Source organism: Miscanthus floridulus, chromosome 18 (assembly GCF_019320115.1).
Source record: "Miscanthus floridulus cultivar M001 chromosome 18, ASM1932011v1, whole genome shotgun sequence".
Taxonomy (NCBI): Eukaryota; Viridiplantae; Streptophyta; class Magnoliopsida; order Poales; family Poaceae; genus Miscanthus; species Miscanthus floridulus.
This window is the reverse complement of record NC_089597.1, coordinates 9,281,255-9,425,433: the sequence shown is the minus strand read 5'-3', so window position 1 is coordinate 9,425,433 and position 144,179 is coordinate 9,281,255. Positions and strand designations below refer to the sequence as shown.

Here is a 144,179-nt window from a genome sequence, read left to right as displayed (position 1 = left end):
CGTCTAGGCACAGGGGAATTTCAGCAAGCTCGAATTTAAATTTGATTCAAAAGATATATATATATATATATATATATATATATAATATATATATATATATCGTGCTATTTATTAATGGATTTTATTTTATTTATAAACGTTGCTTTTCATGCTTAATCTAATAGAACGACCCGTTTGCTATTGATTGGCCCGAATTGCCGTTTGACATTCCTAAATATTTCTACGCCCGGCATGATTTAACTTGAGCGTTGATTTGAGCCCACGAAACTAAGTCGCACAGGATTCGCTTATCGCGTCGAATACGTTTTAAATTAAAAATTCCGAGAAACTCGTTACGAAAATTTTACTTAGGCCTAAATCGCGGTGCTAAATAAGCTCGTAACACCAGGGGTGTTACAACCAACCCCCCTTAAAAAGAATCTCGTCCCGAGATTCGAAACTGGAAGCAGAAAAGGGGAAACACGATTACATTCCGTAGATCAGGGACTACACGAAAGATTACACGACTTCGAATACTAAACCTCACGGGGAGCTAGGGATACATGGTTAGGAGCAACTTGATACAACCGAGATCTAATACAGAAGCCGAGATAGACGAGGACAATGGAGAAATAACAAGATAATGATTATCCAAAACATGGCGTAGCACCAATAGATCCAGAAACAGTCGACGGAGAAGTAAAACATCGTGCACCCTAAGATTGACTACCAACAGGGAACTTGAACTTCTTCGACGAACCAGATCCTTCCTTCTTCTCAGATCACACCATCACCTCAGACTAATGAACCTAGCTTCACAACGTTGACTGGATTTCGTAGCTATGCTCCGAATACGGGGGAATGGGGATGAAGAAGAAGAGTAAGGACCAAGGCATTTATAGAGGCGAACGGAGGTGGGGCGCAACACACCGACAGCGGATGCGGCGGGGCTGGGTACACAGACGGTGCATGCTGTGGAGATAAGGTCGGAGACACGGTGCACTTCCTGCGCGAGCGGTGGAGGGGGAAATAAAGGAGAGGAAAGGGGTCCGCTCGACGAGGCAGGCATGCGGGCGACCATGTTCACAAAAGAAGAAAAGAGGAAGGGGAAGGGGGGGGGGGGGTCCGGTACGGGGAACGACGGTGCGGGGCAGAGAGCCGACCGGACGCCAGGAAAGGAAAAGTGCACAGTGCACAAGGACGGCGAGCACTGCACGATATCGCGGTCACGCGAAAACGGGACGATAATGGACCCGACATCGACGGCGTTCGCAGGGCACGCAGCGAAATAACCCGGCATGCGTAGCACGGTCAACTAAGCACAGGGCTTGGGACAAAACGTCCACTCTAACTTTTGCAACTACTCCCGACTATCCACTGCTGACCTTCCTTGACCACATCCGTCTTTTCTGTAAACCCAGATCATGTCATACTTCCTTTCTCCAAACCATCTCCTTTTTACCTTGAAAGACACTTTTGCATCCCCATTATGGATTTCCCGTTTGAACGCCCGAACATTTTCAAGGAGAAAACTTTAAAACAAAACAGTACGGCGGTGTAACTTGGTAAAGGTACTTGGTTAATAACCTCGATACCAGCGCGTGCCGAGCAGCGTCACATGTGGCAGCTGTTCCACATGGAGCCCTCGGTTTCGTCGTGGCACCATAAGCTTTTAACCAGGCAACTATCACCAACTTACACGCCATGAAGGCAGTGGGGTCATAGACCACAGAGTAAGGGGTATCGCAAGGGAAAAATTCAACGACAAAGGTTTCCCTCCACAACAAGGGACAAGGAATTTAAATCCAACGACGGATTTGGTTTAAAAAGATTCAAGTGTTCTGTTGGGACATCCACAATTAGTCGATACAGTGTCCAATAACATCCAGTCACGGCTGATCTGCTGGTGTCTGAATGGCAACTTCTCTTGTAACTCACTTAACATCGCCCTTGAAAACTTGGAGCACGTCTAACGAGACTTAAAGTAAAGGAACACAATAAACACAGCGAATAATTAAAAAGCATGTTCCAACGGCCTTACATGGGTACAACGTACAGGCATTCCGGCTCCATTCTCGACATAGCATTCACCTACGGTCAAACGATCTCAACAACTACGGACGACGAACAACAAGTAAGAGTACAATACCGGGGGACATCAACGAAAAATACTACTACTACGGGTACAGCATCCCAAGGCAACTACTCTACATCTTCTTGTGGTAATCGCTGAGTGAGAGGAATCAAGGGCTCTGCTTCTAACACTTCCGATGGTGGAGGTGCTGGCGGTTCTGCATCACCGGTTCTTCTTCTCTCTGGCGGGTGGAGAGGGATCCCTTCCAAGATCGGGGCATCCTGCCTTCCATCAACCAGTGACCTCCACCTAGCCCTAGTGAACAGATAGGCCTCACCCAGCTGATGGACATGCCGATCTTCAGCCTCCTTCAGAGATTCCTCCATGGTAGCCTCTCGGCTCTCAGCAGCTGCAGCGCTGGCATGCGCTTCGACGAGCTACACCTAGAGCATCCGGTCGAAGACCTTGGCTTCCTCGGCGCACCGAAGGCACGCCCTTAGCTCCAAGGCTTGCTGGTCATACTACTCATCTAGAGTGAGCAGGTATGTGGTCAAGTGCACCACGGTGGGACTATCCTCTTGCACATCCCGCCCTTGCAAAGCCTCCATGCGAGCCCTCCATGCCTACCGGTTCCTATCCAAAGGTGGAAAGAACCGCATGGGGGTACGGGCAATGGGCTCCTCATAGATCTGGCAGAGGTACCGTAAGGCTTTGCGGGCCACAACCTGGTAGGTGTCGGTGAAGCTAAACCCGGTTGCGGTCACACTCTAGGCTTCGGTGAGGTTAGGGAACTCTTCACTCTTCCCGATGTAGACTGTAACCTCACACCGCTCGGTGCCATGCTCCTCATACTCACGGCCCTCATACTCGGGGTGATCATTGACTCCGAGCTTTTGCAGGGTGGCATGCAGGATTTTGGGAAACCCCTCAACATTTAGGCAGTAGGTGCTAACCCAGGCTCCTGCCATCTCTGGCGGTGGTTGCAAGGAAGGCTGAGCGAAAAGCTGGCTCAAAGGAGAAGCTAAGCGAGCTAAAGTGCGCTGAGTGGTGGTACCAATGGCTAAGCCAGGCTCTACTTATAAAGGTGGAGCATTCAGTGGTCCTAGCGCGGTTCACCAGGGTTCCCACGCGAGATCACTACGGCGGATTGACCAAATTCCACGCGTTGGAGGCGAGCGATGTGCGATGCCATTACTGACTAGTACGACTACAGGGCAAGGGTCCAACAAGAGCACAGAAAAGGGTATGGGGAGACGTGGGTCACGACCGGCGTGAACCCCGGGCGAACGCGGAGAACGAAGCCACAGTGCAGACCTAACTCTAGAACAGGAACGAGTTAGTCGTGCACAATACAACACGCGTGACACCTATGGATGGTGTATCTACCAGTAATACGAGTGCTACAATGCACCAACGGAATGTGCATCAATGCACGTCCTATACGTCCTTCCACTGTTGCCAACATATAGGGCAACCATCCTTAGATTTTTGGCACATCGTTCTCTCCCTGTAACTAGTTGATACTATCGAACTATGCTCGAGTCAGTGTACCTGTAGAAAACTTGATCAAGTCTATCTAAGTCAGCAGAGTGCCATCTATCCTGAATACATAACCATAGTAATAGGGCTACTTATATAACTTCGCATATAAACGTCCTAACTTTTTGCAACAATGGGTTGCCAAATTTTAGTTTAGAAAAGGTTTTCGAAGCTTTATTTCCTCATTTATGCTCTGATACCACCTGTGGCAGAACCGCCTAATCTAACGCCTCACAGGAGTGCTCGTCTTCCATTAGACAATAAGCACCCGAGGGAGAACACTAAATTACTCGGTTCCGTCGGGCACACCCCAAGGGAGAACCCGAAAATCCACATTTTTGCCACCAGGATCACAAATGAGAGAATAAGCTTACATCATTCTTAACCATTTCTTTCATCACTTTACATGTACATCAGAATATAACATTTATTAATATAACAGCGGAATGAAATCATATTATCAGAGTTATAAATAATTTAATTGGACAGCGGAATAGAAACATGTGAACAGAGTTACTGCGGAAATAAACATCTACTAATGACATGATGAAGTGTTGATATATAGACTATGGCAATAGATTATGAAACTTTCATTTATAAAAGTATTTGGTGAGAGTTATAATTAACAACTACGATCGCAGCGTAAAGGAAATCCTCTCTGAGCCCACCAGGAGGAATCCACACACAAAGGTCAGCTCAAGCCTCCACCTGTTACCTGCAACAGGGGGAATAAAACCCTGAGTACTCAATTGTACTCAGCAAGACTTACCCGATAGGAGAAAAGAAAGACTCCAAGGATATGCAAGGTTATCTGGCTTGTGAGTTGCATTTGCAGGAAGCATTACTAAGCGTGCGTCCTTATATTCGGTTCTTTATTAATAGCCGCATTGGTTCATTAACTAACCATTCTATGTAAGCACCTATGCTACTTTCAAGCAAGTGGTAAGCAATCAAATTTCCTTTTGTCCATCTTCCATCATTCATCTTCAGTTCTTACTACGATGCTAAACCGTAGACAAGCCGTACCGGATAGTCCGGCGATTCACGAATCAATGCCCCCAGCTGGGTACCCCGAAAACACACGCCCCGCTTGTACCCCAGGCACGAGCAGGACCAACCCATCACTCTCCTGTCCCGGGTGTCCAGGTCCTCGTCCAAACTGGGACTCCAAGCCCCCGCCCCTGAGTCCCGGACTCAGTGCGGTGCAAGGACCTCCTCCACCAAAATAAAACCCTGACAGTCGGTCCGGAAAGAGCCGGATCCGTGACAAGAGAGCAACAAGTTTTCCAAGCGCCCATACACAAGTATGTGCTCGGGATAATAAGTCTGTGACCTACCCAGAGTCATATGCAACGATCGGTCCTTAACCGACCAGACAGGGAAAAATGGTGTAACCAAGCTATGGCCCGCCTCCACGGTGACACAACTTCTTACACCCACCAATCATGTTGGTTGATCTTGATTTGCTCTTGGGGTGTCTTCTCTTGCTCAACTTGTGGCTTTGGTTGAGGCTTCACTTGTTGCTTCACCAATTCCTTGGTTGGGCACATCGAGGTAAGATGACCCCAAGTGCCGCACTTGAAGCATTTGACATGCCTTAGCCTCTCTTCTTCTTTCTTCAACTTGAGCTTTTCTTCATTGGGGCAACTATTTGCAAGATGTCCCACTTCATGGCATTTGAAGCACATGAAATGAGAGAGCTTCTCTTGTTCTTGCTTCATCTCTCTTTCATATCTTCTCTTGCCCCATCTTTTGCCCTTGATCTTGCTCTTGTTGAAGCCAATGCCACACTTATCACCATAGTTTCTTTGAGTTTTCAACATATGCTCAAAGGTGACTTTTGAGTTGTAGCACCTTTCTAACTTGTTGCTCAATTTCTTCACTTCATTTTTGAGCTCATTGTTCTCCTTCAAAATGTTAGTCATACAAGACATAGAAGTAGAACAAGCATCTATATGTGAAGAGCATGGCATATCTAATAAATCATCACAAGAGGTGGATACATGCTTCTTGCCTACATCACAAGGTTTAGCTCCCGATTCCAACGGTCACTTGACCTGACCGGACGCAGCAACTTCAACTGACCGGACGCTGCAACTTCAACTGACCGGACGCTGGACCCTCAGCGTCCGGTCGTTTCCAGTAAGCTCCCGAGCATGACCGGACGCGTCCGGTCGAACGCGATCGGACGCAGCCAGCATCCGGTCACACTCCAGCTTCTGCGTCACCGTACGTCAGCCTAACCGGACGCAGCCTGCCAGCGTCCGGTGCATTCAGATCCAGCGTCCGGTCAGTTGACCGACGCCAGCATCTTCGTGACCAACTTGTTTTCACTTCTAACTTCTTCACCCTTGCACCAATGTGCTAACCACCAAGAGTTTGCATCCGGCATAATAGAAAATAGGCATTCCATTTTCTCGAAAGCGCCGAATGACCCAAAACCCATCTCACCCCTGCAAACACCACCTCCTTTGTAAATGTGCCAACACCACCAAGTGTACACCACCATGTGTATGTGTGTTAGCATTTCACAATCATTTCCCAAAGGATGTTAGCCACTCAACTTGCCACGCCACTCGATCCTAGCGACAATGCAAAGTTAGATCACTTGAGTGGCACTAGATGACCGATATGCAAACAAGTTTGCCCCTCTTGATAGTACGGCCATCTATCCTAAACCCGGTCATAAACTTCTCTACACACCTATGACCGGTGAAATGAAATGCCCTAGGTTATACCTTTGCCTTGCGCATTCCATTCCATCTCCTCCAATGTCGATGCAACACATGCACCAACACAATCAACAATGATATGATCCACTTCATATCATCACATGATCATATTGGTTCATCGATCTTGACTCTACTTGCTCTTCACCGTTGCCATCGTCCATCGGCGCCAAGTCTTGCTCAAGCTTCACTGCCACGCGGTCCATCACTCCAAAGCCTTCGACTTGCCCTTCACGCTTGCAACCGGTCCATCAAGCCAAGTCATGTCTTGATCTTCTCCACCTTGATCACATGACTCAATGTCATGTCTCATGTGCAATAAGCTCCTTCATCATCACATGTGTGAGCTTTGCAACATCTCCAAGCCATTTTCACCTTCATGGCATAGGTTGCTCACACACATGTACCTGTGGACTAATCACCTGTGTATCTCACATAAACACAATTAGTCCACCTAGGTTGTCACTCAATTACCAAAACCAACAAGGACCTTTCAGCAGGACCAACCCATCACTCTCCTGTCCCGGGTGTCCAGGTCCTCATCCAAACTGGGACTCCAAGCCCCCGCCCCTGAGTCCCGGACTCAGTGCGGTGCAAGGACCTCCTCCACCAAAATAAAACCCTGACAGTCGGTCCGGAAAGAGCTGGATCCGTGACAAGAGAGCAACAAGTTTTCCAAGCGTCCATACACAAGTATGTGCTCGGGATAATAAGTCTGTGACCTGTCCAGAGTCATATGCAACGATCGGTCCTTAACCGACCAGACAGGGAAAAATGGTGTAACCAAGCTATGGCCCGCCTCCGCGGCGACACAACTTCTTACACCCACCAATACCCAAACCATATCCCTGCCCGGTCACCATTTTCCTTTCCACCATTTATATTTCAAGTGATGATCATACAGTAACATATTTCCTATATCTCGCGAGCGACAGACAATCACTCGACTTCTACCGGAGTCCTGTAGCATAGCAAGCTACACGATCCTGTCATACTAGTAAGACTCATAGGATGAAGATATATATGCAAGTGGGTTTCATTGAACTCCTTGAAACTTAATGCACAAACATAATTTAAACTGCAGAAAAGTAGGGGTTATGCACCGGGGCTTGCCTGGGAAAAATATAATCAGAAGTTAGCTTTCCATCATGGCGACATGATCTCCAAAAGCACCATTCCTCCAGCAACTCCCGACGACTCCGTGATCCACCAACGTCCCTATTATGATATGCAATGTAATGCCATGCAAAGATGTAATTTATCAACTGCAATCGTGACTCGTAAAATACGACATACGCCTCTTGAGTTAACGGGCTAGTTCTAACGCTGGTCTACGTATCCATGTTGTCGAATAAGACGTTATTTCCCAACAACTATTTTAGTTATATAAACCGACGGTGTTTCTATATTTTATTCTATCACTATTCAAAATAAGACATCATTATCTAATTAGCAACTAGTTATTCCGGAGCTACAAAAATTACGGCGGGTAACTAATACTGCTAGGAGTCTACTATACAATTTTCAGATTCAACAATATTACCAATTTACCATACCAATTCCTACAAGTTTACCTTTTCGTAATATTAATTATCCCTAATTAATTATATAGCTTCCTAAGAATATTATCCACTATGTGAACAAATCATACTAGTAGGTAGATCACGATTTTAGGAGACTAACAAAACTGGTTTGACATTTTTATGATTTTTCTGTAATTTTCTACGAATTTTACAAGTTTATTTCCGAGACTAAATTAACACGTACTTTTAGAAAATTAAAAGGGCAATGGCCACCAAACCGGCCCAGTCCATCGGTGAAACCCAGTCATGAGTGAAGAGGTTAGTATTAGTGTATTTCCATTGTATTTCTGGAATTCTTTTTTTAAAGGAAAACGGCCATAAATCACGCATGATGTCGGAGTGACACCATCAAGCTAACAAAGCCAAAGCTCACAAGCCAGCACGGCCGGCTGCTTGCTCTGCTTGCCTGCGACTATTAAGCGTACGTCACCATCAGTTGCCACCAAGAAGATCAAAGCTGATTCCGTCTTAGCCCTGATGAAAATTTGATCATCAATGCGCCAACAGCTAGCATATCGCACGTACGGCTGCATCGCCTCATATCTAGACGATAGGTATATGTGGAAGGAGATATAGCAAGTAGCAACAGCACGGGTGGCCGGTGTAGCTAGCTAGCAGGCACGGACACGGGTGACTCACAGAGATTGTCGATGACGAGGCGGCCGTCGTCAGTGGATCGGTGGAAGAAGGCGCGGGGAAGGCGCACCAGGCGCGGAAGGGCGGCTCGTCGGCGAGGCTGGCCGCGCGGTGGTGCGGCACGACGACGACGACGAAGGCGCCAGGGAAGAGCAGCGCACTCGGCGCGGGCGGGGCGAGGCGCTGTGGCTGCGGAGCTCGGCCGACGGCGAGCGCGAGCCGGAGGTGGAGCGGTCTAGCGCGGGGAGGGCCGGCACCGAGCGGACGGCGGTGCAGCAGATAGTGGACGGGTCACGTCCGGCCGAGCGCCACGGCACGGGCGCTTCGGAGCACGGCATGGAGATGGAGACGCGCGCGGCACCGTTGAGCTGTGGTGCGTAGAGGCAGCGAGGGCGCAGCGTGGCTCGGGCAAACAGAGGCAGAGATCGTGATAGCGAGCTGGGAGGACGAGCTGGAACCGGAAGCACCGGTGGCATGGACACCGGGGTGCCGAGCGGTCGGAGGCGAGGAAGAAAAAGGGCCTATTGCCGCTGTGAAGCTTGGCTGCTGGTGTTCTAACGTAACGAGAGGAAAGCAGCACGCGTTCGGCCAGCTTCCAATATGAATGGCAGTGTAGAGATAATAAGGAGACATACAATTAAAGGCAGCAGCAGCAAGCTTGGATGCCCGGCCTGCATGCCTAGCAGAGGGAGCAGTGACACAGCGAGATAGAGACACGGCAGACAGAGACACGGACAGGGGCAGCAGGAGACACGGACGTTGGAACTCGCGAATTGGAGCTTTGCTCTGGTGGTATGCGGTGCCTGTACGTGTACTCTGCCCGCTGCCGATGCTACGTGCGTTTACTTAGAGTGTGGGGCTTTGAGTTGCTTGTCGTCACATGTATCTATATTTTTATATACACATACATACATATATATACATACATATACATATATACATATATATATATATACATATATACATACATATATATACATATATACATATATATATATATATAACGGTTTACTACTTTAGGCAATTTGCAACGTCTTGGCACAGGGAAATTTCAGCAAGCTCGAATTTAAATTTGATTCAAAAGATATATATATATATATATATATATATATATATATATATATATATATATATATATATATATATATATATATATATATATATATATCGTGCTATTTATTAATGGATTTTATTTTATTTATAAACGTTGCTTTTCATGCTTAATCTAATAGAACGACCCGTTTGCTATCGATTGGCCCGAATTGCCGTTTGACATTCCTAAATATTTCTACGCCCGGCATGATTTAACTTGAGCGTTGATTTGAGCCCACGAAACTAAGTCGCACAGGATTCGCTTATCGCGTCGAATACGTTTTAAATTAAAAATTCCGAGAAACTCGGTAAAAAAATTTTACTTAGGCCTAAATCGCGGTGCTAAATAAGCTCGTAACACCAGAGGTGTTACATCAGGCCAACCACAAGGCCTCATGATTCTAGCGCTTCCCTAAACCCGTAGGTTTCAGGTCGTTGCAACATGAGCACCAAGGACAACTTACAGCTTCTCCCCATACTTGTAGGCAGCTTTGGAAAACCACCTCAGGTTCGAAGGAGGCATTGCCATCCCTGGGTGTTTCGTTCATGCTTTCCGAAGCATGATGGTGGTGGCCTATGGGTCTGACCCTGCCCCATTCTTTCTTCCCTGCACGCCCCTGCCCCTAAGGCAGTGGTGCTACGAGGAGGAATATGAGGTGATTTCTCATCTCTTCCCTCCCGCACTTGTAGCTGGTGCCTCCGAGAACCCCGACGGTGCCGCTTAGGCGACGGTGTTGTGGTCCAGCACATCTCAAGCAGCTCGACCGCTTTTGTACTGCCTAGAGTTGGGTGAAAAGAATGTTCTTTTCTGTGTATTTGGGTTCCCCTTAATTGTTCACGACTGGCTCGGGGTCATGCTTTTGTTCTAGGGTCACCGAGAGGTTTTTCCTGCCTCAGTGATGTGAGGAAGCGTTTCCTCGACCTCTCTTTACACGATCATAGGGCTTTTTGTGACCATGCACCGGCTCATGGGTCGTTGGACCTTTGATTTTTTCCACATGACCGAGCTGTGATCACGCTTTAGGCTATGTGTCGCTTCACGTGGAAGACTCTGCTATGTTGCCTTGGTCATTTGCTTCGTCAATCTCTCCCGAAGAAGTCATGGTCTTCTATCAGTTTATGAGTTTTCGGAGCTAACCTTAGGTCTTGGACCTAGAGTGTAGGGTAGAGTCTGGTCGTGGACTGGCCTTGACCTTCTTCGGGGTCATGGGGAGCTGACTCCATTTTTCCCTAGCGCTCTTGTCGACCTCGAAAGGTCGTGCTGCCCAGTTACAGACGGGTTTGGTTTTGCCCCATGCGGGGAGAGGCATGTCCACTGTAACCACGTGGTTGGAGCGGTGCGCCTTGTCGGGGTCTATGGGTAATTCGAGCAGGACCCGATATCCCCCCAATCAACGTGGAGTTTAGTTGTGCCTCATGTGAGATGTCCCATAAATCATCGGTCATCAAACCCATCAGTCCCTAACCGCCTCCATAGCGGTCAGAGGGCAAGATGCCTCCCCCAAGAGGGGTCAACCTAGATGACTTCAAAGCGGGCGACTCAAACACAGGGAGAGATGGTCGCATGGCTCCGCACTACCGATTAGAGCAGCAGGGGCCCATCTCAACCTACCCCTATCCCTTTGCGGCCTCAAGCCCTTCTAAGGACTGGCCTGAGAGTGGTTTCCCTAAGCACGACACAAGTTCGTGGTTGCTGTGTGTGGTAGAACCGCCCAAAATAACATGCTTACGGAGGTGCTCGCCTTCCACCAGACACTAAGCACCCCAAAAGCAAGCTACAGCGGGCGGTATCCGTCGAGCACACCCCAAGGGAGAACCCGAAAGATCCAATAATGGGAGCGAGTTACAATACTTGTCCATTTCATGCATCAAACGTTCTTAAAAAGTATATTATTACATTACCAAATGTCAGAGTGCGGAATAATAAACAACATAATTTAAAATAAGCATCTAACGATAAGAACGAGGATCCGTCTGAGCCCACTAGAAGAATTCTCCACACAACGGTACTTCTCAAGCATCACCCGCAACAGGGGTAAATAAACCCTAAGTACACAATGTACTTACAAGACTTATCCGACTAGTGGGAATACTTTCCTGACTCCAAGGAATATGAGAAGCTTTATGGTTTGCTAGTTTTCTTTTAGCAGAAAGCAATACTAATAGTGAGTCCTTATTTATGTTATTATTATCAGCTGTATTAAGTTATTATCTAGCCAGTCTATATAAGCACATGTTCTACTTTCAAGCAAGAATTGAGCAATCAGTTCCATTTCTTCTTCTTTCAACTTTCAGTTCTTACTACGATGCTAGAGGTAAGACAAGTCATACCGACTCGATGGTGATTCGCGAACCAATGTGCCTAGCTGGGTACCCTAAAAACACACGCCCTGCTTGTACCCTAGGCACAAGCAGGACTAACCCATCGCCCTCCTATCCTGGGTGTCCAGGTCCCCGTCCAAACTTGGACTCCAAGCCCCTACTCCTGAGTCCCGAACTCAGTGTAGTGCAAGGACCTTCAGCATCCCCGCCTCCAATCAGTCGGTCCGGAAAGAGCCAGATCCACGACAAGAGAGCAACAAATCTTCCCTATGCCCATACCCAAGTATGCGCTTGGGACGATAGATCTATGACTTGCCTCGCGTCCATTGCAACGACCGGTCCTTACACCCACTAGTACCCAAACCATATCCCTGCCTGATCACCAATTTTCTTTTCCACCATTTTCTCATGAGTGATCATATTTATCACCTATTTGTGAGTAACAGCAGGTTACTCACGCTACCGATATTCTGAGCATAGCAGCTACTCGACCTATACTAGTAGGACTCATAGGTAGATATATTTATGCATGTAGTTTCCATAAAATTTCTGTAACGTAAATGCACATCATATATATATTCACTGATCATTTAAAATAAGGGTTATGCACCGGGGCTTGTCTTGGGCAGGCGACGGGTCAGTAAGGTTAGCACCAAATGGCTTCGGGACTCCCTTCTGTACGAGGATCTCCTCCTCGTACTCCTCAATGACTTTGTCGTACTCTTGTTCATCGACGGGCACGAATTCTACTAGCTCGTGATCTACATTCATGAAATGATGATGCAATGCTTAGTAATATAGTAACAGCAACTCTTAAATTAAAAGTATATCTGTTTAACTACTAAGCTAGTGCTACTAATCATAGTACTAAGCTATCTATTATTACTGATAGCAAGTTTGAAGTATGGCATACATTATTATAGCAACTACATGTATTCTTACTCCTAATGTTGATTTACGTTATATACGATAAAGCAAGGGTAATAGGTACTCTATTTTTCAACTCACTCTAAGGCTACAAAATTTACAGCAAGTACATAATAATCTAGTGAGCCTACTATAAAATTTTCATAGCTATAGCTATCACCAATTTACCACAAAAATTCCTACAATTATTAATCTATATAATACTAAGCTCTTTAGTTTGAATTTATGAACCTACCATTGTTATAGCTAACTGTAATCTAACTACACTAACAAGTAGGTGGTATTTTTGTGAACCTAACAAACTTGGTTTCACTATTTTTGGACATCTACATGATTTACTACAATTTATTAAAGTTCATCTCAAACTAATATTGAATAAACATTTACGAATTTACAGGAAAATGAAAATTGTTTTCTATCTCGCGGCCCACGGGAGCGGCCCGGCCCAACCCGCGATGCCCGCGCGCGCACTCGCGCAGCGCACTGGCATGGCCCAGCGCGGTATGGCCCACGCGAGCTAGCAGCCCACGGAGGGAAAACCCGCGCGCGCGCCACATTAAGCAAAAGAGCCCTCGGATTCCAATCAAATGGAACCGCAGTCCATTCCACTATTCCCTTCTCTCACTGACTCTAGCACTTAACCCCCTGGTTTACTTTGAATTTATGTTGCGACGTCCCTGGCCGGACTTAACAGAGACCACGACCCTCCTGGCCTAACGCCGGCGAGCATGCACCTCCACGGCCTCGATTCTTACCACCGTGACACTCCTTAACCCAAGAGCATCCAATAGAGGTACTAAACAACATGGATGGTGACGCATAGAGGCATGGCCACGCACCATGGCGGTGTTTGGCCGCGGTGGCGCCAATGCCAGTGAATAAGCCTTGCCTAACGCCTCAACCGCTACTCCTTAACCATCTACCGACTGCGTTAAATAATGTAGAAGTCCTATTTGAACCGCTACTACATTTAAGCGCGTCGGCCACGGAAACGACATCTACCCACGTCCGCGGGGGATGGACATGCGCTCCGGCGAACCTCAACCCTAATTGAGTCAACCTGCTACTCTAGGAGCATGAGGACCTCACTAGTGATGTGATGGATGGGCTGGGCAAAGTCACGAGGAACGGCAACGAGCTGGCCATGCACGTGAGGTTGCTCCGGTTCACGCCGACCGCGGAGAAGACGTTCCCAGTGACCTGCTACACCGTCGGCAGGGCCACTACATGGGCGAGGCAAATGAGTCAAGGAGAGGCAACAGCCATGCTCGATTGAAACAACAGAGCAAGGAGCAGTGCCCCCGCTGAGAACTCATCTCGCCGGCCATGGCGAACCGCCGATAGGAAAATTCTTCCCATTACCTCACCATAGGAAAGAAACCCGTCGAGATGACTCCAATCGAAATCTAACTACTCTAGCTATTTGGGCACACGGTGAATTGGAAAGGGATGGACTACACCCGGCCAATTTGGTGGGCGATGGTGTTCGGCTAAATGGGTTCAATGGCGGGGAAAACTCCAACTGAGGCCCCTGGCACCATATGGCTGCAACAGTAGTGGGCTTGGCACGACGCTGGGCATCAATGCGACCTGTGGACATGTGCATGAGTTTGACACTCTAACGCGTGACCACAGCTCTGCGACACGCAAGGCGAGGGTGGCACGGCACTTTGCCACAGAGGCTGGCATGTCTGGGAAATTGTAGAGTGGCGTGGCGTGAAGCACGGACGGGACGACAAAGTTAGGCGGGGCAAGGCCATGCACGTGCAGCCGAAGTGTCAACGGCCACAATGGCCGTGCAGGCGATGCACGTGAGCATGGTCGGGCGAGTGGCGACACCGATTTGGACGAGCCAAACACGCTGGCAGACACGATGGCGAGCAGTGGCGTAGGCGGACGTGATGGAAGGCAGAGCATCCAGGCCCGTGGGGCCCTAGTGCACGCGAGTGTACACGAGTCATGAGCCAGGCACGCAACAACGATGTGGACCAGGTGGCAGTGAAGGCCTAGCGCCCATCATGCGGTGACGACGGCGGCAGTAGATCTGGGCGCGTGCGGCGTGCGTGAACTACGCTAGAGCATGGCGGTAGAAGGTTGTGGCCAGCAGCGCAGGGACCATGCGCGCGGATGTGCTTGCATAGGCACGGCGGTGGCGACGTGGCTGGCGCAACAGCGTGCACGGGTCAAGCTAGAGCAGCGGTGCCAGGCCAAACAGAGGTGGTGACCGTGCCCGGAGGTGTAAAACATGTCATGCACGCTTTTTAAAGATGCAACAACACCCAATTCGATGATCTGAAAACCAAACCAGCCATTCTACCCTCAAGAGGGTACATAGGGCTATCGAACTAAGCCAAGACATCTCTCCACTTCTTAACCCGGTCGCTCTACAAAAATTGCCGAACATGGCTTCGTCGACCCATTTTCAAGCTTACGCGAAATGACTAAGCTTCAAACGGTTTCGCGTCGAATTCCTTTTTCCAAGCTACTTGATACACTAGCTAGCGAATCTCGTCTTCGACCACACGTATTTTATTGTCGCCTACGAAGTTCGTACTACGAACTTTATCAAAGTTTCGCATAAGCATTCTATAGCATTTTTGTTTGATAAAAATTCACTTAGAATACTAAACGATATAAAGCGACTTGAAATGTAACATTTGTTTCTTGTTTCAAATGAACGTTTCAAGTTCCGAATATCAGAAAACCTTACTACCCGAGCTATCTTTCTTCTTATTATCTTAGGTGAGCTAGTTAAGAGACTTCTACACTATAGTTCCCTGTAGAAATACGATACCCTGAATACTTCCGATTGAAATGCTACAACGGTAATTCCATGCGCTTGTGGATTCTTTCGCTTACGCAAAGAAATACCAATAAGCATTTCTGACACCGTTACCATAGAACGGTTGCTGTAGAATCTCTAAACCTAGTTCACCCGTGTATCCTTGTGTTTTACCTTTCAAAAAATATTCCTTTTTTTCTTCTCCAATGGAGCAACTTACCTTTCGAAAAAAAATCTTCTTGCTGCTAAGGACGAGTTCTTAGAGCCTCCATCATCAAAGCCAATCATAGCTTTTGGCTTTGAACTCTGTCCTGGCTTTGGCAGTCAAGCTTATGACCAAAAACTAAGCACTACCGGGAGATACCCCAGATTATCATAAGAAAAAACAATAATAATAATAATAATAATAATAATAATAATAATAGTAATGAAAAAAAGAACTTTCCTTTTTAATAAAAGCAAGAACATGTGGTCAAGTTAGTATGCATCTTCGGATATTCTTGTCACTAACCATTTCAGATTGAGACTAAGAAGAACAAGTGACATACGATACTAGAGAACATGAGAGCAACATCAACTGTAAACCTTGATGCCCTTTGGTGAAGGAACACACTCAAAAAGGAAATTCCGACCTTACACACTTGACTTTTACACAGAAGTTTAAGTGTGGGGGAGGATGGTGAGAGCCTCACTAAAAGTTCCAGCCATATCAAAGGCCATCCAAAAAAATGATGATGTCAGCTCTACCTTGCTATATAAAAAAGAGAAAAAAAAGGAGAGTTATAAAAAAGGGGGGAAAGAGAAAAAAAGAATATATATATAAAAAGATAGAGCTAAAAATAGATAAGAGACTGATAAAAAAAGAAAGAGAAAAGATGATATATGAAAAAAGAAGAAAAAGGAGAAGAGAGAGAAGGAGCAGGCTAGCCCCACATTGCCACCACAAACACCAAAGTGCCACCTGACTCCATCAAGAATTCTCCTCTTCTATACCTTTGTTGTTTACCACAAAGACCAATGGTCCATACACACTCGCTATGTGTGTAGCCTAGCCTTGGTGCTAACCTTAGATGGATCTTCTACAATCAAGCCGCCGCTGCACAGCTCCAAAGCTTCCATCTATGAATACGGCTGGTAAGAATACTCAGGTATGCAAAGGTAAATAAAAGTTCACCAACTCCTTCACTCATTTTTGTCTCCATAAGAATACATCTTGATCATTCAATTCACGCTTCCCTTGTTTATGATATATGCTCTGGTTTGAGTGTAGTCACACAGGCCTATGTGGCACATTCATAGGCTTTTTAAATTAAGCATGGTGTCTATGTTAAAATAGCCTTCTTTGATCAAATTTAGACATGGTGTTTAATTTTGATTAATGAACTTTGAGTAACCATTTCCATAAACAATAGAAGTAATCTATGATGGAGATAAAACAAGGCTAGGAATACTTTACATTTTCACCTCAGCCTTGTATGAGTTATTCTAAAAAATTATATATATAATAAAAAAATTGGTGAACAAATAAATAAAAATAAAAAATATATAAAGAAAGAAATAATAAATATAATAATAAAATAAAATTTGGGTTCCCTAGTATTTCAACTGGTAGAGCCCTTGTTTGTTTTTGTTTTGCTATTCAATAAAGCAGGTACAAGAATAAGTGTGGGGGAGATCTCTCAAGCAGAACAACCACACATTCGAGATCTCCCCCACATGTTGCACAACATCAAGCAATCATGTAGAAGGACGGGGCCAAATGCTCTAGAGAGGATTGACTAAACTTCTAGTTCAGCCAAACCATCTCAGACTCCCCTCAACTCCTTCTTCCAAAATGGTTTGTGCAACACTATCCTCACTCCCTAAGTTTTAAATAAAAACTAAAATTCACCAAATTAAAATATGATTTTTCAACAACGCTCCATCTCCATGTTATCCTATGATTAAAAATTTACATACTCTTTATTCCTCATCAATATTCCTACACTTGTGAACAACTTATCATAGGGTCGTCATTTTGTCTAAGTGATTGGAATTTGAGATATAGTAGGATGGAAATGAAACTTGCTCGCTCTTGCAAAGTACTTGGGATTTATTTACAAAATCAAAAACTCAAATAGCATGCTCCTCAAATAATTATAATTCCTACCAAGGCCATATGACAACACTCCATGATAAAAAACCTTAGTCATATGCTGCTTGTTATCACATTGAGTTTTGTCAAATTGTTGTGACCCTTGTTGAGATTCTCGTCTTACATCCATGATCAAGATTCACGTACACCCACATATAAAATGCTAACTCTTACATTGAGAGTTACACAAAAACATGCTTTTTCGCCCACTAAATAAAAATACTCCATTCATATGACACGAGTATCTCTCTCAAAAGTCTTCATGTGTCAAAAGAAAGTATGGGCTATGCTAAAAAAAGAAAAGAGAAAATATCCATGCCAAAAGAGCATGAGAAACAAATGCCAAAAAGCATGAATAATCCCATGCTAAAAAGCATGAAGAAAAGGAAAAAAGAGAGAGGAGAAAGATAGCCCATACTTTCAAATAAAAAGGCAATCATCAAAAGAGAGAGCAATGCACAAAGGAGTTTAGATTTTTAGGAAAAAATTAAAATTACCACAAACTTGCACAATCTTGATCAAAGTGTATGACTTGCATCTCCTTGGATCTGGTTTTTGACTTAGCAATATTATGTGATGCAAGTATGCCTCTCCTTCATACCTACCCAAAACTCCACACAAAAGCTCTTAAAGGTAGGATGAAAAGAAGGCAAATATCAAAAGCCTTTGGTGAGGACTATACATATTTGAGTGATTTGAGAGAATCATTTGAGGAGCAAAGCTAATATTTACATTTTCAAAATAAAATAGAAACCCAAGTTTCTAAGCAAGAGTAGAGAAGGAAGATTTGAATCCTTACTGTTCCATTATCCAATCACTCAAGATTCTATGGTAGACACTTAGAAGTTCACAGGTTCAGGTGAGGTTTGGAATAACTTGTATGCAGATTTTAAATCGGGGAGATGAACCAGCTTAGTCCTTAGAACTTTATTCGAGTATGAGCAAAGGACTAAGTGTGGGAGAGCTTGTTGATGGTCCTTAACTCATATTTTTAACTGCCAACATTCATATAAAATTCACTCAAATAAAAACCAAACCTAGTAATAGGGCTTTAAACTAATGATTTCCATAGGTTTTGGTGAATTGTGCATTTGCAGGACACATGTAACACCCTCGGTGTTACGCCCTAAACCAACTACTAAACCCTGTCATGAGTATCATATTTATGTGATAATGCATGTGATAGAATATGTATATAAATTTCTTGTAACCTAAAATGACCAATAAAAATGTTAAATCAAAGTTTATTCAATAACTCATGTATATCAAGTAGAGTTGAAAACCAATTTTTATTAAGCAAAAATACTATAGAACATGTGTGTGATACTTAAATAAAGTTTGAAATACAAACTTTGTAGATGACAATGGAACTTTTGCTGTAGAAAAATAATATGACTAGCTAGTATTTCTAATGGCTTGGAAATGGAACTTGAAATCAAATTTAGCTCAAGACTTGGAAGAATTTTAAGTTTGAAAATAGTGTGACAATGCCATGTTGGAGAATTAATTTTAGAAAATTTAGCTAAAAGTTAGTGCTATGTTTTTGTTCCTTATGGTAGTTTGATATACCCTCTTTAGCATAGTGAAGGCGGTTTAGCTCCAACTTCATTAGTTTAGTTTACATCAACGCTTTAAAACTCATGCATGACACAGCCTTAGGATGTTTGGCGCCATGTGCGCGGTCATGGTGAGGCCACCCTGCACCGCGCACAAAGCCACGTCCTGCGCGGCCACCCCGTGCCACCATGCTGGGTCGGTCGAGCTCGCCGGGGCTTGGCCGAGGCCGGCCGTAGCAAGCCGCTGGCCCCGCGCCTTGCTGCCCTACCTCGCGCTACCGCCATTGGTGCCGTCGTGGCCGTGCTATGCTGCCATAGCATCCGCACCTCCCTTGCGGCTCTGTACCACTGTCTGCCCTGCCAGTGGCCCTACCGCTGCTACACGCACGCTTGGCGTATCTATGGCATCGGCACATGGCCGTACCCGCTATCATCTCGCCCATAAAGGCGTGGCAGCCGCTCGTGCCATGTTGCTCGTGCACGCCTTGTCCATAGTGCCAGCGCATGTGCGTCCTGATCGCATCGCCGCATCCCACCAAGGCGAGGACGAGCCGAGCACTGACTGCCTCTCTCTCTGCAACCGCGACCGACCGACCCCACTTGCCCAATTCAGCATGGTTAGATCACCTCAACTCAATTCAACTCATCCCTGGCTTCTCCATTAAGCCACCTAACCCCCAACCCCACCCAGCCTTGAAGCGAGCACGGCTAAGCTCCAATTTGGAGTTTTTCCCTACCACCGTGCCGATAAGGCCGAGTTCGGCCAATGCCGTGGGCAGTCCTCCATCTATCCACCCTAATCCAATCTAAGTGCATCGCTAGCTTTGCTTCCACCTCTACATTGCCCTGCACACCTTAGCCATACCTCTACCGCTACCCTAGCGCTGCTGATGCGGTCGTGTCTGCCATCGTGCTGCTTGGTCGCACATGGCCAGCCTCACTCGGGTAGTCCCCAGCCATACCATCACCTTGGCCAGGTCCACGGTGAGCCCCTATTGTTCGCACGCTAGCTGGTTAAGCCGATAGCTGTCCTAGTTCACCAGAACCATTGCACCGCCATCGTGGATGGTCGCGCCCACTGTAGCCTTCCCCAGTTAGCCCCGCCACCCCTCACCACCGCTTAGCATAGTCATCTAGGTTGAAGATGGCGATTGACCCGTTAGATAGGCTCGCGTAGGTCCTAGGTGGCTTGCGTAGTCACCCAGTGCCACCGCTCGCTGCATCGCCGTGCACAAAGTTGCTGAGGGTGTGCATAGGTGAATTAGGAAAAACTCAGGGGGTTAAATGAATTCATTAGAGAGAGGAAGAAATAGTGTTAGGACTTATGTGTAGTTTGGGAGAAGTCTGAGGGCTCTTTTGCAAAAGCGCCAGCTCGTGGGCTCCCCCGCCGTGGGCCGTCTCGCGCGTGGGCCGTGTCCGTGCGGGCCGCGCATAGGTGGGTCGTGCGGTTGAATCCACTTTTTCTTTTTTCTTAGGAATTAGTAATAGTTTTTCCATTTCAATTTCTAAGCTAGATTTGTATAATTGATATAAATTCATGTAGGTTTCCAAAAATTACGAAACAAATTTGGTTAGGTTCCTAAAATTGTGATCTATCAGGTAGTATAGATAGATCATGCATATTCGTGTTGATAGTAAGGGCTATTAAATCATATGAAAGTGTTTAATATTATTAGGATAATTATTTTAGGAATTTTTGTGGTAAATTGATGACAGCTTTAATCCTGAATTTTTTATCGTAGCTTCATTGTATTATTATGTGCTCACTGTAATTTTTGTGGCCTTAGACTAGACTAAACATTAGGATAGTTAAATGTTCTTTGTTTAAATATACATAAATCTTTAAAAGAGATAAAGGCATACCATTGATTTGCAAAACTAGGTGTTTGTTAGTTGAACCCAACACTTTGCTTGATGAAGATGATAGTTAGCTTAGTATCTTAGTCATTAGAGCTAGCTTAGTAGCTTGGTATGCATATTCTTATTTTAAGAGTTGATGTTGCCTAAATGCTAAATGGTTGCATCATCATCGCATGCATGTAGAGAACGGGTTGGTGGAGATAGTGACCATAGACAATCGTGAGTTCGAGGAGATCATCGAGGAATATGAGGAGGAGGTCCTCGTGAGGGAGGAAATCTCGGAGCCACCACCGACTGACTTGGCTGACAACGCGCCTACCTAAGGCAAGCCCCGATGCATAACTCTTATTTTTTATAATCACTGAATATATATATGTGATGTGCATTTATGTTACAGGAATTTTATAAAAACTACATGCATAGATATATCTATCCTATGAGTCTTACTGGTATAGGTTCAAGTAGCTGTTATGCTAAGGTTTTCGATAGCGTGAGTAACCTGTTGTTACTCATAATAGGATATTATTATAATTACTCTCATGATAAAAATGATGAAAGGAAAATAGAGACCGGGTAGTGATATGGTATGGTTATTGGTGGGTGTAACAAGTTGTGTCCCACGGCCATGGGGCTTAGCTTGGTTACACTGTTTTCCCTGTCCGTGTCGATTAAGGATCATCCATTGCTATGGATGGTAGTTAGGTTACAGACTTATTATCCTGAGCACATACTTGCTTATGGGAGCAGGAAGGCTCATTACGCTCTTGTCGTGGGTTTTGGCTCTTTCTAGATCGACTAATTGGAGGTGGGAAAAAGTGGAGGTCTAAGCACCATATTGAGACCGAGTCTCAAGTGTGGGGGCTTGGAGTCCAAGTTTGGATGGGGACCTAGACCCTGTGACATGAGTGGAATGGGTTGGCCTTGTTTGTGCCTGGGGTACAAATGGAGCATGTGTTTCGGGGTACCCAGCTAGGATACATTGGTTCGCAAATCGTCGTTTCCGTGAGACGGTACGACTTAGCTATGGTCTAGCACCATAGTAAGAACTAGAATTTGAAAGATGATAAATTGGTTCTGATTGCTCAACCCTTGCTTGAAAGTAGAACAAATGCTTACCTAGAATGGTTAGCTAATGAAATAATCATGACTGCTAATTAAACTTGATCTTAAGGACGTACTTTTAGTAATGCTTTTCGCAAACAAAAAGAAAATAACAAACCCATATTGACTATCATACTCCTTAGAGTTGGGAAACTATTCCCACTAGTCGGGTAAGTCTTGCGAGTACATTATGTACTCAGGGTTTATTTTACCCTATTGCAGGTGCAGCTTGAAGAGTAGCTCTTGTATGGAGGATTCTTCTGGTGGGCACATACGGATCCTTGTATCGTTTCCGTTAGATGTTTATTTTCATTCCGCTGTTTAATTATCGCACTCTAAACCCTCATATTATAATAAATAATTTACAAGAACTCTTGTATGAAATGGACTAAGTATTGTAAGCTCGTACTCATTATTGGATTTTGGAGGTAAAACATGGATTGATTCGAGTTCTCCCGTGGGGTGTGCTCGATGGAACTGTCTGACGTAGCTAACTTTCGGGGTGCTAAGTGTCTAGTGGAAGACGAGCACCTCTGAAAGCATGTTATTTCAGACGGTTCTACCATAATACATACTTAGAATACATGTAAAAAGAGTCAAAATGTGCAACTAGGAAAACATAAACATAGACTCTTCATAAACAAATAAAGAGAAGGCCCACTCACCTGATGAATTTGGGCCCAAAACCCACATGGAAGCAGTCCAGGCCCAACATACAACCTCCATGCGGAAGGCGGCCATGGGGAGGCAACACCTGGGTGTGGCCGCACCCAGGGTGTGCCCGCACCACCAGCTGCGCCAACCGCCTCCCACTGCCATGTGTCGTCTCCTGGTGATCCCTCCATGATGGTTGCTTGGGTACATGCAAGAATATCCTCCCCAAATCGACCATCCCATGACTATATATAGATGGGGAAGGCTCTCACATGAATCATCAACACAAGAGAACACAATATGACAAGAAGAGAAGAGCTACTCTTCTATTTATAGTTTTAGCTATTCTTAGTTTAGGGAGTGAGTGAGGAAGAGAAAGAGATGGAGAGTACCAGAGTTGTCGACTACCTCCACTTGTGTACTTGGCGAACCTTGTACACCGAGCAGAAGGAGTGTCGGGGATGCCGGCTCCCTCTTCACTTATGCCTGGGCGAATCTAGTACTATTTGGAGTGCAAGGTTCATGTTCTTCTATGGTGGTGAGCTCTTACTTTAAGTTAATCTTGTTCATTATTTACTTATGGGTTCGTCGTCTGCTCTTGTAGTGGCTACTCTAGTAGAGGGCCCTGATAAAGACGGGTAACCCTGATTGACACTAGAGTAGCAGTCGATAAAGTAGATGTGGTGTCTAGGCTAGAGGCTAACTTCATTTGCCTCATACCCTACGGTTGAGGGGTAGGCAATAGGTGGTGACAGCCCTGTCTGTTTCTCATAACCCCCCACATCTAGGTACGGCATAGAGTCATAGGCCGACAACGCTTGGTAGACCAAGTGTTATCCGGTGCTCGAAGCAAGTCTCTAGTAGCAAAGCTATCTTGACTTAGGATCTCTAGCCCTAGAAAACCTTACTACCCGAGCTATCTTTCTTCTTGTTATCTTAGGTGAGCTAGTTAAGAGACTTCTACACTACCGTTCCCTATGGAAATACGATACCCTGAATACTTCCAGGTGAAATGCTACAACGGTAATTCTATGCGCTTGTGGATTCTTTCACTTATGCTAAGAAATACCAACTATTGTCCGGAGCATCGATTTTGTGCGCCGAAGCGTCAGAACTATAACAGAACCACTCAATTTATATAAGATCAAGTACGGCTATCCCTGATAACACGTTGATACGCACATACTTTCACTTATATAAACCCGATAGTCCGCCGAGTGTCCCGAAAGACCTAGGTAGATCAACATCACAACCAAGATCGTGTGATTAAGCAAATACACATCACATACGCAGGGTTGCAACAGAAATAATATTACAAATGGGTTCACAAATAATAGTACAAGTTTGGGTTTTAAAACCGCTTAGTGAAAACAACATAGCTTTCAAATGATTACCTTAATATAAGTTCCAAATACATTGCTAGCATAAGTGACATCCTCAGACAAAAGCATATAGATGAGAACTAAATATAGAACCACTGAGCCCACCGGCGGTTAGCCACCATCTTCAGTAGGCCGAGAACTTCACCTACAATATGGTGGGATAAACCCTGAGTACTCAAATGTACTAAGCTAGACTTACCCGTCATAAACCAGAAATAAAGTGACACTAAGGATTATGCAAGGCTTTATCAGTGGATCTAGCTGGACAACCTTCTTGCATAAAAGCTTGAGTAACCATTAGCATTATTCACCTATACTAGCTGTGACTTTTAGCCATTACGTACCATCTATATTAGCACCTATACTAATCAATCACTTGATTAAGTTGCAAACAATAATAACCATATCAGGTATTTCATGGCTCATTATCATCATCATCATCATCATTTAACCATATCTTTAAATTTATTGAATCTACGTTGCCGCTGCTCAGTCAAGTTCTCACTATCCAGGAGAGACAGCGATTCGAATCGATTCCTATCTAGCTGGAGGGGTATTCCTAACACAAACCCTGCTTCCCCCCGTCGGAGTTGCATCAGGTCACCTTTGGTACAACTCAGGAACAAATTCGCGGGTCCGCCTAGCCCCACACCCTTAGGGAGTCCACTCTGCCAGGTGGTCAATCTCACCTAGGACTTACATCAATGGCTCCCCGCACATCCTTACTACCGCCAGGGTGCGCAGTTTCACTTTTCGGTTCCTGGCCTGAGTTGAGATACTTGGCTTCGCGGTCGGAACGAGTTATCCAGCCAACTAAGTGATAGGCATATGCTCAACATGACATGAGGATGTACAGCGCATCGGTCCTTAAACAACACAGACAGGGATAGATTCACACCCAAGACCTCCATGCCTTGTTGTTGCACTACCGTCATCCCGCCCGGTCTCTTTTCATTATTAACACATGATTCTTTTCCATGATAGCAAATATAGCCAACCATGACCGGAGCTCATCCTACATCTCGTAGGTGACAGGAAATCACCCGACTTCTACCGGTCTAAGCATAGCTAAGCATCATTCGATCCTACACTTAATTAGGATTCATAGGATTTTATCTGGACAAGGTAAGGATATCATGCAACAATTGGTTCCAACCAATTCCTATACTTAATGCATCATTAACAATAAAAGATACTCAAGATATTTGTAAAAACATGGGAGACTTAGAATGCTCTGGGGCTTGCCTGGGATCCCACACTGAGTCAGTGTTAGTTAGACGACACTCGCTAAGTCCTTCCATCTTCGGGATAGGTTCACCATGCACCTTCCTTGGGTTCGGCTCCAATATCCCATCCGGCACGTGGTTCATCTAGCATACCTAATTGAGATGCACGATGCAAGTACATGAATGCGGGGAATGGTAATAAAAGATGCATCACATAAAAACATTCAAGACAAGCACAAGGCTACACCACATGACATGAGTACTTAGAGAGCAAGCTATTCACATCAAGCCCAACATAGAGATGGCAAGTACATCAAGCATAACATATTAGTTTACTTAAGTTCTATTCAAATCACTTTAACTTATCAAGTTTAGACAACCTAATATACAATTGCTCATCTTCAGTTAAGGACCTATCACCTGCACCTAAGCATTTGCTCATGTTAGCCTAGCACCTAAACAATCAACAAGAACAATGCTACAAAGCATTCACACAAGCATTCATATTTTAGCAAAACTGGGACTATACAGCAGCATAGTAAACTGACCATAACTGGAGATTTACAAATCCAAATGACATGAAATAAGACAATTGAGAAATATTATGAAATTGTCTACAATTCATATTTAAACATCCCAGCATGATTCCCAAGTTAAAGGGGTCAAATAGTCACATTTATCAAATCTGGTTCAGAAATTCCAGAGAAATACAATTTCTGAAGACCAACTTAGAACTATCATAACTCACAAACTATTTGGTCAAATGCCATGAAAATTTTACACAAGCTAGTTAGGTGAGTTATCTACAACTTTCGTATTATCATCCTAAGATGATTCTACATATAACAAGGTCAATTAATCCAATAAATGCATCTGTCTAAAACATGGATAGAAACTGACATGCCACTTTAAATTGCTATAAATGGAGTTATACATGTCCAATAAATGTGGTTCTGGACTTTTTAGAAAGCATAGCAAATTCTAAACAACTTTGTTATAAATACTTAAAGCTAATTCTACTATTAAGAAGGCCCCACAGTAAGAACAAGGAAACCCTCTCTGGGTTTAGGCAGAAACAGCCATAGAGATTTAAGCAAGTATAACTCAAGATCTACTTAACCACAAATCATGATATTTAGCTTTTTGAAAATCTTAATAAAAGTACTACAACTCATGTATTATCATAAAGTCATGATTCATAACTTAACTAAACCAATTAATTCAAACATGCAGGACTATTCAGAATAGGAGCAAAGCAATACAGGTAATTTGTTGTTTTTATAGATCTTAAACTATCAAGCCTAAAATATTGAAATTTTTACCAGACATCAATAATAACCTTAGTAGCACTCCACAAAAATTTCACAATTATTTGAGCACAACAACTGCAGTTATAAAAAAGACAAGACACAACTAGTATCAAAAACCTAACTGCATAAATCTATTTTTACAGCAAAATATTTAAATTAAAGCATGCCATATTATAGATCTACTGCATAGATAACTTCACAAGGATTCCAAAAAGTCATCATTTACTATTTTATGATTTTTCTACAATTTACTACGCTTTTCCAAAGTTTAGCTGATTTCCTACAAAAAGGTCCTCAACGACACTTTTCACATGAGTCTGCGGTTCACAGAAAGGCCCCTCCCTAATCTCGAATTCGAAGCCGAGGTCCCTGATCACGATTTTTGAAGGGTCTACGTAGGAGCTCGCCGTTTGCCGGCTAGAGGAGGCTCGTCGGCGGCGGGGGAAGTGGTGGGGAGGGACCATGGGTCCGCGCGCACCCGCTGGGCTTCCTAGCTCGGCCCGAGACAGCCTATGGCCTGCCGGTCGTGCGAGCAGGCGGAGCGCCAGCGGCTGCTCCGGCGGCGACAGAGCTACGGTGGCTGCGGTGGCCAGAAAAGGGGAGCAGAAGGGGCGGTGCATGACGGGGAAGGTGGTGGCGCACACGGTAGGACGCGAGGGAGCTCAGGGCGGTGGGGACGCGGCGGCGGCAAGCTTGGCTAGCCGGCCATGGCTGCCGTGCTCCAGCACGCGCGCGCAGGCGCTGTAGAGCGAGGGAGAGGCGAAAGAGGAGTGCGTGCGAGTGAGGAAGGAAGTGGAGAGCTCGGCCGGGGCTCTCCTCATCTGCATCAGGCATAGGGGGCACGCGGCATGGAGGTGGGGGCACTGCTCATGCATGGCTACCACGCACGGGGCACACGTCGCCCCTTTGAGGCATTCCACCGAGCAGCTGGCGGGTAGCGAAACGGGCCGGTCGGAACACGATTTGGGCTAATTTATGGGCCAAACTGGGCTTTGGGCCCAGAACAAAGTTTGCTCATCACGGCCTACTCTACAACTTTTATTAAGACACCCAGGTCATTAAAGCTCTGGATCAGCGAGTAATTAGGTTCCAAAGTGATAGTGTCAGCGCATTGACAGCGATGAACAAAAGCCCAAATTGATGGTCAAAACGAAGTCCAACGAGTGCCATCTTTTTATATGCTCTTCTCCATGAACTTAGCTCCAACCTTTATTTTGGGGTCAAGTCGAGTTGCTTAACGAAATTTAGAGAACGTGGAATGCCAATGTCGACGATGAGTCGACGATGAATTCCAGACTTAGAAAAATTCTAAGTACCGAAAACAGCTGCCGATTCAACGTTTGAGCCTCGATTCGCCTTAGTTCCAAGTTGATCTGGCTCTTGGTCCAAAAACAAAGTTTGTTCTACTCTACTCAAACTTCAACTTTTGTTTAGGTTCCACTATCATGCAAGCATTATAAGGCACAGTTCAAACCAAGTCAAAGTAGCGTCACGATAAAGCTTAAATTACACTTTTTGATCTATTGGAGCATTTTCTGGCCACTTGCTCAACATGAACCCTTCATAACTTTTATTCATGAGTGTAAGTAGAGTTGTTTGATCAAGGTTGCAATGTTTGTTTGTCATCACATGTTCTCATTCACCTAATAAAGCAATTCAGGTGAGAACATAACTTGTCATTTCATGTGACTTCTTGATTCTAAACTTCACGAAACTTTTCCAATCATCCATGTGGGTGGAAATTGATGTGAGGAACATGAAAGAAGCACATCCAACATTAATCAAGCATACTTTTTGGAAAGGGCAACATGTAAGCAATGGTGTATGGTCCAAGTTTAAGTGGTGGCTCATTTTTGTAGATTTGATCTGTCACCACTTAACATGTCATGGTTGAGCTCAACTGGTAACAAACACCTGGGGTGTTACAAGAACCGGCGATCGCTAGATCGGCATCGGTTCGTGATCATGCGTCGGAATATATGGTGTGGCCGCATTTCCTTCAAAGAGGCGTAGATGGCCCATGTGGTCAGCTATGAAGTCTAAATCCCCAAAGTGCAATGCTTGGCTGGAGAGAAGACTGCCAGCGGGTGTTGACCCGTTGATGTCGATGAACTCAAGGCTTTCGAATCAATGTGGCCACCCATGGCTGCGCCAAGAGCAAGACCAACGTGGGTGTAAGGAGCCATCGCTTCCTCCTTAACAAAGAGAGTGCGTGACTGTCCCCTACCTGGCGCGTCAACTGTTGGTGTTTTGTAAACTGGCTAGTAATCTTATACGTATGTCGTGCTGCTCTAGGAAGATGATGGTAGCATCCAAAAGACACGATGAGTTATACTAGTTCGGGCCGGAGCCATACGCCCAGTCTAAGAGATGATCGAGTATGTGTTACTCATTTGAATGCTATGAAGTTCTTACAATGGGGGCTGCAAGAATGGTGATAGAGGTAGGAGATGGAGCTAGAGCCTATGGATGAACTCCCCGAATAAAAGCTTCAGGAGTCCAAAGATGGATTTGTCGAGGGTGCCCTGGCCGCCCTTATATAGAGTTCAGGGCCAGGGCTCATACAGAGGGGGTTCTAACTAACTTGGCTTGCAAGTAACACCATCTTGAGTCGCACGTTCGGGTGTGGCTATCATCATGGTCTTGTGCCCACGTCGCAGCATGGTGTGGCATAGCCTACGGTGCTAATCATGGTGACACTGCTGGTATGGCGGTAGTTCGCCAGCCATCCTATGCAACGTGGTCTTCGTCATTGTCTTTTGGTCTTCTGGGGGTGCCGTACAGGAGTTGGTAGCCGCCCCGATGCTATCGATAGCCTTGCTGCTTGTGGAGACTATGGCCATGATCCCTTGCATTGGGGTCGTGGCCTTCGCTGGCTTGGGTGGCCTTTAAGTCAAGGCCTCCATCGTGGTTCCTATCCCGTAGTAGGTGGAATCGTACCTGTATTTCGTCGAGCCGTACGTGGATGGTGGGTCGTCATACCGGCTGTTATCGCTTGGGCGGTGTTGTCTTTTCCCTGTGGCATGGCAGAGATGGCGTCTGACCGGACCGAGGTGACCGTTGTCCCATCGGTCCTTATGAGGTTAGTGCGGCATGCCTGCTCGTGTCAAGGTTGGCACTCTTTACGGGACTTGGTCCCTTCTCGTCTCTCCTAGAGGTCGTGGCGGAGAGATCACGAGTTGTTGCCTCGGTGCGTGGCTAAGGCAGGGGGAGAGGTCGTGGCAGGCCTTGGTGTCGTCACTCGGCCTGTCTTTCGCAGTATAATTGGGCCTCGGTCGTTTGGACTTATACTACTGGCGTAATTGGCCTATCAACTAATCGATGCCTTGAGTTACCCGGGGTATCATGACCCCGACAAAAAGGTTTCAATGCATTATTAGCAATAATAAAATTAAATAATTGGTCACTCATTATGGAGAGAAAACTTTTAAATTGGTTTATGATACCTTGTTTTCTTTGCGGATACGAATACCGTCTGATATTGTCGAATACGGATCTTGAATCGGACAGAGAAAAACACTGAAAAATGAATTCGAATATATCCATTCAGTATACAAGTTTTAGCGGAGATAATTGGAATATCTATTTCTATTTTCCATCCCTAATGTCGGAGCTAGCGGCTCCCAACTGATGCAGTGCACAGACTACTCCTAGCTAGCTAGGGTAGGCATCACTGCAAGGGCTAGCAAGCTAGTAGGCCTGTGTTAATTATGATCCATCTTCACGGGTGGAGAGAGCAGTACATGCACCAGTGAATAGTTTAGCCCGCGTTTAGTTGCCAGGCCAAATTCCAAAAAAGTGCTACAGTATTCATCACATCAAATCTTACGATACGTGCATGGAGCATTAAATGTATGCGAAAAAAAACTAATTGCACAGTTTGATTGGAAATCGCGAGACAAACGTTTTGAGCCTAATTAGACTATAATTAAACACTAATTGTCAAATAAAAACGAAAGTACTACACTACCCCAAATCCAAAATTCCCCCAACTAAACACCTTTGAAGGCTGTCGGCAAGCTCCGCCTCTCCGGCACCGAGTACAGATCGCCCTTCGTCAACTACAGCGCATCTTGTCGGCTTTCTGATGGCCGATATGATCCAGTCGGCCTCTGGATGGCCGATAGGACCGTCGGCAATTTTTTTTAGAATAATAGGTTTCCCCTGCTTTATTATCGTAAAGCGGCCTACATCGTTCCAGTTCCGAGTATAATGCGCAACAAAACGCATAAACTGCTGTAAGGCCAAAAGAGCAACAAAAACCAGATACCAGGCATCCCCCTAAGCCCTATTACATTGCAAACTGATCGCATTTCCAGAGTCCTCCGAAAGCTGAGCACTTGATTGTACCGACTCGGATATATCCATCCTCCACTTGATCAGCGGCGCCGATTTTGCTTCTGTCTCCACCAACTGAATGACCATCTCCACCTTCTCCTGGACGTCCATCTTGAACATTGGTAACCAACCACTTAGCATCCGTCCAATCATTACGAAAACTCTCTTCATTCCACTCCATGGCACTCCCTAAAAGCATAACAGATTGCGTAATTTCCATAAAACCCACAGAATAGCAGATGACACAATATTACAGATCATATATCTCTTATTAGCAATCCATAAGGAAGCTATAGACTAAAGTCATCTGCCATCCTCCTATCCAACCAGACAGAAAAAGCCGCCCAAACATGCTTAGCAACACAACACTGAAAAAACAGGTGTGAAATCGACTCACGTTCATTACAGAATAGGCAAGAAGGGTCGCTAACCTCCTTCTCCTTGCCAGATTATCCCTAGTTAACAATCTGTTATGCGAAAGAAGCCACAGAAAAAATTGGACCCTTGGCGGGATATTCAACTTCCACACAGCATGAACAAAAATAGGTGTAACTCCTCTATGATTTATAATAGCATATAGAGATTGAACAGAAAATTGACCATTAGAGTTAAAACTCCACATGATACTGTCGTCTTCCTCAGTAAGCACAATGCTATCTCCAATGGCACTTAATTCTTCCCACATAAGCATAAGACGCTCAGAAACATTTCGTCTGAAAGCAGTTGTAATTCCTCACCATTCCAAATATCACGGATCGTCTTCCCCTGCTGTTCATTAATAACATAAAGAGGCCAGAAAAGAATAGCTAGACTAGTATTTCCCAGCCATTGATCCTCCCAGAACTGTATTTTCCTCCCATTACCAACTGTCCATCTAATACCCATATGGGCAGCTTGCATAGCCCAGATAATCCCCTTCCAAAAGGGCGACACCCCCACATCAGGACAACAGAATATATTTGGTTTGTTAGTTTTATACTTAAAGTCAACCAATTTGGTCCAAATGGAATTTGAGTTTAAATGGTATCTAAAGATCCATGAACTTAACAGAGCCATATTTAAACTTCTTAGGTCCGGAATACCTAAACCCCCCATATCTTTCTTTTAAGAAACGAGTTGCCAATTGGCAAGATGATATTTATGCTTATCCTTAGTATTATTCCAAAGAAAGTGGCCCATATGAGAATTGATCAAATCAATAGCCCATCTAGGAAATTTGATGATAGAGAGAAGATAGATAGGTATGCTAGCCAGACATGACTTAAGTAGGGTCAATCTACCTGCATAGGACAGAAGTCTCCCCTTCCAGCCTGCAATCCTCTTGATAATATTATCAATAATAGGCTGCAAGTCCTCTCTTCTTAGTTTACTAAAGTGCAAAGGCACTCCCAAGTATTTAATAGGGAAGTTACTTTTCTTGCAACAGAAAATTCTAGCAAACTCATTAGCCCTATCCTCTTCTATCCCAACTACCAAAAGATCAATCTTATCGTAATTGATTTTCATACCAGATAACTGTTCATAACAAACTAATAACCATTTCAAGTTTTCCGCTTTGTCCAAATCATTTTTCAGGAAAAGTAGAGTATCATCTACATACTGCAGGCTAATAATACCCCCCGGTACAACATGAGGCAAAAGACCAGAAATAAGATTAGCCCTAGCTGCTCTCATGAGCATCCTAGTGAATACATCAGCTACCAGGTTAAAAAGAAGGGGGACAGGGGATCCCCTTGCCTCAGCCCTTTCCCTGGTTTGAAAAAAGTGCTATTTTCATCATTGATCCTAATACAGATAGAACCGCCTTTCACAACCTTATCTATCCAACTTCTCCACTTAGCACCAAAACCCCTTGATTCTAACATATCACCCAAAAAACTCCAGCTAACCCTGTCATAAGCCTTCTCATAATCTAATTTTAGAATAACACCTGACTCTTTCTTCCTGTGGACGTCATGAATTATTTCATGAGCAGCCACTACACTTTTGAGAATAAACCTTCCTTTGATAAAAGCAGTCTGATTGGAAGCAATCAGCCTGTTTGCCACACTAACAAGCCTATTATTCAACAACTTTCCAAAAATCTTAAAACTACAATTAATGAGACTAATAGGTCTATATTTCTTAAGGGTTTTAGCATCAGGTTCCTTAGGTAAAAGAGTGATCATGGCAAAGTTCAACCTTTCTAAGTTTAATTGATTTTGCTCAAAGCAATTGACTAAGCATATCAAGTTCTTCTTGATAATTTCCCAGAAAACTTGATAGAATAAGAAAGAAAAACAATTGGGACCTGGAGCGCCTTCAGCATAGGAACCGAAAACTGCTTCTTTCACCTCCTCCTCAGAGAACAGAGCTTCAAGAAACTCATTTTCCTCTGTATTCACCTTTTCTTCCTCCTCCCAGAAAGCACTCCCCAACTTCACACCACTTTCTTCCTCTTCTCCAAACAGATTCTTACTAGTGATTGGAGCGCGCCCATGCGCGCGAGTGATGGCCGCAGTTCTATCTGAGAAATAGAATAATGTCGACAAAGAATAAATATGACAAGTTCTACCTAGTTAATGGAACATAGGCATTTGTTCCCATTACTCGGTCCACAGTTAGCCCAACAACATGGTAACACGCACTGAATAGAAGGCTTAACTTCTAAAACAGTTGCGACATGTTCAAACACTATATATAGATTACATGATACAGATGATGTCCAAATAGTACTTATATATATCTTACACGAGACAGTCCTACACCAGGACCCTAGATGTCCAAATAGTACATAATTTTACAGTCATAGGATAGAACACCAAGGAGGTATAGTCTCTGAGATGGCACAACACAGCATAGCGCACATAGCAAAAGTCAAAGTAGCAGATGATCAGACATTGCTCTTAAGGAAAGTGGCATCAGCTTCTGAGGTTGCTCTGATGTTTAGCGCTGCTAATGAAGTTTCCAGCTTTGATCCGACTCAAAGTTGTGGGCTGGAGAACAATCCATTTAAATCATCAAAATAAAGGTCAATGCCTGTTATGTCATTGCAAGCATGGTTTAAGAACTATTTAGCTGCATGTGATAACATTTTAATTTAATGAAACTGACTCTCAGTGGGGGATTTCATTTCATTCTTTCCAAAGACAAGCTAGAGCGGTTAATGTATGCAAGACGTTGTGATCCAATATGCCATGTAAACTATGTGGCTGAGTAAAATTATATTTGAACTAAATTATATCAGAACAAATGCAGTCTTAGGTTCAGATATAGTAGTCCCAGGTCCAGAACTGAAATTAACTAAATAGAACTGAGATTAACTAAAGATGACTCATGACCAACTATTCTCTTGCACAAATGTACTTACAGGTCACAGAAGCATCAGGTTCGCACCAAAAAACTCACACATGCCAGGTAACTATTGTCCTGCACAGAAGCATTGCTACAAATGGATTTTTATGCACCACTCTGCATAAAGATTCAGCTCAAAAAATGGATGTGGCAGCCTACCAACACTATTTCTCAATTAATCATCCACCCTGATGCTAGCCACAATTCAAACAGGGTTGAGTAGTTTACTGCATGATTTCCTACAGCCATGTAGCAGTTGGTTCAGTAATTTAAGAATACAACAAATAGGGTAGAGCAGATCTGTAAAATAGAAAAAAATAGTGCAGTTTCAGTACTTTCAGTTTTTTGTTGTTTCTGCATGCTGCTCATTGATCTAAAACAGCTGGACTTTGTTTCAGTTATTTGCAAATCTCCATACTGATAATCGAAATTAAAACAGATGGTCCACAACATGCATCAACTCTGAGTTGTGCTTCCCCTATCCTCGTGTGCCACTCCCATTTCAAAATAGCGTATGTATTTAGGAACATTTTTATCAGTAAGAAAACTGAACTATTTTTTACAGCTTACTTATCCTCTCAGGTTGTAGGCATAAACCTAAACCAACATTTAGCTGGTTGGCCAAAAAAGCCAAAAGCACAGTTGTTGGTAAAACATAACCATGTCAAGCACATTCCAGTCTTTTGCATCACTAAAAAATGGAGGTGTCTGTGCAAGTTCTTTACCTGCCCATTGACTACATACTCTTATCTTCTTAGCCCTCGTCTTCTTTCCTACTCATAATAATAATGATTCAGTAAGCATTTAGGTCTCTAAGGGCCATGTCAGCAAAAATAATAACATGAAACCTCCAAAATAAAGTTCTAGATTCATATTTCTAGGTTTATGAAATGAATGTGATCAATATATCAACAACATCACCAAACAAAAATTATAGGCCCTGGAACTATATTGATAGGGACTGCCACAAACTAAATACGCTCAAGTTTCAGTGTAGGTACTGTGAGGTCTAAAAGAAAGAAAAACTCAAAAGAAATTGCCGAGAAGCATGCCATAGAATGCATTGACAATAATGTCATCAGCAGAAAATAAACCTCCACACAGGGTCGCCTCAAACACAGAAAAAATAACAACATCTGCAGCCATATTCAAGCTTTTCTCTCATGTGTTGTTTTTATACACTGATTTCATATTGGTTAATGTTGCAGGAGCTGATATACTTTCCATTATAATCAATCTACGAAGCACATCCATGGGACAGTACTAAAATGCTAGGTGAATTTATGAAAAGAGCGAATAGCAAAAGAACTTCCATGCACATTATTGAACATGAAACCTAAAGGAAATGACCAAAGCATCACTTTCAACCTTGCAGGACAGTAAAAGAACAACAAATGGCACTACTGGTACTTGTGTGATCTCAAACTTCTAATAGTGTAGCTAAATATGTACCAGCGATTAGTAAGCTAACATATAGTATGCAACCCAACTAAGTACCTGAGTAGGGTCATGATGTTTGTTACAGACCAGATAATGTTTTTTTCCAAGTGGTTGGCTTGTTCTGAGATTTTACAATGTGCATATAAATTGTATCAAACTAAAAATTCAAGGTTTAATCTGAATGAAAATTTTAGCACACAGTAGAAGAAATATGATAAAAGCAATGGATCAGGAGCACCTTGATGCAGTTACACCTGCTGATAGCCCTCAAAATGCACCCATGGAATGAAGTTGTCTCAAAACAAAATTCTTGCATAAGAATAAAAATCATTCTGAGAAACCTGGGCAAGCATTAATAAAATAATTTAACTAAAACTTGATGGAATCAACTGTACTGTTGACCAGTGGACTTTTTTCTTCGTCTAGATGGATACTTCCTACTCAGTAAATAATCTAAGAAAACCAGCAGCATCATACAAATTCACAAAATGAAGCAAGTTCGTTGAGGATGCTATAAATTATGAACTAAAACTTTATCAAACAGGTAAAAGAATGACAAAAAGAAGGGAACAAAAACACCTTGATGTTGTCGCACCTGATGATAGTCCTCAAAATTGGCCTATGAAATGAAGTCCTGTGTTGAACCGAAATCACTACACAAGAATAAAATTCAATTTGAGAGAAATTTGTATTGTGTATCGTCCTTTGCGTCACGCAGACCATGGCGCACAGCCTGCTCCACCGTCGGACTCAGGAACTGCCACTCCCGCCACTCTAGCAAATGGAGAAGATCGATGAACACCAACAAATAGGTAAAATGATTCTAAAACATGTATTGCTGTAGCAAATGTTTAAGTATAACATCTATGCTGGTCAATATGGGACGAAGGTAAATGTGAGGCTGTGTCTACAGGAGAACATTCAGGCACAAATTTGAAAGGACGAAAGCCATGTCATCTGCTATAGTAAGCATTGACCTATCCAATATTTCTTAACTTATTTAATACATTAGTCTGAAAAGTGAAAATCTAATACTGAGGAACATACATGAATAAATTAAAATGGTTTGTACAGGCCTGGGTATTCACCAATGCGGCACTTGGGGAACATTGTGAGTGATTGAAAGGAGGTGGCCTTCTGGAAACAGATTTGCATCACTTGTACCAGGAATGTAGGAAAAATCTCACAAAAAATTGGTAACTGCACCAAGAATTTGGGGCTCCCGCCACACAAACATTCAGTAAAAGAAGGCCAAGAGACATGGAGGAGATGGGAGGTTACCTCGTCGCCCACGCAGTCGCCGGAGGGACAACAACCTGCCAGTCGCCGCTGCTGTCGCTGGGAGCGCATCCACACTGGAGAAGGGCACCGCCGTCGGGGGTTGGGACGAAGCTGGGCCGCCGCGACCCCTAGCATAGGCTGCTAGGGTTTCCTGTAGCACCTGCAACACATGAACACACACGGAGCAGAGGGAGGAGGCAGCGCCGGGGGCAAGCGACGCAGACGGACACCGCCGGGGCCCAGTCGCGAGGGGGAAAGGAGGAGGAGGAGGGCGCCCGCAGCCGCCGCGCCCGCCTGTGCCAGCCGTCGTTGGCCTGTCCGTGTCGGGATGGAGAGGGAGAGGGAGAGGGAGTAACCGATGGGAAGAGGGAGAGGAGGCCAGCGGGGTGCAGGTCGCGGCCGTGCGCCGCCGTCCTGCCCGCGCGCCGCCGCGGAGGTCCGCTCGCCGCCCGGGGGGCGCCGTCGCCGTTTCGGGAGAGATCGAGAGAGGATGGGGCGAGGTGCGTTTTTTTCGGAGCAGAAGCTGTGTCTATTATTCGTTTCGTTGGATTCGGAGCAGAAGCCGGAGGAGGCAGCAAGAGGCAGTGGAGAAGCTGGTTAAGCGCACGAGAAGCAGGAGAAGCCGCTATCGGCGAAAGCTGGTCCATGCAATCCGGGCCGTAGAATCAAAGATCGGACGGACGGAAAAATTAGGAGCGACGTGGACATGCTGGCCTCGCGAGCTGGCCACAACGAATGTAAACTTTAAATATAAAGAGACTGCATGCTTAAACATGGAATCATTATCCTCAATCCACCCCTCCGGGCTCTCAAGACCCGGATTCTTTTCTTCCTATTCCTCTTATTTGCCATAGCTTGAAAATAAGTTGTATTCCTATCTCCCTCCAATATTTTCCTATCCCTAGATCTCTGTTGTACTTTGATCTCTTCTAACTTCCACAAGGCTTCTAAATCACTAGTAATAGTCTCCATTCTCCTCTTCTCTTGTTTGCTCAAGCTATTATTTTCTTGTTTAATGTCCAAATAATCAAACTCCTTAAGGAGTTGCAGCTTAAGCTTTTTCATCTCTGCATTCCTATTCCAAGACCACCCCTTAGCTTTTTTTTCTAAGTAATCTAATTTTGAATTGCTAAATATCTAAAGGGTCAGTAAAAGCACATTCTGTATTCCAAACTTTACCAACTAATTCCTTAAAATCAGGTTGCTCAAGCCACCACTTCTCAAACCTAAAGATATTGGGTTTCTTTCTTTCATTACTATTAAAGTTCAAAATCAAAGGTACATGGTCACTATGGGCTCTGGCTCTTGTTGAAACAAAGGCCAGATGAAACTTCTGCTCAAAAGAATTGGTACGGAAAATTTTATCTATGGCTGCCATAATTGGCTGCTCTTGGTATTTGTCCACGTGTAACCCCTGTTAGATGCTTTCAGCTCTAACAAGCCAAACTTATTTATCCAATCCTTAAAGAGGTCGGCCCATCTAATGTTGACTACACCATTGTTCCTGTTGAAAGGCTTTACATCCACGCAGTGGGCCCAGTCGGTCCTCCAGATGCCGATAGTAATCTTGTCGGCTTGTGGACAGCCGATAGGTTAAAAAATTTCTTAAAAAACATTATTTTAAAAAAATCTTCAAAGACGGCTCCCCAATCCTTCAGCCGCGGAATGGCGGCGGCGGCCGAGCCGTGCTGCATCTCGCACGCGTTCGAGCGCGCCGCTCGCCAGGAACCCGGCCGCCTCGCCGTCATCCACGCGGCGGCCTCAGGCGGCGACGGCGAGGAGCGCCGCTTCACCTGCGGCGACCTCCTCGCCGCCGTCGGCTCGCTCTCCCGCCGCATCGCTGCCGCGCTCGGCGGCACCCCCACCGACACCCGCCACGACCGCGAGCAAGACCCAGGTGCGTCAATCGACCGCGGTGCCAATCAAACGCGATTCCCGCTTGCTTGCACCCCCTGTTGTAGTCGCGTGTCTGACTGACGGGGACGAATTCGGAACGAACGCTAGGGTTTCGGGCCGCCGGCGCCGTGGTGCCGAGGATTGTCGGGGTGTACGCCTCGCCGCCGTCCTCGCGGTACTCAGGTGCGGCGCCGCGTTCCTCCCGCTGGACCCGTCGTGGCCGGAGGAGAGGGTCTCGTCGGCCGTCTCGGCGTCCAACGCGGCGCTCGTCGTGTCATCAGTTGCGTCGCGAGGAGCCACGCTGTTTGAGAGCAGCGCCTGCCCTGTTCTGCGCTTGGACGGTGGCATCCGGCGGTGGTTTCAGGATGAATACGGTTGGGATGGCGGAGAAGAGCTTGCCTGGCCGTGCGAGCACGAGTGGTGCCGGAAGTTCTGCTACGTGATGTTCAGCTCCGGAAAACCGAAGGGTGTTTGCGGCACTGAGAAAGGTAAGCTGTGGGTAAGGATGGCAATCGTCGGGTACGGTCGGAACGTTCTCTTCCTCGTTACGGAGAATTCATCCTGTCCATGTCCTCGTTAACTGTCTCGGGTATAGATTCTTGCCCATCCCCGTACCCGTCGGGCATCGGTCAGGTAACAGATACCCGACGGGTACTGCATACCCGATAAACAAGGACACTTGGGGTCGCAGCTTTGCAATCGGAGACGTTTCTTTTTTACCCGGGTATAAGTGTCGGAGTCTCGGAGATGCCGAGGAGAAGGAGCTAGGTTGCGAGGAGGACGAGCAAAGGTGGCAGAGAGATCGAACTGAGGAAGCGAGGGGCACGAGCGCTCGTGAGGCAGGCGTGCTTGTGCTGGTGGCAGAGATGGTGAGGAAAAATTAAACTAGGATTCCTATAACACACAAACTATATATATGATTGTTCAGATTTGGGCCAAAATACCTATGTTGAGCTTCTTTGGGCCTAATACTTGCATGACAGCTCAAATAGTCGGGTTCCCCAATGGGTAATGGGTAACGGGGACGGGTAAATAGGAAACGTTCCCGTACCCGCTATACCCGTCGGGGATGAATTCTTTCCCATTTAGATGCCCGCGGGTAAAGATATGATCCCATCTCCATCCCCTAATGGATCAAATACCCGTCGGGTATCGGATATCGGGGGCCGTTGCCATCTTTAGCTGTGGGCCTGGTTGCTTGAGATATGCAGTCTATAATCTTGTGCAGATGTTGAGATACCTTACCCTTTGACATCGTGAATCAATAGGTTTCTATCTGTTAAGTGTTAAACCTTGTAAAAATAAGTCTACTATTTGTTCAGTCATGATCTTGTTGGCGTCCCGTCCGCCCAGGTCCTGCGCCTCGCGCCGCTCCTCCCGCTCCAGCCAGGTGTTGGCGTCACGTGCCGCCCGCTCGTCCCGGTCGAAGCGGCCCGCGTCGCGTCCGCCTCGGTCGTCGAAGCCGTCGCGGTTCCCTGCGCCCCGCGTCCGCGTCGCGGGCGCCAGCCTCGCGTCCGCCGAAGCCGCGCAGGTCCCGTGCGTCCCGCGCGTCCGCGTCCAGGTCACGGTTGTACGCGCGGTCGCCGAAGCCGCACGAGTCCCGTCCGAGGTCGCGGTCGTAGTCCTCGCGCCTGTCACCCCGTTCGCCCAGGCCGCCAGCGTCGGGCCGGGCCCGCTCGGCGTCCGCTCCGCCTCCCGCGCGGCCTGCGCCAGCGTCCGCGTCGCGCCGCTCGTGGACGAGGCCGCCCGCTGCTCCCGCGTGCAGGGCAGCTGCCTCCGCTGCCGCCGCTTGAGCCGCAGCAGCCGCGACCGCAGCCTCCTCGGCGGCCCGCGCTGCTGCCAGCTCGGTGGCTGCCAGCCACTGTGCCCGAGCAGCCGCAGCCGCCCGCTCCTCCGCCTGCCGCTCCCTCTGTTCCGCCGCAGACGGGGACAGCCTGCTCCGCCCGCCGGAGGTGGTGGAGCCATGGGAAGAGTGAGAAGAAGAACGATTGGACCGGTTGGACATGGCTGCGGATCCAGGATTGGTAAAGGGGAAAGCCCCAGGTAAACTTAGGCTCTAGATACCATTTGTTAGAACCAAAACACAGGTTTGGGGCTAGAATTTTAGTTTCATTAGCCTTACCACAACTATGGCAGGTTGGGGATACATATAGGGTGACTTGCTTGCAACTTAAGAAAGCTACGACATATTCTCCAGATGCTAAATTAGATGCTAAAGCAAGATAAGGATAAAGATAAGGACTGACACAGCCACCAACTAATCTAGATAAGTATCCTAGGTAGATAAAGACAAGACTTATAGCTGTCATGGTCTATCCAATTTGACCTCTTCTATCAGAGATGTAACATAAAATGTGCACAAAAGATTATTCTAATTTTCCGCATCAGAAATCTTTATATTAATAACAGTGCTGTGTACATTTTGCAGGTGTGGCTCTTATGACCATTACTTGTATGCATTAAATTACAAAGATCGCTGCTGTACCTACAAAATTTCTTGTGGTGGAAGCATTTATGGTTCTCCTGCTATTGACATGGTATCATCACCGGTTCTCAAAAATCATTTTATATTAGATATATATACAGATGGGCTCTACTAATTTTGTGTCATCTATATTACCTCCTTGCAGGCACAAAATATAATCTATGTCACATCTGCAAGTGGACTTGTGACTGCAGTATCATTTAAGGTGATTTTAAGACTACTTTGGGAAATTTGAATGTCTAAAGCACACATTTTTAACTTCTCAGTCTGTTCCATGGGATGTCCTTACTTTTGAGCAAAACTTGATAAATGAATGCATCAATGACCTTTCAATATTGAATTTGAATGTTTAGAGTCTTCACTGATTTCTTTTGGTGGAGCAGGAACCATCCTTCAGAGTTCTTTGGCAATACGAAGCTGGTGCACCAATTTTTGGTTTTCTCGCCATAGATCATCAAAGTGGAAAAGGTATTTCTTCAGCCATTTGATGTAGATATTCTGGAATATGGATATACATACACATACTGTTATATTTCAAAAGTACTTTGATTCAATATGCATGTTACATTGAATGCCATAGTGTAACTATGCGCTAACCAATCATCATTTGCTGGTTATATGCCATCATGTTTAAGTTGGCAAGGTCAATGATTGTAGGTACAGTTACCTTCAATCGCACCTTATTTGATCAGTCTCTATATAAAAGCATGACATGTTATAATAAAATTTGAATATAGATGTCATCTTCTTTTATACCTCATGGCTCATGCCAATCTGGGCCAACATAGGGTTTGGACATACCTTTTCTTTTTATGTGTTGTGCTGAGTATCACACTTGCTACATGCAGTTATTTGTTGTTTAGTGAATGGCCTAGTTATGGCATTGAACTCACAAGGCTCTATTGTTTGGAAGGTAATTTTTCTTCTGTACCTTGTTCTTGTAGTCAAAAGAAACGCATATGGATAGTTGAGTAAGAAAGAAAGAGTTATTGATGCTTAGAATCCACTCTAGTTTGGCACTATATGACATTGTCTCAATGAGAGTAAAAATGCACATTTTTCACTCTTATGTTGTACATTTGATCCGTTTTTTCTTGTGTAGTGCAGTCTCAACATATTTATTAGTGTCCAAATCCATAACTTGCTATTAAAAATCCAGGCAACTGTTGGTGGTCCTATTTTTGCTGGTGCATGTTTGTCACCCACGCTCCCTCATCAGGTACTTGCTTGTGCTTGACTACATTGATAATTTGATGCTCCTTGTTTGGAGGAAACTAAGCAAATCTTACGCATTATGTCACTAGCAGGTGCTTATACCTTCCCGTGATGGCAATTTATACTCTTTCAATACTGTAAGTTTGATTTCATTGTACCATTTAATTTAGTGACTAATCAATCATGCATGCTTAAGAGTTTGCTTCGTGTTGCCAATCTATGGTTTTTAACAAGGTGTGCCTCCGAATTTTAATTTGTGGTAATTGTTTTTGTTAAAAGATATGTAGTACTACTACTTCTCAGATGCTAACTTGGCCCTTGCTGGTAATAGTTTTCAAAAGCAGACGTAACTCCTAGCCAATTAAGCTGTGCCTATGGTACTTCTCAAATAACAGTTAGAAAAAAAGGTTATAACAGTTAGAAAAAAGGTTATCTTCACAGTGAGTATTACCTAGTAATTTAAATTAATTTTGGTTAGGTTCTATAAGAATGACAGTTTTTGACAACGATATTCAAGTAGTTGATGGGAGTGATGCAAAAATGGTTCCCTTTCTTGCATTTTGGTAGAAATCGATTGTTTCATATACAACTTAGTAGCATAAACTCTTAATATCATTGCTGCAGGTTTCTGGAGCCCTTCTTTGGGTATACAAGGCTGGGGATCCAATTACTGCATCTGCTTTTGTTGATGAGCTGTTAACATCAGAGTCATCTGGACCATCTGAGAGGTACCGAACTTACTGTTACAATGTTTTTCTCTCACAAAAAATCAGCGAACAGTACTTTTCAGCTTGGCTTTTCAGCGAAGCGAACAGGGCCTCGTATCTGCACGAGTTCCGGGAAGGTCCATGTCATTAGGATTAGAGCTGATGCTAAGTATAATCAGGAGCAAGCTGGTGAAGGTGTTAAATCTGAGGAGTTGGTCCAAGGAGTGGCGTCCATTAATCTTTCAGGGGACATATTTTCTTCTCCCTTGATGGTCGGTGGACACATATTTGTTGGATGCAGAGATGATCGGTTACATTGTCTCACCATCACCACATAGTTTCAAGTGATTTTATTGGAGGTGATATAACTTGCCCATGCCTGGCTTTGCCATGCTGCCCGAGATCATGTCTTCCGTTCCGTGACAAGGGCCTTTCTTATTGGCAAGGTGCACGGCAGCACAACATAGACGAGTTTGGCAGAAGCTCCTGATGCATATGGATCTCCAATGATTGCTTTCCATGTCTGCACAGGAAGCTTTCGGCAGCCTGCTCTCGCGACTCAAGTGCTAACTGATCAAGTGAGTGGATACCTTTCAACCTCACATTGTCATTACAGCATTTGCATTCACCCTATGTGGAACCTTCGCCACTGTCCTGCAAGACTGGTGAGTCATGCTGCTGTTCCCTTCAGTGAGTGCTGGTGGCTTAAGGGAAGTTAACTGATAGGAAGACCACCCATGTCCAGTGATTTGCAGAGACTGTAAAAATTGCTCCACATAGATTTATACTATTTCCTAGAAGGAGTTTATGATAGGGACAATGTCCTCCAAGAAATGTGATGCAGCTTCCTGCGCCACAAATGTACCAAGTTTCTAGGAGAAGTTTTTCTTTGCATTAGGGTTTTATATGTTTTTCCTTGTTCAATCAAAGAGGGGCTCTGTAAGAAAAATAGCAACTGAAACTGAAACAGTACCCCTGCTTTTGTTGGGTACCGCAAAGTTTTATCAGGTAAACAGCCTTCTACTGTGCACCGCTACTGTATGTGTATCGTAATGGTGCATAATATATTTCTTTGAAAACATAGCATGTGCAACTATATACAATATTATTATTGCTTGACGGTAGAATAGCTAAACGTTGTAACAAAACTTAGCAGTAGTGCTTTCAAAAAAAAAAAAAAAACTTAGCAGTAGTACATTTACTACACACTATTCCTATCATGTGAAATGAGTAGCAAATGGAGATAAAATCATAACTGCAGCATACTATGCTTTTCTGGACATGAAATTTTCACTGGTACTACCTTATGCAGAAACAAGTCTTGTAAAAATTTCATGATTTTTGGATAAGTTATACTACCACAATAAATATAATAATAGAAAAGCATAAAATAAATGTGGGGGTGTTTGGCAGAGCTTCACGTAGCTCTAGAAAATAGCTCCGCTCTCAATTTTTCCTGCCAAACGGTCTAGCTCCGCGAACTCCACGTCCGCCAAAAACTTGGATCTGGAACAAAATTAAACGGTTTGATAGTTGAGGTGCCTAAGTTAGACGATTTTGTAGTTAGAGGTTAAAATTATATAAAGGCAGAAGTTGTCAGCTGAAAATGAACTTAATCCTTATTATACAAAAAACTTGGAGTGTGCAATGAATACGAATCATCAAAGTAAACCTCTTCTTGTATTGAGCAAACAATTGATGGTCAAACCTTTAAAAGTTCGACTGGATCTTGGTTTGAGCATATGTTATTCTTTCGGCTAACGAAAAAAATCTCTAAATAAGACAAAAAAAATTACCGTGCTAATTAAAGGGAAAAAACAAAATTATGCATCACTGGCATTAGAAAATGTTAACACAAAATATATCTATACTTTATTTATAAATTGCTACGTCCATCATGGTAAAAAATAGCTCAGAAATACCCTAATATCAGCTTAGAGGCGGCCATTGGAAGTGCCCTAATATGGAAGCCCTAGATTTAAATTATGACTATCAAGAGAAAACGTGTGATGCTATATAATAGTAACAAGAAGAATAGTGAGGATGAAACATCGACGATTGGATTCTACGAGCTCGTCTGGTTGGTAGTTAATAATGTTGTTATCCTTGGATGGTGGGCTCTTGAATCCAACTGAAGATAACCCGGGTCGTCAGATTAAATCAATATGTCACGATGTGTTTCTCCTGTATTTTCACGAACCTGGGCTGTTTTGGGCCAAGAGCCCAACTAAGGCCTCCTCTATGCCTCAGAGTTGATGGTCATTCGACTTGTATTTGGGTCGACGGACCCCTAGCTCGTGTATCTAGTCCGTGCCGTAAACTTTCGAGAAAAGTAACTTTTGTGTTTGGACTCCAAATTAGGTGAGCCGAAAGTCCAAATAACTCATCTTGGTGATCTCTTCGACATGGTAGAGTCAAATTTGGTATTTAGGATTTTTTTTCATAATGATAATTGGATTCCATCTCGAGTGCATCTTTGCACCACAATCGCATAAGCTCCGTTCATATATTTTTGTGTATATCTCAAGTTTAGACTGCAAATACTTCAGAACCACGATAACTCGTGAAATATATTAGTTTAATGCATATAAAATCATCTCCATTTATTTACCAAGAGTCAGTGGTTGAAATTTGCATTTAATGACTACCACCACCCCTCCCCCTATTTCACTCACTGGTCAAGCTCAGCTGCTTGATGGCCCCACCTGCAGCCACACAGTCGCGGATGGAGCATCATTCTTCCCTGTGGGTTAGTTGCCAGTGTGGCTTGAGTCTAGTGTTGACGAGAGACATAAATAAGTGGGAGAAAAAAAAAGAAATGGCTAGTGGGGGCTTTGGTTAACGCCTTCCAAAACTAGCCGTTGCTCGCTCCATGCCAACCCACAGCCGCTCCCTTCATTTATCATTTTTCACTCCCCCTCCCCTTCTCTCGCTGATCTCCGCTCTCCTCCGTCTCCGTCTCCGCTGGAGAAATTCAAAAACCATACTCCTATCCTGCTACAGAGCGGGCGAATCTTCCCCAATCGCACGCGCACCGGCGAGGGCGGCGGCGGTGCTTGGGCTCCCAGACCGCCTGCCTCCTAGGAGAGGCTCCCTGCTCCGCCTCGGGTGCGCGCTCCCCGGTACGACTGCTCCTGCTCGGCTCGGCCGGATCGCGCTCCTCCCCCTTCCCGGCCGCCGCGCTGGTGAGTGCCTGCCTTCTCCGCGGTGCTGTACATCCTCCTCCCTCCCTCTTCCATCTCCTCGTTTCCTTGAGCGGCGCGCGGCGGTTGCTGCTCGCCACCTCCCCACTCCCACTCCCCGCTCCGTGTGGTGGAGGTGACGGCGTGTCGCGACCGGGCTGGGTCCGGGTGGGTGGGCCCTCGCCGGCGTCATCCGCCGCCGCCCGATCTGCTCCTGTTCTGTGGCGCGGACCACCGGGTAGGCAAGTGCGCCCCCCGGTTTCCCCAGTGGCGCGGTAGATTAGGAAACCGGTTTGCTCTGTTCTGGGTGGATTTGTTCTAGAAAGGAAGGTAGTTTGTTTATCCGCGGCTGCTCGTTTCCGGGATTTCGTATTTTTGATGACGCGAGTTCTTCGGATCGGGTTTCCATATTATGCTGATATATAAGTCCGATCCACTCACTACTGGCATCCACGCGTCCCCTGGTGTCTCAGTGCCGACTAGTTTTGTTTGCGCCACCCCCTTTTGACAAGGGTTCGGATCGGACATCATCTCGAATTCGAGATGCAGATTCCGTTGTGGGGGGATTGCGAGATCCTGGAATCAGCAATTCCTCGTCTACGTCCAGCGGAGTCTAGAACGACTGCTGCTCGTGACATGACACGATCATTAAATTTAGTACGGATTTATGCTTACATGGAAATTGCTTTGCCTGTGCTTGCATGAATCAGTGGAAACTAGATCTGTATTTTTGTTTCTATAACATGCTGGGTGTCAATTTTTGCAGCATTTCAAATTCCAAAAGTCGGTGTCTAGATCCCTGTAAAATACTACTAACGTCTGTAGTTTACTTCTGCTGCTAGAAACTAAACATTTGTTTATTTGGATTCGAAGTTAAGGCATTTTAGAAAATGTCTTTACTAGTTTGCCAGCAATTCCGTTTATGATGAATGATGCAATTTGTTTTATATTCATGTGACCGTTGTTTCCAGTTCCTTATTCAATTCCTGAAATCTTTGTTTTAGATTATAAAGTGAGGAATAAAAAAATGGGCACGTCAAGACCACCAAGCACCCCTGCATCAAAGGGTGAGCACACACCGATGTCGACTCCTGGTGGCAGCTCAAGGGCCAAGGAGGAGAAGATTTTTGTTACAGTGAGGGTGAGGCCACTAAGCAAGAAGGAGCTGGCTGTGAAGGATGATGTGGCATGGGAGTGCGCTGATATCCAGACAATCTTGTACAAGGGCCCCACGCAGGACCGAGCTGCACCGATGTCTTACACTTTTGGTAGCGTGGCTTGATCAATTCATGAGCAATGCAACTCAAGAAAATCTGTTTGCAACTGATCGATGTCTTTGAATTCCTTTCCTTCCAGATAAAGTGTTTGGGCCAGCTTGCCAAACAGACGTGGTCTATGAAGAGGGAGCTAAGGATGTTGCAATGTCTGCACTGACAGGCATTAATGGTAGGTTAATTCTCAGTTTGTACATTTGTGGTAGTGGAGTGATCATCTGCAAGTGACCCCTTACCTTGTGTTTGTTTTGCAGCCACCATTTTTGCATATGGGCAAACCAGCAGTGGTAAAACATTCACGATGAGAGGCGTTACAGAGAGTGCTGTTAGTGATATTTATAGACACATAGATAATGTGAGTTTCATAAATCTGAGCAAGTCAGCTTTTTGCTCTCTATGGTATATTGCTTTCTAGGATGCATGTAAGTGTTATAACTCATAATTGTTCTTGTTTAGACTCCTGAGAGGGAATTTGTGATCAAAATATCTGCTATGGAAATTTACAATGAGATTGTGAAGGATCTTCTACGACCTGACTCTGCTCCCCTTCGGTTGTTAGATGATCCTGAGGTTTGTTTACAACTTTGTCAGTTATTACAATGGCCATGAAAATTTTGATCTTATAGTGAACTAAATGAAAATATTTTCTGTTTGACAGAAAGGAACCATTGTGGAGAAGTTGCAAGAAGAAATTGCTAAGGACAGCCAACATCTGAGGCATCTAATCAGCATTTGTGAAGGTAAACACTAGGTGCTGTCAAAAAAAAAAAAGCAGAAATGAATGCTAATCACTTTAACAACCTTTCGAATGATTGCAGAACAAAGACAGGTTGGGGAGACTGCACTAAATGACACTAGTTCACGTTCCCACCAAATCATTAGGCTGGTACGTGTCCTGTTTTCATTGAGTCATTCCAGGAAAAACATGGTGAGGGAAGTATTAATCTTTTGTTGTGTATATCTTTATCCAGACTCTCGAGAGCAGGCTCCGTGAAGTTTCAGGATGTGTGAAATCTTTCGTTGCTAACCTGGTAAGCATGATATCCTCAAAGGTCTTATATATTGGTGATGCCGATATTCATAATTTCAATAATTGCTTCCTTTGCTTGCAGAACTTTGTTGACCTTGCTGGAAGTGAACGAGCTGCACAAACACATGCCATAGGTGCAAGGTTGAAAGAGGGTTGTCATATAAATCGCAGCTTGTTGACTTTGACTACTGTCATCAGAAAGCTAAGGTAGAATTCAAAGCTCAAGTTCTACTTGTGTGTAAGAAGCCTCAGTCAGATTTTTAGTACCTTTTCTCTGCATCCATCTACAAATTGTAACATCGAAGATTTCTGCTAAAGAAAATGTATCAGATAAAATGCATTCTGCTGAGATGCCATATCCTGATTGGCCATTTGTCATTTTGAGCAAGTCAGTCAGCATGTCTGAAACACACTTGTGTTCTTTTTGCATCTCGTGGTAGTGCAATCTTTTCCTTTTTTTTTTAAGAATACTACCTTAATTGTTTGGCTTAAATCACTAAAAGTCAAAACTGGAGGATAAAAGGCTTTTGAAATGTGTAAAGTTATTCCAAGACTTGCACATTTCTGGTCCATGAATTCATCTTGCTAAACAAAAGCTTCTAAGATGTCTTCTTCTCAATTAACTCTTTTGCTGGTATATTCAATTTTGTTCTAGTTTGGCCTTCAGCGATCAATAACTTTAGGTTTGGTGTTAGATAAATGGCGATTAAAGATGGTTGCTATATTCAGTTTTCAAAATAGGATATCTCACTCATTAAAGCATTTGTCACGTTAAAATAAATGTTCTACAAATATGTTGTTTCATTAGCTTATTTTGTATCAGTGGATTGTCAATGATGTAGAAATAAATTCCACTTAATAAATGAAATTGTAGTGCTTGTATGGTCTCCCCAAAGCTAGATGACATGTATTTGGATCAGTGCAATTGATTGAGAGTGACTTTTCCAGTCTTATTTGTAACTGAAACTAAACTGTAAACTTCAATTGCAGTTCAGGGAAAAGAAGTGGACACATACCCTACAGGGACTCGAAGCTGACACGCATTTTACAGCTTTCTTTGGGTGGAAATGCAAGAACAGCAATCATCTGTACCATGAGCCCAGCCCTGACACATGTAGAACAATCTAGAAATACTCTATTCTTTGCAACCTGCGCAAAGGAGGTCACAAATACTGCAAAAGTTAATATGGTAAGGGTGTGAGTCGTGACTCTGAGACAACATTTCTTTGTGCCTTAGTAATTGTTGAGATACATCAATGTACAACTCAACAATACATGTTCCATGCAGGTTATATCAGATAAGCAATTGGTGAAGCACCTTCAGACAGAACTTGCTAGACTAGAATCAGAGCTGAGGACCCCTGACCGTGGCTCCTCTTCTGATACCCTCATAATGGAAAAGGACAGGAAGATTAGACAGGTAAAGTCTCTGACCAAGGTTTCATGTTCACTTTTAACTTTCAAGAGTGCACTAAATGCTTGAAATCATTACCATGTTTTACATGATCTAATCAATGAATTGTGTAGATGGAAATTGAAATTGAGGAGCTCAGGAAACAGCGAGATATTGCACAGTCAGAGCTCGAAGAACTGCGGAAGAAGAAGAGTGATCACCAGCCAGTAAGAATCTGGCTTTTGTTTATCCCGAACTCCTCTTCATTACCATTAACTAACCCTTTGGGTTGCACTCTACTCTTGCAGGGGTGGAATCCCTTTGACTCGCCACAAAAAACACGAAAGTGCCTTACATTTTCAGGATCACTAGAGCCAAGTAACAAAATTAAGATGATGAGAAGCTCAATTAGGCAATCATCTACTGCTCCATTTATGTTAAAGCATGAAATCCGCAAGCTGGAGCAGCTGCAACAACAGCTTGAGGTTGAAGCAAACCGCGCCATTGAAGTACTTCACAAAGAAGTTGAATGCCACAAGCATGGCAACCAGGATGCTGCAGAAACCATCGCTAAACTTCAGGCAGAAATCAGGGAGATGCAATCTGTTAGGTCTGAGAACAGAGACGTGGAGATGATTACAGATGAAGGAAATGGATCTGATTTGAAAGATGAGATTTCTAGACTTCATATGCAAGACAATGATATTGCCAAACTTGAGGCGAAGTTAGAAAATGTGCAGCGGTCTATTGACAGATTGGTGATGTCACTTCCAAATGTTGCCATGCCGTGTAATGAGACTACCCCAAAGTCGAACAGATCAAAGAAGAAGAAGAGGCTTCTTCTTCCTCTGGGTGTGAGCAACAACATAAACAGAGCAAATCTTCTCAGAGCACCTTGTTCTCCCCATTCTTCCAGTAGGCCTTCAGAATCAGAAGTTGAGAATAGGGCCCCAGAGGGTGACACTATGTCTGTTGAGGGTTCAGAAAAGGCTACTCCCACCAAGAGTGAAGATGGAGATATGTCATCTCGTGATGAGACACCACGCTACAGGCGCTCCAGTTCAGTCAATATGAAAAAGATGCAGAGGATGTTCCAAAATGCTGCAGAGGAAAATGTTAGGAGCATCAGGGCTTACGTGACTGAACTGAAGGAGCGAGTTGCAAAACTTCAGTACCAAAAGCAGCTGCTAGTCTGCCAGGTTTTGAACTCACTTGATCTTTCTTCCCAAAAAAATTGTCTGCTTTCCTGCTACTAAAATATGTTCGATTACGTTATTTTACAGGTCCTCGAGTTGGAATCTAATGAAGGCAAGTCGAATGGAGAGGATAATTCTGGGCCTCTACAGGATGGTCCTGATTCATGGGACAGATTATTCAAGGAGCAGATGCAGTGCATTATTCATCTGTGGGATCAGTGCCATGTGTCGATCATACACAGGACCCAGTTCTACCTGTTATTCAGGGGTGACAAGGCTGATCAGATATACATCGAAGTCGAAGTAAGAAGGCTGGTATGGTTGCAACAACACTTTGCTGAGGTCGGCGATGCAAGCCCTGGTGCTGTTGACGACCCTGCAGTTTCACTTATCTCCAGGTACTGAATAACTACTACAATAGCTTCACATGCTGCTTGTTTTCTGAGTTTCACCGATTGTAGTTCGAGATACTGTTGAAGAGTATAACCAAAAGAAAGGAAAATAGTGTGTCTACATACCTTTTAGCCTTCCGTAGTGAAGCATTGCTGTGTTCAGTAGCCATAACAGAGTATTTTGTATGTTGCAGTATGAAGGCATTGAGGAACGAGCGAGAATTTCTCGCGAGAAGGATGGGATCAAGGCTGACGGACGAAGAGCGAGAGCGCCTCTTCATCAAGTGGCAGGTGCCCCTGGACGCGAAGCAGCGGAAGCTGCAGCTGGTGAACAAGCTCTGGACCGACCCCAACGACCCGACGCACATCGAGGAGAGCGCGGACCTGGTGGCCCGGCTGGTGGGCTTCTGCGAGGGCGGCAACATCAGCAAGGAGATGTTCGAGCTCAACTTTGCAGTCCCCACGAGCAAGAAGCCATGGATGGTGGGCTGGCAACCCATCTCAAACATGATCAGGGAGAAGACCCAGCAGCTCTGGTGAGAACTGAATCAACTGATGGTGCCGTCCTCGCCGATGTTGTACAGATGGAATGGAACAAAAGACAGTACATTTCGTGATGGTCGGTTCAGCTCTGGAAATTGTTGATCAATTGGGGGAAGCGTCTCAACTTCCTTCCCGGTTGGACGGTTGGTCAAGGCCACAAGTGTCTGAGTTACATCTTCCTGTCATCCTCTGTGTGTCCTCTGTAGATGGTGAAAGAGAGAGAATCTGAATGTTCTCGCATTCTTTACATATTTCCTTTCCAATTCAAGCCAAGTTTTGTTTGTTCCTTCTGTTTTATGATATTATGATCTGGATCTGATTAGTCGATTCAAATTCTTTTGCCCCCCTTTTTTCTGCTGTCTGTGTCTGTGCATCGGAATTGCTGGATCTTGATTGCCGATTCTTGTTATCTTGATTGTCAATCACATCACAAATACTCTCAATCTTGTTTGCGGGCCTATAGCGGAGCTCAGGGACAATAAGCATATGTACTTTCAGAACGACGCTCCTAGTTAGTTCCATTTAAACAAGAATCGTGACAGATGAATAGATTTATTTTTTGGAGCAAAGTGACAGATGAATAGATAATATACTGCAAAAGATAAACGCATAGAATTTTCGCCCATGCAGGTTATTCCTAGCAGCAGCTGCATTGATTCAGAGTATCAGACAAGAAATTCAGAGTCTAATGTTCATGGCCAGACAACTTTTGTGATTTTCATGCTCCTGAGTGTCTGAGTTACAACTTTTGCCAAATGGCACTTTTTTTAAACAAAAAGGAAGATGTCTGAGTCAAACTCCATTGCCCACCGATGAGTAACTAAGACGTTCTTGCGCTGTTCGTTTCTGACAGCTAGGTTCGATATAAGCCATACTTTTTTTAGCCAACGAACAGTATTTTTCTCTTACAACAAATCAGCCAACAGTTCCTAACGTATATGCTCACCGAACATGCGTATGTCCCCAATTTGCAGCAGTTGCTTATTTGTAGAATATAAACCTCGGTGCAAATGAAGTATATCTTCAAATTAAGAAAATGCCTGTGGTAAATACATTCTCAGCGCTGGACCAACAAAAGCAGAACTGTCCATTTGACTAATAGTTCCTCCAGGAATACTCAGGTTACATAGGTAATCTTCAACAGATCATATGGATATTCGACATTACGACAGTTCCAAACATTTAAACGCGACAATCAGCGTGCACAATCTGGGGCTACAAAATCTTAACCACATGGTGCGGCAGTTGCTTATCCGAGGAAGTTCATGATCACCAGGTGGAGCACCAGGTTGCACAGGACGAAGTCAGCAAAGGCCCTTTCTGGGGGAAGATCCTGCAGGAAAAGTTTTGGCATATGACGTCATGCCAGATTTTCAAAATAGGACGGATCCTACCATATGAAGATGAGACGAAGTGATACCTTAAATTCTTTGTTGTCTTTGTTCACTTGAATGCGGAGGCAAACTGAATGAAAAAAGGTAAAAGGAGAATGTGACAGTTAGTTCGTATCATGCAACCAAGGTAAAAGGGCAACAGAGGGTAAGAAGCTCCTACCAGCAAGAACTGCAGTTCCTATGCATGAAAGGACTCCAGAGAGGAAGGAGTTGAAGGGAAACGACCCAACCAGTCCCATGTAAGCAACCTGTTTCATCCACATTAAATAGCATACCAGTAATAAGTCTCTGAAGGTGTTTCACTTGTATTAGCATTCCAGGGGCAATTATCAGCTATGTTGCAGAAACAACTAAAGAGGAGTTACGATCCGAATAACAATGCTCAGTTCACAATACAAGTGCATAAAGATAGCCTTGTCCTTAAACCTAAAAATCATGCTTGAGGACAACAAATTCCATGGTTTTCAGAAAATGACAGCTAACAAGTTGATATATCCAATCAACACCACTGAATGAATAACATATAGTTTGCAATAGTTACAATGACAAGTACAGTGCTACAACATCCACGCAATCAGGTTGACAATGGCTAGGTAGAGCTGAGATTTGCAAGTTGACTACTTTGCTGTAACCAGTAACTGAGAAGAGTTGCAACCTTAATAAAGAATGTACAGTTGGCAAAGCAAGAGCACAAGATAACTTGTGCTAATACCTATAAATCATGCTTGAGGGCAATAAGTTGCACGATTTAAGAAAATGGCAGGTGATAAGTTCATCTATCCAATCAAACACTGAAGAGCATACATAGTTTGCAAAAGTTCAACTGAAGGTACAGTGCTACGGCGCCCACACAATCAGGTTGCCAACAGCTAGGTAGAGCAGAAATTTGCAAGTTTGACAGCTTGTAATCAACAACCGAGATTTACATACGCAGTATATCAGTTAATAGCTTTAGCAGAGCAGCCTGTTCATAAGATTTATTGAGCATGTATCTGATGCCTACCTACCTACCCACTGTTATATGACAACCAAATAACCAGGCCATGTGTTTTGGCGTCTCCCATGTTAGATTTAGTGAAAATCAAAATCCACAGAAAAACATCCGCTGATGCGGGATACTATAGTATACACTCCAGGCTATTCAGATACACTTCCCTAACCATATTTCGAGGCTTTCAAACCTATTTGAACAAGATGTTTGCATATAAGAAGACATAAGTGTTTAAAAAAAAAACTTATACCTGAATAAGGGCAGTGGCAACCGCAAAAACCACATAGAGGTCAATAATCTGCAGACATATCACCACACGGAGTTAGAGGGGGTAGCGGACGACCGCAGGGGAAATGGGAGATCGAATCGAACGAGGCTACCTTGAGATTTGTTGGTGTGGCAGCATAAGCCTTGCCAAGGGACTGGATCAGAAGCTTCGCATCACTGGTGGCCCTCGGCATCTTGAAATCCCGTCGTCTTCTCCACTGGAGGTAAAGGACATAACCAGAAAGGAACAGGTCATAATCAGATCAGTTCGCTTGGATCGACAACTTTTTCAAGCAAATCGGAGTTGGTAGGCATAATTTTACATGTGTACTCTTGAAATCAGATCAGATCCGAATACAGAGGAACAGGCAAGTAGCTCGAGTGAGGGTTTGGGTGGTGATTTCGCACAGCAGGAAGGAGGAAGGGGAGGGGTGGGCATACCTGGCGGAGTGCGTGATGGGTGGGTACTCGTCGCCGGCGACGGCGAAGACCTGGGCGGCTGGCGTCGCGTCGGGCTCGGGCGGCGGTCAGAGGCTGTTTGGCCTCTCGAGGGGGACGGGGGGTTTTCTCGTTCTCTCGAGTCTGGACCGTATCGTGTTTCCTGGGCTGGGCCGTCGTTCCTTCTTCACGTTTCTTTTTTTTTTTTTTTTTTTTTTTGCACAAAATTTTCTTTTCCTCTCATCTTGTTTCACTCTCTGATTCAAAAAAAAAACTTGTTTCACTCTCTTTTTTATTCTTCCTGATTCCGTATTTGCTAGTACTATTATTTTTCATTCTTCCTGATTTCATGGCGTTCAGTTTATTTCTTCCTGATTTCGAATTTGATATTTTTTATTCTTCATGATTTCGATAAAGTTATTATTATTTTTCATTCATGGGACAAATGCAAATATTAAAGATTCATGACGCTCTGTTTTTTATTATTTTTTAATTCTTTCTAATTTAATATTCGTCATGACTCTCTCAATTCCAAATTATAAGACGTCTTATCTTTTTCTATATACGTAATTTTTTATGTGCACTTATATATACACTATGTTTAGGTACGTAGTAAAAGTAATATCATGAAAAGCTAAAACGTCTCGTAATTTGGACCGGAGGCGGATATTAGATATTCGTAATGTTCAGCCATTTAGGTTGGGATTTAAGGTTCGACGTCATTTGTGTTGGGATGCAGGGTCCGTTTGAGAGCGCTCTTGGCTTCAGGTTCTCCGTGAGAATCGATCCAGACAGTTAAATGATTTAAAACAGATTTGACAAAAAAAATCGCCTCTCTACTTGCACTGGGAGATGTAAGCTAAAAACCCCCCACTACATTCCGAAGGAGATCTGACAAAAATCGTTTATCTACCTACACTTAGAGTCGTAAGCTAAAAAAAAATAACCGTTCCTCTTCAATCCCTTCCAGAAGGGTATGCTCTGAACCCGGCATTCGTTCGCCCATATGCTTCGTTGCTGGCCCACAACGTCAGCCCAACAACTCACGTTTCTTTATTTCTCAAAAAAAAAATTGTTCATCCACTTATTCCTATCCACTCGTTACTCTTCCTATCGCTCTTATCCGCTCGCCTGCCGCCTCCGAGAGCATGACTGCTGGCCCTCCGATGTGCACCGCTCGGGTGCTGGCCTTGCCAGGCACAGCACGCGGCTGCCTTCGAGTTGCGGCGCTCGGTTGCCGGTCTCCAAGTCGCACAGCCGCGGCCTCGCCGCCGCTCGTGCGGCCGATGCCTCTATTTAGCGACGTGCAATCACTACTGTCGGCCCGCCTGAAAGGTCCTAATGGCTAGAGGAGGTGAAAGCTCCAGTTTGGTTTTGGTAAATTGATGAAACCCTAAGTGCTAACCTAGTTTATCAAGATAATTATGAGATAGGTAGCACTACTCCAAGTGATGAAGCAATGGCGAAGATCATGACAATAGTGATGGCATGGTGATGGTCAAATACTTAAACTTGAAAAAGAAGAAAGTGAAAAACAAAAGGCTCAAGGCAAAGGTATAAAATGTAGGAGCCATTTTGTTTTAGTGATCAAGACACTTAGTGAGTGTGATCACATTTAGGATAGATAGTTGTACTATTAAGAGGAGTGAAACTCGTATCGGAATGCAGTTATCAAAGTGCCACTAGATGCTCTAACTCATTGCATATGCATTTAGGATCTAGTGGAGTGCTAACACCCTTGATAATATTTGTGAAAATATGCTAACACATGTGCACAAAGGTGTTTGTAGGGTTGAGATGGGTTTGGGTCCCTCTCTCCCTCCCGCCGAGCTTGCTCGGTGGGATTCGGCGCTTTCGGGAAAATGAAATGTCTATTTTCTATTGCGCCGGATGCAAAATTCTTGGTGGTTGGCACACTTGAGCAAGGGTGAAGATATTAGAGTTGAAATGGAGTTGGTCAAAATGATGCTGGCGTCGGTCTACTGACCGGACGCTGGGTCACTCAGCGACCGGACGCTGAAAGGCTGCGTCCGGTCGAGCTGTCAGACGGCACAGTGGCTAGGGTTGAGCACCGGACGCTGGCTGCATCCGGTCAAGGTGGACCGGACGCGTCCGATCGAAAAAACATGCCTCGGGGAGCTTACTGGAAACGACCGGACGCTGGGCTTCAGCATCCGGTCAGTTTTGACCGGAGCGTCCGGTCAGCTTCGTAGCCGTTGAAATCTGACGAATAGCGTTTGAAGCTGGTGACGCGTGGCGTCCATCGGGCGACCGGACGCTGAGGGCCAGCGTCCGGTCGGTATGACCGGAGCATCCAGTCAGAGCATGTGTTTGCCCAGTGAAGGGGTACAACGGCTCTATTTGATGGGGGCTCTATTTATAGCCCCATGACCGGCTCAAGGGAGAACTTTTGCACATTTTCATTGACATAGCGTCCTTGTGAGCTTAGCCAAAGCCCTCCCACTCATCTCCATCATTGATCCATCATCGTTGTGAGATTGGGAGAGAATCCAAGTGCATTGCTTGAGTGATTGCATCTAGAGGCACTTGGTATTCGTGTTGCGCTACGGATTTCGCTTGTTTCTCTTGGTGGTTGCCACCACCTAGACGGTTGGAGCAGCGGTGAAGGATCGGCACGAGTTGGTGATTGTTCGTGGCCGCCTTCGGTGATTGTGAGGGGAGTTGTACCTTTCTCGGCAGAGCGCCGAAAGGTAACTCTAGTAAATTGCTCGTGTCATTGAGTTACCTCACTTGTGGGTCGGTTCTTGCGGTGTCCAATCGTGTGGACGAGGTTTGTGAAACACCTCTTAGCCGCCGAACCACCAAGTGTTGGTCGACACAACGGGGACGTAGCGTGTTGGCAAACACGTGAATCTCGGGAGAAAATCGATTGTCTCTTGTCTTTGGCATTCTTCCGGTGATTGGCTATATATTCATCTTGTGATTGGTTTATCCCCTACACGTTGGTATAATCACCTTATGCACTTATTTAAATTCTTGCAAACTAGTTGACACAAGCTCTTTAGTGTAATTAGATTTGAGAGCTTGCTTTATTATTTATATTCATCTAGTTGAGCTCTTTAGAGTAGCAAGATTGAGAGCTCTTAGTGAGTAATTACATAGCTAGTTTGTGTGCCTAAGTATTCATTGCAACTAGAATTGTTGGATAGGTGGCTTACAACCCTTGTAGAGCTAGAGCAAGTTTGCATTACGCTATTTGTCATACTAATCAAATTGCTCTAGTTGATTTGTAGATTTTTAAATAGGCTATTCACCCCCCCTCTAGCCATATTAGGACCTTTCAGGAGGTGAATAGGCTATTAAAAATTCTACAACAACACTAAGCCAAGTGGTTAGAAAATTTACGAGACGAAGTAAGTGTTGCGCTAGCCTACTAAAATGCAAGTCTCATATCTCCAATTTTAGTTGCTATGATCACTATGACACTCAAAGGCTAAGTTACTACTCTCTACACAAGTTGAGCTAGCTAGGAACTAATTACAACTAAGAACTTAAGCTACACGACTAGCTACAACTACCACAAGTTCTACACAAAGTACACAATGTAATACAAGAGAGTGGTAGAGGAGATATATCGTCATGGCAAGAGATCAATCAATGAATACCAAATAATACCGAGGAGACAATGATGACACAATGATTTTTTCTCCGAGGTTCACTTGCTTGCCGGCAAGCTAGTCCCCGTTGTGGCGATACACTCACTTGGAGGTTCACGCGCTAATAGGCATCACACGCCTAACCCGCAACCGGGTGCCGCACAACCAACACAAGATGAGGATCCATAAGCCATGCGTAATCCACTAGAGTTGTCTTTCGTGATCTCCCACGGGGAAGGCACAAGAGCCCCTCACAAGCTCAACGATCGGAGCCGGCAACAATCACCAATAGCCACTCAACGATCCACCAATCATCGGGCCGTTTAGGTGTCGGCAAACACCAAGAGTAACAAGATCTTCACCAGCCCAAATCGCCCAACTAGTGCCACAAAATGCAAGCCCACTAAACGATGCACTAGAGGCTCTCCAATCTCACTCAAATGATGAAGTCAAGTGTGCAAGTGAGTGGATTGTGTTTGCTCAACTCCCAAAGGGTGTACTTAGGTGTGGGAGGTGCCAAGAGTGTAGCCAAGGCCGGCCACCACCTCTATTTATAAGCCCACCAACAAATAGAGACGTTACCCTTTGGAGCACCTTTCTATGGGGGCATCGGACACGACGGTGTGCCACCGGATAGGGGGTGGCGGTGCCCTTCCAAAGGTCATCCAACGGGCACCGGACAGGGTGGCGGTGACCTCCCAAGCCAATCCTCGAAAACCTTGCTCTCTAGGAAAATAGGGCGGTGCACGGCCCTAGGCATGCGCGGTGCCCAGGCGGTGACCAACCCCACTTCGACTGCTCTCGATTAAAAAGTGGTGGTGGCACCGGACAGCCCCCACCGGTGCACTGTCGTGCACCCGGCGGTGTACATAGTGGTGTCTAGTGACAACACCTTCTCTGCTGCTCGAGACCGAGGCCAGGTGGGCACCGCCCTAGGGGTGGCAGTGCCACCGGACAGGCAGTGACGATGCCAACCCCAACTCCTTCTCGACCAAGGCCAACCAGTCACTGCACTAGAGGTGGCGGTGCATCGAACAGAAGGTGACAGTGCCCACAGAGGCAACACCTCATCCCCTACTTTGCCTCCTTTGATTCCTTTGCAAATGTGCCAACACCCTAATTGTTTCACCATCACATGCAAGTGTGTTAGCATTTTCACAATCAATTTTTCAAACATTAATCACTTCTCACCGATTGTGCACTGGGCCTAAAATGTAAATGCAAGTTTTCCAACACCTAGTGGCACTAGATGATCGGGTTGTCCGATAAGAGCTCCCTTCTTAATAGTACGACCATCTATCCTAAATGTGATCACACTCTCTATAGTGTCTCAATCACCAAAATAAAATGACCCTATCACATATACCTTTGCCTTGAGCCTATTTTGTTTTTCTCTTTTTTCTTTTTCAAGTCCGGAGCTTGATCATCATCACATGTCCACAGCATCACCATGGTCTTCATTTCATGTGGCCATCTCCATCCATGAGTGCCACTTAGCTCCATCACTTGGGTTGGACCAACCTATCTCAAATCTGCACTTAGAGCATAGGGTTAGTTCAAAAAGGTTTCATCAATTATCCAAAATCAAATTAGGGCTTTCACCGCCGCCTACAAGCATCGTCGGGCCATTGCCTCCGGTGAACACCAGACACCGACGAACCTCCATTCTGCCGAGCAACAAGGAAATGTTTCGTTGAAAGCACATGTTGCAAGAGTATGGTTTCAATTGTTTCAGATGTTTTAGAGGTATGTTGCAAGTGTGCTTACTTGGATGTTGCATATATTTCACGCATATGTTGCAAGAGTATATTCGAAATGTTTCAGTTGTTTCAGTCTTATGTTGCAATAGTGTTTTCATGTTGCAAGTTGTTTATCTGGATGTTGCATATGTTTCACACACATATTGCAAGTGTATCTTTCAAATGTTTCATCTACTTCAGACGTATGTTGCATTCAAGTGTTTTCATGTTGCAAGTGTTTCGTGTTTCAGAGATATGTTCAGAGAGTCATGGGGCACGGCCAGGGCGCCGAGGGAAGGGTGTGGCGAGCCGAGGGCCGACGGATGGGGCGCGCGGCGTGCCTGGGGTCTACAAGAACGGGGCATGCTCGTCCTCATCCCGGGTCCCGCCCGCGCAAAGAGAGAGGAGGGGGTCAGGAGGAAGGAGCGTCGGACACGAGGCGAGGCGAGACGGACAGGGGTGGGGTACGCGTGTGTGACGGGACGAGACAGACAGGAAAGGACTACAACAATATGGTGAGAGTGCGGCGCATTTCTGCTTGGCCGTTCCGATGGAACCCTATCCCATCGAACATCCGGGCCCTAGATATTCCCCTTCCAGAATCACTTCAAACACTTCTCACTAGCTCCCGCACCAAAGTCACTCAATCAGACAATCATAAAGCTGAAGCTAAGAATTTACAGAGCGAAACTTTACCAAACATGAATTTATCATGTTCGTGTATACCTAACTACTCTGAGAAGTACTGTAGCACATGGGCCAGCGAATTTATTTTTACCGGCACACGAACGCCTTTACCAGTAGATCTTGACACTGCAGAATTTCCTCTCGCATTTGCCTTAACGAGAACATCCTCAATGAACCACGAGTAACACAGAAAATAATCCCACATTTTGCTTGTTGCATTTGTACCACCGCTCTTGACAACTGAATTTGGTAGAGCAATGCATGCACACTATGGTTACAGATCCAGTATATGTTGGGGCGACAAGAATCATGTACCCAGAAAGGTTAAAACAACGGAGCTCATTTTCCAGTGTCAATCGGTTCAGTGGGAATGCAAGCTTCCATCCACAAATTAGTAAAAACAGTCACTACGATGTCCTACTCCTAAATCCATATCACTTTGTCCAGCCATCTTGGTGGTCTCAGTGACGACTTTATCCCAAGCTTTGTCAGGAACACCGTATACATTATATGCAGGAGGAAGACGAAGAACGCACAATTAAATAGAAGCTGCAATAGAAAAAGAAAGATTTAGAATTCCAAGCAGCACGTTTAGCAAGCCCTGCTTATCAGGTCAGGAATTACCAGTGTCCCAAAGAGTACATATATTGCATCCATGGAAGGAATCGTGTTCACACCAGCTGCCGTCAGGATATATGTCAAGGAAGCATGAATGTTAACCGTTATCTGAAATTGAATACAAGTTACTGAATAAACCAATTCATTTTTACTCCCATCTACTCTTAATGTTGAATAAGGGAGTACAGGTACCAATGCAAGAATATTTTCTCTTATCAGAAACGACGACACTAGCACATAACCACAAGCTCCCAGGGCACGGACCTACAAGACAGACTGCAGTATTAGACTCAGTTTGTTCCATACTGTACAACAACAGAGATCGATGCAACTTCAGAGATCACTTGACAAAATTTCCTAAGAAATTCAGACTTTGATCTTATGAAACTGGTAAGGGAAACTGACTGGTAGTATCAGTTTATTTCTTACGCTCTAAAAAGTAGCAGTTTATTTCTACTTAATGCTCTGCAGTTTTGAAATTTTGACCCTTCTCCTTTACTGACTCATGAACTTTTCTGCCGACATCTTTTATCAGTTCCCAACAGGCCACCACGGCTCTTATACAATTGTGAAGTTTCACTGTTCATATTCTCATATGAGAAATGAAGTTAAGAACAAAGAAAGCTGGCAACGTGTAGGCCCTTGGTTCTGTTTTAAATAGTAAAATATGCGTGGTCCTTAAACTTGTCCCAAAGTATCATTCAAATTCCTAAATCTTAAACTGCACACTTGGGTCCCCTAAAGTTGTTGAGTGATAGCTCCTAATGTATGTCCACAATTAGCATTTACATTCATACATTTGTGGTGATTTGGCAGTTCTTGAGCGATGCAGTGTAAGCATGTTCATGGTAATGAGCAATAAACCTCGTGTGCAAGAGTTAACAAGTTTAAGGACCTTGATCACATCCAGGGACAAATTTAAGGACCTACTCCTCGTTTTAAAAGGCCTTGCAAGGATATGACAAGAACCTAACACCAACATTAATAAGATTTACAACCATAACAATGCTTTAAGCTAGACAATTTGATTGTTATATGTAGAACTGTAAATTTATGCCTGAATGCCTGAATAATTCTATTGAAAAACTTGGTAGTGAGGCTACAGGTTTGTACCCAGAGGTCATGACCTTTAAAATGCCATGTACAATCTATACGGGTCAGCAAGATAATTAAAACAAAGACAGAGAATTTACAATGGAGCAGAGGAGGATGGAAACAATCCAATTGGTCTCCAATCTGATGATACAGGAAAGAATGTCATCACTTGCTGGTGAAAGAAGCCAATGGTGAAAGCAGAAGCTTCAATATTTAACCTCTGTACTTCTCACCTCCAAACAGTACCCATGATGAGACCAACTACTCCATACATAAGCTGCAAAAAGTGCAAGGAGTGCAATTCAGCCTGAGTGCAGAATAATTAATTCTTTAAATCTCACATATAAGTAGTTAAAATGTAACATATGTTTAGGAGAAATTGACTACACGAATCATAACTGGAATAGTATAAGAGATACTGCCGCTAGGTGATAGATAAACCCAACTGTTACTGCTTGAAACATGTAATCTAAGAGGATCTTTTACAGAGAACAATGTTGTCTTTTTGTAATAAGCGTTGTCTAATGTTTTCCTTGAATGGAATGCTATTATTCATTTCATTGTTGGCTTTGCCAATAAAGCACCCAAGTCAACAACAGCACTGATGGTTAACATGGAAATATGACAATAGTTAAAAAGTCTTAGATGTTTTAACCACGCCACTGAACCTACTTACTCATAAGACAGAACTTTACGTACCAGATAAGTTGATGCTTTTACAGGGCCAGATAATGTGAATAGCAGTAAGACAGTAGCCACCTGGTGAAGCATTTCAAGAAACAGCTATATAAATTTGACAAAAGAAAAGAAAATAAGTGAACAATTTAATTGGACTTACCACAGTTTTCCTGCCAGCTTCTAGTCCCCATCTTAATGAGGAAATGACTATCGGCAATGGGAAAAAGCAACTGAAATAATTCTGCATCAGCATAAAACAAAAGAGTAAATTTGTGTCATAGGCATAGCGTGACAATCAATTCTGCACTAAACAAGTCAAAAAGACCCATAACTTGCAAATGCCATAAAAAATGGCAGAAACTCTGATGCCATCCATCACCTTCTGATGCTGCTCCATATGGTGTGCTACCAATAGTGTACCAGCACAGCAGCATTGGCTCGATGAATCATGAAAGCTAAGCATGGAAACATTGTAACCACAGAACAAGCAAACCCCTCCCCACCCAAATCCTCGTTCAATGTTTCCGATTGTCAGTTCAGTTCGATACTTCGTTGGCATTTGTACCGAACGCATGGCCGGCGGGGGGATTCATTTGCTAAGTATTGTAACAACGCAAACTAGGAAGACAGACAGACTGACACAGACTGACGACAGGCAGAGAGGAAGGGAGGAAGGAAGGGGAGCAGAGCAGAGCAACCTCAATGGCGAGGGAATTGCTGAGGAAGTAGGCGAGCCCCGCGACGGCCGCGAACATGGCGCACTCCACGAGCTCCCGCGTCCTGGAGAGCGCCTCCCCGAGGTCCGCCTCGCCACCGTCGTCATGACCCGCCGCGTGTCCCCACTGCTCCTCGCGCGTCGCCGCCGCCGCCGCTAACCGAGGAGGGCCTGGAGCGGGAGCTCCGGGGACGGAGAAGACGGCGAGCGGGCTCCTGAGGCCCCGCGAGGAGGCGGTGGCGAGAGTAGGCGGGGCTGGGGGCAGCGGTGCAGGTGGGGCTGGAGCATAGTCCTGCTCCTGCGCCGCCACGGCCCCCACCGAGCTCCGTGAACGGATGAGATGGAAGGAAGAAGAAGGGGGGCCTTCGTCCCACTGGCGTTGGGACCCATTGCTTTGCTTGGGTCTGTCTGTCAGTGACTAAGAGATGTGTGCGTTCAGTTGGCAGTAGGGATGAAAACGTTACGGATATTTTCCGATCGTATTCGAAACCGAATCCGTTTAGAGGGGTTGAGATCTGTCTGTATCCGAGTTCGGATATCCAACATCTGATACCGCATCCGTATCCGAATACTCAAATCGTATATTTATGATGTCGATATTCAATCGTATTCTATCCAACATAGTTGACACTATCCGTATTCGAATCCGAATCCGGACAGAAATATGAAAACAAATGTAATATCGATGATATCCGTCCGTATCCTATCCGTTTTCATCCTAGTTGGCAGGCAGACGCTCTGACATGTGGGACCCACAATGTCAATGGCGGGTTTGATTTTTTCTTCTTTTCTTTCTGATGATGAACGATTTTTCTTGCCACGTCGGTATAATAATGTCGATCAAGATGTAAAAACAACTACGTTGATATTGCCCCGTAAATGGTCTTAAATAGTGCCTACGTAATTACGAGATGAACTATCAGTACAATTTATGCATTATTATTGTCTTTTAAGTTACCTCATAGTAATTCTATAGCCCTTAACTCCTATATAAAATAAATGAATATTTCTGAGTTGCATGACAACGACTAGTTGTACAATGGTGTATAATTTGTCTCGTAGTTGTTAATTTTAGTTTATGAGATGGTTGCTTTACAAAACAACCACCCTCTTTCTCTTACCTCTCTCATCCCCGTCATCAAAAATCTAACGTGGCATCACATGAGGTGAACTTTGAGATTGCTTACGTGTATCAATGTACTTGCCCTAATTCAATCAGAAGTAGCGCCAATGTGACAAAAAACCATTGTCAAAATCAAGTTGTCATGACGAAAGAGGCTCGGATTTGCAAGATACTGGACGTTTATGTATAGTGATGGGAGGCCCAAAGAATTTTTTTAATAGTTGAGGAGGTAATATGGGCTCATCATTCTTTTAATTATTTAATTACTAGGTTCGTGCCCATACGTTGCTATGGGACAACTAAACTTTTGTACTAAAAATACATGTGTCGCACGATAAGATAACAATATTGTGAAATTAAATACCAACGTTAAAGTGACATTTAATCGAAAAAACACTTTCGTGAAATTAACACAGTCACGGAGAGCGCGGCGTCGCAAGCTCAAACTCTACTGTATAGTCATTTCCGTGATGCGGCTAAGATAATGTTTTATATCAGCAAAAAGAAATCTCTGATATCCATTTTCTTTCGTGCGCCAATAAATCCATGAATAAGTTCCTCCGTTTGTTCTACTTGTAGCCTTCCAACCTTCCCCAAAAGTAGCAAAAAATAGAAACCACGTGCCTCAAAGACATGCCTGCAATAATAGCTCTTATAGCACATTACAAGATTTGACATTCTGGAATGGCGCCAATAAGTTTCATGCCCATTCTAGACCACTTGAATAATATCCATTATCAATCAACATACATTCAAAGATTATAAATAGTCAAAGGTCGCAACCGATGTCACAATCAACTCAATGAACAAGATGTAGTCATGTTTCAAATTTCCTTGTAATTTTCAAAGTTGGAATAAATCAGCCATATTTGTAGAAGTTGCAATGCTCAACTGAAGTTTCAGCCATTACCATAGTACTTGAATATGCCATCACACTCAAACATGATTGAAGTTAATAATCAAATATCATTTTTTGCATCCAGAACCAATTCTACAGCCTATGTAATGTACAATACAGTATAGTAGTACATGTCATTTGGATAGGACAAATCTTTCTAGTTGTATCGGTAGTAGCTTCACCATCAAATGGGCATTTGATACAAGGATTCAGAGATCAAAACAACTTGGGGAATACATGCCGGGACAAAAAAAAATGTAGTTTACGAATATCATCTGGCATGTAAGCTTCCCTCCACTTGAGCCTTTCCTCCAGCATTTTTCTTACCTTGGCAACAGTTATGGGCCTCTATCTTTTACAGGAGTGAGGTTTGTTTCCTTCCTTTTGAATCGCAAGGGGCGGTTTTCTTCCTTTTGAAATCATGGAGCGAGGTTTGTTTCCTTCTTTTGAATCGCAAGGGACGGGCGTAGGAGCGAGGGGTGCGGGATCGCAGCAGGCAAAACGATGGACCCAAGTTAGAATGTCGCCTATGGCTGCTAGGCACCTATTACCTAAAAATCGTGAGATCGTTCTGACTCCTTGAAAAATCTCTTGTGGCTGCTAGGCACCTATTGCCATATACTGTATAGGAAATGTGGCACGAGACAAAGAAGAGAAAAAATGTAGTATTAGTGCATTGTTCGTCAACTCTAAAGTGTGTATATATATATATATATATATATATATATATATATATATATATATATATATATATATATATATATATATATAATAAAAATGTGGTAGTACCTGAATTGTTTGTCAGTCGTCACCCAAGAGCCAGTAGAGATAACCGGAAGGTACAAATTAATCGGAACCAACAAGATATCTTCAAGAAATTTTGCAAGCTAAAATGCAAACAAGCACAAATGGTCCCACTTACAATTTATTTGTGCACAATACAGGCAGAAAGTTCAGGAAGCATGAAGTATACCTTGAGTCTTGCTTGTACTGACAGCAGGCACTATTTACTGAACCACAAACACATGTCATCAGATAATGAAATATTGTCGGGCATATTTGAACAAATAAGTTTACTACTAAGATATCATATTATGGGTGTGCCGGATCATGAACAATAAGGCATGCTGGATGCTGAACGGTAGGGAGCAAAACCTAGATTGCTGCTAGGGTGGTCTGCAGTAGTGCGGCAGCCACACGATGGACAATCAAAGTTGCAGTAGTCATTACCAGCAGAGAAGTCAGAGAGCAAGTCCTTGGTATTGAGAAATCAACTAGTTCATGATCTTCTGGATGTCCAGTGCACTCATCTGTTTAGCCATAACATACTTTAGGAAGAGGTGAATAGTGTCTTCTTCCCTGCAGCGTTTGAAAAGTCAAGTAACGATCTTTGTGAAGACCAACACAGGCTTAAAGAAATATAATAACCCAAAAATTTACCTACCATCTATCTAATAGAAGCATAGGAAGACTTGAGTTGACCTAGGAGAATACAACATCAGCTGCTATTTGGTTCTAGAAATTAAATGGCAAATGAAGTAGACAGTGCAATCTCTTGGCAGAATTAAAAATTGACATAACATATCTAACTTGGCGTTGCCTAATTTGAGTCTGAACACTCATGTGGACCACAGTGCATGAAACCGAAAATATAGTATGTATGTACCTATCTGGGATCAGGAACAGGCGGTAAAATCCAAAAATACTATGCAGTATCATCAAACTGACTCCAACTTTAACCAAAGGAGAGTAATTTTCACTTGCGACAAAAGGAGATAGGCAAACTGTTGAATCAACAGCTCAAGAAAAGGTTTCTAATTCTTCCTCAACAGCTCAAGCAAATATATACTTATTATAAGAATCTAATTGTCCAGAGATTAATATATGCAACCTCGGTGAAAACAAAAATACAACTTTTGTCTGCTAATTTTAAAGCTGATCAAACTTCCATTCTATGTGACCAAATTATTATCCCTATAGATAATCAGTAAAAACTTATCATAAAAGAACTTGTATAACTATCACAAGAACCATCCCTATGAAACATGATGGGCATGACCCATTGTACCATCAACAAGGAGCAAAAATCAGCACTCGTAGCGCTGCACCTGCACTGGTCGCTGCCCTCCTTAGGCGTGCTCACTGCCACATTGCAGGTTAATACTAAACTGAGTACATTTAATTTTGTTTCGGATGAGAGGGTCGTCAGTATCAGAATATTGTCGAACAAAGTTCCTGATAGAGAATGAAAATTAGTGAGGCATCAAACAACATAGCTAAGAAAGTCATTATGTTCATGGAGTAAATCAATAATGCCAATGTGCTTTAAACTGTCAAAAGCGTAGATGTAAGGATCGTCCTTGAATTCTGCACACATCAATAAACAATGCATATGAACTTTTAAAATAAGCATAAAAGTTGAAATGGATAGCAGAGTTAGCCTCAGGTGAAATTGAAAGTAAATATACCAGGGTTGTTAATCAAGGGGCCTTCCACTTGCCCTTGTAGTCGGGGTTATTGATTTTCTGAACAACACAATGATCAACTCATGTCACTACAGCTTGTCTAGCATAATTTAGCCACTTCGTCATGTTCATACCTTTTTGCTTCCATTGTCCTTTCTACTCTGGGTTAGGAATGGTTGGGGCTGTCCATTCACCATCTTCCTCATCATCCCAATCCTCTGGCTGCAACAATTATTGAAGAATGTGAAATCAAGGATCTACTAATGATCTGATCACAGGAGATGTGTATTCTATGGAATAAGTGCCATAAAAAATATGGAATAAGCAAAATATGCACTAACAATGATAAAGATCATTCTTAAAAGGCTGTTCATAGTACTACAATATAGGCTCATATTGTCATATAAGTAAATGATAGTTTTACTTAAAGCTTTGTGAGTTACAGAATATAGTGGAGACAATACGACCCAAACTTCTATGCCCAAAACTAAAACAACAATATACTGATATGAATCATCTAAAGTTGAAGAATTAAAAACAACAATATACCTATATAAAGCATTAGAAAATAATATACTAGGTCGGTGATGGGATTTGGAGCACAGAGATGGAGGCACGCAGGGGCTCAGCTAAAGGCGCATCGTGCCATCCAACCAGCTATCAATCCAGAGCTCCTAATCTTGGATGCTGAAGATCATCTACATGGCCGAGGGGCCCTCGGAGGAAGACACATCATGCTATCTCTGTTCAAATAAAATGCATTTGAAATTTGTTTCATGAGATGTAGTTCATTCATCGTCTGGCCTAGTGCAAAGGCACCAGAAAAAAAAGTGATGCTTGATTAGATTTTTCATCAATTTTGGCACTTCCAAACATGGTCTGAATTCAGTAGCATCTCAATCCTGCAAAACCATAAAGTTCAAATTACAAGTAGAAAGGAGAATGCTAGTAAAAAATAAATTAATCAAATAACTAGGCATTTAAATCAATGGGTCCTCACAGTGTGATTTTGAATTGTTCCATTTCACCGGCAAAGGAGGACAACCCTTGCACCTCCCACTCCATTGTCAGAACTGAGATGTTCGATTTAATTGAAGAACTAATCAAACAGTGAAACAAGATTCATGAATACAGCATAACAATAATATATGTAAAAGAATTAACTTATTTTCTTTTCATGAAATAAGTAACCATTTGTAATTAGGAGACTACGGCAATTAATATTTAAGTGGAATGTAAAAAAAACATAGAGAACAAAATCAGTTTCTGAATCACTCATGCTAACCAACTACTGAAAGTAGCTTAATGCGACTTCTCTGCTTACCTAGGTGAAACAACCAAAGCTGTCAGCAGGCCGTCGATTGATTTCAATGAGCATGTGTTTGCTGCATCCAACCACTAACTCTGCATCCGCGGGGCCAAATGGTAGATAAGAACATGGGGGTGACAATCGTACCATATCGGGCAAGAGGAAGGTCTTACTGAACAAGGTGACGGATCTGGACTCGTCGAGCGCACGTACGATGGAGCGGCCTACGTTCGGCTCGGTTGCACGATGAAGGGGCTCGCGTCTAGCCTGGCGGCGTCACAGTAGAGGCGCAGGAAGTCGGCGTACGGCATAGCATTGGCGCTGGACGCCCAAACCTGCGCCAGCGCCGCCTCCATCTGCGTGGCAAGTGGCACCTTGCGCGCTGCCTCAACCTTAGGCCAGCCGTGGGCAAAGGCGCGTTTGCCTCCCGCTTGGCCGGCGCCGTAGGCGGCACGAGATCGGGGGGTTGGCCGCCGGCATGAGGAAGGTACCAGACCACGCGTCGCCCTAGGTTGCCCTAGAGCAAAAGGACGAAAGAAGGTTGATCCGCCGCCGCCGCTCCTCAAGAGCTTGCCCTGGAGCACAGAGACGAGAGAAGGTTGTCCTCACGAACCCTAAGGTCTCTGAGCACATTAACCCCTGGGCACTGGCGTGGATCAGAGATGGAATGAGGGGTGGGGGTGACAACGGGGCGGCGTACGAGTGAGGCTCAAGGGCGACGGCGGCGCTCGGAGACGGAGACGGGGGCTTCTTTTTGCGGAGCGCTGATTGCGGGGGCAGGGAGAGGATGCGGGGTGCAAAGGGGAAGTGGGGGAGCGAGCGAAAGGCTAGGTGGAACCATGGTATCGCACGCAGCAGGCAGTACGATGGACCCACGTTGGAATGTCGCACCAAGAAGTGTCCACGCTTTGTTCTTTTTAGTTGTAGGAGAAGCTCGTCATTCACCTGGCACATACTATACTACCTTCTGAATGCAAAGAATACAATTCTAATTGCATACTTCTATACCTAGTCAAAATGTTTAAAGGTACACTAACTTTACAGAAAATAATTACCAATATTTTCCCTCTAAATAAGGATGAATCCGGATTTCCATTATCTTAAAAAATTACCAATATTCATGACACTAAACAGATATATTATAATAGTACATTCCACCATGAATTTAATATAAGCATTCATTTTGCGTGGATGATTAGTCTACGGAATAACAAAGAATAACAAATGGGGTAATAAAATGATAATGCGTTGCTCTCCAAAAGAAAATGTAAAGATACCAAAAAAAAAAAAAGATATTGACCACAATAGTCTTAGCAACTTGCATCTACCTGCTACGCAAACGCGTCAAGAAAGCAGTCGCTGTTCTGGATGGTATCTCATAGCAGGCATAACAAATGATAGCAGGCACATATCGCCTTGGAAACCCTCCATGGATCGGTACCACCAACCCACAAGAAACCGACGAATGGTGCGTGCGTGAATGGGTCATCGACAGAAACAGCCCGAGCTCTCTGACCTCTTCTTCCCTTTTCATGGCGGTGCACGAGACGAGACGACTCCCATGTGGATGCCGGTCAGGCAACGCGTGCAACGCCAGTTGCCAGGTCTTTCCTGCAGACCCAGCAAACGCCAAAACCCTACACGCTTAGTTTCACTGTCCTCTTCAACCACTACCTTTTACACTAAAGATTTATATATTTCTCTAATGAAGAAATGCATCCCAACACATCAGACATCACCCACCATGAGACATTTCAAAGGCTTGCATGCAACACCCAAAAGAATGGAAATTTGTGCTCGTTTAATAGTCCAACAGAACTAATCCTCGGATCTGAACATATGTATGTATAAAATGAGTGCCTGAACATATATATATATAGCAAAAATAAAAGAACAAAAGAACTACTTTAGCTCATCATAACAGTATCAGTTTGGACAAAAAGGCCCTAGCCATTTCAGAATCCCCCCTTTTCCCAGCAGCTCTGACTTCTGAGGATGAACCACTGCAGTCAGGAACTGATACAAAGCAAGAATTCCATTCCATGTGCGACAATGAATCCGGCAAGAGCTTCAGGGGAAGGTGAACGACCCACCGATCTGCTGGTTCCCAGACGGCGGGTCGATGGCGACCCACAGCAGGGAGATGGTGATGGAGAGGAGCCCCGCCCAGACGAAGACGATGGTAGGCGTGCGACCCCTGCGCCCCATGAGGCCCTTGGCGAACGGGTACAGGTGCGCCAGCACCCAGAAGCTGAAGAAGACGCCGCCCAGCAGCTTGCTCCACTGCGGGATCTCGCTGTAGATGGTGCGGCTGAAGCCCACGGCGATGGCAATCAGGTTCACCATCATGATCACGATGGGCGGGATCATCAGCGACGTCCACTTGACGATATACAGGTCCGCGAACTCGTCATCTACGTCGTCGCCTCCGGACTTGGACGTCAGCGTGAAGGAGATCTCGATGCCCGCCACCACCTTCAGGAGGCCCTGCAGCACAGCCGCGAGGTGCGCGCTAGTGCCGCCGATCAGCCAGAACTGCTCGTTCCGCCACCACTCCTCCAGGCTGATCCCTGACCACTTGATCTCCAGCACTGCCAGAAGGCACAGCATCAGCGTGATCCCCAGCAGGTACGTCAGGAATGCCACGTTGAGAGTCTTCACGATGAACTGCCCTGAGAACAGGGACAGCGCCGGCAGGAAGCAGTAGACGATCAGGAAGATGGACGTGAATGGGTAGATGCCGACGTTCAGGTAGGCGATCCTCTGGAGGAACTTCATCCTGCGGCTTGCGAGCAGTGCATTGTTGCGGGAGAAGAAGATTTCCACCGAACCAGTAGCCCACCGGAGCACTTGGTGGAGACGGTCAGTCAGATTGATGGGTGCGGTGCCGCGGAAGGCGTCACGCTTGGTGACACAGTACACAGACTTCCAACCACGGTTGTGCATCCGGTACCCAGTGACCACATCCTCTGTGACTGAACCATAGATCCAACCAACACGGTGGCCCCACTCGGTCTTGTCTTCGTACCAGCATGAGATGACACTGATGGCCTCAGCAACTGTGGATGAATCAAGAAGGTCACGGGGAACAGTGAGAGCACCTGGAGGACGGCCATTCTTGACACCAGGGTGATCAGCTAGCGGGCGCCCTTGGAATTCAGCAATTGGGATGGAGTTGATGAGGAAGTTCGAGTTACCAAACTTCTTGGGGAATGATGACATGTTCATTTCATCCTCATCAAAATCTGCCATCCTTAGAGCCCGGGTCTCCTCCGGTGCAGCAGCTGAAGCTTTGATCTTGCGTCTCTGGGGAAAGCAACAGCTGCAGCAGCCACCATGTTCCTTGGAGCGCGGAGGGTCAAATCCATATAGGGCGACACGGCGGAAAAGACAGCCAGTGCCCACATAGACTGGCCCCATGATACCATCCAGTGCGCGCATGTTGACATCAAAGAAGACAGTGTTGTGGTTAGCATAGCGATCTGATGGATCAATGCCCTCAAACCGCTGTGGGAACTGAACATAACCAATACGGTCGCCACCACGGTCCATCATGAAGCACATGCCCTCGCGGAAAGCTTGCGAGTTGTAGACATAGTGATCACAGTCGAGGTTGAGGATGAAGGGGCCATTTGACATGACAGCAGATGAACGGACTAGGGCATTCATCGCACCAGCCTTCTTGTTGTGGTCATAACCAGGGCGCTTCTCTCGGGACACATAGACCAACATTGGCAAACGGATGTCGACCTCAGTGAAATCAAGAGGTCTGCCTTCATCACCAGTGCTGCCATACAAGGGATCATCACTGGGAGGTTTCAGCATCACCTGAAGCACAGAACAATAATGAATTAGGTGCTGTTTTTCTTGTCAAATACTATAGTAGCAGAATCAATTAGATTTCCTACTGATTACATGCAGCTACCTAACTTGTTAACAATACCACGTCAACAATGTATGTTATGATACGTTTTCTTTCTTTATGTACAGAAGAATCGACAGAGTAGAATTAGGACATGTATGTAAGCGAAGATGCATATACCTGAATTATTCCAGCATGATCACCACGGGTATGCTCGGCAGAAGGTTGAATCCAGGTACCAGGCCAATGAGTGCCATCAGCCATCCAGGTGGCTTTAGGGATCTTAACAGGCTCTACTGCATCATCAAGAGCAGTCTCTCGCTGCCTCTTCATAGCCTTGATTTCCTCCCTGGCATGGTACGCATCAGAGCGTCGGCGTATCGAATCAGGCAGCGCATTGATCCTGACCTTGAACTCATCATACTCCCTCTTAACCCTCCTCCTGTCCTTGACAAAATCCTGGCGAACCTTGTTCTTGTATGGGTCCTTCTTAAGATTGAAGTAGCTTTCAGGATTACGAGGCTCAATGTTGTGCTTGCGACAGAAAGGAACCCACATATTAGCAAAGCTAGCAGCTTCAGCCATGGCTTCAAAAGTCAGGAGAGCCCCTCCATCATCAGAAACATAGCAAGAAAGCTTCTCCACAGGGTAGTCAGCAGCAAGGATGGACAGGATGGTGTTTGCTGTGACCAGTGGAGGTTCTTTCTCTGGATCAGCAGTGGACACAAATATATCAAGCCCTGGTAAATCTGATCGTCCAGTAGGGTTCGACGGCGTTGGGGTCTCAAACTTGTCTTTCAGGACAGCAAGGTCGGTTGCTCGGTTCACAGGGCACAGCTTTGGCAGCTGGTCGAGCAGCCATGAAAAGCCAAACCAGAGTTCACAGACAACAGACATGCCCCAGAGCCAAATTGCATCATCATTCTTGTGCTGAATTCTCCACATAAGGAATAGAGCAAGGACGACCATGCGGATAAGAATGAGAAGCCTGCAGGAATCACCAGAACTGCCAAGGTTAATCTACAGGACATTGTTACTATACATGAAACATTTGCACGTCTATTTTGCTGGAAACAAAGGGTATCTGGACTATCTGATGAAGTTATAAATTTAATAATGCACAAGTTGGGAAGCATTCTGCAATTTCAACAGCAAATACCAAAAAGGTTTCAATATAGAGCTAGCCATTATTGGGTTCAAATGTTTGGAACATGGTAGAGATCAGATAGTACAGGACAGATCTAAGAATCTAACAACTCACCAAACCTACTAGTTTGTTCAACAGATCACAACAACTGGGACTAATCTACACAACCAGGTCTAACCAAAGTTTGACTCAGAATCAGGGTGGAATATTTCTTTATATATGAACGCAAATAAAAACCACCAAGTGGATCACAGATAGAACAATGCATTTCAAATTCAAACCAGCCTTGTGTGCGCACATGAATGATGAATCCAATCACGATTGAAGAGAAAAACAAACTTCAGTCGGGTAGGTAAAGGCATGCATTTACCTGTATGGGCTGAGTATGGCAGCAGGGATGGGAAGCTTCCGAGTGAGCGGCCTCCATGGCTTGGTGGTGAACTCGGCCGGCTGGCCATCAGCTCCTCCACCACCGAGGCCGCCTCCGCCCATGCCTCCGGCGTCCACCTCATTCTCCTTGGGCCAGATGGCATTGCCATAGCCATACGTGCCCTTGGTCTCAAAGAGCCAGCGGTTGTGGTCCCAGTCTCCGGTCTGGCTCCTGGTCATTGCCTTCTGGGAGCGCATGATAGAGAGGCGCCTCTCCATCCTGGACGCGGCGGCGCCGGGCGGCGGAGGCAGCGACAGCGTGGGCCTAGCACCGACGGCATCGGCAGCGCCGACGACGTCCTCGAGCTCCGTGTTCTTGTAGGGCTCCTTACACCCGGGGCAGACGGCGCCGGCGTTCTTGACGGCGTCCGCGAAGCACTCGGCGCAGATCTTGAAGTCGCACTCGCAGGGGAGTATGTCGTCGCCGCGCTCGTCGCTCATGACCTTGGCGTCGCATCCGTTGACGGCGCAGGAGGAGCCCTTGGCGCCCGCCATCTGCGGGTGGGAGGCCTCGGAGTCGGTGACCTTGTCCATGAGGTGCGCGCGCGTGACGCTGTTGAAGCCGCCCGTGAAGAGCGAGTTGGAGACGTACTGCTCCTCCACGCGCGCCGAGATGGCCGGGTCCATGGGCTGGTTGTCGGGCGTCGCCGGGATGTGCACGTGGTAGCTCGCGTACTGCTGCTGCTCCTCGCGGTCCGGGGACATGTCGCCGCCGATGCCGAGGTCGCTGTCGAGGTCGTCGCGCGAGTAGCTCACGTAGCGGCCCGAGTGCGTGCGGCGGGCGAAGGTGACCATGGGACGGTCGCCGGGGACGGCCGCCTGCGCGCGGGCGTCGTCGCCCCCGCCCCCGCCGGAGTAGGACATCCGCGAGGGGCGGCTGCTGTTGCTGTGGCGGAGTCCCCCGCCGTTGGAGGCCATGGCGGCCGGTCCTGGTGCGGCACTGGATTGAGCTACGGATCCGTCAGTGGTGGGTGATCTGCGGAGGAAGGGGAGGAAGCGGAAGCGTCAGGGACATGAATCGACTCAATCGAGTACTAGTAGTAGTCAGTCAAGAACGGCAGATTTTGCTGGGGAAGGAAAGGAAAGGGCTGGAGAACGAACGGAAAGCAAATCCTCCGACAGGGACCGAGAAATCAGGTCGAAATCCCCGGGTCCAGGATTGAAAGCAAGAAGCAGCGGCAAGACGCGGCGCGCACGCAGATTCAGATGGCGGCCGGAGAAGCAGGGAGGGAGGAAGGCAGAACAGGAGGATGCAGAGGGCGGTGGTTCTTACCATCCGAGATGCGATGCGAGTGGAGTCGTAATCTGTGGAGCTCCGAGCTCCAAGCTCCTCCTCTTTGAAGGACGAACGGAATGGAGTTGAATGAAGTAACGAGTAGCGGTAGGAAGGACAGAAAGAAGAAGCGAAGGGACGAGGAGGAGAGGAGATGGCGGCGGTGGCAAATGAATGAAGCGGAAGGGGAAGCGCCGGGCACTAGTACTAGTAGGCGGCCGTGGGGACGGGATTGGGGGGGTGGTTTGGTGAGCTCCGAGGCCGGGTGGGGGACAGAGGGAGGAAGAGTGGAAGCTGGAAGACGAAGTCCACAGGAAGAGAGAGCAAGACACAGAGACGAGGACAGGAGGGACGCGGATTTGAGCTGGGTGGGAGGAAACGAGACGAAACGGGCAACGGACGCGGCGCGGCCTCGCTCACATCACATGGGGGTTGGTCCTCGGAGACGACGAGGGAGGACGGAGGATGCTGCAGGCGGTGCTTAAAATTTTCAAACAAAAGGGGGACGACGGGGACACACTGATCGCGATTGGTACGCGTGATACTGCTACTGGAGCTTTTTTTTCCTTGTTTATTACTATTAAGGATTACGAGTACTACTTACGAATTCAATGATACTGCTACTGAAGCCCTTTTTTTTCCTTGTTTATTACTATTAAGGATTACGAGTACTACTTACGAATTCAAAGGCTTCTCGTTAAAGCGTCTTTTTGGCTTAGCGCATGTGATTGGAAAAATAATAATAAAGGAAACTTATAATGAGAAAGAAAAGGAAAGGAAAAGAAAAGGTGTGCAAGCAGAAGGAACGCGTCCAGGCCTGCAACGGAATGGAAGGGAAGAGACGGTGACGGTCAGCGCACGCAGCTGGCCCTGCCTCACTCCCTGCTGCCTCCGTTGGTGAACGCGCCCGGTCTATGCTGTCTTTTTTTTTAATAAGAATTACACATTACAACGCACATATTCATCATGCACGCACACTCACTCCTATAAATACGCGTACGCAAACTCTATCCTTATGAGCACATCGGAAGGACTGAACCGGTCGGCAGATCACGAGATTCACAAAGTCACCGCAGACGCCTTGCTACCACTGAAAGCATAACGCCGTTAAATTCTGGAATAAATTCAGAAAATTTGCGAACACTCGTGTCAAGTCGAGGACTTAAACCCGAGTGAATAAATTTCACCACAAAGAACCTAACCAGCTAATCTATGATTTGATTGATAACAATGTTGTCTTTCTTTTATCTTCTTTTCTCCTCCCCTCTCGTGTTTTCCTTGTTTACCGTTTCCTCTTCCTATATTTAATCCTCGTGTTTTCCTTATGTATTGTTTCCTCTTCTTCGTATATTTACCTCTTTTTTCTTTTTTTTTTTGCGCCGCCTCCTGTTCCTACAAGAACCACCTGTATTAATCTTGGTATATACTTGCTCCAACTGATCGAGGAGCAATTTTTTAGGGTTAAAAGAGGTTTTGTTTATTCATGCGTTGAAGCGCAGCAGTCTTGCGTAGATGGCTCCATATATGCTGTCTGTGTCCGACCCAGTTGGACACGGTGAATCAGAATCGACCACCGTCATCATTCACGCGTACTTACGTACAGTTGAACTGATCATAAGGAGAAACTGGCTGTATGGATAATGACCCTGCGTGTTGTTACGACTATATAATTATAATTATTATTAAAATCCGGAGACCAGCCAGCCAGCTGAAAATCTCTCGGCAGCACAGGCACAGCATGTAGACACGGCTGCCGTACGCGGTCGTCGTGTATGAGCAAGAGCATGAGCATGAGCTGAGCCTGAGCTGGCTCTTCTTCTACCTCCTCAATCTATCTACGCATAATATACTACTAATAATAGGACTAGTGCTTACTTGGCCATCCATCCATATATGCATGCCACGCGGTGTCAAGTTTGACCGGCCGCTGCCTGCTGAGTGCTGGCTCCTCCTCGCTTGGAATGCCGGCATATCATATCATGGCGTTGGACGGCAGCGGCACCAAAGAGAGATGGATGGAGAGCAAATGGCACTGACTGGTCCATTGCATGCATCAACTAACAGACGAAACAATCATGCGCGGAATGTCAACAACATGCATGTGATGGATCTCCGTGTAAACATGCTTGGATCCGGTGACACGGGTCTAAAAAAATCCATCAACCGGCTGGGAGGTAGAGTTTTTAGTTGGCTATTTTTAGAGTATCCCGATGAGTTTTTAGTTGTCTATTTTTAGAGTACCATCTGGCCGTACGATAGATTGTCTGTGACACGTGTCACCAGATCCAAGCAGTCTGCACGGTGGGAGGGTGCAGCCAGGCCGCTCCCAATCTTTTTCCTGTTACGCAGGGGTTTCATCCAAAACAGATGCATGGCACGACTATGGAGAAGCACTCGAGGTAAATAATCTTCTTAACACCAACTTGCATGGTAAATCACGGGCAATGGATGGGTTAAATTGCTAGCCGTGATAGGGCCACGTCGCCCGATAGCTCGGTAACTACCAGATCTGGCGAACAGGCGATGTTATCGACCGTTCTCTATTGTGGTGTTCGTAGATATATCACCCGTCAAGCCATAAATCCAGAAAAGTCACGAAAGCTCCTGAACCCGCGCTCGGCAGAGGGCTTGTCCCATTTGCATCATGGAGCGAGTATGGTCAGGTCAGCATCATGGAGCGAGTCTGGACATGGCGTGCAACAAATTATTTTAGCTAGTATGAATGCAGATGCAAGCCAGTACTAGTAATTAGCTGGAGTATGTAGTTTATTTTATTAACTATAATCATATGGCGCATGGATGGATCATCGTGCATTATTCATGTGGAAACTGGTGATCTTCATTTGTTTGACCCAGTTAATCTCTACTGTACTTCCTCCGTCCGAAGAAAACAATAAGGATTCTATTTGTCCTTAAGTTTAATTTAATCTACTGTCTACTATATCTAGCTCATCGAAATTCACTAGCGCCGTCCTCTCCTGCGAACTGGAGAGACACCGACGGACTTCTGGACTCCTCTGCCGAGCAATTTTTTTTTTTAATTACCTCAGCTTTCAAATACAAGTTGTAGCAGCCAAACTTAGAGATTGATTTCGAGGTCCATAGCCATGTGTTCTTTGCTAGTGATTACTAGATTGATTTGTGATGCGCGAAGCATGCCTAGGATGCAGAGTACCTGTTCTGCAAGCATCTGCCTTGTGTGAATCATGTAGATTTGCATAGGAAAAGTTCACTATTTTTTTTTGCCAATTACTCTTCAATGAACTAGTTTAGATTGCGATAATAGTATGACTCACCTAGTGTTGTTTAGATTGCTTGGGCTGTGACGTCACACATACATAAATGAATGATGACTCCTTATGATGAGAAACAAGTTTTACTAGTTGTATGACGTGCCATCTAACTATAAAAATATGTGAACACGTATTGCTGATGTTGAACATATAAAGATATGCTTGCGACACAGCTGTGATGGGATCATGCAAGGCAGCTGCATGAAAGAGATGGTTTGTGACTACCAACTTTTAATTTTAGATGCAAGATAATAAAAACAATCATGTACTAATTCCATCCTTCTGTCAATTGGAATTACACGATCGATCATATATCTTTTATTCTAGGCTGTAGTAGTAGAGTAGAGCTAGCCGCCAGCTAAGGACCTAGGGTACTATGTTTAATTGATATAGCTTGTTATTGTATACAACTTTAATTTGCATATTGTGTTGGATGCTAAAGATAATCGCTGGTTGGTTTCTGGACTGGTTTGGGCTGGCTGGTGCTAGTTTGTTGTGAGAGGAAAACACTGTTGGCTGGCTGGTTTGGGCTGGCTGAAACCAACAAGCGAATAGGGTGTGTGCATGCCAAATGTGGCGATGGGGTGGGTTACAGGCTATTTTGTTTTGTTTTGTTTTGTTTTGCAAAGTCGTATGGCTAAAGGAGCGGATGGAGATTAAAGTTGAGGTGGCCTTGTGGAGGGGCCATTGCCTCCCTTGCAGATTCCTGCCCTCGCATCCATGGCGCTGATTGATGAGATGAACCTACCTGTGCTACATCTCGACTTCCACCACAGAGGCGGTGCAAATGTTTCCTGATGAGATGAACCTACCTCGAGAGGCTGTTCCTGTTTGTTTCGTTATTAGTAGGTCAACTGGCTAGTGCTTTGTGTTGGAATGTGTCACTTGTCTTTGGGATTGATAATTTTTTTATTTTGAATTCATATGAGATTACCAGAAAATATGGCAAAATGCTGACAGGGTAGACAAAAGCTTGATTTCGAGCTAGAAGTGGTAATCATTTCTTTCCAGAAGCTAGCACATGCATTTCAGTATTATCTCATATGAATACAACTAAAGCCTTCATTTCTTAAACTAGCTTTTAAAACTTGTATTCTTCAAATTTTTGCTTGAAATTTCTATTAGCATTTCCATAGTTGTAAATGGTACCAGGATGATGATGATATAAGATTATTACAATTATAAAGGTGCATCGGTTTCTTGATTGTGGGAGGATGGTAGTCATTTCTGATCCATTCCGTGGGAGATGTTGATAACATTATTTGGTATGTTGGTTGTTTGCTGGCTGAGGAGCATAATTAGAGATTTATTATTTTTTTATTTCTCAATAAGGATACAAGATGTGCAACATGCTTTTTTCAGAGTGTAAATGCTCAGATATGCGTGATTCCAGCAAACTTATGACTGATTAGATTTGTTTCCTGAGATTTTTTTTCCAGATTGGTAAGTATAAAGTATTTTTATTTGGATTCACAGATTAATTGGCTACCTTCTATCCGAATGACTTGCTTTATCACTGAATCCACTCCACATGCATCGCTGACAAAGTGGAAGATTATCAATAGCCTGCATGGTCAGGTCAGTATCCAGCGTTGGAGTGCTCCTTTTTCTGTTATAACTTATGCACAGGTGATTGTATTTCTTGCAAAAATAGAACATGAATGCTACTTGTTTTGCAGAGCTTATCATGCTAGTCTCTTTTCCGTTTTGATTCAGCTAATGCTTCAGATTAACTATGCCATCACTATTTTTTTCTTATATATTGAAAATACTCATGGGTGCAAAGATAATTCTTTATTCTTTGTGAAACATAATATACTAGTTATAGGAACTAGAAAGCAATGGATCGGATATCACACTGAGCTGATCATGGAAGCATGTTTGTTCGCATTGGCACCTACCATGCTGTGCCATGTTTGTTCGTATTGGCACCTACCATGCTGTGCCATGTTTGTTCGTATTGGCACCTACCATACTTTCACAACTCACAGCATCCTGCTTGCCCATTTTCAACGAAATTCTGATACCTTTTTTTTGTGGTGTAGATGCCGGAAGCAAGTGTGGGATTATTGCTCAGGAATGGGAGGAAACCTGTTGACTTGTAGAGGAAGAGAGATGGGCTACACAGGGTACAATGCATGTGGCAATGGTTTACATGCATTTCCATCTGTCATTTGTTTGTTTTTTTTAAGCGAAACCATCTGTCATTTGTTCCTTCCGATACTTGGTATCTGTGCAGCTTGCGTTTAGAAGTGTTCACAAGGTGAATATTTCAGAAGTTTCTTTTTTTCGGGATATAAATTTGGGTTTTCTGATTGTGCCTTTATCTATGATAAAGGCATTGAGCATACTAGTTAGCATTTTTTAGTTAACTTGATATTTTTTTATATTTGATTTGATATGTATTACTACAATTCGCATTTGGAAGACATGGCATGGAATATTTGTTATAATCTGGTATAAATAAATGTGTATTGTCATTAAGTTTCAGTACAATCGCAGAAGAAGATAAGTCATGATGAAAAATATATGTTCTGGTCGAATTTGAATTGTAATTTTTTTTTTTGCGGAAAAATAATTTGTAGGGGCGGTTGTTACTGTAGCCGCCCCTACAAATCGATTTGTAGGGGTGGCTGGTGTTTCTAGACCGCCCCTATAAATCAATTCATAGGGACGGCTAGTAATACCAACCGCCTCTACAAATCGATTTATAGGGGCGGTCTGGGAACCGCCCCTACAAATGCATGATTTGTAGCCACCCTTTCATAGGGGCGGCTGGCAAAATCACCCCTACAAACGGTTACCAGCCGCCCCTAAAAATGTTTTTCTACATAGTGCCATAGATAAGGGTCCAACTCAACCAATGGGTTATAATTTCCCTAAAACAAATAAGAAAAGATGCTTTCAGAAAAAGTTGGTTCAAGCAACATCCTTGGCTTGAATACAGTGTGGAGAAGTATAGGGCCTATTGTTTTTATTGTTATCTTTTCAAGCATGATCGAATGGATGACAAATTTGGATATGATGTCTTTACAATATTGGGGTTTAACAATTGGAAGAATGCATATTTGGTGCTTCCAAAACATGATGGAAAAATCCAAAACCAGTGTAGGACAGCATATGAAGATTTCAAAAATCAAACAAGTGTGAAACATAAGGTTGACAAACATACAAAAGATGCACTAATCAAATATGAAACTAGGTTGGATGCATCGTTGGGTATTGTGAGTTTGCTCACATTGCAAGGTGAACCATTCCGTGGACACGATGAGTCCCTTGCTTCTTTGAATAAGGGGAATTTTCTAGAGTTTCTTGATTGGTATAAAGAAAGGAATGAACAAGTGAGGCTTGCATTTGATGAGACATGTCCCAAAAATGCCAAGATGACTTCCCCAACAATTCAAAAAGAACTTGCAGAGTGTTGTGCAATTGAGGTCACCAAAGCAATAAAGGAAGAGATGGCGGGTTGTCTTTTCTCCATTCTTATAGATGAATCGCGTGATATATGTGTCAAAGAACAAATGGCTGTGGTTGTGAGGTAAGTAATTGATTATATAATTGTTAATGTTAAAATTAACTAATCAGATTATAATATCTATGTTGTAGGTTTGTGAACAAGAAAGGAAAAGTGATTGAAAGATTTTTAGGTATTAAGCATGTGAAGGAGACAACCTCAGAAGCATTGAAGACAACAATTGTTGAAGTACTTGGTGAGCATGGGTTACACATTGCAAATCTGCGAGGGCAAGGGTATGATGGTGCTTCTAATATGAGAGGAGAATTTAATGGCCTTCAGAAGCTTATTCGTGATGAGAACCCATATGCTTTCTATGTCCATTGCTTTGCTCATCAATTGCAGTTGGTAGTTGTTTCCATCTTAAGATGTTGTTCATCTATGGAGGATTTCTTTGGTTATGTGGCCTTGATTGTGAACACCACTACATCTTGCAAGGGGAAGGATTTACTGCTAGATAAGCAACGCAGGATTCTTTTAGGCAAGTTGAGCAGTGGAGAGATTTCCACAGGAAGAGGGAAACATCAAGCAACATCCTTGGCTAGACTCGGAGATACAAGATGGGGTTCTCATTACAAGACATTACTTAGTATTGAATCAATGTGGGATTCAGTAATTGAAGTTCTACAAATTGTGCATCAAGATGAGCATAATCCAAGTAGGGCAGGAGGTTTAGTGGAAATCATGGAGTCTTTTAGCTTTGTGTTCATCATGAAGATGATGTTGCAAATCCTGCGCATCACAAATGAGCTCTCTTATCTTGCAAAGGAAGGATCAAAATATTGTTCAAGCCATGTCTTTGGTTATTGATGTGAAAACACGTGTGATGAATTTGAGGAATGATGGTTGGGAGCCACTATTATAGGAAGCCACAAAATTTTGCAGTGAAAATGATATCCCAATACCAAATATGAATGAAGCAGTACCAAGATTTGGAAGATGAAGAAAAGGGGACAAGAACAACATCACTCAAGACCATTATTTTCGTGTTGATATCTTCTATGCTGTTATAGATGCTATTACCACAGAGTTTGATCATCGGTTTAATGAGGTATCTTCAGAGTTGCTTGTTTGCTTTTCTTGTCTTGACCTGAGAGATTCATTCTCTAAATTTGATGTGCACAAGCTTGCTTGGCTTACTGAGATATATTCTGATGATTTCTCCTATTCCGAAAAGATGGGTATAAAAGATCAACTTGAGTTATTTATTATTCATGTGAGAAGAATTGAGGAGTTTAGAGATTGTCATGATCTGGTAAGTCTAGCTGCAAAAATGGTTAAACTTGATAGACATACTGTTTTCCCATCGGTTTATCGTCTAATTGAGTTGGCATTGATACTACCGGTAGCGACGGCATCAGTTGAAAGGGTCTTTTCAGCTATGAAGATTATCAAAACAGAATTGCGCATCAAGATGTCCGATGCTTGGCTCAATTACTTAATGGTGTGCTACATTGAGCGAGAAATATTCAAAGGAATTGATCTTGAGAAGATCAAGAATACATTTCAAAACAAGAAAGATAGGCAAATGCAATTGCCTAGGCCGCCTAGGCGTGACTGAAGCTTCATCGTCACATGGTTAGTTGACTTTACTTGTATTTTCTATAGTTTTTTATATCCTAAATGCTTGTAATTTGTGTTTTACTATCACACTGTCTAGTGAACCATTTTGAGAGATATTACTTTACTATATATGTTATTGACTTCGCTCTACCTTAAATTTTTTTCGTCCTCCGCCACTGCTTGGCCTTGCTCCTCCTCGCCTGGAGCGCTCCGGTCAGAGGGGCTACTCCACTACGGCGAGATCGTGGTGATACGTTGCGAGGCCGCCGGCTACCCGTTGGATCGCCGGCTGGCCACCCGCGGATCGTCGGCTCTGAGATCCTCTTCATCCTCGCTGTGGCGCCCACCGTCCTGCTACTCCTCCTCTTCGGGCTTCTTTAGGCATCGGGGCCGGGGGCTGCACAGGGTCTGTAGCCTGGAGCCTTCTCTCCACTCGGTGCTCTGTGAGTTGCTTCCGATGCTGTGGTCATGGTGTTCAACCAATTTCAGTTATGGTGATGAGGGTTCTGAGTTTAGTTGGTGTGCAGTGGGTGTTCGATCAAATGCCTGCTTGAGTTTGGTCGTGAGTAGTCGAGTAGATAAACAGCACTCGCTGATGCAGTCGGCACTTCGGCAGTGGTGGCGTCCTCAGGCATCTGTGTCGCCGCGCATGCCGATACCTCTAGCCCTAGCCCGGATACCTCCTTGAGGGCCAAAAATACTGATGGCACAACAATAAGAGTTGCTTATTTGTTGGATGATGAACTCAAGCTGCTGACAGTTCCTTTTCGGGGGTGGTCAAATGCCCCAATCAAAATGGGGCCAATATTTGATTCTTCTCATTAGTGCAATGTCGCAGGATGATTTGGTAATTTAGCATTGGAAAAGTAATTTTTCTTTTTGAGGGAATCTTCCCGGAGATCAAATGGAAAATATTTGTAAGGGCTTGAAAAGAACTGAGGAGAGAAGCAACCTGAAACAACAGAACAAAGCCCTTGCTCCAGGGAGCTCTATGTTTCATGCGATTGTGAAACGATGGAGCAGCCATGACGCATGTGGACAAGCAGGGAGAGCCGTTGGTGCTAGCTCCAGGAAAGTCGCTGGTGCCAAGAGTCATCTGCGGGCTTGATCCAGTCGTGGTGGACCATGAAGGATGACAATGGCATGCAGGCAAGTGCCGGCTCATTTGCATCAACGGGTCTACAACAAGCTTCAGTGCCTCTTCAATACATGCACTTTTCCAGCAGCATCCTTTTTTGAGCTGCAGGTCCATCTGTAGCTATGTAGCGGGAGCACTTTATTTATTGGCTTAAATCTTCTCCATTTTTACTTAATTATTACTGCATAATCGTATCTTTAAAAATCACTAATCAAACATGTGTAACTTCAGGATGCTTCAGTATATTTTAACCATGTAAAGCAGCCAGCCACTTCAAAGATCTGTGATGAGCGCATCAAATACCTTGATGTCATAATTCATAAACACATGTGGGAAGGCGAACAATACACATATATCCCCATGCCTACTAATTAGTGTTGTCATGGCTTCACAAAACAGCTTTGTTTAACATATTTTGATGCAATTTACTAATTAGTAGTTTTGAGGCATAAGTGCAACCATGATTTATGAATCGACGACACTTTTAAAATTATCAACGTTTCTGTTGTCCTTCCAAGTAAGGAAGATTGCACAACTATATTTTCACATAAGCTTGTAACACAAGCAAAGCCCTACATTTCTAACTCCATATGAACCATCATCCTAAAAAGCACTATAAAATTGCTGTAGCAACGCGCGAGGTATCGTCTATTTATTAAGTTTGCCAACGAGCTCATAGCTTGGCGTGGTAGCGCTCACAGTGGCTAGGCTGTCCACACGCTCTCGCACACAATTTCATGACACAACTTGCTATGAACTTGTAGCTTATAGAAACAATTTATTAATACGGAGTTTTGTTTCCAAATGATCTATTTCTGGTCTTTATTGGGCATCTATGAGTGGAACAACCCAAAACCTGAAACTGAATTCGAAATCCGAGGAGGAGGTGGATTCCGCCGTCAACCGAGATGATGGCGCATGCCAAATCGACGATGAGCCTGTGATGATTTTTGGGTCAGAGAACTCATGACAGGCATATGTAGCCGTACGTGTAATATATAGGCTTCTTATGGCTAAAGTAAACCCTAAACTGAGTTCGTTTCACTAAAATTTTGGCTGATGCTAATTTGCTGTGGGAGAAAAACTCTGTTCCTTTGCCAAAAAAAAAATACTGCTGAAGAATAGGACGGATGTATTTTTCTACGGTTTTTACTGGCACCAAGTTTTGTCAAAGGAGTGCATTGTTGCCGTCAACTTCTCCGGCCGACCACGCAGGAGGAGAGAAGGGTGGTGGTGGTCCCCACACGAGGCAGCAACGGTGGGACGGTCCCACAACGGTGGTACGTGTCGGAGTCGAGAGTATTGGGTTGGAATTGGGAATTCCCATTCCCAGCCGCGTTTCACGCATCAACGTACGTAGGAGTATACACGCCCACCAACCAACGGTCGTGGCCGTGAACCGCACAACCTCGGCTGGGCCGGGCCCCTCCTCACACACACACACACATACAACTTAGAAGAGCTAAAGCCCACATGCTGCTGATTGAAAATTGTCCCGGCCCAATTACACACCCAAAACATGTCTACGGGCCCTGCCTTCTTGCTCTTTTCCGTTTCCATTACAGAAATCTGTTTCCACAGAAAATTTTGTCCGCATGAGACACGTGTGTTTGTGTTGGCAAGCACAACGCTGAGGATTATGTTCGTGCTACACGACACGAGGATGTGATGGCATGCCATGGAACATGCTCAACGTAACGATTTTGTTGCCAATTTTCTTGCGATTTTGTACACAACATCCCTGGTTGGTCGTCTATAACAACAATTCAAGATGGCATATAGGTCTACAACTTTTCTTCAAGCACTATGGTCGTTGAACGAACTGATCATTGGGAGATCTTCAGCTGATCTGAAGTTTAGCTGATTCAACGGTTTCAGACTCTAGTTTAGAGTTTCATAGCTGAGCTCGTGCAGAGTTCCCCGGGTTCAGTCCGTTGGTTCAACCCTGCCGATTTTAACCCAATTTTTATTAGCATCCAAAAACAACTTCACACACAAGTCGTCAAAATTACTTTGCATGTCATCTATATAGATAGGACTCTAATACTTACACCTTGGCGATATTTACATAAAAATGGTCTTCAGACTTGGAAATGCGTTAGTGTTAGTTGTTTGGGCCGTTTACTCAAACTTGAGCTACCAACTTACCATGTTTTTACACTTAATCTATAGCTGGATCCTATTCTAGGTTGAAGCACATGACTTGTAGCCGTACTACTTTCATGTTGCCACACTTACAAGTGTTTAGGCAAAATCATCAGTTAGGGCAGCCCCAGCGCAGGCGTATATGAGTAGTGGTCTCAGAGAAAAGCACTGGTGAGGCTATCCTACATAATTTATTCTCCCAACGCAGGCATACAGTGCCTATCCTTTAAAGGTCCCATTTGTACTTTTGGCAGGAAGCTGTGTCATCTGGCGGTCTGCGAAGTCTACACCAGTGATGATTTGGATACAAGAGGCTGGGCACGGAGGATGGGGCTACTTAGCGTTGGGGGTGGCCTTAAGCAGCAATAAACACGTCATCATGCTAACATGTGCAAATGCTATCCGAATTCTCTTTGCAGACTCATCTCTCCTCATCTTCAGAAGTGCAAATGCGATCCAAACATATCTAGGGAGCATTTATGTTTTTAGTTGTTCTTTATAGATCGAACAAAGACAGAGTAACATATATAATACATACACTTAATAGAACAATTCGATCACTAGTGGTTACTAAAGCTTTGAAGCAATCTCCAAGTGTAGAACAATTAAGGGTATGGAACAACATGTATGTCACTAAATCTCACACGGTTTTTCACCTCCTGAGCAGTAACAGTACTCAAATATACAATGCTTTAGGTAGTTATATATTGCTACTAGCAATCATCACTCGCACTTGCCCTTAGCGTGTTTAGTTCATCGTTACCTCTATCAACAAGCACCGGAGAAGAAAGAAGATTTAATAGTGGAAAGAGAAACATGAATACATTCGTCCAAAGGAATGAGAGTCTCCAAGAAATAGTTTACCGCTGAGAACAAGATTTATGCAACACATATTTTCGATCTCAATTATATATCATATCCATTTAATTTGTTGGGGACGTAGAAGTTGGAATAAAGGACATAAACACATTTTTTTGTCATAAAATATCATAATTTAAATTGTGCCACACGTTCGACATGACAACATCCGCCTATGCCACGTGCCACGGTTTTTTTTATAATCTTGATGGAATAAAGGACATGGGTCTGTACCTCTTCAGGGTACACATGTTCGCAGTGGGTGTGTGGTGTTCCTTGATGATGGATGTAGTTACACTCTCTTTCAAATGGTTCATTTTACATCCCTGCATTCAATGTTAATTAACAAGCAAACCGATAACAAATAAAGGCTCCTCTCTAGTGTGGTTTGGCGACTATATATATCAAGTTGATCGACCTGCACGACAGGAACAAGCTTATTCTTCCCTTCTTTTTCCTTTGTTTGAGGTCTCCTGGGGTGTAAGAGCAACAGGAATTAACATAGATGAGAAGAGAGAAGAGATTCATATGAGAGTGAAAGGCATCAGGAGAGAGGTGTCTCGTGGTTGGGTAGGCTTTGGCACCTTCCATTCCAATCGCTCACCTGTTCACTCTTGTTCTTGACTATGCTGGTTAGTTAGGCAGAGCAAAAACGACTCTACTGTGTGTCTCTGTTAACGACCGTGCACAATAATATAATTACACAAATGAGACTTTGTTTTGCTGCTCGTCACTTGTCCGTTGAACTTTGCAAAATATCAAGGTCGTCGTGAGTTGTTCTGTGGTCGTCATTGATGACAAGTCATAACCAGATTTAGGGGGTGTTTGGTTCTTTAGTCGCTCCTAAAATTTATGTCATATCAAATGTTTAGATACTAATAAAGAGCATTAAATATAGATTAATTACAAAACCAATTACATAGATAGAGGCTAATTTGCGAGATGATTTTTTAAGCCTAATTAATCTGTCATTAGCACATGTTTACTGTAGCACCACGTTGTCAAATCATGAACTAATTATGTTTAAAAGATTCGTCTCGCAAACTAGTCGCAAGTTGTGTAGTTAGTTTCGTAATTAGTCTATATTTAATACTCCATGCATGTGTCTAAACATTCGATGTGATAGGAATTTTAGGAGGACATATAGAAACCAAACATATCCTTAGCCCCCTACCCAAAAACCCCCCCTGAAAATAACAATACTCCAGAGCACGTACAAAGAATTAAAGAGACCTAATGACATGGCCGATGATTCGACAAGAATAAGATACCATGATATAGGGCATCAGTAGAATTAAGTCGGTCCCAGTCAGTAGTCTCATTGGACAAGAAATATATTTCCACAACAAAGGAGACCTCATGCTACTGAAAAAAATGAATAAAGAAGCCCTAAAGAAATAGTTTAGTAAGACAAATAGGAACACCATGTTGTTTCTCGTTGTCTAGTTTCTTCTCTCTTTAGCCTGCTTGAATCTCAGGATGAGATTCTTCTAAATGAGGTAGATCTGTAATATCCCGTGTTTTTCCTCGTGCTAAAATTCGTTAAAAATTTATTTTTCTAAAAAAATTTACAACAAAATAAAACTTGGTTTGTTTCTTTGCCTGCACAACCATTTTCAAAAACATTTTGAAAACCTTGCATTAAAAGTACACCGTATGCAATTTGAATGTTCTGTGTGCTTTCCTGAAATTTATTTAGGGCACCAAAAAATATTTTCCTTGAATTATCAACCCCATTTCCAACACAATTCCTCTCCTTTTAAAGCCATATTGGGTTGTACCCCTTCGCTGTGCGCATCTGGCCCGCTCGGCCCAAACCTCTCCCGCGCCGTCGTTTTCCTCGAGTCGCCTCCGTGTTCCACCTGGTGCCCTCTCGCCATTCCCTGCCTCCTCAACATATCACTGATGAGTCACACTGAAGAAGCAAAATCCACCATGCGCAGGAGAATAAAAATCATATCACCACAGGATAACATACGTGTTGCAGATAAACTGTTCGTGCATGAACATATTGTTTTACAGCATTTCAGAGTGTTCACTGTATTATCTTGTCAGGGGCTCCTGGACCAAACTCCCAAGGTACTTGAGGCAGTGGTTTAATGGATGTCATAAGGCCACACAGAAACAGAACCAAAGAACCATTTCTGTACCTACTTCTTTAGGAGCTTTTTAACTTTATTCACCACACACGCATACAGCATCACACAATTCATTCACAAAAGGAGAGAGGCACTGCCTATCAACACACGAAAGATGTTTTTTTCATTTAGAAGTGAACGTAAAATGAACCAGATTTAGGAGAACTATCTCTTTCATTGATCTCTGAAATGTATTTATACAAGTGAAGGGGTGTCACGAAGGGACATGACTGTTCCCAAAGGACATGCCCTTTGGAGTAAAACTAACTGTCTAATCCTATCAACTAATCTTGTAATTGATGGATGAGATCACTTCATGAATAGGTGTCTGTTCATGGCGTCGTTGATGAGATCACCGAATGGGTGTCTATTGAGAGACACCGTTTCGTAACACTCCCCATTGATCGAATCTTCCTTGAGATCAATGCAGCTGTAAGCTGAAATTCCTCAGAAAACCCAATGAGAAAAATCTGAGGAATATATGATATGCCATAAAAACTCCTTTAAACCTTATTGGAAAATAAGGAGAAAATAACATATTTATTTGTGATTTAAATAAACCACTATGTCATTGGTATCCCATTAAAAATCCCAGTGGGGAAAAATATTGGAGATACGACATAAAGATAACTCCCCCAAAAACCTTTTTAGGAAAAATATGAGGAGCAATATAAAGTGATATGTCGCTAAAACTCCTGTAAAAATTCAGTGGGAAAATTAGGAGAAAATATGACGACATATTATTGGTATTGCCTCTTGGATAACTCACATGAAAAACCTTTTCAGGGAAAAACCATGGATGAGTTGTGAGGACAATATGTGTCTTTGATATTTTCCACAAAAACCCCGGTGGAGAAAATAGGAAATATGACACATGCTTATGTTAATATTACCTCATTAAAAACTTTAACAAGAAACCTTGTAAGTAAAACTTGTGAAAGAAAAGAGTATAATATGATGTTGGTATAGGTCAACATTTAGGAGATGTCTCCCCCTGATTCTGGCAAATCTCGAAGTTGCCGCATACCAATTCCATGTACCAATTTTTGAAAACACGAAAGTTGGTAAGGACTTAGTAAATAGGTCAGCGAGATTATCACATGACTTGATTTGCAAGATGTTTATTTCCCCGCTTTCTTGTAATTCATGGGGATAAAACAGTTTAGGAACAATATGCTTAGTGATATTGCTTTTTATGTAACCTGTTTGCATCTGTGTAACACAAGCGGAATTATCTTCATAGATAATTGTAGGTGATTCAATCGAACCAATACCACATGCTTGTTGTATGTGGTTAATCATTCTGTGAAGTCATACACATTCATGTGATGCCTCGTATAGAGCAATAATTTCAGAATGATTAGTAGAGGTCGCCGTCAGAGTCTGTTTAGAAGACTTCATGAAATAGCTGTACCTCCATATAAGAATACAAATCCAGTTTGGGGTGGGGACCAGATAAGTAACCAGCATCAGTGTATCCAATCATATTGAGATCATGATTTCTCTTAAAGAATAAACCAAGATCCTTTATGCCATTAAGATATCTGAGGATATGCTTCGCTCCCATCTAATGACGGTGATTTGGATTTGCACTATGTGCTAACTAGTATGTTCACTGCAAATGCGATATCAGGCCTGGTGCAATTTGCAAGATACATAAGTGCTCCAATGACACTAAGATATGGAACCTCGGTCCCAATATCTTTTCTCCAAAACCTCATGGTTCTAAATGGATCTTTCTCTATTTCTAAAGAACGAACAACCATCAGGATTTTGTTATGATATGATTTGTCTATATTGAATTTCTCCAATATTTTCTGGATATAGACTGATTGATGCACTAAAATCCCTGAAGGACGGTGCTCAAGTTGTAAGCCTAGGCAATATTTGGTCTTACCCAAATCCTCCATCTCGAATCCACATGATGGAAATTGTATCTCAAATAATTGTATAATTATTTTTGTATCATGATGATATCAAAATAACCAATATACGCAATCATGCTTAATTATACACAATGTATGTTGCGATTTGTATTTGGATTCAGAATATGAAGTCCATTGGGACTTATACGTCTGAATCTATCAAATTCATTTGATCTGCCAATTATTAAATTTGAAAAACTTCATTTTCATACATACCATGGGGTATGCTATGCTGGGTCTCTGCGTGAAACCATATGCTACAAGCTCTCATTGTTCACCACCTTGCTTCTGAAAAGAAACTCTGTGAGGAAAGATATTACTATGGTAATACTTCTCATCATTGAACAAGAGCAATCTCCTTAATTGCCACCTTTTAGTTTGACCAAATTTGAGTGTGAAGACACTCTGCCTAGGACTTTTGGTCTGAATCCAGTAAGATAAAAAAACAATCTTTGAGGAGTATATGCCGCGACAATTTGTAGTCTTTAAATGATTGATTCGGTTCTTGAAATCAATATAGCATGTGAAAATGTTAACCCTTTTGGACTCTATGTCATTTCCCATATGGAGTCAGGGTGTTCCAATGTCCCATGATCAGAATTTGGGTGCACCGTTGATCCGGGTGGATTTTGATCTGGGTTTTGGATGCTCATCCATTTTGGGTGTCTACCAACTTGAGGTTGGCTTGGATTTATTGATTTGGAGGATATTGTCCTCGGTATCCTCGGACACTTACTTGGAGCATTATCCTTAGGAGCGGCCGTACTTCTCCCCCTCTTCTTTGGAAGTGGGAGTTGAATGATTTTAATTGGTACCTCTATTCTTTCGAGCGCATTATAAGTAGGACAAGAGGATTTTGTGACACCCTTATTATCAGTAAATGTTTCTGGCAGATTCTTTGCAATATGATGCAAATATAAGACATTCTAAACGATTAGGTTTAGAATTTGTGGTACGTGGATTTGAGGATTGCTCTTTTGATTCCTGGCATTCTTAATGTGGTATAAATCTCCCCCTAATGTCTAGAATTATCCTCAAATGTGATCAACATACGGGCAATTTATAAATCCCTTGCAAAGTTACCTCTTGGGATCCCTAATGCCCATTGGTATGTTGGGGTGGTGATATGGGTATGTGAAAACATACTTAATGCGCAGATGGGAAATATTTGGTTGTGGCCAAAGTTTCACGTACATACTGCAACGGAGGGAGTTGTATAAGTGCAGCTTGATGAATTTGAATTAACGATGCGGTGTATAAGGCCGCATGAAAACAACTTAGTTCTGGTAAATTATAATTCTATTTTAATATGTCATGCAATTTGATTCTCAATAAGAGACTCAATAAAACCATTATTGGTATGGACATAAGGTACTTGATATATAGTACCCAAAAACCAAACAGTTCCATATAAAATGGATTTGATCCCACGTCCAGGATAATTTGCTCTAAATTGAAGATTTTGAGCAATGAGTTTGGTATAGTGATGGTTCTCATGACTAAGAGACACACCTGGGACTATATTATGGATGCATAAATGTGCATTACATAGTATCTTTATGGTCCATAAAATGGTAAATAGAGTCACATGTATATTCTTGAATTTCTTCAAGAAATTTAGTGGCTCATATTGATGCTATGACCAATAGAATTGACAATAATTCTCACGTTATCTCTATAGTTGAATAACCAAGGCAAATGTGCCAAGTCTTGTTGGCATCAAGAGAGAGAATTATTTTATACGCAACATTGGATATATATTATGTATATGTAGTCAAATCCAAATGAGGATGTTTTGTTTAAGTATTGCCATATCCGTTGTTAAGAGAAAAATACTCCTCTTAGTTGTCATCTTGGGGTTTCCATATGAAAACCACATTGACGAATATCTCTATAATTTTAATTGGGTACATTTTGGAATCATAATACAAGAATGAATTCATGATTATTATTTAAGTACCAATAGGGAGTATGATAGTAGGACGACCAAAGCCCACTATCATGACATCGCGTCAAGCAATTAACAAAATATTTTCTTGTCTCTATGTAAGAGTTTAGGAATATTTTGCTTTCCTATATATAGAGTTTGTGGTGCAACTATCCACTAGGCAAAATTCCTCTTTGCATTTGGATTGACTCCCGTATAAGTCTATATATAGCATGAAGAATATAATGACATTCTTTGCAGATATATAGATTACATACAAGTTAATTAATGGAATATCAAATGTGATGGTATATTATTGTGATATTCAATTGAAATTGATGACAACATTTTATATTACAACACCAAAATAGGACGTAGATACTAGGTATGTTTGTAAATGGGAGACAAATTTTGGTCCCCAAAATGGATCAAGCGAAGTAAATTCGATGATCGTGCTCTCCATGCTCATAAGACCCACTTATTAATTAAGTGTTTGGTTGCTACATGATTTTTTTCATGAAACTTGTTGTGAACAACTGGTCTTCCTGGTGGTGTCAGGTTGAAGATAGAAGCGTGATTCATATCTTTATTGTTGAGCCAGATATTTATGTCCAATGGATTTGTAATAACGATCAATTAAATGTTTCAAGGCATGACATTTCCAAGTTGTGTGGTTGTAATATACACAATTGGGATAAAATATGGTTTTGTCATATTTGGGAAATGCCTTGACCCTAAAGAATGCACGGGGCTGCTACTTGTTTTTGCGTTAAATCTTACTATTAAAGTTCTATGGATGGCATTACTACATGACATCGAACTTGTAATGATTCTAAAAATTCAATGTACTTCAGATGATAGAGCATCACTATAATGCTAATGATGATTCCTCGATAAGAGTTTATCATACACTTAGACCTGAAGTAATGTAGGAATTAATCTAGAATACATTTGGTAAGTTGTGTGTTTTCGCGAAAACGCAATATTGGGGGATATTTTGGAACAACATAATTATATTCTCAAGTGGACTTAAGATCTTAGAGATAAAGTTGTGGCCAATCATAGTTGGCATTGGGCAGAATGACTGCCTTGTGTTGTTCGTATCACTAATTGAAAGCTAGCCATATAGTGCTTCGATTTGCACCCATTGAGATACACATACGTGTGACCTGGATGTATATGGTGCTTTATTTAAATAAAACTCCGTATTTAAATTGATCATAAGTGGTGATGCTCTCTTATAAGGAGCATCAAATATTGCCATGAATCCATAGAACATCAAGTTTAACATTACGTCCTTTGACCATGTTAGATAATGATGACCATCAAGAGCATGAGATCAAACTCTTTGCTGGCTATTATTCTAACAAGGTTTAAACCATAGATTTTCTAAATTTACGCTAAGGGTAAATTTAAAATTGCTATGGTGATGCTGTATTAATTAATGCAAAATAAATAGGAGACAAGATCTATCTCACTAATAGTGTAAACCTCATTTATGCTAACACATTAGAGGTAGTCATCATAAAGATGTAGACCTCTAATAATATGGACATAGTCTGTTGAACAGTAGATGCCAAGTGGTGTATGCAATTTGTATAAACACATTTTAAGGTAATCATCAAAAGATTGATGTAGATCTTAGTTAATCCGCAAATGAATTGGGTACGCACGTTGAGGATAGTCACTAAGTTGTGGACTTAGTGTAGATCTCGTAGTAGCAACTATGGTGCTACCTTGTGTATGGCCAATAGGAATGGTGATTAATGGTAGTCATCTTGTGAAAACATGTAAACTGTATGTTTCAATTTGTGATGTTGGGTACGCACATTGAGGATAGTCACTAAGAATTTAGTGTAGATCCCACAGTAGCAACTATGACGCTACCTTGTGTATGGCCAACATACAATGTGGAACATTTGTGTTATACAAATAATGAGGTAATACACTTAATGGATTTTGCATTAAAAATGTAAGCACTATGAGCTTTAAATAATAAAGCTTAAAAGGGCTTTACATGAAATGAAAATTGCAAATAACAAAGTAATTACAATAATAAGGTCATGATAGTAATACTATATGTTTATTGGGTTTGCCATTTTGGACAAACACTTTGAACAATAACATGATTATACTACATGTTTATTAGGTTTGTCAATTTAGACAAATACTTTGAACATGCAATGTTAATAGCACATGTTTATTGGGTTTGCTAATTTGGACAAACGCTTTGAACAGTACTAAAAATTCCAGAAAAATATAGGATCTGGAAAGCGAATTTATAGTGGTAAATTCATCTGCAGCAGTACATTTCATGATGCAATTCTTGATGACACATGGGTCTCAAAAATACTTATTTACCGAGGTAAATATTGTGCATCATATTGCATTTTAAACCTAAGGTGTATGGTTTAAAATGAGCATTTACGTGGGGTAAATATAGTACACCACAGTATATTAAAACCTGAGGGCTTAAACATAAATCTGGAATACATCAATAATCTATTAGGATTATTATGTAATTCATAGAAGAATGAAGGATTTTTATGCAAAAACGCACATCCAAATCCTTTCCCGTCCTACGGACGGTTCCTCGATGGCGTCGCTTGGGAACCGGCGTCCCTCGGCCTGATGGCCGCGTGTACGCCATTGCCAGTCACCCGGCCATAAAGATGGCAACGGGTATATACCCGTCGGGTATCGCCGGAACGTTCTCTTCCCCGCTACGGAGAATTCATCCCGTCCCCATCCCCATTAACTGTCTCGGGTATAGATTCTTGCCCATCTCCGTACCCATCGGGTATCGGTCGGGTAACAGATACCCGACGGGTACTGCATACCCGATAAACAAGGACACTTGGGGTCGCAGCTTTGCAATCGGAGACGTTTCTTCTTCACCCGGGTATAAGTGTCGGAGTCTCGGAGATGCCGAGGAGAAGGAGCGAGGTTGCGAGGAGGATGAGCAAAGGTGGCAGAGAGACCGAACTGAGGAAGCGAGGGGCACGAGCGCTTGTGAGACAGGCGTGCTTGTGCTGCTGGCGGAGATGGTGAGGAAAAATTGAACGAGGGTTCCTAGAACACACAAATTATATATATGACTGTTCAGATTTGGACCAAAATATCTATGTTGAGCTTCTTTGGGCCTAATACTCGCATGACAGCTCAAATAGTCGGGTTCCCTAACGGGTAACGGGGACGGGTAAACAGGGAACGTTCCCGTACCCGCTATACCCGTCGGGTATGGATTCTTGCCCATTTAGATGCACACGGGTAAAGATATGATCCCATCCCGTCCCCTAATGGATCAAATACCCGTCGGGTATCGGGTATCGGGTCCCCGTTGCCATCCTTACCCGGCCACCACCGCCCCTGGTTGGGCCCTCAGCCGCCGGTCTGACCGCGGGCGTGGGGGCCGCTCGAGAGCCTGGCCGTCGAGCGTGGCTCCCAGTCGCCAGGGGCAAGGCCGCAGTCGCGGAATCGCCTCCGCGGGCGCGGGAGGGGCCGCCGTGCCGAGGACGTAGTCGCGGGCGCGAGGCCGTGCGGGAGGCAGGCCGATCGCGCGGGGCACCGGCCACGGCGTGATGTCGCGAGCGCGCGAGGCGCAGGGGCGGGGCCGCCTCCGCTGCACTACGCTGGATCCGCCAGGCCATTGCGAGCGAACTGCCGTCGGGCTGCCTGCCGCCGCGGACGTTGCCGCAGCAAGTGCAAACGTGCGGGTGCGCGAGCACCGCTGCCGGCCACCTCGACGCCGATGGGAATGAAAAGCATGGTGCCAGTGACCGCTGTTGGGGCGTGCCAGGTGCTGGAGTTGTTCAACGTCGCTACCACGACAAGTCGACGAGTCATGGCCTCGGGCCAGTCGCAGCCGCTGCCGCAGGCTGGGCACGCAAGTCCCGCCGCCGCCGCGGTTGCCAACGACGTTCATGCGTGGGCATGGTGAGCTCCCGCAACAATTGCTCCAGAGCGGTCAAATTGGTAAGAACTTTTAATGGAAAATTTCACATATGTTCTTACCGTGAGCATTCGTCCTCAGAAGATTTTCTTGCCTGAGATGGAGAACCTTAAGTTCTTCTATACTACTTCGCTACAAAGAACAGCATCTTGCCATCTATCGTCTGTGTACTGCTGTACTCATTCTTCTGTGGCCGAACTCAGTGCAAACGTCGCACGTCGCCGGTAAGGCAGTTGTGCCTCTTGTTCTCGGCGCTCTCAGGGAGAGCAAAGTGCGTGATAACGTGTTAGAAGTGAATGTAAAATGAACAAGATTTGAGAGAACTATCTCTTTCATTGATCTCTGAAATGTATTTATACAAGTGAAAGAGTGTCACAAAGAGACACGACTGTTTCCAAAGGACATGCCCTTTGGATTAAAACTAACTGCCTAATCCTTTCCACTAATCTTGTAATTGATGAATGAAATCACTTCGTGAACATGTGTCTGTTCATAGCGTTGTTGATAAGACCACCCAAGGGTGTCTGTTGAGAGACCGTTTCGTAACATTTTCTTTTTAAGGACATGGCTTCAGCTTGTCAAACGGATGCCTGGCATTGGTCATCCTTTGTGACCTGCAGTCGACGAGCAATATCGACCCGCATTCACCATCAGCACCTGCTGCAACCGTTCCACATTCAGGGAGGAACTCTAGAGCAAAACTACACTGATAACTGATGAATCGTTCAGGAAAGTGAAGCAAACAAAGAGAAATATGAGTGAAGCTGTATCTGGATCTGTGATAAGCAAAGCTTTTCACCAATAGAATACCCTGTGGCACACAGTCATCGGCTTCCCCAACCAGGAAGCAGTCAAAAAGCATAGCTGCATTCGTCGTCACCTGGTTAAGGTTCCAGATTTTGGATTTCTACCAACTTGACCACAAAGGCAAAATATGACAACAATCAATTAGCAAGTTTCTGGTTATCATCTAATCAATTAGAAGCCACATGATGTTGAACCACAATAAACTTATGTAGCTAGGAATGACATGCAGTGCAGCATTTGAAATTGTAATGTTTTGATTCCAAAATTCACATTTTCTTGGGCCTAAATATTTTTAGGTGAGGCAAATGGTATGCACTTTTCTGGATTTCATCACAAGGAGGAATGCTAGAGCACATAACATATAATGTAGGACAATGCAAGGGTTAACAGCTTACATAGAAGCCCAACAGAACCTGGAGACAAATAAGGCTAAAAAAATTAAGTGAAAGTGCTGCTTAAAAAACACAAAAGTTGAAGGCCAGCAGCAATCTCACTGATGCAAACAGTGTTGTCCCACCACGGACCTCATGCTACTTACCATTGCTATACTACCCAGTTTACCATTGCTCCAGAACCTCACATGAGCACCTTACGTTTTTCAAGCACTTGAGCCACCAGCACTTGGTCCCTCACCTGTACAAGCAGCTTCCAATTCTGCAGCAATTTAAAAAGTTTGAGAATGGCATCAACTTATAGATGATCAAATTTGCCTCAATGGTCAGTGGCTGTTCCTGTTTGGGCTGTGGGTGCTGGCGTGCTGCTGTTTGGGCTGTGGCTGCTGGAAGGCAGCAGCAACAGCCAGCACATCCGATCAGAGCCATACAAAATATACTGGGTCTCAACATTTCTCTTTAAGATCTACTAGCATTTTGATGCTCTCATACAACACGGTTCATAACAAGAAGAAAACATAAACCATAAAATAAGTGCCTAAAGTGACAACCTGGTGTGCTAGTCCTTAGGTGCATATAACACCTTACTATTCTCCCGATTTAGGTAAAATTTCATGCATACTCCTGGCCTAGAGAAACTCTGAAATATTTGGTACAGCTCCTTGGCCCTGACTTCAGAGATTGAATGATAGAAATTTACTTTCATCTCTTTAAGCTTTGTCCCCCAATTGATAAGTCGTTTCACAAAATCAACTTCATGTTCGGTTCCTCCCCATCCAGTGATTTCTACTTCTTCAAGGTGATCCAACAAGAGTTCCTCGGTTTCCCACTTTGCTGGCTGAAGCTGAACGCATATGCAATCGGATGAGAATACAGTTTGGGCCTGACACAAGGAAGTATCAACTTAATAAAATTAATTGATGATTGAATGACAAAAATGAGAGAATAAATTGGCAGATTCCTGAACACTTTTGAGGTGTGCCAATGTGTTCATATCAACAACTAAAAAATTAATTCAGACTAGTAACTAGTTGCAGCAATACAATTTTCTACTAAGAGAACAGGTAGCACATAAGAGCATAATTTCTGTTTATAAAATCACAATCACATAAAATTCCATGTAACAGCAACATGCTATTAGTTGCCCAAAATTAAGGAGATTTTGAATCAATCTAAGTGCATAGGTTCTGAATGGACCTACAGAACCTTTTTTATTACTTAGGCCAATTACTACTTCAACTTTCTGTTCACTGCCATATTGTTTTCTTATATACATTGCCAAGGTTGATCTGCTTTAGTGTCATCAAACGACTCACCACAGGTCCATAACCATATATTTCAAACAGGCTAACAATAACTAGAAAGAGAGCAGCGATTTACAGCCCAAATAGTATACCAACACTTAAATCTACAGAGTAAAGTGCTATCATTAGGATATCAAATAAACCATACATCTGCCAAAAAAAATACAAATGCACGTTTCTTCCCATTACTTCCCAGGCAGCTTAAATATAAATACTTACTCCAGTAAGAAAACGAGCTGTGTTTTACCTAGGGACCATGTGTAACTATAAACAAACACATGTTTTTTTCATACAAACAGAAGGTATCGATCTACCTTGAAAAATAGTTTCATAATGCTTTAATTTAATTTGGCTTTCGATATATACTTTGGCAGAAATTAATTGTCAAAATTGTCTTTTAGGGACCAAAACCCTACCCCTTTTTTGTGTGTGTATGTAGAGAGTATTAGGTAAACAAAGAATAGGTTTACCTTTGTTCCAGTAGCAACTAACTGCAGCACCAATTTTCTTATACCAGTACACAATCTGAGAACATGGAATGCGCTGGCCTCAAAGGCATGTCCATTTGACATTACCGTCAGGCGCAAAACTGTGATGTCAGGGAGCACTGCCATGTCTTCCATCAAGTATTGATAGTTCTCTATATCCTGTATTTTCGTAGGAAGTAAAACAAAAGGAGTCATGTGACAGTTAGAAGGGGAATGAAAACTAAAGCTGTTTCAGTGATTGTTGCTAGCTGACCATTGTTGTGGGCACGCATGAAACAGTTGCTATAAGCTAACAAGTTCATTCTGGGTATCTTACACAATGCATGACCATTGTGAGCTGCTTAAAAGACTGGACTACTTGTTCTCTAGAAAATACTCTGTCTCTCAAGCTTCTTCAATATATAATGGAGAATAGTAATTAATGAGTGTGCTCAGCAATGTTGGAGGGACCTGAGGTCCTAAGCAAATGCAATGACTTCTACCAATGGTGGTTTCCTGTTATCACCATCATCTAGACAATTTGACAAAAAGTCAAAATAGTGGAAATGAAACATTCTTTCAAGTAAGGCATTTGGTTCACAAGTCAACTTATTTTGTCCTAAACAAAGACTCACAAGTAATATGCCATGAAGTACTTTATTTACTTGCTTTTATATGTCTACTCAGTCTACTCAAGCCTTAGGAGTTAAAGTTCTTATTTACAAAAAAGGGGCATTGAGCAAACTTTAACTCTGTGGTAGCCTAGGACCATTCTTAGTCAGCATGTCACATAGGAACCTTGGCTGGATACACTAGCATGGTATGGTACTATGATGGCATAGTTCCAGTCTTCCAGATAATAGAAGTGATCGAGAACTCACCCGTGGACACACCAGAGTTAGGGAAAGAAGTTTGATGCCATCAAAGCGCTGCAGGAGACTTAAACAAGAGTGATTGTGTAGGATGGTCTCGTTTCCATAAACAAGATAGTAGTCCGTGCACAGATATCGGAGATGCTCCATCTTGCCAAGGTGGACAGAGCTCGGATCATATTTATCCATCCAATCAAGACCGATCAGCTGAGGGGCCGAGATGTTGGCGACTGGTTGACTCTTGTGAAAACAAAATTTCACAGTTAAGTTCCTGAGCTTCGGCACCACAACAGTGAGCCGAGACAGGGTGTGCAGGTTCTTGAGCTCCATCAGCAACAGAGACTTGGAATGTATGGTGAGATCGCGCAGCCCACGGGAGTCGTTAACGGTGAGCCGCTGCAAGCATGGGCACCGCAGCGAGGACACGGCGTCGCCTAGCTCGCCTGGGCCGTGGAACCCGACGCGACGCAGGTGGAGCCCGGTGAGGCGAGTGAAGACACCGGTGGGAGGCACGGCGAGGCCCTGAAAACCCGAGAGGTCGATGGAGGTGGCCTTCTCAAAGCAGGGGAACTCAAAGGCCTGCACCTCCTCCTCCTCCTCCACCTCTCCGTCTTCCAGCAGACCATGGTTGAAAAGGGTTAGGTCACCGGAGACGCGGCGCGCGGCGGCGGGGAGCCAGACCGCCAGAGACTCAGGGGTGGCGCCGTGGGTCTCGACGCGGAGATCGCGGACGGGCACCTGGTGGGCGTCGAAGACGTCGCGCAACCAGTGGGGCTCAGGGGCCAGAGTGAAGCTGAGCGCCGGGAGGAGGGCCCAGATGTGGCGCCAGGAGCGGGAGAGGATGCTGGTCCGGGCGGCGGCGCGCGTGGGGAGCTTGAGGAGGATGAGGATGAGGACGTCCTTGGGGAGCGCGCTGAGCCGGTCCTCGCCTGCAGCGGCGGCGGCGGCGGCATCGGCGCAGGAGAGCCTCTCGCGCTTGGCGCCGCCACACAGCTCCATAGAGATTGCGGCGGCTGCGGCTGGAGGCGAGCGTGCGAGAGCGAGAGCGAGAGAGCGGCGGCTGGAGGACGGGAGTGATGGGGATCGAGGAATTAGGGTTTGATGGCGCCTTATATACCTCCGCGACTTATTGGGCCTTACATGGCCGGCAACTAGCAGTCTGTTCGGTTGGCTGGATCATATCGTTGCTGGTTCGTGAAGAAATGCTGTTGATTGGTTTGTGTGAGAGAAAAATACTGTTCCGGCTGAAAATTTACGATCGTTTACGACAAGCCACAGTCAAACGAACAGGCTGTAGGCTGCTCGCTGCGTGCTTCGCGGGGCGGGTTGGCAGGGATTGGGGTCGGCGACCAAGCAACCTTCCTCGTTTCCGCTGTCCCGACGGGGACAGCATTTCTACCAAATCCTTTCCCGTGAGGATTAATTCTTCTCCATCCCCATTCCCTAATAAAAGAATTCACCGCGAGAAATTGGGGATCGGATCCCGTTGCCATCTTTAGTCACGAGAGTGGGCATTTCACTTGCTTTGCCATTCTATTTCTTTTTTCTATCTGGAACGCCAAAACAAAATGACGAAACTTAAAAAAATGACGAAGGTGAACCAACAGCAAAAAGTTTTCAAAACTTAGTGAAAGACTTATAAGACCTTTGTTTGTATGATATTCGAACTCAAATTTAAACAATACTATTTATATTCGAATTTATTCTAAAATACGAATATTTAAATATGGGCCGAGCAGGCCGGCTGGCTTGGGCTGGATACGGGAAGAGGGAGAGAGTGTCCAGCTGGGCTAGACCGGGACAAAAATGGAGAAGGGAGAGGAAAAGAGAAAGCATTTCCTTTTAATAATAAATTTAATAAACGATAATGATACGACAAGGACACGGACACGCTCCCGCAAAAAAAAATTCCCCGTAACCTTGTTCCACTCCTCGCGGCGCCTCCATCCTGCGCATCGCTCGCGGTGCTCCCGCCCGCCGCCGGTCGTTGCGCCTGCATGTTGCAAGCCTGTGTTTCAGGTGTTTCAAATGTTTCATAAGTATGTTGCAAATATTTCATAAGGATCTTGCAAAAGTAGATCAGGATGTTTCATATGTTGCAATAGTTGTACACGTATGTTGCAAGCTTCTGTTCCCAATGTTTCATCTGTGTTTTTCAGACATATATTGCAAGTGTATTTTATTTGGATATTGCATATGTTTCACACATATGTTGCCAGTGTTTTATCTAGATGTTGCGTATGTTTACAACTGTTTTGAGGTGTTTTTGCAATTGTTTCAGATGCATGTTTCTTGTCTTTAGACCTATGTTGCAAGTGTTGCAGCTGGATGTTTCAAAAGTAGATCAGGTGTTGCATCTCGCTCCCTCCTTGTCTTTGGCTGCCTTGGCCTCGGTTTGTCCACCTTCTCTCGGCTCTGCTGGGCATCCAAACTAGAGGCGCAGGCGGGCGCGCCCTCCCCTTCTTCTCGACACCGGCGGCGCGGCGGGGGACGGGCTGCCGCAAGTGGCGCGGGCGGGCGCTCCTTCGATTCCGTGGTTGGTTCCGTTATGCGGGCAGGCGGGCGCTCCTTCTGTGACGCTATTCCGTGGTTCCGTAGCTGAGATCGTACGGCTTCTGTGGCAAGTATCGGGCGGTTCGTAGCTGTGCCCGGACATGTCCTAGGGCCCGACGTCCGGGCGTTAGTCGTCCCGTTAAATAAAGTTTGCTAACAAATATGCTCATGTATTGCTACGGTGCTCGTGCCAGTAATAATACGGTAGTTATTTTTGCTGGATTTAATTGGACACACATAAATTCTAAGGCCTGTAATACAAGTTAGTCCAATAAAGGATTTTTTTTGAAGAAACATGAGGGAAAAAACTATTGAGCTCATTTTATAGATTAAGTATGTACAAAACTTAAATGAAACTGTACAAAGACAACTAGTCTTTAAGAAGAGATTTATTTGAGGACTTGTACAAAGACAACTGATCTCTAATTCATCTCATACAACCACTCTTAGTAAAACTGGGCAGTACTCTATGCTCGAGAGCGTGGAGGGACATATGGACTTGAGGAGAGAGTGAAGGACGAAAATTTAGGAAGAGAAATTTTTATCCTTAATATTATAGCACTACTACATAAAACCGACCTTCACTGTCGGCCCATCACTTCCGGCACATCACTGTCGGTTTGTGGCTAAAACTGGCAGTGATATGGGATCATCACTACTGGTTTTAGCCATGAACTAGCAGTGATATAGGGTCATCACTGTTGGTTCGTGGCTTGAACCGGCATTGATAGGATGCACGAAAAACTTCATAACTTTTCATATGGTGTCTGATGAAGATGAATTTTATATCAAAGTTGTAGTACTCGACGAGATCTACAACTTCGTAGTTTAAACTTTTTTGATTTGACATCATTTGGATGTCCAAATATGTATCACAAGTTTTTATAGAGTTATTACCAAACGAGTCCATATGCTTTATAGTCACAAGTTAGTGTGTAGTGATAGGAAATGATCTCTGAAGGAGAAGCAACCAAAACAAAAATTTTAGATATCGATAGTTATGCAACTTTGTAGTTCACAATTTTTTATTTATGGTCATTTTGACACAAAATTATTTGATTAACAAGATCCATAGAAGTTAAAACCAAAGGAATCCATATGCTCTATAGACATAAGTTTGTGTGTAGTGATAGTTAAAAATCTCAGGTGGAGAAGCGACTAAAACAAAAGTTGTAGATCTCAAAAAGTTATGCAACTTTGTAGTTGACAACTTTTTCATTCGAAATCATCTATCGAATGACAATTACGTTTGAATTCTCACATTTGAAATTAAAAATTTTCAAACGACCTCGAATGGAGAAACAACCAAACAAAATTTGTAGATCTCAAAAAGTTATGCAACTTTGTAGTTGACAACCTTTTTATTTGAAATCATGCATCCAAGGAAAAATTCACGTGAATTCCCTCACATTTAAAATTCAAATTCTTCAACAACCTTGGATGGAGGAATGATAAAAACAAAAGTTGTAGATCTCAAAAAGTTATAAAACTTTGTAGTTGACAACATTTTCATTTGAATTCGTTTAGGTCCTAAATACTCATTTCAAACCAGATGAACATAAAATGGAGACAACGAATATCCCAAATGGACACAAGTGTCTTTACAAGTGGAGTGATCAGGGGACGATCATTTGAAACTTGAGGTCATGGGTTCGAGTGCTGCTGGCCGCGAAGCTTGCGTTTTTCGCGCGAAAAATTACGTAACTTGTGACTTGTGTGAATTGCGTGGCTGCCCTATGGGGTCTCTCCAAGTATTAATTTTTTTTTCTATTTTTCATATCGTTTTTTGGTTTTCTAGAAACCTCATCACCGTCGGTTTTGAAACCTGCAGTGATAGGACCGACACATCACTGCCGATTTGGTACGGTCGGTTCAAATTCCTTCAGCGATGGGGGCTAGTGTGCCGATAGTGATGCATGTCCTAGTATGTACTAGTGTAGCAGATATGCTCACGCGTAGCAATGAAACATACGACTTATCATGTCATTTGTTCCATTCCCTCAACCAAACAGATAGCAGATATCGTCTCATTCCCAAAACTAGATTGAGTCTGTCCCATCCTATCACATTCCCCAACTAAACAAGAGGGATAGTAGGTGGACACAATAGTCAGGCTCAAAGACTAAGTGGCAGGCTATTTCCCGGCGACTACCATTCCTAGTGAATACACAACATGTCTTTTATTTCTTTCTCCTTCGTCGCCTGATATCTTTCTCGGGTGATTCAGGTTAGGGTAGGAAGGGCAAGTGTGATGGTGGTGCTTCTCGTAGCAAATATATATAGCAATACTCCCAAAAGTAAACCATCCCATGCCAGCATATGATGGACACCGTGACATGTTTGCATTGTGACACTGAATCGCATTCAGAATGCTTATATTTCATTTAATTTAGGGAAATGATTTCGTTGGACTCACAGCAAGCTTTAATTTTGTTTATATTGCTTCACACATGGATCTGGCTGCAAATAATTATCATTCCTACTCACAAGCGAACTTTAGTGCACATGATGCATATGCGGTGGAAGAAGATCTGAAGAAAACGACTGCGCTCCAGCAAGGACTAGTGTATGATACATATGTGCTGTAAGTTTCCACCGAGCAATGAGCATGACCGGTGCGCGACAGAGGGTGGTCCTGGCATCGAGATCTTCTCACCTGTTTGTACTTGAGCTTCTCAATTGAATTAATTAAGGTTCCAATTAAGAAAATACTACGTACCCAATGGTTTTACTTTTATAGGCTATTTTGCATTGTAGACTACATTATATTACCACATGAAAGGCATGACAAAAACATCAACAGGCTAAAGTTCCCTGGAGGCTCCATGAATTTTGTGGCAAAGTTCTATAGTGTAGGTGGGGCTGAGACTTAAGATCGAGCAGCAGTCGGAGGTATGTGTTGTCCAGCCCCCGCTAAAATTTTTCGTGAATCCGCCGCGTACGTGCACAGTTCAATCGATGGCAACTAGCAAAGACAATTTGCAGCCAGCTTCAACTACGATGCAATATAGAAAATAAAGCTCATGTGTGCCCAACAAAACCATTTCCGGCAATCAATGTACTTTACTGAAAGAAAATAGTAGTCTTCCGTACAACATAAGTGAAATTATACAAGGTGCCGGAATCACTGGTGGAGCCACTGCCCGGCGATCATGCGTGAGCAGGTGCCCGGGCTGGCCAGCAAAGTGCAAAGGAAAATTTTCTTTGTATTATAGAGAAATATATTATATCTTTTATATAAATATTTATATACAATAATGGGAATCGTCCGGGCTCCTAAAATGTTTTTGGCTCTGCAATAATGCAAGTATGTCATGTTGTCACGGTGTGTGAGACCTCTACCAATGCAAGCAATAATATGCTGGGATGTTTTTGGGAATATCGCTATGCACTGGAAGGATGCTCCACACGTTTATTGGGAAATTGTAGGGGTAACGTAGGAGCACTAGAGAATTATATATAAATGGAAAAATGTATTACTATGATGACTGGTTTATTGAATCACAATTCTATAATGAGGGAATGCACTGAATTTTGCATGTAAATAGATCATACTATAAGGAGTAATGTTATCCGTGAAAGAAAAGGTTTTATTATTTACATATGTCTATTATATCGTCTTAGATTGTTACAATGTTATATGGACTACTGGTGTAGTGCAAACCATTATTTTCAATTTTTCATTGGTCGGGCATATGTAGATCTAAGAGTTAGGATGACACTAAATGGAGGGATATATGGTTTGGAATGGAAATATGACTATCTTAATTATTGGCTCTTGTGGCTTATTAGGGTAGATAACTTGCATGAAGAGATCATAAATGTATGTTAGTGAGTGATGTGGCTCGGCGATATGGAAAATTAAATGCATTTATTGACTGACAAGGCTCGCTGACGTAGATAATGTTGAGCTATGATCCAAATTTAAGCTTGGGCCGAAGCGAAGCGGCCCATTAGCGTTAAGAGGGACAGCACCATCTATTAGTTCCGTATTGCTAATAGACGAGGGTGTGGAGTTTTTCCTCCCTATATATACGGACCACCTCCCTCATGAAAAGAGGCATCATAGACTTGTATACGGGAAGGCCCCTAGGTTAGGGTATCCCTAAGTTGTAAATCTCCGGCGTTTGTAACCTCACCCGATATAGTGAAGATTTGCTGGCTGGTGCCCGTGGTTTTTTCCCTTCCACCTTGGGAGGGTTTTCCACGTTAAAATCTCGTGTCTCCTGTGTTTGATCTACTATTCTTCGTCGTTTATATTGCCTATCGTTTATAACAAGTGGTACCAGAGCTTGGTTTGACCTTAGGGTTTTCGCAATGGCATCGATGAAGTTTGATCTACCGCTGCTGGATTACAAGACGAGATTTGCACTGTGGCAAGTCAAGATACGGGCGATTCTGGCACAATCTTCGGATCTTGATGAGGCGCTGGACGGTTTCGAAGGAATAGGGCAGAAGTCATGGACCGCTGAAGAGAAGCGGAAGGATCGTAAGGCTCCGTCTCTTATTCAACTTCATCTACATAATGATATTTTGCAAGAAGTGCTGTAGGAGAAAACTGCCGCAGAACTTTGGCTCAAGCTAGAATCGATCTGTATGTCCAAGGATCTAACCAGTAAGATGCACGTGAAGATGAAGTTGTTCACGCACAAGCTGCAAGAAGGTGGTTCGGTAATGAACCACTTATCGATCTTTAAGGAGATCGTTGCCGACCTAGTGTCGATGGAGGTAAAATATGACGATGAAGATTTAGCTCTTCTACTGTTATGCTCACTGCCTACTTCGTTTGCAAATTTTTGAGATACCATACTATTAAGCCGTGATGAACTAACTCTTGCGGAAGTATATGAGGCCCTCCAGACGAGGGAGAAGATGAAAGGTATGGTTCAGTCTGATGTGTCGTCCTCCAAGGGCGAAGTGTTGCAGGTTAGAGGCAGGCCGGAGCAGAAAACCTACAACAACAACAATAATCGAGACAAGAGCAATAATGGTAAAGGTCGTTCTAAGTCTAGAGGCAGGGATAAGTTCTGCAGGTATTGTAAGAAAGATACTCATGTCATTGAGGATTGTTGGAAGCTGCAGAATAAGGAGAAAAGAAACGGTACGTATAAACCGAAAAACAAATCCGATGGTGATGGTAAGGCCTCTGTTGTCTCCGCTGTTGATACTTCTGATTCAGGAGATGTTCTGGTTGTTTTTGCTAGTTGTGTTGCTGGTCGTGATGAATGGATACTTGATTCTGCATGCTCGTTTCATATATGCTCTAACAGAGATTGGTTCAGTTCTTACGAGTCTGTGCAGAGTGGAGATGGCGTGCGTATGGGAGATAACAACCCATGTGAGATTGTGGGCATTGGCTCCGTTCAGATCAAGATGCATGATGGCATGATACGCACACTGAAAGATGTGAGACACATACCAGGGATGGCCAGAAATCTTATCTCCCTCAGCACACTTGATGCCGAGGGATATAGACACTTCGGTTCAGGTGGAGTGTGTAAGGTATCAAAAGGTTCTCTCATTCATATGATAGGTGATATGAATTCTACAAAGTTATATGTTCTTAGAGGAAGTACTTTACATGGTTCCATCACTACTGCTGCTGTTTCTAATGATGAACCAAGTAAAACTAATCTTTGACATATGCGTCTTGGGCATATGAGTGAACTTGGTATGGCAGAATTGATCAAGAGAGACCTACTGGATGGATGCACTGTGGGTAAGATGAAGTTCTGTGAACACTGTGTTTTTGGTAAGCACAAGAGAGTAAAATTCAATGCATCTGTTCATACCACCAAAGGTACACTTGATTATGTACATGCTAATTTATGGGGGCCGTCTCGTAAGCCCTCTTATGGTGGTGCTCGTTACATGCTTACCATTATTGATGATTACTCTAGAAAAGTGTGGCCTTACTTTCTGAAAAATAAAGATGATACTTTTGCTGCTTTTAAAGAGTGGAAAGTTATGATAGAAAGGCAAACTGAAAAGAAGGTAAAATTGCTTTGTACTGACAATGGCGGTGAATTCTGTTCGGATGCTTTTAATGATTACTGCAGGGAAGAAGGCATTGTCAGGCACCACACCATCCCATACACTCCTCAGCAGAATGGTGTGGCTGAGCACATGAACCGAACCATCATCTCGAGGGCTCGTTGCATGCTGTCCAATGCTCGTATGAACAGGCGTTTTTGGGCTGAGGCTGCTAACACTGCCTATTACTTGATCAACCGGTCACCTTCTATCCCACTTAATAAGAAAACTCCCATTGAGGTATGGTCTGATATGCCTGCTGATTATTCACATTTTAGAGTTTTCGGTTGCACTGCTTATGCTCATGTTGATAATGGAAAGCTAGAACCTAGAGCCATTAAGTGTCTGTTTCTTGGTTATGGTTCTGGAGTTAAAGGATATAAGTTATGGAATCCTAAAACTAAAAAGACTTTCATGAGCAGGAACGTTGTTTTCAATGAATCTGTTATGTTTAACGACAGTTTGTCCATAGATATTTCACCAGTTGGTTCTGATGAGGAGCAAGAATATGTTAGCGTGCAGGTGGAGCACATAGATGACCAGGAAACTAAAATTATTGATAATAATGTTCATGATGTTGTTCAGCACTCACCTCCTGTTTTACAGCCTCAAAATCAGTCTATTGCAGATCGCAGAACAAAGAGGAGTTGTGGACCTCGTCCACGTTTAATTGAGGAATGTAATATTGTTCATTATGTCTTTAGTTGTGCTGAACAGGTTGAGAACATTCATGAGCCGGCTACGTACACTGAAGCTGTTGTTTCTAGTGACCGCGAGAAGTGGATTTCCGCTATGCAAGAAGAGATGCAGTCACTTAAGAAAAATGGCACATGGGATGTTGTGCGCTTGCCTAAACATAAGAAGGCCGTTCATTGCAAATGGATCTTCAAGAGAAATGAGGGTTTGTCTCCTAGTGAGCCTCCAAGATTTAAGGCAAGATTAGTAGCAAAAGGTTTCAGTCAGATTCCTGGTGTTGATTATAATGATGTGTTCTCTCTAGTTGTAAAGCATAGTTCAATTCGTACATTTTTCGATATTGTTGCTATGCGAGATCTTGAGCTTGAGCAGTTAGATGTAAAGACTGTGTTTCTACATGGAGAGCTTGAGGAGGAGATATTCATGGACCAGCCAGAAGGGTTCATAGTACCTGGTAAGGAGGATCATGTTTGCAAATTAAAGAGGTCCTTATATGGTTTGAAACAGTCTCCTCGTCAATGGTATAAAAGGTTCGATTCTTTTATGATTTCACATGGTTTTAAGAGGTCTGAATTTGATAGTTGTGTGTACATTAAATTTATTGATGGATCACCTATATACTTGCTGTTATATGTTGATGATATGTTGATTGCTGCCAAGAGCAAGAAAGAAATCACTGCGTTGAAGAAACTGTTGAGTAGTGAGTTTGAGATGAAGGATCTTGGTGCTGCTAAGAAGATTCTAGGTAAGGAAATTAAAAGAGATAGAAATTCTGGTTTGTTATTTCTTAGTCAGCAAAGTTACATTAAAAAGTTCTTCATCGTTTTAACATGCATGATACAAAGTTTGTTAGTACTTCTATTGCTCCTCATTTCAAATTATCAGCTTTACAATGTGCTAGTATGGATAAGGATTTTGAGTACATGTCAAGAGTTCCATATTCTAGTGCTGTTGGTTCTTTGATGTATGCTATGGTTTGCTCTCGTCCTGATTTATCATATGCTATGAGTTTGGTTAGTAGATACATGGCTAATCCTGGTAAAGAATATTGGAAGGCTGTTCAGTGGATTTTTAGGTACCTTCGTGGTATAACAAATGCCTGTTTGAAGTTTGGCAGGACTGATAAGGGACTCACTGGCTACGTGGATTCAGATTTTGCTGCTGATTTGGATAAGAGGAGATCTCTCATAGGTTATGTGTTTACTATTGGTGGTTGTGCTGTGAGTTGGAGGGCAACATTGCAGCCCGTTGTTGCCCTGTCTACCACTGAAGCAGAATACATGGCTATTGCTGAATCATGTAAATAATCAGTTTGGTTGAAAGGTTTGTTTGCTGAGCTTTGTGGAGATGATTCTTGCATTAATTTATTTTGTGACAGTCAAAGTGCTATATATCTCACTAAAGATCAGATGTTCCATGAGAGAGCGAAGCACATTGATGTCAAATACCATTATGTTCGTGATGTGGTCGCGCAAGGTAAGCTAAAGGTATGCAAGATAAGCACACATGATAATCCTGCTGATATGTTGACAAAGTCAGTTCCTGTTGCTAAGTTTGAGCTTTGCTCAAGCTTAGTTGGTATAACTGTTTAGCCCAAGAGGCTATTTGGCACCGGAAGTATTTCTTTATTGTTTCAGGGTGAAGGTTCGTTTTATGCTACAAGAAGGAATTTGTCTCAAGGTGGAGTTTGTTGAGCTATCATCCAAATTCAAACTTGGGCCGAAGTGAAGCGGTCCATTAGCGTTAAGAGGGACTACACCATCTATTAGTTCCGTATTGCTAATAGACGAGGGTGTGGGGTAGTTCCGTATTGCTAAAAGATGCATCATAGACTTGTATACGGGAAGGCCCCTAGGTTAGGGTATCCCTAAGTTGTAAATCTCCGGCGTTTGTAACCTTACCCGATATAGTGAAGATTTGTTGGCCAGTGCCTGTGGTTTTTTTTCTTTCCACCTTGGGAGGGTTTTCCACGTTAAAATCTCGTGTCTCCTGTGTTTGATCTACTGTTCTTCATCGTTTATATAACCTGCGTGAAGAGATGGACAATTATTATAAATACATGATACTTGGACTTGCTCTTGTAAGAATATATATAAATTTGCAATAGCAGCACCACAACACTTGCCCTTCCTACCCTGTATATAGTTCACCTCAAAGGGCAAGTCATGTAGTCACTGGGAATGGAAGTCACCAGGAAATAGCCAACCACCAGCTCTTTGTTTTTCGGGAACCAGATAAGATCCAGTTTCATTTAACAACAGAAATTGCTTAAAGAGCTTAGGCATGGTGAAACAAGTTCAGGGAGAAGGTAGTATGCTAGGACCAAACGAGAGCCTGTCTGAACACAGCACAGAACCTACATATTACACCCAAACAGCATAGACACCAATCTCACGAACAAAAGTTCAGAGTACTGACTAGCAACAAGTTTAGGATCTGGAAGACTGATCTAGCTTAAAAACTCGATTACAGCCTGCCACCAAGCTCTCACTTCAAGATTATTGTCTGCATGCTACGAAAATTCCTGGTTGGATCCATCTTCTAGCACATAGAGTTCCTTCATGGATTTCCTTTCTTGGGAAATCTGTGCAAATGCTTTTGTATAGAGTTAAATGGCTTGTTTAATTTGAAGGAAGGTGATGAACAGGATGGCATGATTGAGATGACATTTCAAATTTGAGATTTATTTAACTATCTGTTTTTTCTCCATTTGGCCTTGGTTCCTCTGAATTTAGGTTGGATTTTGTGTAGGATTGGAGCAAAGCTGTCAGGGTTGCAACATTTCTTCATGGAAAGATTATTATAGCTAGTGGCTTTACTAGTACAGTAGCAGCATCGATCATAGCTTTTGTACCGAGTGGTTGGCTTTGCTGTTTGCTCAAATGACATGGTACTACTAACAGCATTCCAGGACACTGCAAACAACGCTCTAGAATCTACATTGGAAAAAGGCAGTAGAAGTAGTTCAATGCAGGAGTGCAATGCACCACCGTGGCATCAGCCACTGTCACCATGCACTCACCATCACTACCACCATGAGGTTGATGTAAAAAAAGCGCGACTCATTCATGGTCACCTCTGCTGAACGCCGCTGAAGACGATCTCCCCTGTTTCTCTGCCCAAACTGACCAAACATGTCATGCTATCATCTTTCTTTGCTTTTTCCCATTCTTTAACTGCACCAAGAACTCATCACTTTCGAAGTATTGTTCTTTTTAGTTTCAACTCTATGGCTACCAATCAGTCTGTCTTGGGGAGATCCTTCTCTATTTCTGTACCACCACATGCAGATGAAGCTCAGGATAGGTCTTTGATGGATAACTGGAAAACCAGTGTAGCATGTCCGCTAAGCCCAGTGTAGTGTGTCCGCTAAGCCAGACAAAATAAGCACAATTAGGGATGATGTACACAATGCCTGATTTCGATATCAATGATCGGCTTTCAATTTCAGGCGCCAAGAATTTGGGTGCTCACACTGCGAGTACTGATCGCACGACTTAAAAGTCACAAGCAGTTTTTTTCAGAAGGGATAAGCACATTCGTTTCTTCGAAAATCCATGTATGCACTATGACGATTTAAAACCATTTGGACCAAGCATAAATCACCACTCAATTTCTTTGAATCCTCCGATCGATGTCAAATCATATAGGAACACTATTACATAAAACAGTGTCTCTGCCGACCATCGCTGTCGGGAAATTAAAATGAGCAGTGACAGGGGTATCACTACCGGTTCATAAGTAAAAATGATATTACTGTTAGATTTTAAAACCAGCTATCGCGGGGTCAAAACCGCGGCAAGTATAGTTGTTCGAGTCAGTGTCAGAGTACGGGTCTCCGGTGGCTCGTGTAACACCCCGATGTTATGCCTGCAGTTAGGCACTGCAAATCACGCATATCATGCATCATCAAGCATCCAAATCATACATGCCTAATCATGTGAATAGCAATTGAAACATTGCTTTGAAACATCTGAAACATGCGTGAAACCTGAATGTTGCATACACCTGTTTAAGAATTGTTTTGCCCTGAATTTTTCTTGCTAGGTTAGTAAAACATGTTTGACTACTATTGTAAATCCTCTAGCAATGTTTAGTTCAATTTTTGGAGCAATGTTTGTATTCAAATTAATTCAAAATTTGGCTTCAAAAATAAATTCCAAAAATTAGGGTTTTGAGCTAAACGTGGACTTTGATGTTACAATTCAAAATCTAGAAAGAATTTGGCTTTGGTCATAAAAGCAAAGTTGTAGAGAATTAAATTCTAAACAACTTTCATTTTTGGTACATTTTTCAAAGAGGTCATTTTCTTGCTCAAAATAATATTTGAAAGATGGCATTTAAAAATTCCTTGAAAATTTTATTTGGAAAAGGATTTTTTCCTCCTTCGCGGGCCGCCGCCTCGCTTCTGGCCCGCCTGCCGAAGCCGGCCCAGCGAGCCTTCCGCAGCGCCGCGTGCCTCGCCTTGGACCGGCCTAGCCCCATGCCGTGCCAGCCCGGCCTGCCTCCACGCGCTGGCCCCTTCTCCCGCGCGCCGCGCCGTTCGCCGCGCCACGCTCCCGACTGCATCAGGCGATACCCGCCGCGTGGCCGCCTTGTGCTGGCGATGCACGCCGCGCGGCAGCCACGGCCTACGGCCGCTCCCACGTGCCCGCCTACATCTGCTGCCCTCGCTGCGCACCTCATTTCGCACTCCCGCTCTCTCAGGCGCAACAACAGCAGCAGCGCGCGCCCGTGCTGCCGAGCTCGCCGACGCGCTCCGCCGGCGTCGAGCTCCCGCACCACCGCGCCATTCCCCGATTCCTTCCGCCCGCAACTCCGCCTCGCCCTCCTTCAAGTCACGCTCGCGCTTGCGCCGCCTTCCGAGCACAGGTTGAGCCTCCCCGAGCCTCGCCACCGACGGCCATGGCGCCGCCGTGCTCGGTCACCGTGGAACTCCCTCTTCCTCACCTTCTCCACCCTGCTTAGCTGCCTGCTCGCATTCGCCTACGCCTCGCGAACCTCCTGCGCTCGCTCGCTTGTCCTGACCTGGCCGACAATGGCCGCCGGCCGCTGGCCGAGCCGCGCCGCCGCGAAGCCTCGGCGCCGGCGTGGCCCCTTCGCTTCGACCGAGCTGGGCCCAAGCGACCGTGGGCCGAAGCCCCTACCAGGCCGCCGCTCGCCCCTTCGCTCGGACTGAGCAGGCCGGTTGTGGCCGTGGGCCAGTTCGTTTCCACGGGCCGGCCCAGTAGGAGTAGAAATAATTCGTTTTCAATTTCTCTTTATTATTTGAAAATAGAAATGGTTTGGAAAATGTTTGGGTACTCAAATTTGCTCCAAATTTGTTGAAACAAATTTTGCTAGGTTCCTTATCACCAGATCTATTTGGGAAAATTATTGCATGTCATTTTTGGGATACTTTTCTGTAGAATTTTATTTAATCATGAATATTGCTGATAACTTGAAAAATATGTAGAAAAATCTATAGGCTTCAGAAAAATATGATTCAAAGTTTGTTAATCTTCTTATGTCATGTATTTCCTAGGAAAAATATGTTTCATGCATGTGTTGTGGGAAAATTTTGAGGTGTAGTTCAAGTCCCTTTAATAGCTGATTTTTGTTATTTTTGCTAGAGAACAAATTTTGTATAAAACATGCATGTGACAATTTTTGTACAGTCATTATATGCTATGGAGAACATAGGAAAAATACTAACTCTGTTGTTTGACACTTTTCACAGTACAAAGTATTTTCATGTACAAAATCATGCCATAGCTTGTTATTTTTGTGTAGGCTAATCCACTCATTCAAACACCATGAAAATCTGATGGTAGTCTAATTAGAGTAGTACCATGCTACTGTAATTTTCTCAGATTTTTATAAGCACCAGAAATATAGATTGCTGTTGTAGCCCTAATTAAAAAGGAAATAAAATAATCCTCTTTAATACAAGGTTAGTTAATAATAATAGCTTTGGTGTATCTTTGAAGCATTTGATAAGGTGTGTTGACTTAAACATATTAGTAGTAGAAGAGAATGCAGTAGATGACATATGCTTGTAGTATAATTTCTTGGATGATGTTGACTACCTTGCATTTAAACATATCCATTGCATTCATCTCCTTCGATGCACCGTTTGCATAATCACTTACGCGCATTGCAATCATACAGGATCGCAAACCGAGAACCCAGTCGTCATACCCGAGGAGCCCGAGGAGCAGTTCGAGGTGCAGCCGCAGGAAGTGCCAGAAGCCGACGAGGAGGACGTTGAGGAACTTCCGGAGTGCCCCGATCACCGTCCGAGCTCCTTCGAGAGAGGCAAGCCCCGGAGCATTTTCTCCCGGTTTGCAATTATTTAATTAAATGCTTTACTTTAATTGATGCATTACATTCAGGAGTTGTTTGCAACTGTTGCTGCATTATACCTTATTTACCTTTGTTATACTATATCCTTGTTACCCTGGTATCCGCAGTCGAGTCAATGCTTAGCTGGCTTAGACCGGTAGAAGTCGGGTGATTTCCTATCACCTGCGAGCTATAGGTGGTTACCTGGATCTGATTGGATGACTATGAAGTCATGGTATAACTAAGTGTTAAATGAAGTTGAGACCGGACGGAGACTTGCAGAGTTTTGGACTGTAGTGCTTTCCGTCTGTGTCGATTAAGGACCGACCGTTGTTGGGCCTCGAGTCATGTTGAACGCATGCCTTACATTTAGCTGGCCGGATAAAGTACCTTCCGACCGCGAAGCTGGGAGATTTTTCGGGCCGAGTAGATTGCCTGCAACGCACTGTGCCGAAGCAGGTGTGGTAGGACACGGGGGCGGGATGATAAGACCAAAGTGCAGTCGGTCGGCCCCCGGGTACATGTGGTTCCTGGCAAACTCGAGATTCCTGGAAAGTTGACTCGGTGATCAATATCTCACTTTAGCGGGTGAGTGAGGTTTGTGTAAGAAATAAATCACCAGCTGGTTAGGAATCGATTCGAATCGCCATCGCTCCTAGATAGTGAGCACTTGACTTGAGTTACTTCATCGTAGTAAATGTTATGGAACACTTGGACAGTTATAATGAATATGACAGTATGGAAGTTGTTTAATGATCATTGGTTATCATTATCTGCTTAATCACATGTTTACTCTAGTATAGGTGCAAATCTAGTCGACAGGTTAATAATAATTAACTTGGCAATAATGCTTTTCGAAAAGTTCTTGAAATACTAAAAATGCTTCTTTTTGCAAATGAGTCAGCTACCCTACTATAAAGCCCTTCATAATCCTTGGTGTCACTTATTTTCGGTTATGTCGGGTAAGTCTAGCTGAGTACCTTCTCGTACTCAGGGTTTTCTTCCCACTTGTTGCAGATGGGCAGATGTATTATGGCTACTGTATCAACTGCCTTTATCCTGCGATGGGTGATGCTTAGGACCATGGGCATGGTCATTCCTTACGTCTCATCTGATGCTTTTGTTGGAGATGATCATTCGCTGGCACTATATTTAAACTCCACGTGAGTGTGTGTGTGGTTTGAACAAATGACTTCCGCTACATTTATTCGAACTGGTTTGTAATAACTATGTTGAAACTCTGATGTATCTGAGATTGTGAACTTTTATGTAATATGTGATGGTGACCGCTAAACTCATTACGATCTTGGCTGGAATGGAAGTTGGTTTGAAATCCCTCGTGATTTCACGGACTACCGGGTTATACGGGCTTAAGTTTGCTAAATTGTCTGCCCTGGCAGATGATTTTCTTACTTAATTTTGTATAATTGGTCGGTTCTGTTACAGCTGGTATCAGAGCATGGTTTAGCATGTTACTGTTCACAAGTGTATTTAAAACAAAAAGGCATTTGGAAAACGTGATTTTAAAACTATAAAGTGTGCCAGTGATCATATCCTTTATGCCTAGTTAAGGACTTTAGGTGGCTTAATTAAGTACTGACTGGGATTCTTGCATCATATTTCTCTTTCGTCGCTCATACAGCGTGCTATTGTATGAGTGCCACTTGTTTGAGTGGTAATGAATGGATCAATTGCCTCTACGCCTCGGTAAGTGTGAGTTGTGAGAGCATGATCGGATACACCGCCGATCTAGGGTGAATGCTTATATGATGCTGGAGTAATTACATGTTCTACGCATGTTTTACAAAGGTATCTCATGTATGGGTCTTCCATCTGTTGAGGCGATGCCGTCAATAGGACGATGGTTCGGGTAGTTACTACCGTTGTACACGTATCTGGGGATTCGTGTAGAGCGTGTAGATAAAACTTTACTGCTTTTATGCATTCATTGGGAATTGGGCTGAAATGAATCTTCCGTAGGTACATAACAACGCTATCGTGTAGAACGTATTAGCTACGTATTGAGAGATCATTGTATGCCACCGAATTCGTCGTTAGAAATTATTTATTTCCTAAGTTTGTGAGAACGTACGACACATACATACATCATGTTACTTGTGCATTTCATTCATCTCATGCATTCCTCCCCTTATAAATTGATTATCTCATTTTGATAAAAGTTGTATCACCTAAAATATGTTTCCCTGAGGTAATAAAAGAACTTTTGCTACAGATGGCCTGCACGAAGCAGACCGCCCGTAAGTCCACCGGAGGAAGAGCACCTCGACGTCCTTTGGCCCTAAGGGAGCACCACACCACGGACACCTTCTTGAGCGAGTTTGGCATGCCAACTCTGCTTTGGAGAGTGCTCCATGATGTGGGGTACCCAGAGGGTCAAGAACCGGTGTACTCTTGGAATGAGAGCCAGTTAGCAGAGGATGGACTCGCAGTGGTGGAGATCACGGTTCCCGCTCTCGGTGATGCTCCAGATTGGGATGGTTGGCATTTGGAGTTTGAGGGTCGCACTCCAGCTGAGGGTGCAGAGGGAGCAGCCTTCCGTGTCATCAGGGACATTATGAGCAGATTTCCCAGTGAGCTTGCAGCAGCTCTAGCTGGTACTTTTCCTAGGGATGATCCTCGTGATGCCATTTGGGTTCAGCCTCAAGGAAGTGCATTGGTCAGAGGTCCAGCTGAAGGACAGGCTAGCGACAACCAGGCAATGAGTGCTATGTTCGCCGCCATCAGAGCGTATGAGGGTCTCGAGAGTACCTACTAGACTTTGATTGGCTTGCGTAGTGAGGATAAGCTAAAAGGGAAGAAGCAGAAGAAGAGACAGGCACGTGCTATAGCTAGCTTGTAGGAGCAGTTGGCTGATATGAACTTACAGCGAGATCAGGCGGTTGAGAGAGGTGATAGAGCTATGCAGCAAGTGCATACGTTGACTCAAGCCAACAACAATGCAGACCGCATGATTGGACAGTTGGTTCAGGAGAGGAATGAAGCCTGGAACGCAAGAAACCTTCTGCTGCAGAGGGTCGATGAGCTAGAGGAATACAACGGCTACCTGCACGAGGAGTTTCACGCGCTCTACAAAGGGGTTGGCCCATATGCTCCACCAGACGCCGCTGGCATGGACATCGACGACGACAACGAGGATGAGCCTACAGTTTCACCTGGGGGCGATGGTGATGTCTCCGATCCCGACGGTGGCCCCGAGGAGTAGGCTAGTTGCCTTGCGCTAGTATCTAGGTCTTGTCGCGATGACCTTTCTTTTGTTGGCATGTAACCTCTTGGATGTTGCTTCGAACGTATGAGACTTGGCATGTGGTTGGAACTTGATTTTCGAATGCGATACCTGAACGCATAAAAAGTCCAGTGTATGTATGCTGACAATTTAATTGGATGGACGCGATGTTTGCCGTTGAAGTAATTCGATTAAGTACTGTTGTTTTAATTGGGATGCGATTGTTGTGCCTCTGTTTTATTGCATGAATTTATTCTCTCCAGTAAATTTAGTACGGCATAATTTTTCCTTCACTCGCAATTATTACAGCTTCACTCAATCGTTACTTGTGGCTGAAATATGCAGATGACAAACACTCGCCGAACCACGTATGAGGCCGCTGAGCTCGGTGCTAACGGCGCGGGGACCGGTGGTGGTGGTGGAAACCACGGCAACAACAATGAACCTCCCCATGAACCGCATTTGCCACCTCCTCCCCCGTTTACCCCCGAGATGTTCCTCGCACAGCTGCTCGGGAGTCAGCGCAACGCGGAACAATCCCAGAAGAACATGGAGGATTTTCTGCGCACCATCGCCAACAACGTTCAACGTGGTAACAATCAAGGTGGTGGCGTGGGAGTGAACCAATATAGCAGCTTCAAGGATTTCATGGACACCAGGCCGCCAATATTCAAGGAAGCAACAGAGCCACTCGATGCTGAGGAATGGATCAACACTATGGAAGATAAATTCCGTGTGTTGAGAATGACTGAGGTTCTAAAAATGGAGTATGCTGCACTTCAATTGCAGGGACCGGCGGGAATGTGGTGGAAGCACCATCGCACCACCTTCCCTCCAAATGCTCAGATTTCTTGGAGAGAGTTTGCTGAGGCCTTCCGTGGAGCCTATATTCCACCAGGGCTGACCGAGATGAAGTTGGGAGAGTTTCTGGCATTGAACCAGGGCACCAAGACCGTGACGCAATACCTGCATGCCTTCAACAACTTGTGTCGCTATGCTCCCGACATGGTTGACACAGATGCTAAAAGAATAGCCAGTTTTAAGAGGGGTCTCAATCCAAAAATGATGAAGCATGTTGGTACCAACAACCGCGTCAGATTCAATGACTTCATCAGCGACTGTCTGAAGCAGGAGAAGAATAACAACGCCAGCACCGCAGCCAAGACACGCAAGAGAGCCTTTGAAGGTGGGCCGTCTCAAGCTAGAGCACCTATGGGAGGTCGTCCTCCATATCGCCCATCGGCACCTGGCGCTAGGTTCCGGCCACCTCAGCAAAGAAGTCAGAATTTCCGTGGACCTCAAAAGCCGTACAAGATGGCAGTACAGCCCAACAAAGTAGCCGCAACTGCGGTACAAGGCAGTTCCAAGGGAGCTGTGGGATCTGCCGAGACAGTAAGAGGACCCTGCTATAACTGTGATCAACCCAGTCATTTCTCGAGGTTTTGTCCGTACCCGCCCAAGAAGAAGCAGCAGACTTATAATGCTAGAGTGCATAGTACAACAGTGGATGAAATTCCAGAGGGAGAGCCCGTCACTGCTGGTAAGTTTCCTGTCAACAAAAACCCTGCAGTTGTTCTATTTGATTCTGGATCATCGCATTCTTTTATGAGTCAAGCATTTGCACAGAAACATGGACAACTATGCACAGAATTGGGTTATGGGTACCGTATAAGTTCAGCAGGGGCTGATGTTTTGACCAACCGGATAGTTCGAGGGGCAACCCTTGAATTAGGTAGCAGGAAGTTCCGAGTGAACTTGATAGTTATGCCTAGGTTAGTCTTGGATGTTATTATAGGGATGAATTGGATGAAGGATTGGGGAGCAGTCATAGATACTGGAGGTCGAGTACTTACCCTTAAGGATCCACTAGGTGAGGGTACTTTCCAAGTACCATTGCCTCAGAGAACAGACCTGATAAGTGTTACATGTGCTACGGCAGTCATTCCTATTCATCAGATTCCGGTAGTGTGTGAATTCCCAGATGTATTCCCGGATGAGCTACCTGGTCTTCCACCAGATAGGGAGATTGAGTTTGGAATTGAGCTAGTCCCCGGAACAGCTCCGATTTCAAGGAGACCCTATCGGATGCCTCCGGATGAGTTAGCTGAGCTAAAGAAGCAATTAGAAGATTTGTCAAAAAAGGGGTTTATTCGGCCAAGCAAGTCTGAATGGGGATGTCCCGCTTTGTTTGTGAAGAAGAAGAAAGAGGGCACGTTGAGAATGTGCGTAGATTATAGGCCACTCAATGCTGTGACCATCAAGAATAAATATCCCTTGCCACATATTGATGTTCTGTTTGACCAATTATCTAAGGCCAATGTGTTCTCAAAAATAGATTTAAGATCCGGTTATCATCAGATTAAGATTAGGCCACAGGATATACCGAAAACTGCATTTTCCACCAGATACGGGTTGTATGAGTATCTTGTCATGTCTTTTGGCTTGACAAATGCTCCTGCATACTTTATGTTTTTGATGAATACAGTTTTCATGCCAGAATTGGATAAGTTTGTGGTAGTATTCATCGATGACATTCTGGTGTACTCCGAGAACGAGAAAGATCATGAAGAGCATCTGAGAACTGTCTTGACCAGACTTAGGGATCATCAATTGTATGCTAAGTTTAGCAAATGCGAATTCTGGTTGAAGGAAGTTCCTTTCCTTGGTCACATTCTGTCAGAGAATGGAGTTTCAGTCGATCCAAGTAAGGTGCAAGAAGTTATGAATTGGAAAGCACCGACCACAGTTCCTGAGATTAGAAGTTTCTTAGGACTAGCCGGTTATTACCGTCGCTTTATACCAGATTTCTCAAAGATCGCCAAACCGATGACAAGCCTCCTACAGAAGGATCACAAGTTTGTGTGGACAGAGGAGTGTGAAGCAGCTTTCCACACTTTGCGGAAACTGTTGACCACTGCTCCTGTTCTAGCACAACCAGATATCGAGAAACCATTTGATGTGTTTTGCGACGCATCGAAGACTGGATTGGGTTGTGTTCTTATGCAAGAAAGGAGAGTCATTGCTTATGCATCACGACAATTGAGAAAGCACGAGGTCAACTATCCAACACATGATCTTGAACTTGCTGCAGTTGTGCACGCCCTAAAAATTTGGAGACATTATCTACTTGGTAATGTGTGCAATATTTTCACGGATCACAAGAGTCTTAAGTATATCTTTACCCAACTAGAGTTAAACATGAGACAGCGCAGATGGTTGGAATTGATCAAGGATTACAACTTAAATGTGCAATATCATCCTGGAAAAGCCAATGTAGTGGCAGATGCTTTGAGCAGGAAGTCACATTACTTGAATGTGCAGCCATTACTTGAAGATGGGTTCGATCTAATGCATCCTGCTGTGTTACATAGTATTCAGATTAGTTGCTCTTTGGAGAGTAAGATAATAGAAGGCCAGAAAACCGATAAGGGGATATTCCACATCAAAGAGAAAATAAAAGAAAAGTCGTCTCAACACTTTAAAGTGGATGAACAGGGCATGTTGTGGTTTGACGACCGTCTTGTGGTTCCCAAGGATCGAGAGCTTAGGAATAAACTCATGGATGAAGCTCACCTTTCTAAGCTATCTATCCATCCCGGAAGTAGTAAGATGTATCAAGAACTAAGATCTCGCTATTGGTGGACCAAAATGAAGAAAGAAATTACAGCATATGTTGCCAGATGTGACACATGTTGTCGAGTGAAAGCCATTCACATGAAACCTGCCGGTATGTTGCAACCCTTATCAGTCCCTGGTTGGAAGTGGGACGATATAAGCATGGATTTTATCACGGGTTTGCCCACTACTCAAAAAGGACATGATTCGATTTGGGTAATTATGGACTGTCTTACCAAGACCGCTCATTTCTTGCCTGTCAAAACAGATTATCGACCACCTCAATATGCCGAGAAGTATATCGCAGAAATTGTGAGGTTGCATGGTATACCAAAGACCATAGTATCTGATCGAGGCTCACAGTTCACGGCTCACTTTTGGGAACATTTACACAAAGGCTTAGGAACTAGTTTGATTCGCAGTACCGCTTATCATCCTCAGACAGATGGTCAGACTGAACGAGTGAATGCTGTTTTGGAAGATATGTTAAGAGCCTGTGTATTGTCTTCTAAGGGATCATGGGAGTCATGGTTACCGTTAGCTGAGTTTTCTTATAATAATAGTTATCAAGAAAGCATCAAGATGGCCCCATTCGAAGTTTTATATGGCAGAAAATGTAGAACACCATTGAATTGGGTCGAGCCGGGTGATAGAAGATATTATGGCATTGACTTTGTAGAAGAAGCCGAGAAGAAAGTTCATATTATTCAGCAGAATATGAAAGCTGCCCAATCACGTCAGAAAAGCTATGCAAACAAAAGAAGGAGACCCCTTGCATTTGAAGTTGGTGACTATGTTTATCTGAAAGTCACGCCAATGAAGAAGAAAAGGTTTGGAATCCGAAGAAAGCTTGCCGCGAGATTCGTAGGACCATACAAGATCTTGGAACAAAGAGGTCCGGTAGCCTACAAGTTAGAGCTACCTGAAACAATGAGTACCGTTTTCCCAGTTTTCCATGTATCACATCTCAAGAAATGTTTGCGTGTTCCGGAGGAAAGAATAGAACCTAGAGAAATTCAACTCAAATCAGATTTGTTGTATCGTGAGCAACCAGTCCGGGTGTTAGACACTAAGGAACGTGCTACTCGGAATAGTGTGGTGAAAACATACAAGATACAGTGGGATCATCATGATGAGGGAGATGCAACTTGGGAAACAGGAGAGTATCTACAAAAAGCTTATGAAGAATTTTTTAACAAATGGTTCGTAACCCAAATCTCGGGACGAGATTTTTATAAGGGGGGAGGGCTGTAACACCCCGGTGTTATGCCTACAGTTAGGCACTGCAAATCATGCATATCATGCATCATCAAGCATCCAAATCATACATGCCTAATCATGTGAATAGCAATTGAAACATTGCTTTGAAACATCTGAAACATGCGTGAAACCTGAATGTTGCATACACCTGTTTAAGAATTGTTTTGCCCTGAATTTTTCTTGCTAGGTTAGTAAAACATGTTTGGCTACTATTGTAAATCCTCTAGCAATGTTTAGTTCAATTTTTGGAGCAATGTTTGTATTCAAATTAATTCAAAATTTGGCTTCAAAAATAAATTCCAAAAATTAGGGTTTTGAGCTAAACGTGGACTTTGATGTTACAATTCAAAATCTAGAAAGAATTTGGCTTTGGTCATAAAAGCAAAGTTGTAGAGAATTAAATTCTAAACAACTTTCATTTTTGGTACATTTTCAAAAGAGGTCATTTTCTTGCTCAAAATAATATTTGAAAGATGGCATTTAAAAATTCCTTGAAAATTTTATTTGGAAAAGGATTTTTTTCCTCCTTCGCGGGCCGCCGCCTCGCTTCTGGCCCGCCTGCCGAAGCCGGCCCAGCGAGCCTTCCGCAGCGCCACGCGCCTCGCCTTGGCCCGGCCCAGCCCCGTGCCGTGCCAGCCCGGCCTGCCTCCACGCGCTGGCCCCTTCTCCCGCGCGCCGCGCCGTTCGCCGCGCCACGCTCCCGACCGCGTCAGGCGACGCCCGCCGCGTGGCCGCCTTGTGCTGGCGACACACGCCGCGCGGTAGCCACGGCCTGCGGCTGCTCCCACGTGCCCGCCTACATCTGCTGCCCTCGCTGCGCACCTCATTTCACACTCCCGCTCTCTCAGGCGCAACAACAGCAGCAGCGCGCGCCCGTGCTGCCGAGCTCGCCGACACGCTCCGCCGGCGTCGAGCTCCCGCACCACCGCGCCATTCCCCGATTCCTCCCGCCCACAACTTCGCCTCGCCCTCGTTCAAGTCGCGCTCGCGCTTGCGCCGCCTTCCGAGCACAGGTTGAGCCTCCTCGAGCCTCGCCACCGACGACCATGGCGCCGCCGTGCTCGGTCGCCGTTGAACTCCCTCTTCCTCACCTTCTTGACCCTGCTTAGCTGCCTGCTCGCATTCGCCTATGCCTCGTGAACCTCCTGCGCTCGCTCGCGTGTCCTGACCCGGACGACAATGGCCGCCGGCCGCTGGCCGAGCCGCGCCGCCGCGAAGCCTCGGCGCCGGCGTGGCCCCTTCGCTTCGGCCGAGCTGGGCCAAAGCGACCGTGGGCCGAAGCCCCTACCAGGCCGCCGCTCGCCCCTTCGCTCGGACTGAGCAGGTCGGTTGTGGCCGTGGGCCAGTTCGTTTCCACGGGCCGGCCCAGTAGGAGTAGAAATAATTCGTTTTCAATTTCTCTTTATTATTTGAAAATAGAAATGGTTTGGAAAATGTTTGGGTACTCAAATTTGCTCTAAATTTGTTGAAACAAATTTTGCTAGGTTCCTTATCACCAGATCTATTTGGGAAAATTATTGCATGTCATTTTTGGGATACTTTTCTGTAGAATTTTATTTAATCATGAATATTGTTGATAACTTGAAAAATATGTAGAAAAATCTATAGGCTTCAGAAAAATATGATTCAAAGTTTGTTAATCTTCTTATGTCATGTATTTCCTAGGAAAAATATGTTTCATGCATGTGTTGTGGGAAAATTTTGAGGTGTAGTTCAAGTCCCTTTAATAGCTGATTTTTGTTATTTTTGCTAGAGAACAAATTTTGTATAAAACATGCATGTGACAATTTTTGTACAGTCATTATATGCTATGGAGAACATAGGAAAAATACTAACTCTATTGTTTGACACTTTTCACAGTACAAAGTATTTTCATGTACAAAATCATGCCATAGCTTGTTATTTTTGTGTAGGCTAATCTACTCATTCAAACACCATGAAAATCTGATGGTAGTCTAATTAGAGTAGTACCATGCTACTGTAATTTTCTCAGATTTTTATAAGCACCAGAAATATAGATTGCTGTTGTAGCCCTAATTAAAAAGGAAATAAAATAATCCTCTTTAATACAAGGTTAGTTAATAATAATAGCTTTGGTGTATCTTTGAAGCATTTGATAAGGTGTGTTGACTTAAACATATTAGTAGTAGAAGAGAATGCAGTAGATGACATATGCTTGTAGTATAATTTCTTGGATGATGTTGACTACCTTGCATTTAAACATATCCATTGCATTCATCTCCTTCGATGCACCGTTTGCATAATCACTTACGCGCATTGCAATCATACAGGATCGCAAACCGAGAACCCAGTCATCATACCCGAGGAGCCCGAGGAGCAGTTCGAGGTGCAGCCGTAGGAAGTGCCAGAAGCCGACGAGGAGGACGTTGAGGAACTTCCGGAGTGCCCCGATCACCGTCCGAGCTCCTTCGAGAGAGGCAAGCCCCGGAGCATTTTCTCCCGGTTTGTAATTATTTAATTAAATGCTTTACTTTAATTGATGCATTACGTTCAGGAGTTGTTTGCAACCGTTGCTGCATTATACCTTGTTTACCTTTGTTATACTATATCCTTGTTACCCTGGTATCCGCAGTCGAGTCAATGCTTAGCTGGCTTAGACCGGTAGAAGTCGGGTGATTTCCTGTCACCTGCGAGCTATAGGTGGTTACCTGGATCTGATTGGATGACTATGAAGTCATGGTATAACTAAGTGTTAAATGAAGTTGAGACCGGACAGAGACTTGCAGAGTTTTGGACTATAGTGCTTTCCGTCTGTGTCGATTAAGGACCGACCGTTGTTGGGCCTCGAGTCATGTTGAACGCATGCCTTACATTTAGCTGGCCGGATAAAGTACCTTCCGACCGCGAAGCTGGGAGATTTTTCGGGCCGAGTAGATTGCCCGCAACGCACTGTGCCGAAGCAGGTGTGGTAGGACACGGGGGCGGGATGATAAGACCAAAGTGCAGTCGGTCGGCCCCCGGGTACATGTGGTTCCTGGCAAACTCGAGATTCCTGGAAAGTTGACTCGGTGATCAATATCTCACTTTAGCGGGTGAGTGAGGTTTGTGTAAGGAATAAATCACCAGCTGGTTAGGAATCGATTCGAATCGCCATCGCTCCTGGATAGTGAGCACTTGACTTGAGTTACTTCATCGTAGTAAATGTTATGGAACACTTGGACAGTTATAATGAATATGACAGTATGGAAGTTGTTTAATAATCATTGGTTATCATTATCTGCTTAATCACATGTTTACTCTAGTATAGGTGCAAATCTAGTCGACAGGTTAATAATAATTAACTTGGCAATAATGCTTTTCGAAAAGTTCTTGAAATACTAAAAATGCTTCTTTTTGCAAATGAGTCAGCTACCCTACTATAAAGCCCTTCATAATCCTTGGTGTCACTTATTTTCGGTTATGTCGGGTAAGTCTAGCTGAGTACCTTCTCGTACTCAGGGTTTTATTCCCACTTGTTGCAGATGGGCAGATGTATTACGGCTACTGTATCAACTGCCTTTATCCTACGATGGGTGATGCTTAGGACCATGGGCATGGTCATTCCTTATGTCTCATCTGATGCTTTTGTTGGAGATGATCATTCGCTGGCACTATATTTAAACTCCGCGTGAGTGTGTGTGTGGTTTGAACAAATGACTTCCGCTACATTTATTCGAACTGGTTTGTAATAACTATGTTGAAACTCTGATGTATCTGAGATTGTGAACTTTTATGTAATATATGATGGTGACCGCTAAACTCATTACGATCTTGGCTGGAATGGAAGTTGGTTTGAAATCCCTCGTGATTTCACGGACTACCGGGTTATACGGCCTTAAGTTTGCTAAATCGTCTGCCCTGGCGGATGATTTTCTTACTTAATTTCGTATAATTGGTTGGTTCTGTTACAGCTCGGGTGGACTCAAGAACACAAGAATCACACAGAGAAGATGCAGTTTATCCTGGTTCGGGCCAATTCGGTCCCTACGTCCAGCACCTGATGATCCTTATACTCAACAGCACCCAAAATCGGGGGGTTACAACAGAGTGTAAAGAGAAATTTGGTAGGGGGTTAGATCGGTGCTAATCCTAAGGTTGCCTCGCCGCCGGTGGAGCCATCCCCCTCGTCGGAGAGGAGGAAGAAGACGGGGTGCGGTGGAGGAACTCTCGGTGCCCCTAGGTGGGTTGCCTTGCTCTCGGTGCGGAGCGGAGGCGGATGGAATGGAATGGAGTGTCTGGTGATTGATCTGAGTATCTCGCTGTTGTAATATCGGCGCCTAATGCGGAAGCGATTGCTTGGATCTACCTAGGCGAGATACTCACGAGAGATTGCACACACCACACAGGAGACTCGATGTTTGGTAACGAGGTTCGGCCAAAGCCTACATCCCCGGGGCATGCTTACGGTGCTCCTCCCCGAAACCGCGACACTGGCCGCCCGGGGCGCCGGCCAAAAATCGCCAGCAACCCCGCGAGCCTGTCACCTTGTGTTGCTACTCTCGGGTGGTAGGTTACAAGTGCAGCCCCCTCCTCCTTATATAGAGGGGCCGGGTTATAAGAGCCAACATTTAGCTCACCTAAGCCTATACTACTAATTACAACATAAGTCCACTGTAACCCCAATTAGTATAAATAAATATTCAACACATTTCTAATAGACACTCACTCATAGTCACACTACATCCACCAAACAACATTATATCATTGTATATTTGTATATCATGGGTGGCTTCGATGGTGCCATCATATATTTATAGTATCTGTTGCTAGCTATTACTCATCACAACTTGCCTCTCCCTTATTCGCACCACCTGTGCTAAGTCTGCACATATATGCCAGCATTTTTAGAAGACTATTATACAGTAGGAATGGAAAGTTCTGGGATGCAGGTTTACACACGTAGGGTTTCATTGAGTGAAACATGAGACTCTTTTGTCAACATGCATAGTCGTTTGGCCTTGGTCCCAGCCCCAGGATGCATATTCACACGTTTGCTCATGCAGCACAGCAGCTCATTGCAACTTGCTCGGGTTCAGTTAGAGACGAGGACAGTGGCAGTGCGGCACACTGCTTGTTTGCTTGCCTCCAACAATTCTCTGTTATACTTTGTGTAGTAGCGATAGCTTGTCCATTGTTTTTCATTAGTATGCCATCATCAAGAGTAAGAGCAACAGAAATTAAAGTGGATAAAGCATGAGGAGATGTGGAAAAGAAGGAATTCCTATAAGAATGGAAGGCATCAGGATCAAGGTTTTTAAATCTCCGGCTATAGCCTCCGCTATCTCCGGCTATAGCTGTTTGAGAAGAATTTAACTAAGTTTTTCTATGTACAAGTTAGCTCTTAGCTGCCGCTATAGCCCGCTATAGCCGGCTATAGCCTGTTTTCGGACATAGAAAGCTAAATAGCTTAGCCGGCTATTTCAAACCTTGATCAGGATAGATGCTAGCACTCTTTCACTTTCTGTGGTATACTGTTCCTTGAACATGCGTCGTAGTTGGAACGTGTTAGCATCCAGTGAGCATAAACACAAGGTGAGAAACTGTGGGGAAGACCATGGTTAACAATGTGAGAAGATCTTCATGTTAGCACAAACACAAGGTGTTCTTTGGCATCTCTTCCAAGATCGGCTCAGCACCAAAGAAATCTTAAGAAGAAACCTTCCAAGATCAGTTCTACAGTCGTGTTCTCTGCAATAACCACTGAAGAAACTGTGGAGCATCAGTTCCTTCAGTGTCTGTTTGCTCAAGATTGTTGGGCCCTTCTTGTCCTTAACGTACCGCAGATTGCAACTCCATTTTAGATTCTGGAGCAGTTCGAGATGCAGCTCGCTTTGCCCTTATCTATGGAGATCATGATCCTTGTGTTGGAGTATTTGGTTTATTAGAAATAATCTCATTTTCAGAGAAGTTAGCTGCTTGTTTAGCTCGGAACAAAAGCATTAGTGTTCAAGGCTGCCTTTGCCCTGGTTGTGTCCACATAGCAAAGAAAACATACTTTGTTTTAGATCACAGTTAGAGAATTTTGTGTAATTTTCTTTATGTTTTTTGTTTGTTTCTTTGTTTTTTTTACCACATGCCTTGTGTCTTCTAAACTTGTTTTGCTGGTTTTTCAATACTTTGCCATAATGGTGTAATTTTGAAGCAGATTATATCCGAGTCATATTGTTGCAACAATGACTGACTATACAAAATTGGTGATTAGATGAATTTCTCTACTGTCTAATACAATGTTACTTATTGGTTCCATTAGACGATCATATATTAAGAACCACCTTCCAAACAAGCAAACCAAGAGAAAATAAGGTCAAAATAAAACATATTTGTGACCCTATTATATATTCCACATACTTATATATTAGCCATTAGTGCACCGTGGGGCTCCACTTTATATAGTTGTCCCTTATTTTTCTTCGGTCTGGCACAACCACGAGCAAGAGCAATATTAATAGTAGCAACGGAGTAAAGAGGAGGTGTGGCTTGATGCCAGAGGATTTTGATTCCAATATTAAGAATGGAAGACATAGGGCGGCCGGTAATACGAGCCGCCCCTACAAATACGGCGATTTATAGGGGCGGCTGGTATATAGAGGCGGCTATTACCAGCCACCCCTGCTGTGTACATTTGTAGGGGCGGCTGAATCACCAGCCGTCCCTACAAATGCTCGCTGTATATATAGCAGCCATCTTCTTCCACCTCGGACCACTCTTTCCAATCCGAGCAAAAAAGGTTGGGAGGCCTTGGGCTCCTCCTAAAAATTGCTCTACTAAGGGGGAGGTTTTGATCTCAAATACTTTGGTGGAGAGGTTGTACAAGGTAAGAAAATGCTATTCCAAGCCTTTATTTGAAGTTTTAATGGTTGGTTAGTGATCGTAATTAGAGTTTTGTTTCTCTCTCTCTTCTATGGTGCTTGAGCTTTATATGAAGCAAATTAGACTCTAGTTTTAAGCCTTGCATAAAAGTAAATGCAGGGTCGGTATATAACCAAAAGAAGGGCTGTTCACGTCCTATTCTATCGTCCATTTCTGAGGGTTTCATCCTATGGTCAAGTATGGCTCTGATACCAACTGAAGCGACCTGATTTCCACGAAGGGAAATCCACAGAGTCGAAGTGTAATAAGACCGTTGTAGATCATATTACCCAAATTGTCCAGTCGAATACCACATCCATACAACGATAATATCAGAGTATGAATAGTGCGGAATTACATAATTTATTACATCGCCGTATTGGCGGAATCAAAAGTAGCATTCATTCAGAACAGCTTGAAGATAAGATCGCCAAACTCGAGCGTAGGCACGAACCCCTCAACCGTTAAACTCCTCGAAGCTATACTCCTTAGCAGAACCTGTGTGCCAAAATTTATCAGTACGATTTGTACTGGCCACTCCCACCCTATGAGCATTGTTTTGTGGAAATTGGATGCAAGTTGGATATATTCAAAAGGAACCTATAAGGCTGGGGTTCCCTATGTTTTAGCATTTCAAGTATATAATAATAGTTGGTCAAGTTTTAACACCATTCCCACACACATTCCACCCCATTCCCTTTCCCGAGCCAGGTTTTGATCCTGGGATCGATATACCACCATCCATACCATCACCATATCATCTCTTAGTCGACAGGTCAACTCCCTCTCGGCACTGTCTCAAGGCCCGTAGCTCCTGGCTACGACCGACACTCTCACGGGGGAAGAAGAGAAGGACTCATCTCACTATCTAGTTTAAGCGAAACCCAGGAAAGGTCCATAGCCAACAAGTCGGCACATGTATCGATCGATCTACCATACACTCTGCAGAGGTTTTATATAACCACAAGATCTGCCTTCTTTGCTGACCGTCGTCAACTGGGCTGATTCCGGCCGCTTGCTAGCCTAGGATAATGCCACTCTACCATTCAGCCCTAGTACACCCCAAGTCCAGTCTGGGGTGGCTACAACTGTGAGTCATGAGCCGGGTCCACAAGGTCTCCATGAAGTCTCGGAAGGGTGTGGGGGAAATCCTCTATGCCCCGTACCTCCTTACACTGTCCGCTATCAACCTAGCAGTAGTGGCAATATCCTACCAAGTAGTCTGGCCGTCCCGCACCATATAGGGCGAGTGGTACGTAAGGCTTCCCGGTGAATCTGAGTACTAGTAAGTCCTTAGGGTTAACCAAGCCAGAATGTCTCCATCAGGGTTTCCATTTATCGTGCCACCACAGCACCTCCATCCCAGGCTCCTCCCATCACAGGTTCACACTCAAGACCACCTCGTATACCATTTACCCACCACAGGTATCCATTCCAGGGGTGCCTAGGTAGCACCCCATGGCAAGACTTGCCCCAGGCTCGTCATATACTCCAACTTGGTCGACACAACCCTCACCCTCTATACACCCAAGTCACACACGTAGCACTCTCCCCATAGTCCAGATAACACCAGTTTCCACCACGCATTAATGTAGTAGAAGTGTAAGCAATGAAATATAGCAGTAAGCATGTGTCTAGCCTAATAGCAGGGTATGCAGGGGTAAGGTTGCGTCAAGGTAAAGGCCATCAAGTAAGCATACTACCATGCAAGTCCTATGATTATAACAGTAAGTAAAGCAATAGCAGTTCTATATTAGCCATGCGTAATAGGTGCTACGAGATTGGGTGGGATATGGCACCTTCAGTGTAGCCGTCTCCGTTCTCCTCACGGTACTCACGATCCTCGTCCGTCTGGTTCTCCTCTAAGTCTGCAACGTTCGTATTATAGTCGCGTTAGCGACGTCTATATAATAGCACAAAGAAGCAATGAAAATTCAAAAGAGCCAAATGCACTCAAACATGGGTTCATTGCGTAAAGCTCGATTTTAGATGAATTTTGGTCTTAGTTTCGTATTTTTCTGAGGTCGTATGAATTAGTTATGAATTTCCAAAGTTTAAATCATCTCTAAAAATGGAAAATGCTAAATTAATCCTAGGCTGACACGTGTCACGCTGTGACTGGTCCACGTGGCATGCTGATGTCAGCATGATGTCATCGACTCGGCTCTGAGCTGAGAAGTGGGGTCTGCTGACGTCAGCATGACGTCATCGACGTCATCAGTTCCGACAGGTGGGGCCAGGGTCTCTTGGGTCACTGACTTGTGGGTCCGGTCAAGGTCAACATCAAGTCAACGGGTGAGTCAAAGGTCAACGGTTCATGGTCACTGACAGGTGGGGCCAGAGTTGTTGACGTCAGCATGACGTCACCTCAGCTATGTTGTTACTGACAGGTGGGACCCGCGTGACGTTGTCATGACATCACTTACTGACATGTGGGTCCAGAGTCTTTGTGTCGCTGACATGTGGGGCCAGGTCAACCGTCAATGTTGACCGGTCAATGGTCAACCAGGTTGGGTCTCGACTGGGCTTTTGTGGGCCTAGACGGGGCTGGATTTGGGCTGGGCCGGCTCGGACACGTGGCATGCTGTGGCGCTGCCACGTCGTAGCCAAGGGCCTCCACTGGGCTTCGTCCACCGTTCGGCCCACACCGCGTGGCTCACAATGAACTCATGTTCACGGTCCATGGACCGTTGGCTGGTCTTCGGTGGACCGAGTCCACCCTTCTTCCCTCTGGCTTAGCCTACGTGCACCGAGTGCAGGCGCGTGCGGCCGGCGAGGGGAGCCCTCTACTTCCATTCCCGGCGCACTCCCGCCGGTGGTGTGCTCACCGACGAGCTCCTACGGCGGCGCTGGCGTCCAATTAAGGTGGGGAAAAGCTTCACCAGGCCTTGGCGAACACGATGGTGGGGTCTAGATGGTGGCCAGGGCTTCCCAGGGCATTGGCCACGGTGGTCGGCGGCTTGGTCGTGGCGGTGCTCGCCGGCGGGGCAGCTAGGGGCTGTTCTAGCGGTCCTGGTGCCTCGTTCCCGTTCAGACGGCTAGCGGGCGACAGGGTGAAGTGATGACGGTGACCAAAAAGGCGTGGCAGAGTTCGCGAGCGGTGGTGGTGCACGGTGGAGCTCCGGCCAAGGTCCGGTGCTCATGGCCACAGCGCTGTGGCTGGCTAACGGGGTCTCGGTCTACGTGGCTACCCTCCGGTCATCACGGTGGTGCTACGACTACATCCTGGTCCGGCGAGGCGGCCGGGTGCGCGAGTGGTGGCCGCGCCATGACGGCGGCGTCGTGAGCGTGCTCTGCTACGGCGTCCATGGGGCTAGGAGGAATCTCAACAGCGAGGGACTCACCGCCAGTGTCGAAGGCAAAAGGATGGCGGTGCAGTGGAGGGTCGTGGCCGTGTAGACGGTAGCAGTGTAGTGCCGACCCACAACAGTGATGAAGACGACGGTGTCGTCTTCGGCTCCGACGACTTCGGCAGCACGCTGGTGGCTCTGATCCTCATCTCCTTGCTCCTCACTCGTTCCTTCTTCTTCCTCTATCCCCTCTCTCTCTTGGCTCGGGTGTGCGGTGGATGGCCACCAGGTGGCGGCGGGGCATGGGGACGCGCTTGGGCAACCGGGGCCGAGGCTTTTATAGCCGAAGCTCGGCTAGGCATGGAGCGAATGGCTGGGGATGGCCAAGGGGCGCGCGGAGGGCTATGATCGCATCGAGGCTAGGCTATGGGATCGCGACGCGGCCGCGGGTGCGATGGCAAAACTGTTTTCGTGTTCCTTGGTCAGCAAGGCGGGGGACAGGGAGGCGACAAGGTCACGGCTCAGCCATGGCCATGGCAGGCACATGCGACAGCGGTCATGCACCGTGCGTGACCCTGTCGGGCAGCCGATGCCTGCATGGAGCCCATCCAACGGCTTCGCAGTCGGTTGTGAGGCACGGACAGCGGAGAGGGGCCGAGGCGGCGTCAGATTTTTCCCACGGCACGTGAACCTTGGGAGAAAAATTGATTGTCTCTTGCCCTTTGGTATTCTCCCAGTGATTGATTTAGTGTTCATCTTGTGATTGGTTCACTCCTCAACACGGCGGTATAATCACCCTACTCACTCATTTATATTCTTGCAAACTAGTTGTAGCAAGCTCTTTAGTGTAGCTAGAATTGAGAGCTTGCTTTGTAGTTTAAATTCATCTAGTGGAGCTCTTTAGTGTAGCAAGTGTGAGAGCTCTTAGTGAGTAGCGACTTAGCAAATTGTGTGTCTTGTGATCATAGTAACTAGAATTGTTAGATAGGTGGCTTGCAACCCTTGTAGAGGTAGAGCAAGTTTTCATTTCGCTATTTGTTATACTAATCAAATTGCTCTAGTTGATTTGTAGATTTTTAAATAGGCCATTCACCCCCTCTAGCCATATTAGGACCTTTCATCCGCCTCGCCCAACGTCTGAGCGTTGGATCCACCTCGCCTGATGTCTGAGGGCTGGTTCTGCCTCGCCCGACGTCTGAGGCTCGACGCTTATGACGACATTACCACAATACCGACCTAGGAATCAGGTGGAGCAGATAAGGCAAGACGCTCAAGTCAACCATAATACCGAGGACCGTACCCTGCACACATATAGGACAGTACCGTCAGGCCATGCCAGAAGGGTGCTTTGCAACCTTCCAGACATGTCAGAGCCTAAATAGTGTTGTAGGCGCCGACATTTGCCTTACAGTGTTATGGGCGCCGTCATTTGCCCTCGGGCACAGATCCTTACGGAAGCTCATGACAACCACTATGGTCCAGAAGGAAACTCGCATCACCCATAGTAATGGACGTGCTGTCACTGTGCTGCCTGCTCGCTGTATGGCCGCTGATCAGCACCCTGGTCCGCCGCACCGCCCGCCGGGGCGAGATGGGATGTGACAACCCGCTGACAATGCCAAGACATGGCATTGTCAGTGGACAGACGCCCAACACGGCCCTGTCAGGGTTAGCGGACATGCGCCCGGCGTGGGACTGTCCCTGTCACCACCTGCCATGTCAGCGGGGCCCGTACAGAGGAAAAGGAAGACCCGACGTCCTTGAAGGACTTCCTTTGCCTCTCGTTTTCCTCTTTTCTCCCATCTGTAATCCATGCTCTCTGTTGACCTATAAAAGGGAAAGCAGGGCACCCCACTAAGGGGATCGATTCACCGCATCACAGCAGAACCACTAGCGTCGAACCTCGAACACATAGCTATATAGCAACCAAGCTCTCGGCACCCATTCGATCTTTCCATCAAAGACTTGGGACCTGTCCCTCTCTCGCCCGTTTGTAACCCCTACTACGTACTTTTCAGTTCTAATAACATGAGCAGCAGCCACGAACTGGACATAGGGACATTCTGCCAGAACCAGTATAAACCTTGTGTCTTTTTAGCACACCATCCGAGCTAGATGCGCAATAATACAAATTTACCCGTTGGTGTTTACTCAGAACACCGACATGTGGTTTTGCTCAATTAAAATAAATCAAGCATGTAGGCTTTTTTTCGTTGGTAATATAAAACTCCCGGTAGTCTTTTCTTTTAACTGTAGCTCTATTCTAGTTGTTACTTGTGACGTTGTGTCTGTGCCGACCAATGCTACGTGTTACCAGTGACATTTAAAATGTCTCATATCTCGAAATTTTATAAGTTAAATGTTAATTTGCTTAATGGTTATGCAACTAGGTTTATAATTAAAATCCACTTAGGTGAATACACTAGTCTTTCATAAATCACTATCAATATGATTAATATCGACAATCATACCTTTTTAATTTATAACATGCTTAGTTCAACTTCAAAACATGATGCTTTTGTTTAATTTTTGTCACATGTCCTTTAATCTTTCCAGTTAAATGTTTAAATGACTTAAATGATATGAGATATTTTTATATATAAAATATAATTAGCTTTAACTCGACTTTTAAAACTGAATATGTTCTGAGTAACCTGAGTTGATACTACTCACATAGTTTTTTTAATTAACATGAATCAAGCTCGTAGATGTTTCTTTTGTAATATATAAAACTATTCTGTAGTCGTTTCTTCTTTAAGATAGTTCCGTTACGTTTCTAGCGTTCTCTCGACCGTCGTAACAAGCTCTCTTTAGTATGTTGTTTTGTCTCGTGTGGTGTACTGCTCTTAGTTGTCTCTATTTGTTTGCTTGTATATTGGTATGCTTGGTTGCTACGATCTGCGAGTAGAAGAAGAGTTGTCCGTAAGCGCTGGAGGCCAGAAGCTACAAAAGAGAGGACCGAAAAATTTCTATGAGCAGTTGCCTTGAGTGGAAAGCAAGTGTAAAAGACAAGTATAGCATGGGATCATCCTTGTTTCCTATCAACTTTAATACATTTAATTCATATTGCATGTGTCACCTTGATAGGGATTCCCTAGAATTGAACTTATACCTTGTCTCCTATGTGATATGCATTGGGTAGTATGATGCTAGTGCTCAATTAAAAACCATGATCTTGTAACTTGACTAATGGTATATGCAATAAACACTAAAAGATGCTTTTGAGCAACATGGAACAAGGGGGCTAGAGCATTGGGTTGTTTTTATGGTGCTCTAGATTCATCTCCCTAAGGACTTATCTATAAGTGATCATCTAGGACTTACAGTACAGCTGTGAGGGCTACATGGCTCTGGCTTTAGCTCAGTATGAGGACCTTTTCTAGTTTGTTAGTGGTTACCTTTATTGGCGTAAGAATGGCTTGACGAATCAGGTATAGTGCGGCCTCTGTCCCTTGTGTATAGGCTACGCGTCATTGTGCCATCAGAAAGGGGGGCTCTACATCTGTTTGCCGAGTGAATCTAATGGTCCTAACTTGTTAGACGAACCTTTGAAAGGCTTCATAGTGAACCCTATCGACATTCCTTGGAAGTGGGTCAACAGATTAGCTACCTCGGGCGAAAGGGTAAATCACGACTCACAGTGAAAGTGTACAACCTCTGCAGAGTATAAAACTGGTATATCAGCCATGCTCATGGTCACGAGCGGCATTAGAACCCTTATGGAATAGATGATGAACACTGATGATACTGATGATAAAGATGCTCACTAATGATTACTGTTTGTGCTATTCATTATTCATGTTTACCTGATCATGTGTTTATATGGGCTTGTGATAAATTTATTGCTACTCACTTGCTAAAATCATGATTCATTAAAAGCTTACCACAGTTAAACCAGTGTCAGCCTTTTGAGCCTCATGAACCCCATATTATATTTGTTGAGTACGATATGTACTTACGCTTGCTTTATTTTATAATTATTTGGATAAAAATCCCGGATGGGTACCAAATTGCTAGAGTTTGGAGGAATTAGGCTTGTGATCAACCAGTCAGTTGTCCCTGTGGATTTGAAGTCTTCGCCTAAAGATCGGAGTTGTCTTTCCGCAGTCTATATTCTAAGGTTATATTCTTTATACTAATACTTTATGTATTTAAGCATTATCTATTGATAATACCCTTATTTGTAGCTATATGTAAGATTTGACTTCCTGAGCTCACATATGGTGTATATCTGATTTTGTTCTTAAAATCGGGTACTACATATTATATATTCCACATACTTATATATTAGCCATTAGTGCACCGTGGGGCTCCACTTTATATAGTTGTTCCTTATTTTTCTTCGGTCTGGCACAACCACGAGCAAGAGCAATATTAATAGTAGTAACGGAGTAAAGAGGAGGTGTGGCTTGATGCCAGAGGATTTTGATTCCAATATTAAGAATGGAAGGTAGTAGGAAATAGGTAAGCACTCGCTCAGTTCTGACCTCTCTAAGTTCCTTTGGCATGCTTCAGCTTCGTAACAGTTAATTAGCGCACAATGATACATCAAACTAGACGACAAGACGGACACTGCTGCCAGCTTGTGAGAATGAAGACCTATATGGACCTCTCATGCAGATCCGAGCGAAGCATTGCTGATGAGCAATTCTGTCGCTGGCTTTTGGACTGGTGTGGAACCCAGATTATACTTGTCGAATGTCGATAGGATATAACCCATGCTGGTTGGACCAATATAATTAAGCCCTAGATGCGTTCAATCATTAACTCTTATATGCTGGTTGCATACACAGTGAAATATTGTCTTTTGGCTTCAAATTGCCAGCAAACCTTCCAGTTATTCCAAGAAATCATTTAATTGATTTAGAAGTCTATAAATCTGTGTTTTATTCCTCTTCCTTTCATACATATCTTCCTCTCAGCTCAAATCAGCTATGTCTTACTTTATGTATATACTCCTACTCACCAAATTATGTAGTATAAGTAGAGCACAAATCAAACAATGCTAAAGAAATTTGTGATTGATGTGGCCATATCCGTCTTGTAGAGCAGATAGCTAATACTCCTTCCATTGGGATCTGTACGTGTACAGCTCAACACAGCCCAGAAATTACATGACTCTCAAAGACTTGGGGGTTTGGGTACAAAGGTGTTTTTGGCATCATTTGAAAAAAAAAGGTGAGAGGAGCAGACAAAGGAGAGCACTAAGGTGGAGGGGAAGAGTGTGAACAAAGTAGGTTTTGCTGGCAAATGAAAGTAACTCCTCTAAGACAAATTCTAAACCAAAAGCAAGCAAATTAGCCAATGAGCGTGGCTGCAGTGCACAGGTTGGACCTTGCGATCTTGTCACCATTTGTTGCCATCGGATTGAATTTTGAGGCTACTGATTCCAATCAAATTAAAGTAGTGCTTGCAGGTCGTGGTTTTACTGGCTAATTTATTCTACAAACTACAAAATATGAGTATACAAAAGCTGTGCCAAAATAAAGTCACGCCAACAAAAGACTGAGGTCATATAGTGAGAAGGCCATCTCTTGATCATGCATGAGCACACTTGATCAACCGAAGCATAGGACGATAATTTCAATTTGTTGAATATATCATCTAATGGTTTTAAGCCTAGGTAGTATAACATGAGTGTGACATTCATTACATTATATTGTGTACCTGGGGAGTTTTGATGGTCCCGTTAATACATATATACTACTAGGAGTATTTTTTACTAGTTGCTAGCTAGTATATAGCTTGCTTGCTTCTCCCTTCCAGCAAACCATTCAGCCTGCAGATTTTTTTTAGATAATGCAGCCTGCAGAAATGTCAGCAGCAATTTTAGAAGATATACATCAGGAGAAAGGAAAGTTGCTTGGATGATACATTGACATGCATAATCATATAGAAAACTAGCCTGGGTGACATACTCACTCCTCGCCATCGTGCAAATGAGCAGTAGAGCACAGAATAAGACGATTAGTGATGGCAAATTGTGCAGAAGCATACTCACACCTGCTGGCATGTACGCGCAGAAGCACTGAGGAGAATGGTAGCCTCACAGAAGGTAGCTAACCAGTTATGTAAGCATCTCGTTTGAAACAATGCACATAGCAGTGGGCGATGTAGCAGAACTGCAGAAGCGCACTGATGGAGACAATGTAGGCCAGGGACGCCATCGTGACGCTGCTGCTGAGCATAATAAGCCAGCAGCTAGCAACGACATCAGTGTTTTGCTTTGAAAACTAGTGTGTATCATGACAAGCAACAACATCAGTGTAATGAAGGCCATGTATCCAACGGGAGGGTCTCTTCTCATGATCATACATGAGTGTACCAACGCGAGGAAGATATTTTTATTTTGTTGTATTGAATGATTTCAAAGTGTTTGTAGCAGTTATGAGTATAGTTGAATGCAACAGTAATACGTACGTTCAAACACTGTCATATTAATTACACCCCACCAATCAATCAATATAATGACTGGTTGCTCAGAAATACGTACTTGTGTAGCATTTTTAAGAGAGAGCGTGATGCCAGATAATGATAAAATAGAAAATCACTCAGTAGCCCCATGCTCCATGACGTCAACACTTTGACACCAAATTTCATACACGTAAAAAAAATACAACATTATTTAGTTTTCAAAATTAAATTCCAAGGTCAGTAACTCCCAGTTAAGGAAATACTGTATGC

At 44.1% G+C, this 144,179-nt stretch overlaps 3 protein-coding genes and 4 pseudogenes across 3 annotated transcripts; 3 read left to right on the top strand and 4 right to left on the bottom strand.

The window, feature by feature from the left end:
• Positions 1–38,880: 38,880 nt before the first annotated feature.
• Positions 38,881–44,607, top strand: LOC136523252 (uncharacterized; annotated as a pseudogene).
• A 1,811-nt stretch (positions 44,608–46,418) lies between these two features.
• On the top strand, positions 46,419–52,932 carry LOC136523781 (kinesin-like protein KIN-7A; annotated as a pseudogene).
• A 687-nt stretch (positions 52,933–53,619) lies between these two features.
• On the bottom strand, positions 53,620–55,818 carry LOC136523812 (dolichyl-diphosphooligosaccharide--protein glycosyltransferase subunit DAD1). Its single transcript, XM_066517366.1, has 6 exons — positions 55,685–55,818; positions 55,357–55,461; positions 55,227–55,274; positions 54,146–54,233; positions 54,012–54,055; positions 53,620–53,924 (listed from the first exon to the last, which is right to left on the bottom strand). Exons 2-6 carry the CDS (start codon positions 55,435–55,437, stop codon positions 53,841–53,843), a joined length of 345 nt encoding a protein of 114 aa, XP_066373463.1. The 5' UTR covers positions 55,438–55,461; positions 55,685–55,818; the 3' UTR covers positions 53,620–53,840.
• Positions 55,819–61,705: 5,887 nt separating this feature from the next.
• On the bottom strand, positions 61,706–65,133 carry LOC136523801 (uncharacterized; annotated as a pseudogene).
• A 7,273-nt stretch (positions 65,134–72,406) lies between these two features.
• LOC136523780 (cellulose synthase-like protein D2) lies at positions 72,407–77,707 on the bottom strand. The gene is made up of 4 exons (XM_066517344.1): positions 77,337–77,707; positions 76,005–77,039; positions 74,668–75,475; positions 72,407–74,453 (listed from the first exon to the last, which is right to left on the bottom strand). Exons 2-4 carry the CDS (start codon positions 76,979–76,981, stop codon positions 72,696–72,698), a joined length of 3,543 nt encoding a protein of 1,180 aa, XP_066373441.1. The 5' UTR covers positions 76,982–77,039; positions 77,337–77,707; the 3' UTR covers positions 72,407–72,695.
• A 5,840-nt stretch (positions 77,708–83,547) lies between these two features.
• On the top strand, positions 83,548–84,953 carry LOC136523251 (uncharacterized). The gene is made up of 2 exons (XM_066516995.1): positions 83,548–84,167; positions 84,236–84,953. The coding sequence occupies exons 1-2, from the start codon at positions 83,632–83,634 to the stop codon at positions 84,951–84,953; spliced, it is 1,254 nt and encodes a 417-aa protein (XP_066373092.1). The 5' UTR covers positions 83,548–83,631.
• Positions 84,954–100,294: 15,341 nt separating this feature from the next.
• Positions 100,295–104,710, bottom strand: LOC136523789 (putative F-box/FBD/LRR-repeat protein At4g03220; annotated as a pseudogene).
• Positions 104,711–144,179: the final 39,469 nt, after the last annotated feature.

Excerpts from the sequence above, each read along its gene's own strand:
- LOC136523812 (XM_066517366.1), bottom strand. The coding sequence starts at position 55,437 with ATGCCGAGGGCCACCAGTGATGCGAAGCTTCTGATCCAGTCCCTTGGC. Across the intron at positions 54,234-55,226 it reads TTGCCACTGCCCTTATTCAG|GTTGCTTACATGGGACTGGT; the intron begins GTATAAGTTTTT and ends TGGATGAAACAG. Across the intron at positions 53,925-54,011 it reads AAGACAACAAAGAATTTAAG|GATCTTCCCCCAGAAAGGGC; the intron begins GTATCACTTCGT and ends CTTTTCCTGCAG.
- LOC136523780 (XM_066517344.1), bottom strand. The coding sequence starts at position 76,981 with ATGGCCTCCAACGGCGGGGGACTCCGCCACAGCAACAGCAGCCGCCCC. Across the intron at positions 75,476-76,004 it reads GCCATACTCAGCCCATACAG|GCTTCTCATTCTTATCCGCA; the intron begins GTAAATGCATGC and ends TGATTCCTGCAG. Across the intron at positions 74,454-74,667 it reads ATCATGCTGGAATAATTCAG|GTGATGCTGAAACCTCCCAG; the intron begins GTATATGCATCT and ends TCTGTGCTTCAG.
- LOC136523251 (XM_066516995.1), top strand. The coding sequence starts at position 83,632 with ATGGATGACAAATTTGGATATGATGTCTTTACAATATTGGGGTTTAAC. Across the intron at positions 84,168-84,235 it reads CAAATGGCTGTGGTTGTGAG|GTTTGTGAACAAGAAAGGAA; the intron begins GTAAGTAATTGA and ends TCTATGTTGTAG.